Source organism: Heteronotia binoei, chromosome 5 (genome assembly GCF_032191835.1).
Source record: "Heteronotia binoei isolate CCM8104 ecotype False Entrance Well chromosome 5, APGP_CSIRO_Hbin_v1, whole genome shotgun sequence".
Lineage (NCBI taxonomy): Eukaryota > Metazoa > Chordata > Lepidosauria > Squamata > Gekkonidae > Heteronotia > Heteronotia binoei.
The window spans coordinates 40,103,768-40,246,903 of NC_083227.1; the positions used below are offsets into that span (position 1 = coordinate 40,103,768).

Below are 143,136 nucleotides of genomic sequence, written 5' to 3' on the forward strand. Positions count from 1 at the left end.
AGTCCAACTCTTTGCAACCCCATAGACAAAGTCATGCCAGGCCCTCCTGTCTTCCACCATCCTCTGAAGTCTGCTCAAATTCGTGTTAGTTACATCAGTAACACTGTCCAGTCATCTCATCTTTTGCCCTCCCCTTCTTCTTTTGCCTTCTGTCTTTCCAAACTTCAGGATCTTCTCCAGTGAGTGCTCCCTTCTCATTTGGTGGCCAAAGTATTTGAGCTTCAACTTCAGCATCTGACTTTCCAGGGAACAGTCAGGGTTGATTTCCCTTATGACTGACTGATTTGATCTTCTTGCAGTCCAAGGGACTCTCAAGATTCCAGCACCACAGCTCGAAAGCATCTATTCTTCTGCACTTGGCCTACCATATGGTCCACCTCTTACAGCCATACATTACCACTGTAAATACCATAGCTTTGACTATACGGACTTTTGTTGGTCAACTCATAGGTCCTCATAAATTACCTATGCTCTTGTAGCTTTCTCATGGACATGCCGCCACTGTCTCTCTAACTGTCTGAGCACCTGCTTCATGAACTGCACCTCCAGGGTGAACCACTGAGCAAGCTTTGAACGAGGGCACAGAGGGCACCAGGGAGAGAGCTTGTCAATGGCCACAAAAAGCCTACTATGCAAATCATCTACAAGCTTATCCAATGAGCCACCAGGGGTCATAGGATCCCACAGAGCCATCTGAAGCTGCGTAGGGTCCATTTAGCTCTGTGGGTGAGCTAAAATATGCTCACCACTTAAACAGGGTCAGGGTGAGACATTCACATGGGCCTTCAAAGCATGGTGATCTGTCCATGGCACTGCGTCTGCTGATCTGGTCCACCATAACCTCTGCTGCAAAGATTAAATCCAGTGTGTGCTGAGCCCGATGAATGGGGACCATTATATATTGGAAGAGTCCTAGCACTGCCATGGACAACACTAGGTTCACTGCCTGTATGGAGATCACATCATCCTCGTGGACATTAAAGTCACCCAAGACTAAGAGCATAGGGTGCTCCAATGCCCAGCCTGATACAGCATCCACCAGGGACTGCATGGCACTGGCCAGTGCATTAGGCAGACAGTTCACCAGCCAGATGGCCAAACTCTCCCCAGCTTCCCACATCAGACCATCAGAGGTTTACAAGATAACATCAGAGGTTTACAAGATAATGCATGGGATGGAGAAAGTAGAGAAAGAAGTACTTTTCTCCCTTTCTCACAATACAAGAACTCGTGGGCATTCGATGAAATTGCTGAGCAGATAGGTTAAAACGGATAAAAGGAAGTATTTCTTCACCCAAAGGGTGATTAACATATGGAATTCACTGCCACAGGAGGTGGTGGTGGCCACAAGCATAGCCACCTTCAAGAGGGGTTTAGATAAAAATATGGAGCAGAGGTCCATCAGTGGCTATTAGCTACAGTGTGTGTGTGTGTGTGTATGTGTGTGTATGTATATATATATATATATAAATTTTTTGCCACTGTGTGACACAGAGTGTTGGACTGGATGGGCCATTGGCCAGATCTAACATGGCTTCTCTTATGTTCTTAGACCAGCATACTACATGCCAGTGATCTTTGGTGACAGGAGTGACCTGAAGGAGTAAGCCTCATGTATGACCAGAGCCACCCCTCCCTCACCCTCTAGTCTGCAATTGGCGAAGGATCAAGAACACAGGGAAAGCCAACTGGGGGAGAGCTACTGTCTCCCCGTCTTCCACCTAGATCTTGGTCATGCACGCCAGGTCCACACCTGCTCATTCAGAAAGTCTCAAAGGACCAAGGTCTTATTATTTAAGGACCTGGCATTGCACAACACCAATGTCAGAGGAGGATTAAATGTTCTAGCCCCACAGTTTGCAACCTTTGGGATTGGACACAGCCTGGAAGAGGGTTGAGCTTTCCTACATCTCTTTCCTTATATTCTTGCCTGTTCCCACCGCTATACTTTCCCTTCCCCAGGAATACCAGGATCCCCAGCCCAGCATTGTCTTTAGCTAATGGTCTTCATAGGAGCCTCAGTCTAATCAGCAAGTATGATCAACAGGTGTTGGTATTCTATGAGTTACAGCAATCAAATGGTCTAAACATTTTATCTATGTAAAGTTTTCTACATTTTAAATAAACTTCATATAAGTACCTTGGAAAATGCATGTGTTGCCAATTTCTTAATGATTACATCATCCCTCTATCAAAACCACAATCTTATATTTAATGTACATACACATAATAACACTGGTGTATAAAAATCAGCATTTTACAAACACAGTTATTGTGTCACAGAAGGTTTTAAGATCTTTATTTGCTATAGGAATAATAGTCCTTTTGCTCGTTGAAGAGAGCCAGCTTGGTGTAATGGTTAAGTGCGTGGACTCTTATCTGGGAGATCCGGGTTTGATTCCCCACTCCTCCACTTGCACCTGCTGGAATGGCCTTGGATTAGCCATAGCTATTGCAAAGGTTGTCCTTGAAAGGGCAGCTGCTGTGAGAGCCCTCTCAGCCCTACCCACCTCACAGGATGTCTGTTGTAGAGAGAGAAGATAAAGGAAATTGTAAGCCACTCTGAGTCTCTGATTCAGAGAGAAGGGCGGGGTTTATAAATCTGCAATTCTTCTTCTTCTTCTTCTTCATTGGAAACACCAAAATTCACATCTGCAATAGGAATAGCCATAACTCATACTCCATATTCATAGTTTCATAGCCATAGCATCCATGGTCAAACTTGCAATGAAATAAATCTTCTGATGAGAAACAAAGGTAATTTTTCTTTTTGAATCTTCATCAGAGAGTATCTTATAAAAGTACCATATTCACTGAGATATTAATAAATGAAATTATATTATATAATCCATTCAGTAAAAGCATAATCTGAACAGTTGCATCAGAAAATATAATGTCAACTCATTCCACAACAACTTTATTTCTTATTGTTAACCTATGTTTCAATAGTTGGGTCTTCTTAATTGCAGTTGTAGTACTTCTCATGTAGAGTTTTTGACATGGGCAGATTACAGTTTAGACACAATATTTCATGTGATAATTACTAAATCGTCTCAACTGAATAGTGCAAAAACCATCTGGATTAATAAATTGTTTGATCTCCAGCACTAAAAAGCATGCTTTACAGCTGGTGCATTTAAAGTGGCCATGGACCATAGGTTCTTTAATTTGAGGATGGGACAAATTTGAATGAACTAACATATCCCTAATAATACTAGTAGTACATCTAAAGCCTATTTGAGATTTTTGACTGTATTCCAGGATATCCTCAGTTGAATGTCAGTGTCTACAAACAATATTTTAAAGTGCTCTAGCAATTGGTGAATACTCTAGTACCCATGAAATGACATTTGCAGTAGTTGATGGCTTGTATTTCAGAAGAGAATTCCTATCTATTGCAATGGCTCTATGTCTTGCTTTTGTTTCTGGTGCCTGGGGATAAAGCCGTTGTGTTGATTCACTGCTTAACTTGTCTAATTCCTTGTCATAACCTTCCAGATGGGTACAGTTTTTCTTTAATCTAAAATACTGTCCATAAGGTAGATTATATTTTAAATGGAACAGATGAAAAGAATGATTATGCAACAATGCATTTCTGTTTGTAGGTTTTCTATACAAATGTTCTCTATAGACGATTCTGTTCTGTTCTCTATAGACGATAGTGTCTAAGAATAGAATAGTGTTAATATAATTACAAGTGAATTTAATCATGTGGTGTATGGTGTTAATCCATTGAAAAATTCTAGCAGTCTCTTGTTATCACAAACAAGAAACACATCATCAGTTAATCTCTTATAATATTCTGAAAAACTGTATTATTAGTTGGATTAAAATTATTCCTGTTTCCAGGGCTTTTTTTTTGCAGAAAAAGGCCGACAGGAACTCATTTGCATATTACCACACCCCCTGTCATCACTATTGTTTCACATAGGGCTTTTTTGTAGAAAAAGCTCAGCAGGAACTATTTGCATACTAGGCCACACCCAAGCCAGCCGGAACTCTGTTCCTATGCATTCCTGCTCAAAAAAAGTCCTACCTGTTTCTAAATTACCCCAAAACAAGCTAACTATGGATGATGCAGCCAGATTTCCCCATAGCAAAACCATTGATTTGTATATAATATTGTTGATCAAATCTGAAATAGCTAATGTTTGAGAGTCAAACAGATCTCTGGGGACATGGTGTCAGCTTGACAAGATGGCAGATGCATGATTCCTAGTCTCCACTCTCTGACCTGCGCTAATCGCCTTTAACAAGATGATCTTTACATTCTGGGGATGAAAAAATGCAGCATAGGCAAACCTCAACTGAAATCTTTAAAAGATCAATCAGTGAAAACCTTTTTCAAAATGAACAGGACAACTAAAACTTTACCTCATAGAGTCCTGTCACAGGAGAAGATGGTTGCTGAGGAAGATACCATGACAGAAATCCACAATCTTTCTGAAAATGAGGTCTTTATCCAAACAGTTCAATCTCCAAAAAATGAAATACTTGACCACTTTGATTCCAGGCTGAAACCATTAGGAGACCAACTGGACACAATACAACTTACACTGAAAGATGTCTCCACCACAGCTAATGTGGCTATGGGATTAGGCTTGGTTGCACGAAATAATATCAAATATTTACAACAAAAGGAAACATGGGCAACAGAAAAGATCATCACTCTGGAAACCAAACAAGCAACGATCTTTTAAATTTTGTGGAATTGATGTGGGAGAGGAAGGGTCCCAAGACCCCATCAGCTTTATTGCAAACTGGCTAACTTCTATACTCAGCCTTGAAGATAAGATTGCACCACTAATTTTACAGTCGTATTGTCTTGTATCTAAAAACAGCATCAGTCGTAAGGGACCAAGATACTTCCTTATTGAATTTTAAGATTTTCTTACTGTGCAAATATTAGTTAGAGAAGCCAGATCACTTGGTTTCCTGCCTTATAAGGACAAACATATTCTAGTTTTCCCAGATCTGCCAAATGAATCTTTGCAAATCCAAAATGAACTAAAGCTGATTACATCAAGACTTAGAGATGCAAACAAGTTTTGTTTGCTCCTGTCTACTGGGCTACAAGTCACCCATTGTGGTAAACACATCATTGCCCACAATTTAAACGAAAGTCAAGCCCTGCTGCACACTCTCAATGTCGCTCCAGTGCATGATTCACTGAGGAAATCCAACAAGAGCAAGCCGGATCTTTTGCTATCTCCTGAAAAGGAGAGCGGGGCCCTGAACTAGTTTCTATAATAGACTCTGCACTGGCAACTTTCTCTTAAGATTTCCCCTTATGCTGATATCTTTCTCTTAAGCCTTCTTTTAAAAATACTCATTGCTTTTCCTCCTATCCCTCTCTCTCTTTATATATTGGTGTATATATTCCCTCCTTCTAAATTATTTCGGCACCTTTCTCTCTCAGGGTAAATGCTGGCTATATTTATGTGCTTTGTGTCTTTCCTAGTGTTGCTCTGGCATTTGTTTACCTTTGCAGCAGGGAGTGGGATGGCTACTGGGAGTTAACAGCCTCCACTCAGTCTTTGTTTGTTCCCAATTTGGGGCAGGTGATTCCGATGTTCTCTGAGTTACACGGAATTGCCCTTTTTTTCTTTCTTTTGGTAATCTCCTCTAGTTTTCTTTTGTTCCCCCTGCTGATTTTATGGCTCTTTTCTTTTGTTTCCTTCCTTCAAGTCCTGGTATCCAGCTGGCAATGCAAATGTGGTATTTATTTAGTGCCCCCTCCAAGCAGCTGGCTTTTTTTCACTCAGGAACTTACTAGTAATCAAGGGGGGAGGGGGGAGGGGCGATGGGATTTAGAGACTGTTTAAAAACTTGTTGGTTAATGTCAGTTCTATGTTTTGCTTTCTGGATCAACTGGTTTCTGTCTTCCTGCCCCCTGATTATAGTTTGGGCTGCCAAGCCCCTGGTCTGAGTGGGGGCACCTGGCGAGGTGAACCTCCCCCAATGTCACCGGTGTGATGATGTCACCCGGAAGTGACATCATTGTGCCGGCACATGGTGTCCACTCTAGGCATTTCCGGGAACACTTTCCCTATGAAGAAAGGTTAAAACGCTTGGGGCTTTTTAGCTTGGAGAAACGTCGACTGCGGGGTGACATGATAGAGGTTTACAAGATTATGCATGGGATGGAGAAGGTAGAGAAAGAAGTACTTTTCTCCCTTTCTCACAATACAAGAACTCGTGGGCATTCAATGAAATTGCTGAGCAGTCGGGTTAGAACGGATAAAAGGAGGTACTTCTTCACCAAAAGGGTGATTAACATGTGGAATTCACTGCCATAGGAGGTGGTGGCGGCTACAAGCATAGCCAGCTTCAAGAAGGGGTTAAATAAAAATATGGGGCAGAGGTCCATCAGTGGCTATTAGCCACAGTGTGTATATATATGTGTGTGTGTGTGTGTGTATATAAATTTTTGGCCATGTGTGATACAGAGTGTTGGACTGGATGGGCCATTAGCCTGATCCAACATGGCTTCTCTTATGTTCTTATGATCATCAGTAGGTTGTTCTCAGCAGAGCATCAGTTCTGAAGATTCTTAGGGCCCAGACCACTCAAGGCCTTAAAGGTCAACATCAAAACCTTGAATCTGACTCAGTACTCCACTGAGACTCAGTGTAACTTGTGCAGCACAGGTTGTATATGTGCCATCCATGACATTCCCATCAGGACTTGCACCACTGCTTTCTGGATCAGTTGGAGCTTCTGAGTCAGCCTCAGTGTAGGGCCAGTGTAGAGTAAGTTACAGCGGTCTTATCTGGAGGTGACTGTTGCATGAATTACTGTGGCTAGGTTAGGGCATGACAAAAAAAGGGGGCTGATTGTTTTGTTTATGTGTGCTGCAAGTCTTCTGTGAACTTTTTTGGTCAAGTCCAGCAACTGTCCCCCTATATTTCCAGCCATATTTGTGACAGGAGAAATTTCTAGAGTGGCATATCATTCCTAGAGTGGCATGACAACACTTTTCTTTTGGAGGATTAATGAATGTGATGTCACTTCCAGGAGACTGAGGAAAATTCTTTTGAGCATCACCATTGACACCCTTCCTCCTCCCTTTTATCGCCTGCTCTTCCAATTATCAAGGGGGGCAGGGTAAGAACAGGAGTGGAAGATTGCCCACTGCTGCTGGGCAGTGCTTATAAAGAACTCTTAATCATGCTGTGAGCCAATAAAGAAGTCTTAATCATGCTATGAGCCAATTCCTGGAAGCCACCCAGCAGTAATTTAAGCAACCTGCAGAATTCTAACCCTGCAAGACAGAGCTATCTTGCAGTAAATGTCATGGTTGTGAAGTACAAATATATGTTAAAGCTGGAGGGCATTTTTATGCCAAAGTGATACTTGCAAATGTTATCATACTTACAGATGAGTTTGATTACAGTGATGGACAGAGTTTCAGACCCTTTGAGCTACAAGGCACCCACAGCCTTTTTGTAGACATTAGAATTCAGGGGTGTCAAACTCATTTGTTATGAGGGCTGAAACTGACATAAATGAGACCTTGTTGGACTGGGTCATGTCAGGTTGGGCTGAGCCATGTTGGACTAGGCCATGTGTTGTACCTTTTTAAGATTCGGTAGCAGAGATAGAAATTTTATAAAGAACACAAATATTGTTTTTTTAAAAAACTTAAAACATGCTTAAAATGTTAGCACCCATTGGTCTTTAAGATGCTTTCTTTGTATTTCTCCTATGGGGTCCAGGGAACTGGGCAAAGGAAGCTCTGGCTCTTTTATTCCTTCCCCAGGGAACTGGGGGGGGGGGCAGGGGAAGAGGAGCCTCAGCCAATATAAGGTAAAGAGTCTTGGTTCAGTAGCTCTGCTGTACAATTGAGAGAGCCTGGCAAAACAAACTATTCTTCCCCCCTTCCTCCCCAAGGGAGGAGCCTCAACCAATGGAGAAAATAGAGACTTTGCTCTGTAGCTCCTGTGCAATTGAGCAAACCTTGCAAAGCAAGCTGTTATGCAGAAGGAAGCAAGAGAAGGGGAGAAGGAAGCAGATGACAGCCAGTTGCTCAGGGGCCTGATAGAAGTCCTCCGGGGGCCTGATTCGGCTCCTGGGCCACATGTTTGACATCTCTGGTTTAATTGGTATTATATTTATTTTACTAATTAAGCCTATGCTTTGAAGAAAGAACAAGTGGCATGCAAAAATTATTATAACAAAATTCCAAAAATAATGTCAGAAAAAATATAAATATTGTGATGGTTTGTTAAAATAAACATGTGTTTTATGATAACTTCATTAAATCGAACTAAGAGGAATACTGTGAAAGAACCTACTCTTGATCTATGTGTTATGTATTTTATATTACAATAATTTCCTTGATATAGGTAAAAGTCTTAGATGATTAATGATCATCTTTGCATCCCCTTCTTGTTTCTGTACTCCCCCCTTAATTTATGACAAAATTAATTTTTTTAAAAATGACAGCACCCCTATAGCTTGGCAAACAAATGTGAGATTGCTTTAAAAGTATAGAAGAAAAACAATATCCAAGGTATTAAATGGTTTTCAGTATAACAAACATTTTATCATAACTGCAACAATTTTACAATTAAAGCTAAAACTGAATGAGAATGTCTATGAACATAGCAACATTTGGAGAGACAGGATCTTTAGGAAAAGAACTCAAAACAAAATGCACATTTAGCAAACAGCACACATTAACACAAGGAATGAGAGAAAAGCCCACAATATAGGGTTACCAAGTTCAATTCAAGAAATCTGGGGACTATCTGGGGATTTTGGGGGTGGAGCCAGGAGACTTTGGGGGTGGAGCCTGGAGACATTGGGGGTGGGACCATAAGCAAAGTTGTGACAAGCACAACTGGGTTGGGGGTGATTTGGTTCCCGAAAAGGAAGGCTGCCGGGTGGTGGTCCCAATCCCTCTGCACTATGTGACCCAGGGCTTCCTTAGTGGTGTGCACCATGCGCTCTGCTTGGCCATTGGTGGCTGGATGAAAGGGAGCGGACGGTATGTGTCGGATGAGGTACCTATTCCTGGAAGTTCCAGGAGGTAAAAGCGGTACCATTGTTCGTGACTAAAGTCTCAGGGATCCCGTGGGTGCAAAAGACCCTCCATAGGGCCCTGACTGTGGCTGCAGTGAAGGTTGGAGCAATGGGAATCACCTCCAACCACTTCGTGTAGGCGTACACCAGGATAAAGAATATTGGGCCATGGTATGGCCCCGCGAAGTGTAGGTGTAGCTAGGGCCATGGCATGCGATTGGATTCCCAGTGGTGGATGGGGGCGCTGGGCGGATCTTGCCGGGACTCTTGGCAGGGTTGGCACCTTCTAACCCACGCCTCTATCTCTTCGTCCATCCCTGGCCACCATACACAACTACGTTACAGGGCCTTCATACAAACTATCCCCGGGTGCGTCTCGTGCAAGGCTTCGAGCACTTGCTTCCCAAGTGGGGGGCGAACCACCACCCTGCTACCACAGAGAATGCACCCCTTATGTATGGACAGTTCATCCCGGCAGGATGCAAATGGCCTGAAATCAGCGTCCAGTGTGCCTGTGGGCCACCCCCTCCCCATCCAGTCCAAAACGTATGCGAGGATGCAGTCTCTGCCCGTGGCCCAAGCTATCTCAACAGCGTGGAGGGGCCTCTCTGGTAGAGTCTCCAGTAGCATCACGTGGTGGGGCGTGTTTATCGAGGAGCTTATGTAGGTGTTCTGCGAGGGCAGCTTTGTAAGACAAGAAGGAATGATACAAGTTCAAGAGCCCCAAAAAACTTTTGCAACTCTGCCTTGCACATGGGGGCCGGGGCATGGACTATCGCCCTGGTCTTGTCAGCCGTCGGGGTGGATTCCCGCGGCATCCCCTGCAAACCCCAAGAACTCCACCCTCGGCACCCTGGGTGAGTACTTCTCCCACTTCACCTTAAGTCCCGCAGTCTGGAAGAGGCGGAGTACCTCTCGCAGACAGCAGTTGAACTCCTTGGCATCCGGGGCGGCGATGAAAATGTCATCAAAAAAGGGTTGTACTCTGGGAATCCCTTTGAGGAGAGAGTCCATTATGCTCTGAAAGATTCCTGGATCCACGCTAACCCCAAATTGTAACCACCGCACCTTGAAAGCTCCCCTGTGCATCACTATTGCCTGGGCCTCGGCAGTCTGAGCGTCCACTGGGAGCTGCTGGTATGCTTGGGCCAGGTCCAGCTTCCCAAAAACCTTAGAGCCAGCCAAGGATGTGAGGACATGGCTGACCACTGGGACAGGGTACGGGTTGTCCTGAAGTGCTTTATTTATTGTAAATTTATAGTCTGCGCATATGCGCACGTCCCCATTTGGCTTCACCGGAGTGACTACGGGGGTCTCCCATGCAGCGTAGGAAACCAGCTTTAGTACTTCCTGGACCACGAGGCGGTCCAGCACTTTATTCTTAGTTCTTGGGGGGGGGCAGAACTGGGAGGGCTTCTAGTGTACCGGCCCCACTGATAGACCTCCTGATGACACCTGGGTTGTTGTTTTTTTGGCCGCTGTGTAACTGTGTTGGACTGGATGGGACACTGGCCTGATCCAGTATGGCTTCTCTTTTTTTCTTAAATTTGCTGGTGCTTGATGATCAGACCACAGTTGATGGGGGAGCAGCTGACAATCAGGTTCTGATCCACTTACCCTTACCCTTTCAGCAGAACAGCTACACAGCTTAGGGAAAAGCAGATGACTCCAACTTCCAGCTGATCAGCCGTGAGTCAGCTCCTGATTCCCTCTCCCCCAAATGTTGCTAGAGTACAGAATAAAATTCACTAAACAGAAGACTGGAAGCTGTCTTCCAGCTGTTCCCTCATCAGTTGGGAGGGGGCTTCTGATGGTTGGAAGTAGCCTGTTTCTTTGAATGCACAGGAACAAGTTACAAGTAGCTGAACAGCCTATCAATTAATTGACTACTGATCACCAGCAGAAATGGGAAGTCAGTTGAACTGGCAGGTGTTTGAGCCTAATTACTAGGCTGGAGTTCTAACATGCTGAGAGATTTCAGAACTACAGTAAAATCAGAATCCTAATGTGTGGCCGGTACACCATTACTCAAGCATACTCTCAAGCCTTGGAGAGGCAAACACAGCAATTGCAGTATGCCGCTTGTTGTTCCTCGAGGTATTATGATATTTAAGCCAGAACAATAATGTTATAATGATCTATTATCATCTATTAGCTCCCCTGAATCAGTAACTAGCCCTTTTTGTTAGTGAGATAAGTTGAAAAACAGCTGGGGAATTTTTTTATATATCCACAATAAAAAAGGCTAACAGCTTACTTTTTTAATTTAAAAATGAAAGCTAGGAATTCACAGGGTCTAATAGACAGTTGCAATAAGACACAATAGCAATTACTGACTTTTTTAAATCCTCAAAAAAGCACTCTGGTGGCATGATGGTGGGAAAATGCAAAGAAAATGGCAACTGATGGAAGAGATTGCTAGGGATGGGCATGGACTGGCTCATGAAATAAACTTCATCACAAATTTTGGCCGGTTTGTGGTTTGCAAAGTGATGTTTACAAACTGAAGAGCTGCCATGAACTTCCACAAATTGTGATGCAATTTGTGAAAAATGGAAAGCAGGGGGTTCAATGGCTCGGAGCCACGATCCACTTAAACCCTAGCTTTCTGCTCTTCATGAAAAGCAGCTGAGTGGTGGGGAGCAGAAAGCAGGGGGTTAAAGGAAAGCAAAGGAACTATTTAAACCTTTGCTTTCTGCTCCCTGCCATCAGCTGTTCGGTTTAAATGGCTCTGAGCCACTGAACCCTCTGCTTTCTGCCACTTTTTGTGGGGTAGCGGAAAGCAGAAGTTTTTATGTCTCACAAACCGATATGAACTGGTTTGGTTCGCTGCTCCTGCTCTGCTGCATGAAGCCTGCTGGGTGACTCTGGACCACTCACAGTCCTTTCCAAACTCTCTCAATCCCATCTACCTCACATGCTCCCCCTACTATATGATGGGGGAGGGAGAGTTCTGGGGGGTGCTGCTGGTCAGCCCTACTCCCAAAGAGGAAGGGAGGGAGAAACAACCAGCTCTGTGCAGTTTGGCTAGCCCTGTCCTTCATCATGCCAAGTGAGGCAAGGCTGGCTCCATCCTTCACGACCATCAGCTGATGGAAATTTTCCTCACAGGGCTTAATGGCCAATCTGCCCTTGGCTTGCATGTGAGCTAATAAACATTTAAATAGGGTGTTTGAGTTTCCAACTGGCCTTGAGGAAAAAAGGCTCCGTCTGTTTAGTATAGGCTTACTGGGATATTATTTATTGGGTTATGTTACTTATTTCCATGCTGTGATAAGATTCAGCTGTGGTTTTCACATACTTTACCTCAATAAGGGGGAAGGACATTTTCCTGCAGGCCTGTGGGCAATTGTAGTTGTAACTATGGTTGCCAACTATGAAACAGGTCTATCTAGCTGTCCCTTTAATATTAACTTGATCTGCAGCAATTATCAGGTAATGCTGCTTAGCTCCATGTTACGAAAACGCTACTTCTGTGAATTAAACTTCTGCTCAAGGGACATGATTTTTTTTCCTAGCTAGTTGCCCACTGTAATTGTAAATCTTGTTGAAAGCTGTATGCTGGAAGGTGAAGCATCAATTCCCTTATTTTTTTTAAGTTTTAGAGCCAGCTGTTTCAATCAGGACTGGGTTCGTTAGTTGCAGCGATAGGCCAAGAAGGGGGTGGAATTTTGAGACTCACTATATTAAAAGAACACAAGCTTTGATTTGACCTTAGACATCTCTGTCTGTAGAGGAATTGGGAGTCTGAGGAGTCCACAGCCTCATTGAAAAACATTATTACAACCCATAGTTAATTGTTGCCCTGTGGCACAGTGGGCCTCGTTACAATTTCTCAGCTGGGGAATACCACTAAAGAGGACTTTGTGTCTTATTAAAGATGCTACTCTTTGCCACAATGGAACCATTAAAATGTTGCCAGACTTTCAAAGTGTGAAGATCCTTGATAAGTCCCGGAGTGAAATGCAGAGAACTTTTCTTTAATCACAGTGGCACAATATGTTTAGAAAAAGTTTCAGTGAGTCATGGGAAGCCCAGGGGAGTCCCGAGGATTACTTGTTATTTCGTGCCTATCAAGGAGTCCAAAGCTGAAACTTGTGAGTTCCCAGGGCTGTTGCACACATCACTAAACCTTTTGTTTATTTTATTAAAATATTAATTTCTGTCAAAACAAAGATTTATTTTACTGGTAACACAATGCTTTAAAGCCATACAGCAGAAAAACAAGAAAACTATCTAACACACTTTTTAGAATTTGCATTAGATGGCACAAACCTTAAGTCTAAGTATCAGAGGCCACAGGTTATGCATTTTCCACATTGCAGTCTATTGCAGTATAAGCATATCATAGTCCAGGCCTTCAGTCCATGAGAATCCAAGCTAGTCTCTCTTCTTCAGGGTCTAAGCTCAATTATAATTTTTTGGCCAAGCAGCACCAGGTGATGATGAGGATGACAGCCAATCATGACTGATGGAACCCTCTATAAAATTACCTCACCGCTTCTGATTCCCCTCCTCCCATCCTGTAGGCTGAAGGTTCTCATGAGAAGTTACCATTATAAAAATAATACGAACAACAACTATGAAACCCATAAAAGTCACAATTTCAAAACTCCAATTAGGACTGCCAATAATAAAAGCTAAATCAATCAAATGCAATCCTAAATAAAACTTTTCTTTAACTGCCTCCCGAAGATCAACAATGAGGGGCCAGGTACAATTGTTGCATAATTGTGGGGCTGCCACTCAAAAGGCCTTCTCTTGTGTACTCACAAAATGAGCCTCTTTAATTGGTGGGACAGTCAGGAGGGCCTCTCCCTGAAATCTTAATAGGATTGCCAGATCCCTGGTGTGACCAAGAGATCTCCTGGTCTTGGAGGCTCCAATCTGCCACCCCACTCCCAACAGGGATGTCATGGTGCAACGTACCTGACACAGTGATCAGTGTGGCTAGATCTGACTGGACCAGGAATGTTCTCAGCAGAGGAAGAGGAGGAGGAGGAAAAGAAGAAGAAGAAGAATGGAATGTTCTCAGCAGAGGAAGAGGATAGGGTTGCCAATCCCCAGGTGGGGGCAGGAGATCCCCCGGTTTGAAGGCCCTCCCTCCACTTCAGGGTCCTCAGAAAGCGGGGGAGGGAAATGTCTGCTGGGAACTCTATTATTCCCTATGGAGATAGAAAATCATGTAGAATTGATCCGCGGATATCTGGGGCTCTGGGGGGACTGTCTTTTGGGGTAGAAGCACCAAATTTCCAGTATAGCATCTAGTGCCTCTCCCCAAAATGCCCTCCAAGTTTCAAAAAGATTGGACCAGGGGGTCCAATTCTATGAGCCCCAAAAGAAGGTGCCCCTGTCCTTCATTATTTCCTATGGAAGGAATTGAAAAGGTGTGCCGTCCCTTTAAATGTGATGGCCAGAACTCCCTTTGGAGTTCAATTATGCTTGTCACAGCCTTGATCTTGGCTCCACCCCTAATGTCTCCTGGCTCCACCCCCAAAGTCCCCAGATATTTCTTGAATTGGACTTGGCAACCCTAGAAGAGGAGGAGGAAGAGAAGAAGAAGAAGAAGAAGAAGAAGAAGAAGAAGAAGAAGAAGAAGAAGAAGAAGAAGAAGAAGAAGAAGAAGAAGAAGAAGAAGAAGAATGGATTTATACCCTGCCCCTCACTTGGAGTCTCAGTGAGGTTTGCAGTCTCCTTTTCCTTCCCCTTCCACAATAGACACCCTGTGAGGTAGGAGGGGCTGAGAGAGGTCTCAGAGAACTGCTTTTGAGAGAACAGCTCTGAGAGAACTTTGGCTGACCCAAGATCACCTAGCAGCTGCATGCAGAGGAGTGGAGAATGAAACCCAGTTCTTCCAGATTACAGTCCACTGCTCTTAACCATTACACCAAATTGTAAGGTCAACAGCAGCCACCTGGTTCTCTAAGATGACCATTATGTCAAGCAGCACTCCCAAACTGCGAACCAGGCTTTTCAAGAGGAGTATAAGAAAGGAGGTCTCAAGTCCCTGGTCTGCTTTTCTACTCACCCAGAGAACTTCTGTCTTGTCAATATTAAGTTTCAGCTTGTTCACCCTCATCCAGTCAATGGCTAGCTCCAAGCACCAGTTCAGATCATCAACAGCATCTTCAGAATTAGAAAAGGAAGGAAGAGCTGGGTATTATCCACATATTGGTGACATTGCAGCTCACACCTTCTGTTGACCTCACAAATAAATATTAAATAGTATGGAGGAGACAGAGCCGGATTAACAATTAGGCCAAGTAGGCAATGGCCTATGGGCCCCCACACCTTTAGGGGTCCCAGGCCAGCTTTTCCCCCAGTTTTCCCTCTGTTTGCAGCCCTCCCAGCCTGACTGCATGCAGTCAGCAATGAGCTGCTCTTTGCCTGGTATGGCAACTTGCCTGGTATGGCTGCTGCTGGCGTTGCCAAGTTTGCCTCTCTCTACCTCTTCCCTGCAGCTTTGTCAAAGGGGCTTTTAAGAAGGTGCCTGCAGGCTGCAGTGGGGGCCATGAGCAGTGGGGTGGACGCTCAGACTCTGAGATAATTTGCAAGGGGGCCCCCAAGATTTCGACTGCCTAGGGGCCTCCATGGGGTTTGATCTGGCACTGGGAGGAGATAAGTTTGAACCCTCTGGAACCCCACAGGTCAGCAGCCATGGGGCAGAGCAGGAAATTCCAGCACCACCCTCAAAGACTGCCCTCCCCCACATAGGAGTTGAATCACAGTAACATGGTGCTCCCCAGTCCTAGTGCCAAGAGGTGGCTCAGTCAGAAGGATACTATGGTCAATAATATCAAAGATCACTCAAGGATCCAGCAGAACTAGCTGGGTCATGTTCCCTCTGCCCAGTTCTCAATAGAGGTTATTAGCCAAGGCAACCAAAGCAGTCTCTGTTCCTGATTGTGGCCTGAAGCCAGATTGAAATGGGTCCAGAAAGTCAGTCTCTTCTTAGAACCCCTAGAGCTGATGTTAAAGGCACAGGGACTCTTGCAGAGGGACTCTTGTGTACTCTTGAATTTGTGGCAATGCACAAATTCGAGAGGACACAGGGCTTTTCAATTAAAATCTTACATTGTTTCATTTAGAGGGGGTGGGTCAGCTTGTTGGGAATGCTGCTTTGTAGACAGACTGTCACAAATTTTTGCTTTGATATTTAAGTTGTCAGGAATAGTTTTGACAGAAATGGTCATGGGCATTAAGTAGAATATATGTAGAGCTTTACTGAATATTATCAAAGAGCTATCTAATCTCACATTCTCCTGATCACAGTGGTCAGTTAGATGTTTCTGGGAAGCCCATGGACAGGGTTAAAAGGCAACTGTCTTCCCCAATTCTTTCCCCCTACAGACACCAAAACTAGTATTCAAAGGCCTACTGCTACGGAATATAAGAGTTCCATTTAACTTTCATAGCTGCTACATATTAATACATTTTTTTCATTCTGCATGAATTTGTCTAATTCAGTCTCCTTCTGCACAATGTGAGAAAATGTCTTTTATCCTGGCTTTGAATGATTCAGCTGAACAGGAACTGGATTTTTAAGCTCTACAGCTGAGGATGGGTTTATATAGACATCTACAGAGGTATGTGCCAAGGTTTAAGCAGCAAATGTGCTCAACCACTTTATCCTTTAAGGGGGTGGGAAACCACACCCTTCTCTTCTGACAAGTGTTGACTCTGGATTTGTAGCTCTTCTAGTCTGATCCATCATTCTGCAGTGCATGTTTCTTGTTCCTGCATTGCTCTGTCTTATAATTTCCCCTCAGGGCTATGCTTTAATACTCCTGAACAAACCTCTGAGCACACACACAAGAGCCAACATAGTGTAGCATTTCAGAGCAGATGGCTCTAATCTGGAGAAGCGGGTTTGATTCCCCACTCCTCCACATGAAGCCTGTTGGGTGACCTTGGGCCAATTATAGTTCTCTCCAAACTCTTTCAGCCCCACCTACCTCACAAGGTGCCTGTGGTGGGGAGGGTTAGGGAAGGTGATTGTAAGCCACTTTGAGTCTCCTTAAGGTAGAGAAAAGCAGGGTACAAAACCCACTCTTCTTCCGCACACCCATACAAGACAGTGCCAGTCTTGAAGCGAAACTTCTTACTGCCTGAAAGAACCATCTGCGAAAGGAAGAGCTGATAACAACAGAAGGTAAAACAAACAGAAAAAATGACCTTCCATCTATCACACAGCAATAAGAGGGGGCTATTATTTAAGAGGGATATTCACAGCCTGGGACCTCTGAAGCAGGAACTGCACATTGCGTTGAAAAAAACAGGTTCCTAACCTTGTGTTTATTGAATTATGTCAATGCTACTACAACTGGTGCTTGCACAGGAACTACCTTTACTTTTTTTTTTCTACTAAGGCTAGGAGCATTTGTAGGAGAAGCACAGCAGCAGGTAATGGAACTGCAGGGGTAGGGGAACTGTAACTCTGCCTTCACCAAGGGCTTTCACTCCACAATTCCCCTCTCTTCAAAGCTGTAACAAGAACAAGGCAAGTGTCTCACTTGCCTCAGGTGCACAAAGCTGAGGAGCCCAGGAAAAGTATATCATGACTGAAATAAATGTTGTAATATTATTTCTCTTGTTTTTTATGTATTTATCTTTTAACCAAAATAACTATTATGAAAGCATAAAAGGTGCAATTTTATATTCTTGGCTTCCCTGCAAAATTAGCTAGTTATGGCTCTGTCTCTCCTGGCCAGTTCTTTCCTGGCAATATATTGCTGAGTCCAGAAATATGTCTCTCTAAAGGTGGGGAAAAGAATATCCTAAGGGAAGGATTGCAGAAGAAAAGGAGCATGACAAGGGGAAAGTTAAGCCTGTTCCCTATTTTGTCTCCCATGAAAATGTCCCTCTCCCTGTATTCACATCATTTGATGTGGGGTAAAGGGCACAAGTATGAGAGTGTCCTGTAGTTCTAGCATACAAGGGTCACCTACCAGACTGTGAGAACTTAATATATCTTATTGGCTCTTACCTGTGGTATTCCATGATGGTGGGTATATGTTTCAACATGTGAAAAATAGTTTTACTGTATGCTGAAAATGGTGGCAGAGAAAGAAATTGTCAACAGCTGGGAACCATCAGGATTTGAGTTTGCTTCTTCAAGATTTCATCTTTTCCTAAGAACTTGGCAAGAGAGTATTGGCTGTGGGAATATATTAAGGACAAAAATGAGGGTTCAAGAAGTTAAGATTTCCCAATTCTAGTCACAGCTAATGGGATTAGGGGGTTCTTCTAACTGCTTGTCCCTAAACATGTAAATCTTAACTCAAACACAAGATAAATATTACATATCTAGTTCAGCCCAGAAGATGCAGATTTCAGGCTTGTGCCACCTCTATTTGCCTCATGTCTGTGAAGGGCAGAAACATGTTTTAATTTTTCAGTCTGTTTGATTTTCCTATTCAAAACCTGGCTCCTTGATTTCATATTAGCTGTTGCCATCTTGAACTTTATGGATAGAGCTGGCCAGAAATCTTGATCTTCTTTGAGCCACCTAAAGCAAAACTCTGGAGTGGCAGCTTATAGATTCTAAATCTAAATAAATCTCATCTATTTTTGAGCTCTAACTATGGTTACTTTTAGGATAGCAGCCAGATGGAGGATTACTGCCTCTGAATGTGGAGGTTTCATTTAGTCATAAGGGCTAGCAACAGTGATGAGCTTACATTCCAGGAATCTAATCCCCTTTCGAAGCTGTCTATGCTTGTGGCCATCGCTACATCCACCATCAGCGAATTCCACATTTTAATCATTGATTGGATAAAGGAGTGTTTTCTTTTGTCCACCCTGAATCTATTACCCTTTAATTTCGTTGTGTGCATATCCTGGGAGAGGAAGGCATCTCTCTCTCTCTCCCTTTGCATAACTTTATAAAGCTCTATTATGTCCCCCCTTAGTTGTCCCTTTTTTTTAATTTTAAACCAATTTTATTATTAAATAGATATAATACAATACAAACAAACAACCTAAACATCAAACCAAAACAATAATTACAACTTTTGCCATTCTGCCATGTTTACATCATATTAATAAGAATCTTAATAATATACAAAATTTACATATTTCTCTGGTAACTTACATAAAGCACTTTGGTGATTTTGAATAAATTCAAAGAAAGGGGACCATTTTTCAATAAAATTATTTTTGTTTCCCACTTCTTTGTCTTCTGATTGTTGCAGATTGCTTGCAATTTTGTCCATGGTCCCACTTGTGGGAGCCACTTGTGGGAAGGGCGGGATATAAATCCCAAATAAATAAATAAATAAATAAATAAATAAATGGTCATAATATCCCAATTTTTAAAAAACCATTGTCTTTTAGATGGCATAAAATTTGATTTCCACTGTTGGGCTATTAAAATTTTTGTAGCCAATAACAGCAATGAAGTAATTTCTGCTTTATGTTTCAACACTTCTTCAGTTTTCCACAAGTTTAGCAAGATCAATTCAGGAGAGAATGGGATCTTATGTTTTATAATTTGTTCAATTGTTGGAAGAATTAGTTTCCAAAAATTTAAAATTAAAGGACAGTTCCACCAGCAATGGATGAATGAGCCCATGTTATTACAACCTCTCCAACAATTTGCATCGTTCGATCTCTTTGCATGAAATACTTGTAAAGGTGTCAAATACCATCTTGAAAATATTTTAAAGTTTTGTAGTCTTAGGTTCAATAAAGGAGTATGATATAGTTTTGACGACCAGATATTAGACCAATTTCCTGTTGTTATTTGTTGGCCACAATCTTTATTCCAGGCTTTTTGTTGGGAGGTTTCTTAGTTTAGTGTATGTTGATTAAGTGCTTTGTAAATAATTGCTGTCTTTCCCTTAATTTTAGGTTCTGAATCTGTCAGTGCCTCTTCAAAGGCATTTCTAAACAGAAAAGTCCCAAACTCTTCAGCCTTTCCTCATAAGGAAAGTGCTCCAGCCCCCCTCATCTTGGAGCCCTCCTCTGCACTTTTCCTAGCTCTGCAATGCCCTTTGAGATATGGGGACCAGAATTTCACGCAGGATTCCAAATCAGGCTTGACCACAAAGCTATACAAGGGCATTATAACACTGGCTATTTTGTTTACCTAATAATCCCCTCGATGGAGTTTGCCTTTATTTTACTGCTGCCACACACTAGATCAACTTTTTAACTGAGCTATTCACTTCACAACCGAGTTCTCTTTATCAATTTCAGTAAATTCAGATTCCAGTATCATAGATTTGGGGAATTTTGTTCTGATGTGCATCACAATATACTTATCTACATAGATCTTCAGTCATTCATTCATTTTTATTTACCGGTATTTATAGTCTTCTTTTCTAATTGGACTCATGGTGGATTACACAGAATAAGCCAACACAATTAACAGGATGGGGCATTAAAAAAAATAACAAAACCCAATGCAATAGGATTTGAATTGTAGAAACCTGGAACCAACCAGAAATCTGAAATAGAAGTGAAGCTAAGGATAAGAAATAACATATGTTAAACTATGGAAAATTTACATAGGAGGATTCTACTTAGAGCAATATGAACTATACACAGTAGTATAGATCACAGTCCCAAATATCATTCTGATATGTTTTATTACAATGCAATTCTATAATCTATTGCCACATTGCTGTGTACTTGTAGGAATGTCACACGACTCGGGGTTGCTGTTCATCGCACCAGTCTGTCTAGTTTGTGCTGCTCTTCTGAGACAGCGGTTGCGTTGCTTTATTCTTATACATTCCTCTGTACACAATCATTGGCTAACAACATGCAGAATAATGACCGATTTTTACCGTAGCTTGTTACCCCAAATGTGTATTCCAGGAAGGAGGTGAAAGGGCAGCACATTCTGAGGCCCTTAGCATTCTTGCATAGGGCAAAGTACATAAAGGCTAAAGCCTGCCTTCTAAGTCTATAGATGAAGTCAGGACAAGGTTGGCCAGGCCGTTGACCCTTCCTTCATCTACTCACACAATTTGGGGAGATTTTTCTGGAGCTCTTCACAGTCAGCCTTGATTTTCACCTTCCTGAATGGTTTTGGGTCATTCGCTTGCAAACCTGGCCACTACACTGCTCATTCCCAATTCTAGATAATTTATGAGCAAATTAAATACTGCCAGCTATGGCCTGACCTGGATAACCTAGGCAAGCCTGATCTTGTCAGATCTCAGAAGCTAATGATCAACTCTGGCAAGTACTTGGATGGAAGATCTCCTTGGAATACTAGAGCTAGGAGGTGGGGAAAGGCTTTATTCAGCACCCTCACTGAATATTCTCCAGGGTCAGTCAGTCACCAGAGGTTGCCATGACTTCCAGGTGCACACACACACAAACAAATACCAAAAAACCAAACCATCAGCCTCAATAGCAATCATTGTGGGACCACAATGCTTACTTCCCTCCATTGGGACAGCATTTTTTTCTCCAGGCATTTGGTGAGTATATCTCCATGACATGCATGCAGATAAAACTTCCCATAGCCTAGAGCAGGGGTGTCAAACATGCAGTTCGGGGGCCGAATCAGGCCCCCGGAGGGCTCCTATCAGGCCCCTGAGCAACTGGCTGCCATCTGCTTCCTTCTCCCTATATCTTACTTCCTTCTGCATAAGTTTGCTTTGCAAGGCTTGCTCAATTGCACAGGAGCTACAGAGCAAAGCCTCTATTTTCTCCATTGGCTGAGGCTCCTCCCTTGGGGAGGAAGGGGGGAGGAATAGTTTGCTTTGCCAGGCTCTCTCAATTGCACAGCAGAGCTACTGAGCCAAGACTCTCTTCTATCTATTGGCTGAGGCTCCCCCCCCCAGTCCTCTGGGGAAGGAAGGAAAGAGCCAGAGCTTCCTTTGCCCAGTTCCCTAATTTCCATGGGAGAAATACAAAGAAAGCATCTTTAAGACCAATGAGTGCTAACGTTTTAAGCATGTTTTAAGTTTTTTAAAAATATATGTGTTTGTCTTCATTCTTTATATAATTTATATCAGTTACCTAATATTATATAGGTACATACATGGCCCAGCCCAACATGGCCTGGCCCTACAAGGTCTCATTTATGTCGGATCTGGCCCTTATAACAAATGAGTTTGACACCCCTGGCTTAGAGGAATGGGGGAAGGGACTTAGCATACCACCTGATTTTTGTTTGCCTTTTCTGCCAACTGCAGACTTAAAGGCTTACCTGTTCTTCACGACAGAACAATGCATGGGCAAAGAGATACTGTAGGGATGAGGCATGTTTAGTTTGGATGAGGCATGTTTAGTTTTACTCGAGGGATGAGCAAGGCAAGTTTAGTTTGGCTTGCACTGAAGCAGGGAGGGAAACCCCTTCCTTATCCACTGTTTGCAAAGGGTAGTGGTGTACCACAGATCTAAACACAGGGTATTCATTTTTCCCATATGCTCCTGTTGCAAGGCTCTTCCTGTATGCTCCTCTTGCAAGGCGCCCTCATATTATTAGTAGGGTTACCAACTACAGGCTGAGAAATTCCTGGAGATTTGGGGATGGAACCTAGGGAAGGATATATAAAATTCACTGTGAAAACATGTAATGATGACTACTAGTTCCAATGACTTTAAGGATTAGACAAATGAATAGAAGATAAGTCTCTCAATGGTTAATGGGATACTGGACAAGATGAACCATTGGTCCAATCCAGCAGAGATATTTTATCCTCTTACATCCCTCACTTGTTTGCAAGCATTTACAAAAGTTAGGACCACAGCATCTAGCATAAGAAAGTTCTTTCGTTAATATGAATTATAATATTCATAGAAATTAAAATGACAATATATTTTCCAGAATTAATAACATGCAGTTTTCCGAGTAATCTGTGAAGGCAGTTAGATAATTTTCGTGCTCATCTGGTAAATGCCTCCATCTTGTGGTGGCAGGCAGAACTGCAACTTCATCAAATATTTTCTTTCCCCAGAGAGCCAATTTGGTGCAGTGGTTAAGTGAGTGGACTCTTATCTGGGAGAACGGGGTTTGATTCCCCGCTCCTCCACTTGCAGCTGCTGGAATGGCCTCCGGTTAGCTATAGCTCTCGGAGTTGTCCTTGAAAGGGCAGCTTCTGGGAGAGCTCTCTCGGCCCCACCCACCTCACAGGGTGTCTGTTGTGAGAGGAGAAGATATAGAAGATTGTAAGCCGTTCTGAGTCTCTGATTCAGAGAGAAGGGTGGGGTATAAATCTGCAATTCTTCTTCTTCTATACAGATGTTACTATATGTTTTATGTTTCCTAAATCTTGGCTAGCCAACCAGAGGTAGAAAAACACCAGAGTTTTTTCTCCAGGTTGTTGGCAACTCTATTGAGGGCTGACAAAAAGAAGTATTCAATGAGTTATTAAATTGTAGAATTAAGTGCCAATGAATGTATTTATTCAGTTAATTTATACCCCACCCCCCACATGCTCTCCCCATAGGGGGTCTTGGGGTGGCCATAGTGATCACCAGGAGTCATTTTGTAGAAAAATAGGTGGTGGAGCTCATCCAGGGATTGTTATGCAGCTGCACATACTATTCAATGGACAAGGAGGTGGAACTCTCAGAAGGAGGAGGTGGAACTCTCAAAGGTTCAGGAGCTATACTCCTGTGCGCTTTCACTGAATCTGAGGCCTGGTGATCACCTTTAGCAAAGATGGCTTTAAAAGGGGATTTGACAAATTAATAGAGGAAAAGTCTGTTAATGGTTACTAGCAAAGTGACTAAAGGAAACTTCCATATAATAGATAGTAAATCTCTAAATATCAGTGCAAAGAAGCAGTGTCAAGGAAAGACCTTTGCCTCTTTGAGAGCCAGTTTGGTGTAGTGGCTAAGAGTGGCAGACTAATCTGGAGAGCTGGGTTTGATTCTCCACTCTTTCACATGCAGCTGCTGGATGATCTTGGGTCAGTCACAGTTCTCTCAGAGCAGTTCTCTCAAGAGCAGTTCTCTCAGAGCTCTCTCAGCCCCACCTACTCACAGGGGTTGTGATTACACACACACTAAATAGTGCACTTTCAATACACTTTCCAACTGGATTTTACTAGGTGAACTGGTAAAATCCAGCTGGAAAGTGCATTGAAAATGCATTATTTAATGTGTGTCTGTTGTGGGGAGAGGTAGGGAAGGAGATTGTAAGCTGCTCTGAGACTCCAAGTGTAAGGCGAGGTATAAATCCAATCTCTTCATCTTCTTCACTGCCTTTTTGTTGACAATGAGTAAAATAGGCTGCTGGAGTAATCCAGCAGGCCAGGGCTCTTCTTAAATTCTTATGTTCTTGATACTGTCATGAGATCCCTTGCATTTTGCAGCTGTTGGCAAAACCTCTATGCACTCTACTTCAAGTTCAAGTTAAGTTAGCATTTATTGGCATATAGATGTATATATCAGAGCAAATTGGTTTAAAAAAATATATAGATGTATATATCAGAGCAAATTGGTTTTAAAAAAGATAAAATGGAACGATTGCATACAGGAAAAGCATAAACATAAACTATTTCTATGAGATCCTCTGACGTGCCTTTAAAAGAGAATAAAGAAACTTAGCCACTTTCTCAGCGACACTAGATGAAGTATCGTTCAAAAGATTATCGACCTTAAGATGCACTCTACTTGCTATAACTCAGCAGTATGATGGAAGAGACTGGAGCTGTCTTGGGGATGAAGAAAGTAGGGCAAGCCTCCTTGCTCTGGACTATAGCAATCATCACCCTCCATCCCCCTTTCTGCCTAGTTGCTTCACTGAATCTCTGAACTTTTGGAATAAAATAGATATTTTACCACATTCTTCCTTCTACATTTTCCTCAGGGAGGGGCTGAAGTCTCCAAAACCCATTCCTGTTTGTGATTAATCAAAAAAGGCAACAGGGAGGATGCGGGAAAGTGTCATTAGAAAGCAGCATCCATGGCTAATGCAATTGGATTTTGAATTTCTGTCTGTCTCTGCTACCTTCTTTATATTCAGGGCCTATAAGAAATGGTGCCACAGAACAAACTGGGGGGCGGGGAGGCTGTATTCTGTTCATCACAATAAGCCATGGTTGGTATAAGCCACAGTTAGCAAACCAGGTATAAACCATGGGTTTAGAATTCCAGTTCAACACTCATCAATAAACCACTGTTTATGGAGTTGTGTTGCATTCAGATATCACACTAAACTGGAGTAGAATCAGAACACAGTTTATAATCTGGAGTTTATTTGGATGTAGACAAAGTCATCTGCAAGGTAAGTATCAATGTGCCATTTTCTTAGGTGGGGTAAATCAGTGTTCCAGGTTTATTCTCTCAGGTGGTAAGCTGCATCTCTCTCTTGAAGATGAAGCAGGGCTGAAATAAAAAGATATTAAATAAAGTAAATTGAAAGCCATCAATTAGGCACAAGGGCAAGAAAAACAAAAGGTCAAACAAAGAGATTTTAAAAGTGCTTGCTAGATGCCTCTGAAATAATCCTTCTAGATTGCGAAAGTAAGGAAAGGGAAGTTAGCTTGTAGAAGCATAGGGCAGCAAAAGAGGAAGTTAATCCTTCACCAGCTCTGCCGCAGCTGCCTAAAAGAGGAACTAGAAACTTGCTGGAATAAGCACTAAAATAAGCATTGAGCAAATGTACCTTGGAAATGTCTCGGGAGCAAGTCAAAGGTGCAAATGTGTTTTTGATGAAGGATATTGCTGCAAGAGTGTTAGCAACATCAATGCCATGTATGGAAAGACTCTCCCTGTCTCCTCCTTGTTCCTTTAGTAATATGACGCTTGTAATGATGTATGGGATATGGGGGTGATCATTTCCTGTAATTGTGCGATTGTTTACTGGAAATGATTGTCTGTGACTATAAAACTGTAGACCTTCCTGAAATCAGGGCTCCCAAATTCATTTAGACATGAGTCTGATCTGGAGTCCATGTACACGTTAAATAAACGTCTGTTTCTTCCTGATTTCGCCTGTGGCCTCGTTTCTGCCTGACCACCAACGGCTAAGGTTGCTGCTACAAAAAGAGACACAAGGTCTAAAATAACAGCATAACTAAGAGACTTCTAAAATCCTCACATTCTGTTTAAACTGTTTGTTCATGGCAGGGAAGGTTTGGGAAGCCATTTGCCAACCTCTCATTTCTGCCTACCATGCTTCATTAAAAATAAGCATGCCTCCATGGGTAAGCAATCCAATACCATTTCAACAGGGGGGGAAATCCCCCTAGATCAAAAGGATCTAAACTTTCAAACGCTTTCCCTAAACGTTCTTCTTCTGGGATGTTTTTAATTTCTATCTGACAACAATAAAAACATCCAGCCACTTAATTTCCCTCCACTTAACCACTGCAGAAATTACATACAGTCTCCTGTTTAGTAAGGGTTGAAGTACACCTTCTGTTGGGAATCTTTGATCAGATTCTTGAATGGGTAGCTTGAATGGGAGGTAGGGTTGCCAGGTCCCCCCTGGCTACCTGCAGCGGATAGGGGCAGTAAAATGTACTGGGTTCAAAGCATGAAGATGCCCAAGAGATAGTGAGTTCAGATCTTTATTCAGTGATTCAGCATAGTGAGATAGGAACAAAACTGTCTGGCAGGACCAATGGCCCTGTTTATGTGCATGCAAACCTCCCAACCCAAAAACCCATTACCATCATCCCATTACACACAACTATAGGTTAATAGCTGGCCTAATGATCCCTGATGGGTCTCCTTCCTGGATCCCATTACCATCATCCTATTACACACAACTATAGGTTAATAGCTGGCCTAACGTACCCTGATGGGTCTCCTTCCTGAATCCCATTATCATAATCCCATTACATACAACTATAGGTTAATAGCTGGCCTAATGATCCCTGATGGGCCTCCTTCCTGAATGTCGGGGGCTATTGTTTTAAGGTCTCAAGCTCAGCCAAGTCTCTGCTGGCCCTAAGGCCAAACTCCAGTTCCAATACATAACACTCCTCCCCCCAAAGTTTGCCAACACCTAACATAGTCTCTAAGATGTGCTGGTTTCCATTGCTCCCTGTTGGACTGACGAAGCCCCCCAGGAATGGCCAAGGAGTCTGGTTCCTTTGTCTGGGCTGCCGGTGCCAGGCAGCCTTTGTCTGGGCTGCCAGAAGGCTGCAGCGGTGGAGCAGATGAAGGGTCCCTGATGTCAGAAGTGCCTAGTGGGGGTTCCTTCAATTCCTGGTAGTCTGGCTGGACGTTGACTCCCAGTGGCTCCTGAAGCGGCACCAACTGGGGTTGCTCTGCAGTGTCCAATGTAGCGTCTGGCTCGGCAGGGAGCATGCGGCGGCGGAATTGATCCACGTGTCTGCGCAGGACTTGGCCCCCATCGGTCAAGACTTTGTACAAAACTGGGCCCATGACTCGGACGACTCAGGCGGAGATCCATGCTGGGCCACTGCCAATGTTCCGGACATACACAGAGTCTCCCGGAAAAAAATCCTCGGGGCGCCTCCTGGCACTCCGGTGACGGCCGAGGTTTGGGGCTCTATCTGGGTGGAGATGGTCCAGTCTTGTCATCAGGCAGCGGCCCATGAGAAGCTCTGCTGGGCTACGACCTATGGTAGCGCTAGGGGTCACTCGATGGCCGAAAAGGAATGCAGCTAATTGGTGGTCCCAGTTCCTGTGAATTAACCTCCAGAGAGACTCTTTTGTGGTGCGCACCATCCATTCTGCCTGTCCATTGGTGGCCGGGTGGAACGGGGCAGAGCGGATGTGCCTGATGAGGCAGTGACCAAGAAACCCTTGGAACGCCTCTGACGTGAAGGCCGTTCTGTTGTCTGTGACCACCGTGTCCGGGATGCCACTTGTGCAGAAAATCCTACAGAGTGCTCAGATTGTTTTTCGGGAGGAGGTGGAAGTGACTGCGACTACCTCCAACCACTTGGTGTATGTGTCCACCAAAATAAAGAATATTTGCCCCTGGAAGGGACCCGCAAAGTCCAAGTGCAACCAGGACCATGGGTTGTGGGTGGACTCCCAGTGTTGTACAGGGGAGCGAGGTGGTTCTGGTAGAGTTTCCTGGCAGGTCTGGCATCGCTTGACCCAGGCCTCAATCTCACTGTCCATCCCTGGCCACCATACATAGCTCTAGGCAAGCGCTTTCATTTTAGTGATGCCCGGGTGAGTCTCGTGCAGGGCTTTCAAAACTTGTTGGATACCTTTTAAGAGGGAGTCCATTAAATTTTGAATATCCCCAGAGCCACGCTGACCACAAACTGCCTTCTCTTAACCTTGAATGCCCCCCTGTGTGTAACAATCGTTTGCGCCTCGGCAGTGGCTTCATCGACTGGCAGTTGTTGGTATGCCTGTGCCATATCCAGTTTGCCAAAGATTTTCACGCCAGTGAGGGAAGCTAGAACATGGCTGACCACCAGCACTGGGTAGGCATGGTCTTGTAGTGCCTTGTTCAGCATACACTTGTAGTCCACACTGATGCGAACATCTCCATTAGTCTTTACGGGGGTGACAATAGGGGTTTCCCAGGTTGTGTTGGTCACTGGTTCTAGCATCCCTTGGGCCACAAGGTAGTCTAGTTCCGCCTCAATTTTAGGTTTGAGTGCAAAAGGGGTGCTCCTGGCCTTCATTCTGATCGGCTGCACTTGGGGGTCTAGATCTAGGGACACTTGCGGCCCTTTGTAACAGCCCAAGGTACCGTCAAAGATGGACGGACCCTCCCCAAGACTGTGGGGGTTAAGCTATGCACTCCTGTGACAGCAAATCCCAAAGGCGCGAACCATGCCAGACCCAGCAAACTTGTGTGTCGGCCACCCACCACCAGCAAGTCCAAAAGTCTGTCAAAATTTCTGTACTGCACCTGGAACTTTCCCCACCCCCTTATTTCTACATTGTTCTGTGAAAAGTCTCTGAGGATGAACCCCGTGGGCCAGAGGCGAGGCTATCCATTGGGACAGATTTTGAGGATCCTGTGTCCAATTCCATCAGGTAAGGGACTTCCTCTAACTTAACAGTCACCTTGATTTTATCTGGGGTGTCCAAGGGCAGATGCAGTACCTGTAGTGGTTGGAGTGAGGTGATGTGGAGCTCCATCTTGTTCATTGACTCCTGGTGCGTGGGTTGTTGCCTTCAGGTCCCTTTGGAGCAGCAGACTCAGGCAATGTGGCCGACCTTACCACAGTTCCGGAATTGGGCATCTCAGTACCAGCAGGTCCTTCGCTCGTGGAGCTCTCCGCAGCTAGCGCAGGGAGTTGAGATTGCAGCATGAGGTGGCGTTGCGGTCGGGCGTGAGGCACGGCGAGTAGGTCAGGGCAGTTGTAGGACCTCTTCCACTTTGTCAGCCGATTCCATGTGGTGGGCTGCCATGATGGCCCTCTTGGAAACTGGTGGGCTTGGTGACAGACGGAGCTATGCGGTGAACTGGTCTGCTGCCTCTGTGGCGAGGGCTTCTTCCATCGCGACCTGGAACGTGGGGTCCTTCTTAGCAAGGAGTCTCCGTTGGATTCTTTCATTCCTGAGGCTTCACACTAGCCGGTCTCAGAGGGCATCCTCCAGGTTGCTGAGATTGCAGTGGTAGGCCACCCTTCAGAGAGCTGAAACGAAAGCAGTAATTGACTCACCCACTGCCTGGTTCCTTCCGTAGAACACATGGTGGGCCACTATGATGGAGGGTTGAGGCATGAAGTGCTCTTGAAGCTGGTTCAAGATGGTCCGGACGGTGTGTCTTTGAGGTCGGCCAAAGCCAGCAGGGAACAGGCGATCTCGAATGTCGAGCAACCGCAGACATGGAAGAAGGTGGCCTGCTTCTTTGCCTCATCCGTGATGTCTGAAGACTCCAGGAAGAAAGCAAAGTGGGAGGCGTAGGATTCCCAGTCCTCGGTGGTGGCGTTGTACTCATCGAAGTGTCCTGGAGCGGCAGCCATGTCGTCCAGCAGCGGCGATGTGTTGTGTGGTGCTGGATGCAGAGTGCAGCGATACACAGTGTGGTGCCGATGGTCGGGGCTCCTCACTCACCAGGATCCCATCCTCGTCACCAGTAAAATGTACTGTTCAAAGCATGAGGACGCCCAAGAAATAGCTCTTTATTCAGTGATTCAGCATAGTGAGATAGGAACAGAACTGTCTGGCAGGACCAACAGCCCTGCTTATGCGCATGCAAATTTCCCCACCCAAAAACCCATTACCATCATCCCATTACACACAATAGGTTAATAGCTGGCCTAATGATCCCTGATGGGCCTCCTTCCTGAATTCCATTACCATAATCCCATCACACACAACTATAGGTTAATAGCTGGCCTAGCGATCCCTGATGGGCCTCCTTTCTGAATCTCAGTGGCTATTGTTTTAAGGTCTCAAGCTCAGCCAAGTCTCTGCTGGCCCTAAGGCCAAACTCCAGTTCCAATACACAACAGGTAGGGTTGCCACGTCCAGGTTGGGAAGCTCCCTGAGATTTGGGGATGGAGCCTGGGGAGGACAGGGACTTCAGTGGGGTACAATATCATAGAGTTCACCCTCCAAAGTGGACATTTTCTCCAGGAGAACTGATCTTGTAGTTTGGAGATGTTTCATTTAGGGGGGATCCCTAGGTCCCCCAAGTCACTGGAGGTTGGCATCCCTAATGGGTGGTAAAGTGATGAGAATTTTGAACTACAATCTTGGGAGGTCTGGTCTTAAATTCTTATTGTGACATGAAATTTACAGTGACGTTGGGTTAGACCTTCTCTCCCAGGCTAACTTATTTCTCAAGGCTGTTGTAAGGACAACAGGAGGAAAGGAGACCTGTATTTGCTGCCCTCAGCAGGATAAAAATGTGTTAAATAAATAGCCTTAAAAAAAAGCCACGGGGGGTGGGGAGGACAACATGGATTAAGGCCTTGGTGCTGAGGAAAGGGATAATTCAACTCTTTCCCTTCATGCTGTCTCCCCCAGTTGATCTTAACTTGGGTGGGGTAGGGGAACAATGGGTAAAAAAAAGGTACTTGCCTTGTTCCTTATAAAAGACTAGAGCAGAAATGGCAGCATGGGTGTGTGTGTGTAAGCGTTAACCACCTCTGTAGCTGTGATGCGTATCCACATCCCAAACGCTATGTTCAAAGGCTAACACACATCAGAGAATCCAACCACAGAGCCCCAGTAAAAAGTGTAGTTTGGCTCTGACAAGGAAAACATCATTTTGTTTCCTGCTTTCTCTCTGCTGAAAGGCAATGCAGTATGTTCACTCCTACTCCAGTGAGGAGGCTGGGTTAAGGATAGTTTTCCTGAAGCCCATCATCTGTTCCGCTGGGAACCTGAGACTGCAATCACAAGGGTTTCTCTCCAAACTGCACTGATGAGCTATACATCTCCCAAAGAATCTTACCTCCTAAGCTTGCATCTATATCCTGATAAACTTTACCAAAACTTCCTGTTCTAAAAAACCTCCCTGTTTCCACCCCTGTCGATTTGTCTGACCTACATTTTCAATAGGAGAGCTGCCTTGAGTTCTTTGAGAAAGGCAGGGTACAAATGCTTTAGGTACATGTAACATATAGATACTTTACTCCACACTGGTGGTTTTTAAAGAACTGGGGAAAACCCTGCACCTAATGTAAGGGGAGGGACTGTGGCTCAGTGGCCGAGTATTTGCTATGCACGCAGAAAGCCCTAGGTTCAATTCTAAATATATTGGGTTGAAAACGTTCAAATACAAGGTAGAGATTCTGGAAAGGTGCTACTACTCAGGACAGGTTTCTTGCCCCACCTTGACTGACAAATGGCCTAAGTATATATAAAGCAGCTTCATAAGTGTTCAAATTCTCACCCGCTTGTGAAACTTCTTAAAAACCTTTCTTTCCTGTTTTTCAATTCCTTTCACTCTCTCAGGTAATAAGAAAAACAGTCAAGTAGAGGACTGCCTTGAACTAAACTTTGCAGACACAGCAAGCTCCTCCTCCATCTTGAAATGCCTTATGTTTTTCTCAGCCCCCATCTTCTCATTCAAGATTGCTGAGCTAACAGATCCCATAGCCCAGCGGCTCTCTGCCCATTTTCTATCCAGCACTTCTTTTAGCTGTCTCTCAACATTGCAGAACAGTCTGGTGGTCTCTTAAGTGCTAACATTTTACTCTGCATCAAATTATCCCAGAAAATACAAGGCCTCATTCTCTAGCTAGACATTCTTTTTCTTACCTCAGGGCTTTCAACATGTACATCATACCTCCCCCCCCCCCCCCCAAGCAGCTGAATTCCTGCCATCACTATTCTCAGTTCCTGCCAAGTATCAGTTGGGCACTGTGCCTAGTCATAAAAACTCTGGTGGCAAGTAATCCAGTTAGCAATAAAGTCAATAATCTATTTGTACAGGTTTTCACAGAGCTTCTCCTGAAGGGATTCCCCAAGGTGACCACCAGTTCTAGAGAGATTCCCTTTTTCTGGCTTTTACTGTTACTCTTGCACATATGACCACAAAGGGTTCCAAGTCAGGTTGCCAGCTCTGGATTGAGAAATACCTATAGATTTTGGGGGTAGAGCCTGAGGAAGGCGGGACTTGGGGAGGGGAGAGATTTCAGTGGGGTATTAATGTCATAGAGTCCACCTTCCAAAGCAGCCATTTTCTTGAGATGAACTGATTTCTATCACCTGAAGATCAGTTGTAATAGTGGGGGATCTCCAGTCACTACCTGAAGGTTACAGCACTATCAAAAACGCAACTCTATATAACGAAAAGCACTGTACCAATATCAATTAGGAATCATGAATGATCTCATTAAATATAATCATATTGATCCAATGTATATGATATACAGTATATCAATACTTTAGAAAAGCCTCCTAGAAATGCATAAGTCTCATAGAAGTACAAAGAAGTCAATTTCCTTCAAACTAGAGTGCCAAAAAAGCTGAGGAAAAATCCTCTTCTGATGTCAAGATTACAGTTGAAAAAATTGTTCAATTTGGCTGTTCCTTCTCAAAGTAGTCCTTAAGTCAAGAACTCATACAAATTTAGTGCCCCGTCCAGGGAAGGCTTGAGAGGCTTAAAGCCCTGTCTGTCAAGCTGTCAACTTCTTCCTTGTTTCTCCTGGAATTTTATCAAAGTCAGGACCTAACAAGGAAAATCTGTTCATACAGCAATACTTCTCAACAATTAATTCAGGACAGATTGGCATACATTCATTATGGTCAAACGCCTGTTGCTGCACAGGGTTCCCTCCACCCATCCTCTCCTCGGTTTTTGGCAATCTTTCGCCAATTTAAAAAGCCGTAGGCATAGTAGGTATATCATTATAGTGTTTTCTTTTAAAAAGGTAATTTACTTCTGGGAGTGGCAGGTGCTGAAAGGAATGGCAAAGAAACAGTGTTAACATGTGAAAGTGTGGAAATGAGCACCTTCCTGACAATCTTCCTGGAAAGGTTGTACCATAGCAAGTTTTGGAAACTAGATAGAAAAGCTGGAGGAGATCCAGATGGTGAATGACCATATAGCCTCTAGCTCAGTGAAGTCTGTTCTCAGAGGATGTAGCCCTCTTGAGTCTTAGCTAAACAAAGAGCTCCCCACCACTCAGTACTCTACCCAAAGTGCTTTAACGAGAGTCACCAAGGTCTGAACCTGGGAACTCCTGCATGCAAAACTTGTGTTTTATCACAGCTGCTGCAAAGATGCTATAGAAGAGCAACATGTCCATAGTACTCTGTGTGTCTGACCGTGCCCAGAGGAATGTGTTTCTGATTCTCGTTCTGTCTCTTGTAGGCACCTCTTGAGCCTAGAAAGATGCTTATTAGATTCAACACTTGCCATATTCTCATTGTCTTGGCCTTGCTCCTGCTCTTCATGTTCTCATCTTGGAGAAGACCTGAGTGGCACCAGGGAGTCTGTGCTCCCAACAAGAACCATGTGCTGATTCTCTCTACCTGGCGCTCTGGATCCACTTTTGCAGGCCAGCTTTTCAACCAGAACCCAGACGTCTTCTACTTGATGGAGCCAACCAAGCATGTGTGGCATAGCATGCCCTGGGGCAGCCCAGAACTTCTCCAGGGGCCGCTGAGGGACTTGTTGCGCTCCGTATTTCTGTGCGACATGACGGCCCTCTTCTCCTACATGCAGCTTCCCAGCAAGGTATACCATCTCTTCATGTGGCCCATGAGCCGGGCCTTGTGCTCTCCTCCAGTCTGCAAAGCCTTCAACCGCTCTGACATCATAGATATAGAGGCCTGTAAAGCCCATTGTGGACAAACCCCTATAGAGATGATTTCAGAGGCCTGCACCACTTACAGCCATGTTGTGGTCAAGACTGTACGTTTTTTCCAATTGGAGGCACTTTATCCACTCCTGATAGATCCTTCCCTCAATCTCCGCATTATACACTTGGTCAGGGACCCACGGGCTGTGTACGCTTCCCGTCAGGTTGTCTCCCTTCTCCCTGATGATGTGCTCATCAGCAATGCCCTAAATGTCACTCCCAGCACCCCTGTAGTCATGCGCAAGGTCTGCCACAGCCAGGTCCAGATGTACCTCACAGCCTTGTACCAAATGCCTCTAGCTCTGCGTCAGCGGTATCTCCTAACACGGTATGAAGACTTAGTGAGGGACCCCTCTGGGCAGTTGGCTGAGTGGTACCGTTTCACTGGCTTGACCTCCTCCCGTAGGCTCAAGGCTTGGGTGTACAACATAACTCACTGGCCCACCAGCAACACTGACCGATCCGATTTCAATCCCTTGGGGATACAGAAAAATGCCAATGTGGTATCTCAGGCTTGGAGGAAGCACCTTGACTTTCAGAAGGTGAAAGAAGTGCAAAACATCTGCCAAGAGGCCATGCAAGTCTTTGGTTATAGACAAGTGGAGTCAGAGGAGGAGCAGAGAGATTTGACATTGAGTCTCGTCCTTCCCAGAAAGAGAGATTAAATCCCAGGCAAGGGAACTGTAGAAATCACATGAGGGAGAGTGAGGAGGGCAAACAAGACTTGTCTGCTAAAGCTGCCAACTCCAGACTGGGAAATTCCTGGAAATGTGGGGAGGGCAGGGTTTTTGGAGGGAACCTCTGCAGAGTATAATGCCATAGACTCCACCAATACAGCCATTTTCTCCAGAGAATCTACTTACTGTAGTCTGGAGATCAGTTTAAATTCCAGGAGATCTCCATGACATACCTGGAGGATGGCAGAACTTCTTGTCTGCCCCTGCTGCCCTCCTTACAGAGGTTTCGTGCTGCATGAAAGGGTGAATGTTGAGTGTCAGTGTTCTGGTTTTGTCTGGACAGTCTCTAGAAGGCCAACTCCTTCATGTCCCTTTCCTTTTTGAATAAAGAAATGCCTCTGCATTTCTAAGGAATACGCACATCTATGTATACTTCTTGTACTGTCTTCAGGATCAATCCACAAATACAGGATTACAGATTTACTTTTCAAAGCTGGTTTCTAGCTTTCACTTTGGAAACACATTAAACACCTGTTGGAACTTCAGTCTGCAGTTCTTGATCTCTCGCCCTCCAATTCAACAGTTTTAAATTGGGCACTTTTTTAAAAAAAAAAAGTCCACCTTGTGGTCCCCCCTTCTTCCCGCTATGACTCCACTATGCAGTTCCCCAAATCTGCTTTGGTATGAACTTTCCTTAAGGACTGTACTCAAAGTGAATTTGGAGAGCGTCCAGATGGGATGGTTTACATTCTCTCACTTCCCCATCTATAGCTGACACCAGTTCACCTCAGGCCCACCAGTCTTCTCCTCTTCCCCATTATCAGCTGGTCTTTGGCTTTGCTTTGTTTTTTTTTTAACTGGTAGTGCATATATATTGCTATAATTTCTTACCACTGTGGCATCAGGCCCAGTGCTGGAGTTTCCAGCGCCCCAGGCTAGATATTGCTCCTCCGCCCACCCACCCCATTGTAGCTAAATTCATGTGCGCCGATGACATCATGATGATGTCGTCATCATCATTGGTCAGACTGGTGATCTGACACCCCCCCCCCCCGACTGCAGAGGCTGCCTGAATCTCGGGAAGCCTTTGCAAAGCACTCCCCCCTGCCAGACTTTGCAAAGGATTCCCGAGCCTCGGGAAGCCTCTGCAAAGCACTTCCCCCCTACCTGACTTTGCGGAGGCCGCCTGAGCCTTGGGCAGCCTCCACAAAACGCTCCCCACCCATTGCAGGAAGGCTGATCAGGGCAGGGGAGCTGACGGTCGCCTCCCGTGCGCCTTACAAGATGCGCTGGATGCAAGCCCCTTCCCCAGATCGGGGTGGGGGAGCTGATGGTTGCCTCCCATGCCCCTTGCAAGGTGTGCTGGACGCAAACCCCTTGCCCCACTCAGCCTTCCTGCATTGCAGGGGTGGGGGATCGGGGTGGGGGAGCCGAAGGTCACGTCCCGTGCGCCTTGCAAGGCACGTGGGACACAAGTCCCAGCCCGGCTCATGGGAGGGAGAGTGCTCAATGGCGCCCCCAGGCGGGGCGGCGCCCTAAGTGGCTGCCTACCCTGCCTACTCCCACACGCTGGCCCTGTGTGGCATAATTCCTTCTATCAACTGAAAAAAACACAACAGTGGGGGCAAGCCTGCTAAAGGTGACAAGGGAAAAGCAGGGAGAAAATCCCTGTGTGGAGTTGGGTTGCCAGCTCTGTGCTGGGGAAAACCTGGAGATTTGGAGGGTGGAGCCTGAGGAGATCAGGGTTTGTAGAAGGGCAGGACTTCATATAATACCATTGAGTCCACCTTCCAAAGTGGCCATTTTCTCCAACTGAACTGATTTCCATTGCCTGGATCAGTTCTAATCCCATAAGAACCTCAGGCTTGTGTTGCACCTGTAAAATGAGCAGCTAAGTAGGCATTAGAGCCCTCATGCAAATGCGGCCACATGGGCAGGAATTTACCAGACAGAACCAGACAAACGGTAAGCCCAAGGCTAGACATGACATTCTCTTCTATCCCTACCAAACAGAGGTGTTATAAGGATAAAACACAGATGAAGAACACAAGGTAAACTACTGAGAGCTCTTAAAAGGATGGATGAAATGTAATAAATAAGTTCCATTGTCTTCTGTGTTATTTTTCTGTATTTTTAAAATACCTAATTTGTGTGGAATTTTTTTTTCCTGCTTAAAACATAATTCTAATACCAAACTATCTTCTATGGCTTCTAATGTTCCCCAGAGTTACTATCCCTTTAAAATAGTTTGCCTTCTTTCAGCATGATTCATTGCTTTCGTTTTTCTTGGGGCATGACAGTCCTCTCTGCCCTCAAGTTGCAGCTGACTGACAGCCCCCTTAAGATTTTCAAGGCAAGAGATGACAGGACCAGAGGTGGTTTGCCATTGCCTGCCTTTCTGTGTTCTTTGGCTGTCTCACATCAAAATATTTGGCTAGCCTGGGCTATCTGGGTCAGGACAAGTTCTTTATAGCAGTCATCAATAAATGGTAGATTATCTATCTATCTATCTATCTATCTATCTATCTATCTATCTATCTATCTATCTATCTATCTATCTATCTATCTATCTATCTATCTATCTATCTATCTATCTACCTACCTACCTACCTACCTACCTACCTACCTACCTATCACTGTACCCTGAGGTGCAGAGTGGTAAACTGCAGTCCAAGTTCAATCCCAGTTCATAATACATTCAGTTTTGTTTACTGCAAAGCTGTGCCTGGAATTATTCAGACTACCTGCTAAATTCTACTCAGTCATGTTAACAGGCTTAGTATAGGGGATCTTTTTTCTTTTTAAAATCAGGCATGTTCAAAGCATCTCCAGTGCTATTAATGACCATCTGAAGTGATGTCACCTCTAATGATTTTTTTTAGAGGTTTTAGTGGTCTGGGGAGCCAAAATGGGTTTTGGGAAAGACAGAAAGAAAGAACTGCATCACTACAAGATGGGCTGCTTTGCTTGTGTCAGGAAGAGGAAGAGTGTCTAGGTAATAAGATCATAAGAGAAGCCATGTTGGATCAGGCCAATGGTCCATCTAGTCCAACACTCTGTACACACAGTGGCCAAAAAACCCAGGTGTCGTCAGGAGGTCCATCAGTGGGGCCAGACACTAGAAGTCCTCACACTGTTGCCCCTCCCAAACACCAAGGATACAGAGCATCACTTGCCCCAGGCAGAGAGTTACAACAATACGCTGTGGCTAATAGCCACTGATGGACCTCTGCTCTGTATGTTGATCCAATCCCCTTGCGAAGCTGGTAATGCTTGTAGCCACCACCACCTCCTGTGGCAGTGAATTCCACATGTTAATCACCATTTGGGTAAAGAAGTACTTCCTTTTATCTGTTCTGTCCCGACTGCTCAGCAATTTCATTGAGTGCCCGCAAGTTCTTGTATTGTGAGAAAGGGAAAAAAGTACTTCTTTATCTATCTTCTCTATCCTGTGCATAATCTTGTAAACTTCTATCATGTCACCCCTCAGTCGATGTTTCTCCAAGCTAAAGAGCCCCAAGCATTTTAACTTTTCTTCATAGGAAAAGTGTTCCAAACCTTTAATCATTCTAGTTGCCCTTTTCTGGACTTTTTCCAATGCTATAATATCTTTGTGAGATGCGGTGACCAGAATTGTACACAGTACTCCAAATGAGGCCACACCATTGATTTATACCGGGGCATTATGATACTGGCTGATTTGTTTTCAATTCCCTTCCTAATAATTCTCAGCATAGCATTGGCCTTTTTTATTGCAGTCACACACTGCCTCGACATTTTCAGTGAGTTATCTACCTGACCTCTTGGTCAGTCTCCTTCAGTTCACATCCCATCAACTTGTATTTATAGTTAGAATTTTTGGCTCAAATGTGCATTACCTTGTACTTCGCCACATTGAACCTCATTTGCCATGTTGATGCCCACTTGCTCAGCCTCAACAGATCCCTTTGGAGTGCCTCACAATCCTCTCTGGTTCTCACCACCCTGAACAATTTAGTGTCTTCCACAAACTTAGCCACTTCACTGCTTACTCCCAACTCCAAATCATTAATGAACAAGTTAAAAAGCATCGGACCCAGTACTGAGCCCTGTGGCACCCCACTGCTTACCACCCTCCACTGAGAAAATTGCCCATTTATACTCACTCTTTTTCCTATTAATTAGCCAGTTTTTGATCCACAAGAGGACTTGTTCTTTTACCCCATGACTCTTGAGCTCACTTAGGAGCCTTTGATGAGGAACTTTATCAAAAGCTTTCTGGAAGTCAAGGTAAACAACATCTATTGGCTCTCCTTTGTCCACATGTTTGTTCACCCCCTCAAAGAACTCTAACAGGTTAGTGAGACAAGATCTTCCCTTACAGAACCCATACTGAGTCTTCCTCAATAATTTTTGTTCATCAATGTGCCTACTAATTCTCTCTTTGATAACAGTCTCCACTAATATTCCTGGTATTGAAGTCAGACTAACTGGCCTGTAATTTCAATCAAGATGAATATTCCACCAAAAATTCTTTTCTTATTCCAAATGACCCCAGTTAAACTTTCTAGGCCTTTTTTTCAGGAGTAGAATAGTCTGGTGTCTAAATTCATATAGCAAAATAAAAAGCCAAGAGTAAGGCTCAAGGTACTACAGGACTCCAAAGAAAGAGGTTTGGCACTGCCGGACTGGCAAACTTATTATAGGGCATCTGCCCTGGTTTGGCTGCAAGACTGGATTCTGTTATGAGATAAAAGATTATTACTATTAGAAGGTACAGATCTAAACCGGGGATGGCATGCGTTTCTTTGGTATGCAAAACCAGAAAGCTACAAAAGTTGCAAAAATCATGAAATAAAAAGCTCTTTACTTCAGGTCTGGAGTTGGTTAAAACTGCAAATATACAAACAAATTCCAAAGTGGGTCTCTCCCATAGAAGCATTTACACAACCGAATTTGGTGGACTTACAAAAAATATAGAGATATGACTCTCTTCTTTCTGATTTAGATGAATTAAAGACAGATGATGAACTAAGCCAACAAGAGATTATACTAGACTGGTGGACGAAGCTACAAATCAAATCTAGATTTGCAAAAGATAAAACGATTGGCTTTGCTAAAGATAAATCACCTTTTGACAAGATAGTGTTTGGACCAGAAACAAAGCTAATAACAAAATTTTATAATCTTCTTTTAAATTTAAAGATGCAAGATGAGATAGTTAAAGGCTGCATGGTCAAGTGGGCTCAAAACTTGGGTCATAATACAGACTTAGAAGTTTGGGAGAAAGTGTGGAAATGTAATATAAAAATGACCAGATCAATGAAAATTATATATATTGAAACTTTTTACCATATCTGGTAGTTATGTGACAGTACCAAAACTTTTTGGAAGATGGTCCATGAGCTACTACAAAAGATTCTGAAAATACAAATTAGACTCCAACCAGAGCTCTTTTTATTAAATATACTGCCAGAAGATTATTCCAGACAGACAAAATTGTTTTTAATATTGCAGCTAGAATAATATATACCAAATACTGGAAACATCAAGAAATTCCAAGAAAAGAGGAAATAATATCTAAGCTTTTATAATCTGCAGAAATAGCTGCACTATCAGCCAGACTGAGAGATGCCAATCTCTGTGAAACTAAGAAAATTTGGGAACCATTATATAACTGGTTATGTTGTGATATATAAACTTCCAAAATAAATCAATCAAGGTAATTTATGAATTTTTTTGCCATATATAATTATACTCTTGTCGGAGCTTCAAGAGATATCAAGGACTATTCTATTGTTGTATTGTATTATTAAATGAGAAGATCAGTTTGCAATTAATATTATAAGATCATGGATACTAATGATGATATGAACTGAGCATTGTATAAGTAGAAATATTGCGAAATTTTTTAAAATTCTTGTACCCTTCCCTTTTTTCCCATTCTCCTCCCTGTACTCTGTACCTGGAAATCCAATAAACCTATTAAACTGGGCCTGTAATTTTTCAGATCTCCTCTGGTACCCTTTTTAAAGATGAGGGTGACATTAGCTACCTTCCAGTCCTCAGGAACAGAGGCAGATTTCAATGAAAGATTACAAATTAATGAAAGATTACAATTTCACCTTTGAGTTCTTTCATAACTCTTGGATGTATGCCATCCGGGCCTGGCGACTTATCAGTTTTTAAATTGTCTATCAGTCACAGGACCTCCTCTCTTGTCACCTCAGTCTGACTCAAGTCTTTCTACACCCCTCCTGAAATCAGCAGTCCTGGAGTGAGCAAACACTTCTCATCTTCCACAGTGAAAACAGACACAAAAAATGCATTCAGTTTCTCAGCCATTTCCTTATCCTCTTTCAGTAATCCTTTTACGCATTGGTCATCCAAGGGCCCCACAGTAGGGTGGCCAGATCGTCCCGACCACCCGGGAAAGTCCCGCTCCTGCCTCCAAATTCCCGTCTCCCGGGCTGGCTATCCCGGGACCATTAGAAGTCCCAGTTTAGCCAGTGAGAGGAGCCGGAGGGCCGCGCGGGCGGGAAAGGGGGCGAGTGAGCGAGCGTCCCTGCGCATGCGCGCGGTGATTGGCGACGGGGCCAGGAGAGTGGGCATGCGCGGGGCAGGAGAGTGGGCGGCGTAGGGCCCCGGCGATGGTGGCGGAGGGGGAGGCGGCGGAGAGGCCGACGCGGGAGGCCCGCGGCAGGAGGCGGCGGAGGGACAATGGCGGCGGCAGCGGTGGCCGGAGCGGGAGGCGGGCCGGCGGTGCCTGCGGTAGCGGCAGCGGCGTGGCGGGAGGCCCCGGGTCGGTGGGCTCGGCCGCCTCCTCCTCAGCCGGCTCAAGCTGGGAGCCGAGGCGCCCCGCCCTCCCTGCAGGCCCGGTGGCCTGGCTGCGGCTGCCCCGCCCTCCCTCCCTCCCTCCTTCCTTCCTTCCTTCCTCCTTCCTCCTCCTTCCTCGGACCCCCTCCCCCCTCGGCGGGGCAGCCACAGCCAGGCCTCCCTCCTTCCTTCCTCCCTTCCCTCCCTCCTTTCTTCCTCCCTCCCTTCCTTCCCTCCCTCCCTCCTTCATTTCTTCCTTCCTCCCTCCCTCCTAGAGAGAAGTTTAACAGAAAAGCTTTCAGGAGATGTAGGATCTAAAGGGGAAGCCACATTTGTGTCAACATAGTGTATGCTTTCTCATCTTTTCTCATTGCGCACTAATGACACAAAGCTGCCACTGAAGCTTTCTTGTGATTCTTTTGTTGTTTTGTGAGAGAGTAAGGTTTATTGTTGTTCTTCAGTTAAGGAAAAGCTGTGAGAGTGGTACATTTGTCCTCTAAATTTGTAGATTTTATTAGAAGATGAATGTTTCTTACACTTTAAGTTGAGAAAAACTAGCTTTTTTCTTTTAACCTGTCTTGCTTTTATGAGAGGGCATGAATTCTGTCTTACATTTTTGAAGTTATAGTGTTTATGTAATCCATGTAGGTGTTCTCTCTCTCTCTTACCCCTCCCTCCAGCTTTTCCTAAGATATAAAAATATGTAACAGGACTAGAAAAATGCAAAGTATAATATTCTAAAAAAATGTTGATTAGCAGTGGGTTTTAGTTTCTCATGAGTCTGATACAGGTTAACCATTTAAGGCTGGAGATCCTAAAAGAGAAAAAATGTTGTTGTTTTTGCTGGATGGACAGTTTTTCTGTGTATTCTTTCATTTAATTCCATCCCCTCCCCTTTGTGATATGAATGGTTATTGTATATTCCTCATCTAGGAACTTAAAAAAAAAAATCCACTTTTGATCTTTATGGAAAAGGGGGAAGACACTCCTCTGCCCTCTGACTTGGGCTCCTTGAAGCATTTTAGGCAATTAACAGGGGAAAACCAAGATGTGAGAGATGAAACGAGCATGCATTTTTTCCCCAGTATTATTTTTAAAAGAAGTTGGAGATCATCTTTTTTCCTTCCACATCCTTCTTTTTTGGTAAGAGCTTTATTGTTTTAAAATATGAGGGATGGGACTATTGCAAAGTAGTTATTTACAACTAGTATCTTTAAAATGAGAGAGAGAGAGAATGTATCTCCAGACCAACTTTTGTGTGCTCTCCTGCGTGTCTATTGTCTCTTTGGGTGAGCAATTGGTTATCCCTCTTCTCTCCTCTTCCCTTCTGTGTTAGGAGGTTTACCGTCTGTGTTTAATAGGCAAGTGTCCACCCCCGTTTGCTCTGTTGGCTCTATCTGCGCCACCTTCATCACTTTCGGGGTGTGAATCCCCCAGTGGGGTGGGCTCCCGACTCCCTCCGCCGGCTGTTTCTGATAGCCCTGCTCCCCCTCTTTCATTTGATATGTGTCCCGTGCGGGTGCCACCCTCCCGCCGGGAGATGCCGCAAAATGAGCCCCCTTGAGGCTTATGGCGGCAGGGCTCGGGGGAAGCGAGCTAGACTGCTGTTCTTTTGAAGGGTTATAGAGTGTTTCGAGCCCGTCCCTGTGGCATTGGTCCCATCGTTGTGGGACCCAGGGGGCCGGCGCGGCAGCCCGCTGAAGCAGCCTGTCACTAATAACACAGGTCGAGATGCAGGACAGGAACCCGGAAGTGACCGACAGGCTGCTTTTTTTGTTGGCACAGAGGAAGAAGGTCGAGCGGAGTGACTGTGGGCGGACTGGGCTCGAGTCTTTCGTGGAGTAGTGGTGTAACTACAAAGCAGTGAGTCATTTGAGTTCCTTTGTTAGCAGCCTGAAGAATAAAAAGACTCAGCATAAGGCTGAAGTGAGTCGAGCAGAGTGGAGTGGGGCGGAGTCGAGAGTGAAGCGTGGAGAAACGAGGAGATGGTGAGATGGAGTGACGGAGAGACGGAGTGACTGAGTGACGGAGTCTGTGTTTGAGAGTCTAAAGTGTTATAATCTGGTAGCTGACATAAAAGGTGGGACTGTCGGACGGTGGTGCTGTTGGGGCAAGAGAGACGTCCGGCGGGGCGGTCGAAAGTTTGCGGAAGAAGAGGAAGCAGTAGTGACAATTTAAGTGTCCTACCGCCAAGGACTGGGGTTTGTGGACTTTTTTTTCCTGAGGGGGGGGCGTTGTCCAGCTGTGGCTTTAGTGTAAAGTATTTAAAGTACTTAAAACAAGGAAGGGAGTTTAAAGGAGGTATCTTTAGCAGTTCAATTGGATTAAGAAGAAGAGCTGAGAAGAGTTTAAACATAAGTTTAAGAGTTAAGATCTCTAGCCTGAAGTCTAAGTCCAAGGGTTATGGTCCTAGACCAGGTGGTGTCTGTCGGGGTTCTCCCATAGCATAACTGTATACGATAGGTGGATACAGGGTCTGGTCAAGATCTTCATAAACTCTTTTAAATTTAAAATTACCTGTGAAGGTTATAAAAATGTCTCAGCAAGTTAAGTCAAAACTGTCACCTGGCCAACCGAAATCAGTGGGAGCAGGAATATCACAGGATGCCCTCAAAGATATACAACAAACATTTTTGGATGCACTGAATCAGATGCAGTTGACTCTAACTTCTCAGATGGAGGGACTAGCGGACAAATTGGAAGGCTTGGATAATAAGTTCAAAGATACCAAAAAAGACATATCAGAGGTAGTCAAAATCACGAAGTCCATTGAAGATAAACTCAAACTAACAGAGAACCATGTAGGTGATATTGAGCAAAAACAGGAAGAAGTTATTGGAAAGGTAACCCAAATTGAGATGGGCCAAGCAGATTATATTCTCAGATTTCTGAACATACCAGAGGAGAAAAATGAGAATTTAACCAAGATAATGGTGGAAGCATTGATGGGTATATTGGACCTGAAAAAGGATGAAGTAGATAAGGAAATAGATTATGTTCATAGAGTCCATACTCAGTATGCTAAAAATAATGGTTTACCTAGAGAGGTACATTTGAAATTTGTCCGGAAAGGTATAAAAGAGAGAGTTTGGAGAGAGGTTAGGGAACAATCGTTTATGATTAAGGGGACTAAAATCAAAATTATGAAAGAAACTCCCTGGTCAAGAAGGTGCCCAATATGCTACTGGGGAAGAGCAAAGGGCAAGTCCAAGTACCACAGAGTGAAGCAGCTGGGCCAAAGCCGAAAGGATTCTCAGCTGTGGATGTGTCTGATGGTGAAAGGAAAGTTCGATGCTGCAAAGAACAATACTGCATTGGAACGTGGAATATAAGATCTATAAATCAAGGTAAGCTGGATGTAGTCAAACAAGAGATGGCAAGACTGAACATCGATATCTTGAGAATCAGTGAACTAAAGTGGACGGGAATGTGTGAATTTAATTCAGAGGATCATTACATCTATTATTGTGGGCAAGAGTCCTGTAGAAAAAATCTTGTGGCCTTTATAGTTAACAAGAGAGTGAGGAAGGCATTAATGGGATACAATCTCAAAAATGACAGAATGATCTCGGTCCATATCCAAGGCAAACCATTCAATATCACGGTAATCCAAGTCTATGCCCCAACCACTGATGCAGAAGAGGCTGAAGTGGACCAGTTCTATGAAGATCTATAATACCTTCTAGAATTAACACCAAAAAAAGAACAAATTTGAGCAGACTTTGGAGGATGGTGGCATGAATTTGTCCATGGGGTCGCAAAGAGTCAGACTCGACTGTGGAACCGAATAACAACAACAAATCCAAGGAAAGTCAAAGAAGTTGTAACTAGGCCTGCCCATTGGGAGAAGTTAACAGTATCACCCAGACCAGACCACAGGCAAGAATGAGCCTCAGCACAAATTGGAAGCCTCTATGTCGGGAGACAAATGCAGGGAGGAAAATAGTAAAATGCCCAGATGGTTAAGTGTGGCTAAGGAGAGTTTCATGATTTGGCAGGAACCACATTAAGCAAACCTCATCATATGGACAGGTTGTGACTTTGTATTACAATTGTTCTTGACAGCACTATGCAGTAAGATCCTTGCATAATATACAAGTTTGACAGTTCCAGTTATGCATCTCACTTTAATGCTTTAATTAAGTGGTAGTACTCAGACTGTTCTGGCCCAGGCTAGCCCAATCTTGTCAGATTTCAGAAGTTAAGTAGGGTTGGTCCTGGTTATACTTGGATGGGTAACCACCAACAATGACTGTGTTGCTGCCCAGAGGTAGGCAATGGCAAGCTACCACTGTTTGCCTCTTGCCTGGAAAATCCTATGGAGTCATCATAAATTGGCTGCAACTTGGTGGCACTTTCCATCAGTATTCAGACTATGGTTTGGACCCCAAAGCAGGTTATGGCTCTCTTATAGGCGTGGTGCAAGGACAGAGAGAAGGAGGTGGGAAAAAGAGAGCAGGATGGGGGAGACGTTGGAGGGCTTGATGAATCTAGGTTGGCTCTGCAGAATGTGCAAAATGGCCCTGAAATGCAGCCTGTTGCTCAACAATGCTATATATTCATAAATAAATGAAAGCATAAAGTGTATTTCGTGCTAACATGATTGTCTTGCATTTTACATTGAATGGAGCTTATTTCTGGAAGGCAAGAGAAAAAACCTTACTTCTTTACACAGAGAGTGATTAAAATGTGGAATTCACTGCCAGAGGATGTTGTAATGGCCACAGGAATGAATAGCTTTAAAAGGGGATTAGATAGATTCATGGAGGATGTCTATCAGTGGCTACTATGTCTATCACTATGGCTACTAGTCATAGTGACTAAGGAGAACCTCCACCTGGCTGGGGATGTGGATCCATAGCATTGCATACTGGGCCCAGTCTTTTCCCAGTTCACCCCCTTCCTTTCAGTTTGGAAAGATGTCTGTTGGGATTCCCAGGTCAGGAGGCATCAACTTAACTTTGAAAGAAAGAGGCCCATGCATCCACAATGGAAGTATTTGCATAAAAGATTGCTGAATCGCAGAAAGAGCAGAGGTGTAATCAGGGTGTCCCCAATGTTTTGGAGCCTGCCAGCCCCTTTGGAATTGTCATGTAGGCTGATGGTTGCAATCACAAAATGGCTCTCACCAGGGCTTTTTTTTTAGTAGGAATGCACAGGAATGCCATTCCGGCTGGCTTGGTGTCAGGGGGTGTGGCCTAATATGCAAATGAGTTCCTTCTGGGCTTTTGCTACCAAAAAAGCTCTGCTTCTCATAGGAGGCTGAGTCAACCATGGAATGTCAAAGAGTGAGCTCATGCACAACTCTCTTCAACGCTCCAGGCAGAAACTCTGCTTAGCAGGATTTTTTTTTAAATGAACATATTGTTTAAAAGTTTTCTGGTTTACACACAACTTACCTTCAGTCATGCAGAGAAAATCCTTATACTGAAGTAGCATCTGCTGCTGAAGCAATTTTTTTTAAAGCCTGCACAGTCAATCAGATCTTCAGTGCTCCATCAGAAGCCCTATTGGGCAAAAGCTCCACCTGTCCCTGCCCACTTTCTAGAAAATACTTGGTGGGCATCAGGAAAGGTGTCACTGGGCACTATGTTGGGGACCCCTTGGTGTAATGGCTGGTGGCAGACTGGAGAGACCTGGATTCAAATCTCAGGACTGCTGCCAGGCTTGCTGATGCCCTAGGCTGGGAGGGTGGGGACTGCCCCTCCCTCCTGGGCGATTTAAATTGCATGGGAAGGCATCCAGGAGCAGCCGCTGCCCTTCCTGCTCCTAGTAAAGGCCTTTAAATTCTGGCCAAGTGCAAAGTAATGCACATTGGGGCCAAGAATCCCAGCTACAAATACAAGTTGATGGGGTGTGAACTGGCAGAGACTTACCAAGAGAGAGATCTTGGAGTCGTGGTAGATAACTCACTGAAAACATCAAGACAGTGTGCATCTGCAATAAAAAAGGCCAACGCCATGCTGGGAATTATTAGGAAGGGAATTGAAAACAAATCAGCCAGTATTATAATGCCCCTGTATAAATCGATGGTGCGGTCTCATTTGGAGTACTGTGTGCAGTTCTGGTCGCCGCACCTCAAAAAGGATATTATAGCATTGGAGAAAGTCCAGAGAAGGGCAACTAGAATGATTAAAGGGCTGGAGCACTTTCCCTATGAAGAAAGGTTGAAACGCTTGGGACTCTTTAGCTTGGAGAAACGTCGACTGCGGGGTGACATGATAGAGGTTTACAAGATAATGCATGGGATGGAGAAAGTAGAGAAAGAAGTACTTTTCTCCCTTTCTCACAATACAAGAACTCGTGGGCATTCGATGAAATTGCTGAGCAGACAGGTTAGAACGGATAAAAGGAAGTACTTCTTCATCCAAAGGGTGATTAACATGTGGAATTCACTGCCACAGGAGGTGGTGGCGGCCACAAGTATAGCCACCTTCAAGAGGGGTTTAGATAAAAATATGGAGCACAGGTCCATCAGTGGCTATTAGCCACAGTGTGTGTGTATATATAAATTTTTTTGCCACTGTGTGACACAGAGTGTTGGACTGGATGGGCCGTTGGCCTGATCCAACATGGCTTCTCTTATGTTCTTAAATTGCCCAGGAGACTAATGCCTGCTCCTGGGTGCTCTCCCGATCATGTGGGAGCACTGGCAGAAGCAGCCAGGCCAGCTTCCCCCTCTATTTAAAGAGCCTGCCAACCAGCTGGTCGGTGGGGTCTTTAAATTGGGCAGGAAGGGCAGCAACTGCTCCTGCCACTCTTCCTGTGTGCTTTGAATCTTGAAGGCCACCCCCACTAGCAATTCAGATCACACGGGAACAGCAGCAGGAGTAGCCGCTGCCCTTTCTGCACTATTTAAAGACCCCACCGACCAGATGGTCAGCAGGCTCTTTAAATGGAGGGGGAGACTGATCGGGCTGCTTCTGCTGGCAGTTCCTCATGATCAGGAGAGTGCTCAGAAGGAATCACCGGCCTTCCACTCCTGGACGCCTTCCCGTGTGATTTAATTCAGGGACCCCCAGGGCTGGGCCCTAGGTGACTGTCTAAGATCAGCGAATGGGTGCATCAGCCCTTATCCCTGTGCTGCTCACTGAACTAATCACACAGTCCATTAGCCTAACTACTTCATAGGGTGGCCCTGAGCTCCTTGGAGAAAAGGTGATAGAGAGCTTTTGTTGCAGTTGACTTAAAAGGAAACAGCAGACCTGCCTGTGAATTCAGTTTAATATCTGCATAATGACCCGAGTCTTTGTATGTCAGAAAACCTTATTTTGCTCAGATGCAACATATAAAGGAAGTCTGAGCTCCAGAGAACTTTCCTGGCCCCTTCTCATGGTTTCCTTGTTTGTTTGAATAAGCAAAAGGCTGTGAAAGAATTAAAACGCCTGCAGGGGAAAGAGCTCAGTCATCACAGTCTGACTGTTCACTCCACAGTGAATTGTTTACAGACCTCTTAGAGCTGAAGCAGGCTCTTAGCACTGTTGATAGGCGTCATTCAAGGAGAGTGGTTGGAGAACAAAGGCAGCATTTGGGTGCCTTCTGGAAGAGCCTTGCCCATGGACTCTGTTTGCAGTAACAACAGTGCCTGAAGTCCCCAGTTAAGTTCTTGAAGCACACAGTTACTGTCTTCTTTCTGCTTTGTCCTGGCATGGCAATGCGAGGAAAGCCTTCAACCTGCTAAACATCTCTGTGTCTGGCCGCTGTGGAAAGATACATTTGAAAGGCCTGTCAAAATGCAGCATACCTGCCAGAGATGCCTGATTGCCCCTTTCCATGGCTAGATCTTGTACTGCTCAGATAACTTTGGGATGACTAATCGTATAGCCATTCACTCAGAAGTTAAACCTCAATCCGCAGGGAAGGCAGGGAGTAAGGAGTGCCAGTAGATGGAACCCTTGTTGTCCTCAACCAAATGCCAAAATCACACATGAATGGCAGTGGATAATACCTATGCCATCATTAGTGGTTTGGATAGGATTGTCAGCCTCCAGGTGGGGCAGGGACAGAGCTGAAAGGCATCCACGAAAAACCAGCCTCAAATATGAAAAAAAAATTATCAAATTTATCAGAATAATACTTAAACAGAAGTGCAATCAAATTTTCACCCAAAACCAAAGTCCTTTCATTTATCACAAAAGTTCATATTCTTTGCAGTAGAGGTCCAGGAGAGAAATTGGTCAAGCCGTGAATTAAGAGTCCAGTGCTCCAAAGCTTCTTCCAGCAAACGCCAGTGTAGGGACAATTAGTAGCATAGCGCAAGATCACAACAGGGAGGCGCATATTGCCCTGTTTCACACAAAGCTTCTACAAGCTTCAACAATCCATTAAATCATTCATACATGGCAAATAGCTCAAATATTCTGCAGATTACAAATGGCAACAGCATGAATGGCAGTGGATAATACCTATGCCATCATTAGTGGTTTGGATAGGGTTGCCAGCCTCCAGGTGGGGTCAGAGTCAGACAGAAAAAAACTGTGAACAAAATAACAAATGCTGAAATCTTATACAATGCCCAGATATATTGTTCTGAATAAATCTGATGAAATGTTCGTAATAATGGTATTTGTCATTAATAATTTTCACATAAGTAGAAACATATAACAGCCATTCAGATGAAATGCCATACAAATACACTCACAATTCATATACTAAGTAACTCATATAATGAGTGGAAAAAACCAGTCTCTAAAGTCTTCAAAAAAGTTTTAAAGTCACATACTGTGCAGAAAGTTCCTAGATGAATTAAAGTGCAAATAACTTTTACAATGAAAAAAGTGCAACACCATCAGTGAGCCCAGCAACATCAGCTATACCATCTCAAGTTCATTCCCCTGCTCATCCTCACGTCAGCCATGCCCCTCCTCCCTCTACATTGGACAAACAGGCCAGTGCCTGACAAAGAAGTAAAGGACATAAGTATGACATCAAGAACCACAACATTCAAAAACCAGTGGGGGAACATTTTAACCTTCCAAGATATTCAGCTGCTGATCTAAAGTAGCAGTTATCTTACAAAGGAATTCCAGAGACTGCCGAATTGCAACTGATACTGATGCTCAAGACAATGCCTCTACCAGGATTGAATCAAGACCTAAGTTTGTCTGATTACCAATGCTGATTTCTCCACTCCTACTACCTCGCTGCATATCACACCTAATCCTATTTATTTATTATTTTCAATTTATAGCCCGCCCTTTCCCGAATGGGCTCTGAGCAGGTAACAACAGTCAATAATACAAGGTTAAAATCAAATACATATAAGACAATATAACAATCTAAAAACAACATAAAAGTCCAAAAACAAACTCCAATTCTGCCGTTGGTGGTATCAGTTGCCTCCACTCCTGCTATTGTCTTTTACCTGCTAATGTCATTTGGCACCTGAAATCCCTCCACTCTCCATGATATAGGACTTGGACTTCCAGCTATATCTGAAGAAGTGAGCAGTAACTCAGGAAAGCTCCTACCCTGCAGCAATTTTTGTCAGTCTTTCAGGTGCTACTTGGACTTTTTCTCCTTCCTGCTGCTGTGTCTTCTGCAGCTTCTTCCAGTTCTCTGCTCCTTCCTGCAGCTACCCATCTTCATCTGTCCACTGATCACTTCATCTTCCCATTTTTCAGCGTATTTCCAAACGTCCTTACCTGACTCAACAGAAAGTGCTGGGCGATTCCATCTTATTTAATGCACTATGCAAAGAGGGAGCTTGGAAGGTAATTTAAGTAATTCATATGGAAGACGCTTTAGAGCAAACTCATTTGTTATGAGGGCTGAATCTGTCATATATGAGACCTTGTTGGGCCGGGCCATGTGTGTCATAAAATGTAGTGCCAAGTAGCATAGATATAAACTTTATAAAGGACACAGACAAACACTAAGATTTTTTTAAAAACTTACAACATGCTTAAAACATTAACACTTGTTGGTCTTAAAGGTGCTTTCTTCGTATTTCTCCCATGCAATCCAGGCTTTCTCAGTTGCACAGCACAGTTACTGAACCAAGCCTCTCTGCCTTCTATTGGCTGAGGCTCCTCCCCCTTCTGGTTCCCTGGGGAAAGGAAGGAAAGAGCAGAACTATCCCTCCCTCCCTTGAAAGCCTCAGCCAATGGAGAAAATAGAGGCTTTGCTCTGGAGGTACTGTGCAAATAAACAAGCCTTGTTTTGCTGAAGGAAGCAAGAAAGAGGAAGAAGGAAGCAGATAGCAGCCAATTGCTCAGGAGCCGGATAGGAGCCCTCCAGGGGCCTAATTCGCCTCCGGCGCTACACGTTTGACACCCCTGCTTTAGAGTCTCTCCTGTCTTTGCTACTGAACGGTTTCTACGCTCGTGCTCAAGTTTAAAACCCCATTCTGAGCCGTTAGGGGGCAGGAGAGGCACGTGGGTGAGTTAAAGCTCCAGCCCCGCAGTGATTGACAAGGGGCAGGGCGACGTGGGCGTGGCCTAGACGGACAGAGCTAGAAGGCGGCTCGAGACGTTCGGCACGCGTTCCGAGGCATTTACGTCGTTTCACAGCGTGCGCGCACAACAGCGACTAAAGCCCATGGACCCGTTTCGACCCCTCCCCTTGATCCCGAAGAGGCGTTGCTTTCGACGTGTCAGGTGTTGGATGGAGGAAGTCATGAGAGATCGTATTCTCCTTGTTTAGAGAGCTCCCTCGCTTGGACATGGAAAGGGGCGTGGCTGCTCTTGAGATAAGCGGGTGCCATGGAAACCACCGACAAGCTGCGTCTACGACTTTCTCTGTAGGAGGCGGGAAGGTGGGCGCGGCCTAATGGGAAGCCGAGAGCGGGGGTGGGTGGGACAGCTGGTTGCCATGGGTTCGCTTCCGGCGCTGCCAGGCGGAAGTGGCTGGAATTCTGGTGCTGGCAGGCGTTTGCTGCTGTTGCTCTTGGTCAGTGCGTGGAGGGGAAAGGGGAGAAGACGAGGGGGAGACGCGAGTGCCTTTCCTCGCGCAGAGGGAGACGAGGTCGGGAGCTAGGGGAGAGGGAAGGCTACAGGGGCGCGCGAGGGACAGGGGGCCGGGGAAAGCGCAATCCTCTGGCTGTGTGGTCTGTCAGACTTTATTTCACACGGCTGCGGGAGGGACGGGGGAGGTGAACGTGAGGACGACTTGAGGCAGGGAAGGATTAAGGAAAAGCCTTGAAACGGGTCTCGAAAAGGACCCGGTGAGAAGAGGATCAGTGTATGTGCGTGGCTGTCTATGTCATTTAGCATGTGGTAAACTGCTTCTGCCTAACTGTCCACCTAGCCCTGGACTAACAATTTTGACTGTTTCCCCATCTATGCATATAGTACACTGATGTCTAAAGAGGAAGGAGGTAACTGCATCAGTCCAAAGAAAATATAAAAACCTAAAGGCCTGCATTGCCATTTGTCATTTTGGTTGCTGCAAATAAAAGGTGTTATGTGGTATTTGTTTTTGCTTATATATAGGAAAGGAGAAGAGTGTCAAGCAGTCCTCTCCCTATTCAAGCAAAGGCTACACTATTAGAGAAACCTGGTTCCTTCTGACTTTCAGGCTGACACTCTTCTGTAGTGTGTGTTTGTATTCAGGGGAAATGGAATGCTTTAGAGGCAGGTGGAGAGAAGAGTGCTTCTGGGTTTTGATGTAGTGTTACAACTCATTCTAGGTAGGACTGATGGTTTTTTTAGTTGAGCAGAGACAGTGTGAAGCAGTAGATCTGGGTCTAGGGAAACTTACCAGGCCAGCTCATAATCCAGGTAATAATAGCAGCAGCAATCAACTTTATTGGGTTTGGAGAGCAAAAGGTAATTTCTAATCCAGATTTATTTGTTATACAGGAGCATGGTGGCTGAGGCTGACAAAACAGGAGGTGCTGCATTCTGCCTCCTTCCGGGAGATCACACTTGGACAGTTTAAATCCAGCAGAGAGCATAATGCCTTCTTTAGACTGCGTTTGATAAAAACTCCTACGCTTAAAAGAAAACTGCGTGTGAGAACACCAACTGTGGAGAACAAATGCATACTGATGGCAAAGAGGTACTGGGGCATTATTAAAGAACAGGATACCCCCCCCCCCAAGTGTGATGGGAGATTCTGCAGGAGGTGTACATTATTTTGACATCAGAAGACCAGACTGCCACTTCTTGAGTCAGTAGAGGGGACTACAAAACAACTCTTTTTTTTCTTCTGCATTCCAGCTAAAGGGATTTGTACAAGCAGTTGAAGAAGCAACAAGACCTTTTCTGAGATCCTCTTGCACTGATTTTTCAAAGTGGAGTCTTTGAAGGGGGAGGGGGGTGCCAAAAGACCCCCCCTCCCCCAAGAGAGAAGAACTTTAGGGTGGCCACCCTGCATCTGTGTGAAGATGCCACCTGTCAGGTGAGAGTCTTTATCTTGGAGGGAGAGCTACAGTGCATGGATAGTCTCCATTTGTTATACATTGGAACAGACTTTCTGTTAGCCTGCTTAATTCTTTTATTTAGGCATTATGCACTCTGCTTTCAGGATATTACTCAAACATGAAATAAATGGATTAAGCCCTAAGCTTTTAGACCTCACATTAGAGTGTACTGTGAGTTGGGCTGGGAAGGACCTGTGATTGGGATTTAGGCTTCACTTCATAGTTTCTAGTTCTCTTTGCTTTTGTCTCTGCTGGGATCACACTTCTGCCCTAGTACATTGAATAAGAGATTTATGCATATTTTTTCCTCATGATTGCCTTTGATTTGGCAGTCTTGCTTTAAATGTGCTAGTCCTTTTGCAGAGGAAAGAATGAGAGATTTTTGAACAATCTCACTGTATTGGTGTACTTTCTTGTACCAATTGTGTACAGTTATATGGAAGTTGGTAGCTAACAGTTTTCATGTGGAGGATGAGCATGTGGGAAAAGTGTTATGAGTGTATTGATTCCTTTGCTTCCATATATCCTAGATCAGTATAAGGGATGTCCAGTTTGGTCCATTGTAAGAATGTGTTTTGGTTGTTTACTAGTTTATAAAAAGTGAAAGTTCTTAAAAACAGCAAGGTAACAAACACAATTAGAAGCAAGATGAAATCGAATAGAGGCATTTGGTTCGTAGTATATTAGCAGCAGTGCAGAATCAATTCAAAGCAGATTAGGTGAGCAGTATAGAATTTAAAGCAGGTCGAAAGATCTCTAGTTCATCCCATCACACAGTTACAGTTAAATAACAAAGGTAGTTCAGAAAAGGGCACTTTTAAAGATGTCACTTAATCATCAGCAAGCAATAGTCTGTGTGTTATAGTGGTTTCTAGAATTTGTAACACCCAGGTTTGAATCCCCACTCTGCGACAAAGTTTGTTGGGAGACCTTGAACACTCAGCCTAATCTACCTCTCAGGATTGTTGTGAGGATAAAATGGAGGAGAATGATGTAAATTGCTTTGGTTTCTCATTAAGAAAATAAAAGGGGAGAGCCATGTCTTCATGAGGAAAAGGTTCCACAGTTTGGTGACTGCAGGCTCTTGCGATAAGGTATTCCTGAATGAACTTGACACCAGCCAGATTGATATAAGGAAAAGTGGTCCTTCTGGGCCTAGATCTTTTAGAGATTATAAAGATCACACGCTTCCTGTCTTAGAAAGCGTACTGTTGAAGTCTGCAAGACTTGGTACTGGTGTAGCAGGAGTAGGATGGGAGAGATGAACAGAAATTTTGATGATTCAGGAGAGCTGATGTTGAGGATCTTAAAAATAGTAAAGGGAACTGAAAGTGAACAGCAAGGGATAGTCATGGGACCAGAATTGTAAGGACAGTAATAGGACTCAGAGGGAGGAGATAGTCAGAGCAAAAATGAGAAGTTGGGGGAGGCATGCAGACTAAAGTATTGCAGTGCCTTCATTGTAGGGGCTAAGATCTTGAAATCAGCTCATAGCGCAGGGTATAACAAATTGCAGGATTCATGGCACCAAGGAACATAACATAAGAGAAGCCATGTTGGATCAGGTCAGTGGCCCATCCAGTCCAACACTTTGTGTCACACAGTGGCCAAAAAACCCAGGCACCATCAGGAGGTCCATCAGTGGGGCCAGGACACAAGAAGCCCTCCCACTGTGCCCCCCCCACCAAGCACTAAGAATACAGAACATCATTGCCCCAGAGAGTTCCATCAATACGCTGTGGCTAATATCCACTGATGGACCTCAATTTCATTTTGACGTCTGGTATTTTCATGGTCATTTGCTGTAAGTGGCTCATGAGAGAGGGGACATGGCTAAGTGACAGAGTATCTGCTTGGCATGTAGAAGATCCCGGTTTCAATGCCTGCCATCTCCAATTAAAGGACCTAGCAGCAGGTGATGTGAAAGACCCAGTTGGTGGCACCAAACAACAGAGATAGTTGAGTTTGGCCATGTGCTATAGATGTAAGAAAAGTTCTGCAGAGGATTGAGCTTCATAGCCAGTATCCAAATGGTTTCCATATTTAAAGCAGGAATGAATGTTTCTGGACATATTAGTGCACTGCTCTGAGAGGATTTGTTTCATGTGTACTTTGGCTGGCTCACTCGAGTCTTTCAATCAATTTACTGTGCTCAGAACCAAGCAGGTACTTCTGGCATCAGGGATCTTGTCTGCTTCTGCCTTATTTAATTCCTTCTTTAAGATACATTAAAACTTAAATTAAAATTACTCTTGCCAAGCCCACAGCTATTAGGTGTTAGTAGTGGTAATAATTGTAATGTTTACATAATTGCTGGAACTTTCTAATTGCTTCACATTATTCTCTGTAATCCTTAGGGAAGATCAGTTTTCTCATTACTGTACTGTAGCTTGTTGCTTCTGAGAAGACAGTTGCTTGCCTAAGGCTGCCTATTGAGTTCATTTCCAGGTGAGGTCTGATCTATAAAGTTCTAATTCGAAGTACAGTCACCTTTGCTGCATCTGATGGGGACCTCACTTACCAGTATGTCTGAGGAGTTTAAACCCCAGTCCTGTGATATCTAACATGGGCTTCTGTTGCAACTGTTACTTGTTCTAGTACAAATGTGATCATTTTGACTATTTGGTACTCCTGATCTTGAGTTAGTACTCAAGGTGAGAGCCTGTGTGGTATAGTGAAGAGTGACGGATTCTGATCTGGAGAACTGGGTTTGATTCTGTGCTCAAAGGCAGCTGGGTGACCTTGGATCAGTCACAGCCCTTCCAGAACTCTTTCAGCTCAAAAATTAGTCTAACTCGCCACCTAGTGGTGTATAACTGAAAGAGCTAGAACTTCAGGCTGCCAGATGATCTTAGGATCTCCTGGCTTTGCCACAGACAAGACCATAGAAAAATTATTTAATTATTAGTTTTCAAGATATGCAGTCATAAGTCTGCATTGGAGCCAAGAGAGGGGAGTAAATAATGGTCCAATTGATGCAGATAGAATTGTGTTCAGTACTGTCTCTGTCAAGCTCTTGTCTGTATTGATAACTAGCTCAGGCAATTGCACCATGCTGTACCTTGCCTTCATCCAACTTGCTGTTTGTTTTAGAGTTTCATCATATATGGCTTTCAAGGTAATTTATGAAATACTTCAGAAATACTGGTTAGCAGTAGAACCATGATAGTAGACAGCTATTGTTCGAATTCATATTCAAATTATTTTGCTATTTCTACTAAGAGTAGATAAATGGTGCTGAATCTGGACACTATGGAGGGGTGCCTGGCCACTTCCTTCCTTCTCTTTGAAGGTCCTCTTTGAAGGTCCTTTGAAGGAACCTGAAGTCCTCCTGAACTAATGGAATACCACAATCCATGATGCTACAGTGGAGCAAGAGCACTTGAGTCAATTCTGTATTTTCATTTTTATAGCAGACCGCAGGATGAGGCTGTTAGTCTGAGTTGGGTGAACCTGGCAGGGAACGGTGGTGTAAGGTGCATTTGTAGTATCTATTCACTGTGCAGTGCTTGTTGTTCTCTTTGCCTTTAGCATGCCCACAGTCTTCATTCACTTTTTCCCACTCTGATCTTTGCTGAAATAGTCCATTTTTCAAAACCCTGATTCTAGTCAGGGGTGAATATGCATATTAAATATCTATGCACTTTAGCATGATTCATTCTAAGTACAGCAAATCTCTAAAGGTACAGTTTATTACAAAAGCTGGATTTGGGTTTCAGCAGTAGACAAAGAGCACATTTAGCTTAGCTCTGGGTTTCATGTTATAAACTGGCCATTGTTTTGAATTGGGGTGTGAGAAGGAAATGTTAGGAGACACTAGAACAGGGGGCAAATCTACATGCTTTTGCTCTTCTGATACATTGGAGGAAACTTTTGTGGATTATCTGCTTCCCCACATCTGCTTTTGTTGATTATCTGCTTCCCCATTCAAATAGTCATTTGAATGTTGACATCCTCCATATTTTCATGTGGCAAGGATGCCCTTAAATGGGCTCAGCTTTGGTTCCCATAGCGCTGAATTGGTTGCAGTAAAATATGCAGCATAAATTAAATTGGCATTTAGATGTTAGCTAGAAGATCAGTGATAACAAGTGGTTTCAGTAGTAGATCATTAGACTTCTTGTGTGGGTGTTCTTCAGCTCCACCCTGTTATCAGATATTTGGTGTCAATTAGGACATCCACTCATCTCTGAGTAGCAGAAGTACTTACATAGTATTTACATAGTTATATAGTCATTAATACCAACATGGAGCAAGAGCTCCTGATTGTGTCTGTATCTTTCACGTCTCAGGATGAAGCAAATAAACTCAGTTTGGCAGATAGCTATGGGCACTGGCTTCATAGTTTAACTCCTATACTGACCATAGGGGAAGCCAAATGACCCTACTGACCATAGGGGAAGCTAAATCCAGGGTAGTTGAAACCCCTTCACAACTGATGGCTTGACTGAATTTATCGCATTCTTACCTCCTCAGTCAAGGCAGCATAATTGTTTAGGGTCAGTTGCAGCTGTATACTGCATCTATACATAGAGGTCCCATTCAGCTATCATGAATCTTTGTTGCCCTTCTAAAAAGTAGTCTTAAGATAGTGACTGTCAGTACTTAGTGGTTATGACGCATTCAGCAGTCAAGTTCAGTAGCACCAACAAGATTTCCACATTATGGCTTTGAGCTTTGACTCTCAAAAGCTAATGCCCTGAAAACCTTATTGGTTTGTAAGATGCTACTGGACTTGAATCTAGCTGTTCTGCTGCAGACCAGTGTATTCTAGCTAGCTGGCAACCTGTTTGTGTCTTCACTACCTGCTTCTTTTTTGAACTTGCTGTCTGTTCAGAAGTTAAACCAAAAAGCCAGTGGGAGAAGTTAGGCCATGCAGCTTTAACTGGGGGAGAAGGCAGAAGCACACTTTCCCTTCCCGCCCCCTGGCTTCTTAAATTGCAGGAGGGGGGCATGTATGTACAAATATAATCGTGTCTGCTGCAGGCCTGAGAAACAAGGAAGCCTTCACTCCTGCGATCAGATGACACTAGAATGCAATAAAAAAAAGGAAGACTGCTACTTACGCAAGCATGTTCTTGACTATGGTATATTTAACAACATCAGAACAGTGCCAAATAATAGGCTGTCAGTTGATAATATTTAAACTGTCAGTTGATCGGCATCCTGAACCCGACAACTTCAACAGACTGCTGTTAACATGTGCTATCATGCCATAACCCTTTACTGAAGACTTTCTGTTTTCTCATGTTTTGTACTTATGCTTCTTTGATTGACTTGTTTACCCAACCTTATTGCACTTTTAGAACAAAAATAGAGTCCAGTGGCGTCTTTAAGACCAAGAGAGTTTTATTCAAGGTATAAATAATTAAATAAAACTTTGTTGGACAAGAATATCACTAGGCAATGCATGCCCTTTTGTTTTACCTAGACTTGCAGCAACAGCAATTAACAGGCAACTTTTATTACCTTTTATCGCTATCCATACCAAATGGTCTTCCCGTTTATTACACTGTTTTGCCATTTGATCCTTACTTTGTATCAATTTAAACTCTTAACCCAACAACTACATGTATTTCAGCCCACTGTACCCTATTGCCTCGTCTGAAGAAGTATGCATGCATACAAAAGCTTACATTCTGAATAAAACTTTGTTGGTCTTAAAGGTACAACAACTCCTACTTTGTTCCAGTGGACTTTTAACTTTGTTCTGTTTTTTCAGACCAAAACAGCTGCCCATCTGAATCTTATCTTAATTGCACTTTTGTTTATCTTCACCGCATGTGAGAGAGGCCGAAAACTCTGACCTCTACAATCATCAGTTAAATTACCCAGTCAGTTCCAGACCCTACACAGAGCATCTCACCTAATTTACTATTCCAGGCTCCTCTCTGCTCAGCTCTTCACTGTTCCACCCAATCTTTCTGTAATTTTCTGTAAAAATGAGATAATTGAGTTTTTATATCTAAAGAGTGAATTCTGTCTCATAGAAGCTTATACTGGAATGTGGTGCTGCTGGATTTCTGCTTGATTTTGCTACAGCAGGTTAATATGGCTACTCCACTGGAATTACCTTGTACCCAACCAAACAGAGTTAGAATCTGGTGAGCGTATTAGCTTTTTGCAACGCAAGCACACAAAGCTTATTGAGTTCCAAGATTTCATGGTTTTTAGTTAGATAGGGTAATTTTTTCAGAAAAGTTTTTAATCGTTTTTGGGGAGAGGTCAAGAGTTGGACATAGTGCATCATGTGTTGTCATAAGGTCCTGGTTTGTAGTCAAGCGGTTAGGAACCCACAGTGACCTCTGCTGCATATGAGCTCAGCCAGGGTTTTTTTGAGCAGGAACACACAGGAACGCAGTTCCAGCTGACATGGCACCAGGGGTGCGGCCTAATATGTAAATAAGTTCCTGTTGGGTTTTTCCTACAAAAAGCTCTGTGTGAAACAATGATGACATGAGGGGTGTGGCCTAATATGCAAATGAGTTCCTGCTGGGCTTTTTCTACAAAAAAGGCCCTGAGCTCAGCAATTTGAAGTGCTCAACACCAACAAAACCTTAAACATCCATTCCTAATGGTGTGAAAGTGCCGAAAAGGAGAGAAACTAACTTCTCTGAGATAAAAGGGCAAACTACACAATTTGCAGCATAGGTCTTACAAAGTTTTCATAACAGAATTAAGTCTTTTTCAGTTTCTATTCCTGTCATTTTTGTGCTGGAATTTGATGATGAACTACCGTATTTTTCAGACCATAAGATGCACTTCCCCCCCCCCCAAAAAAAGTGGGGGGGAAAGTGCGTGCGTCTTATGGTCCGAATACTAAAAGATGAGGGGGGAGGGGCCTGCAGCCCCCTGGAGACAAGCGGCGAGATCGCTCCCTCCGCCCCCATCGCCAGCCCAGCACTTCGCAGGGAGCGATCTCGCCGCTTCTCTCCCAGCCAGGCATGCTTCCCCCGCGCCTGCGTGCCTGGCTGGGAGACAAGCAGCGAGATCGCCCTCACCGCAAATCCAGCACTTCGCAGGCGCCGGCATGCTTCTCCCGCGCCTGCGTGCCTGGCTCCGGCTGTGCGGCCCCCGGCCAAGGTGGCCTGAAGGCTGCAATGGCGCCCGCATCACCGAAGATGGCCATTTTCGCACGTAGACGAAGGTGCGTCTTATGGTCCAGTGCGTCTAATCGTCCGAAAAGTGCGGTATATGTGGAATCCATTAAGAGATCCCCATAATGTTTAATTTAGTAACAAAAAGCAGCAGAAGAGCCCTTCCCAGTATTCTGCTCGTTTATGACACACAGAATGTTCTCTCAGGCCTGACAGTCACTGCACTCTTTTTTCCCATCTGCAGCCACGCATTTACTTTTTCCTGTGCTCTATTCTACCTTCCTTTAGCAGCTGCCTCTATTCTAAGCAACACATTGAATTTAGAGATGATTGAAGATGATCTGTTCTCCACAGAGAATGATCAAAAAGCAAAAAAAAAAAAGCATTATGCCCAACTCTGAGAGAGAGATGGCAGGATACCATCATGTTTCTAGGCAAGAGATAAACAGATACGAAAGATCAAATTGCATATATAGGACAGAGTAGTTAGGACTCCAACTTTTTGCATTAGGACCACAGTGGGGAAAGGGGGGTTATTTGTTGCAATGTGGGCATCTTCTTTTTCCTCTTCTGAATAAGAGTTAAAGTAGATGAGTAGTACTGTTGCCCCAGTCCATCTTTTCCCTTCTGGGATCCACTCTCAGATCCCCAAAACTATATGTACTCTTCCCCTCAGTGATCATGGTGACAACACATCAGTCTAGGAGTTCGAGTCTTCAAGAACACATGCCATTTTCACCTGTCTTTTTTGTTTAAAAGATTACAGGAATTGTAGCGTTCTTAATACTTTTGGGAAGAAAATGTAACCTGAACACTTGGAGTAGCGGGAATTATCTTACAATATGTACTTTAAAACATCAGCATTTTGTCTGTTTTTGAGAAAAGGATAGCTGTTACTAGATCATTTTGGATTCCCAAGAGGTGCATGTCTTTCTGGGAATAGAAAAACACAAACCTACCCCCCTTTAATGTATTTACATGTGGAAAATGCCCTACAGAAACATTTGTATTGACTTAAAAGACAAGTTTCACTTGGCTAGTACCTTAGGAAGGAATGTCTAGAGTAGATTTAAAGCGCTTATTCAGTTGTAAATCAGCTGGTCTGTGGCTTGTTCAAAAGTTAACTCTGCGCTTGAGCGAATCTGCCTTCTTTCAATGAAAAGTTCTTAATGTAGTGGTAGTACTTCGTAAGGAGTTCTTCCAGGGTGAAGGGTATCTTGTATGGCTGTAAGCAACGTACAGCTGGAGAAGGCCTTTTCCCTGAAAGGAGTTCTCCTTTTCCACAGAAGGGCTGTTTTTTGGAACAATTGTTGCATGGTAGTAGCTAAGGTTTACTCAGACTGTGATGGTGTTGGATGTGGCTGTATGTTGAGTAATCGTTTCTGGCATAAAGCGCCTTAAGTGCAAAGTACCTTATGTGCAAAGCTACAGCACAGGAAACACTATTTAACTTGTGTACTGTTACTTAAATTTAAACTGACCAAAGCCAAGGTTTCATTTTCTAAGATAGGACCTACAGTAAGAATTCTCACCCCTGTGACTTATGAGATAATGGCAGGGAAAGTAATGCCATGGCTTCTGAAAGGCCAGGAATCCCAAAGACAGTACAGTGCCAGATATATCTTCTTAGATTCCTTCATTCTTAAACCATGTAAGCTATTAAATGGTTTTATTCCTGGCTTGTTTTTTTTTTTTTAAGTTGGAGTCCTAACTATTCTGTCCTATATATGCAATTTGATCTTTCGTATCTGTTTATCTCTTGCCTAGAAACATGATGGTGTCCTGCCATCTCTCTCTCAGAGTTGGGCATAATGCCTTCTTTTTGCTTTTTGATCATTCTCTGTGGAGAACAGATCATCTTCAATCATCTCTAAATTCAATGTGTTGCTTAGAATAGAGGCAGCTGCTAAAGGAAGGTAGAATAGAGCACAGGAAAAAGTAAATGCGTGGCTGCAGATGGGAAAAAAGAGTGCAGTGACTGTCAGGCCTGAGAGAACATTCTGTGTGTCATAAACGAGCAGAATATTATAAAAATAGCGTCCTTGAAACTGAAACTTGCAAACTGACCTCTAACCTGGATTGTGCAAGATGCTTCTGCTGTTCCTTTGAATGCCTTTGAAGGTGTCTAACCCTGTCCTAGATTAAAACTGTGGTCCAATTCTTTTCAAGAGAGATCTTTACCAGGCAGGGAAAAAAGCAAACGCAGCACTAGGGGCCAACACTAGAAGCATAGCCCCAGAGCTGAAGGATAGCATGGCACACTGTGTATTTAGGCTGTTGTAACTTATGATGAATGATCAAATTCTGTCTCACTGGTTGACTCCTCCTGCCACACCCAGTTATCGTTTGCTCTAATATCCCAGCATGGGTCTACCGATCTATTACTTTCCCTCCCAGATTTCCAAACCTGTTTATCTGATGAGACTTCCAAGGAGGTTTACATTTAATTTAACCATAAAACACAGGAAAACAATAGTTGAAAATGACAATGGTAAAATAATCTAACAGCAAGAAAACAGCCGGGGAGAACAAATACAAAAGAGCATGTAAGTAATATCTTCTATCAATATCTACTTACACGCTCCTTTATATTACTTGATATTGAAGTAATATCTTCTAAAGTAGTTCCGGGAGAGAATATCCTCTCTGGAACAAGACCTGTTTCACCTGGCTTCTAAAGCATGTAAGGATTTGGTCAGGTGAGCAAAGCATTCTGAAGTTGGGGCACCCTGACCAAGAAACTGTAGCTCTCATTACCACCTGCTGCACCTCAGATAATGGAGCCTCTTGCAACAAACTTGTCCTTGGAAGATGCTAAAATCATAAGAGCAGCCTGGAAAGCATGAGATCTCAAAAATAAATGGTCCGGCTGTATTTTGTTACATGCGGCTGGAGAACTGGTTCAGTTTCTCAGCCTCTTCTGTTCAATCTGTAGTCATTTACCCTGCTGCCAGCCAGGTCAGTATGTCCCAAACTGGGCCGATTAGTTTACACTGCCCATTATGCCTAGGGAAGGTATCTGTCACCAGCTTGTTTGGATAAGAAACAAACTATAAAGCAGGACAATGGGTGGTAAAAACAGCCTGTGGATCAGGTTTTCAGAATAAGAAGAGGTTTCTGCCTATTTCTAGAAATTTTATTTTGCTCCTCTTTCTGAAAGAGGATCAGATAAGTAACAAAACTCAACCTGCTGGATTGTTTTAAAAGAAAGTATCAAAATACCCGTTTCTGTAAACTCTTTTCAGAGTTTTCATTTTCTTCCTATGAGTATAGAGCTGGAGGTTGGTGAGCTGTCCCAGGAAGCGAATTCTGTAGCTCAGTGATCACATTTGAGGACTCTGCTCCTGGTCCCAAATGTCATGGGCAGACAGAATTTGAAGACAGCTTCTCTGTCTATCTGAATGGGTGAGGGATCTTGTGTTAGAAAAGATGAATGTGTAAGAATGTTTAGGGATCTCTTAAGAGAATCTTCATAGCCTTAAACTGGGCCCAGGTGCTGCATAATTTGTATGCTCTTGAGTTTGACAGCCTGTAAAGATCAGTTGGAAATTTTCTGATAGCTGTAGTTTCTAGTCTTCAAGGGCAGTCCCAAATAAACACAGACTTCCACAACACACTTTAAGTTTACAAAGGTATGAGTGACAGTTGCCAGATCCTGGTGTTCTAAGGATCATCACAAAACCTTTTTGAGACTTCCTTTCCCCCAGCTTTGAGGTTCAATATAAACCCACTGCAAGTAGTTGTAAAGTGATGCACACTGATGCAAACAAACTGTTTCACTTACACATTGATGGAGTGGGGTCTGAACTGATGACTGACTAGGAAAGGGATCTGGGTCCTAATGGATAACTCCATTAAAGCAGTTTGGTGTGCATTAGCAGGCTTAGGGTTGACTCAGCCTTCCATCCTTCCAAGGTTGGTAAAATGAGTACCCAGCTTGCTGGGGGGAAAGTGTAGATGACTGGGGAAAGCAATGGCAAACCACCTCGTAAAAAGTCTGCCATGAAAACGTTGTGAAAGCAACCTTCACCTTACCTTACCTTTAGCAGTGAAAAGGCAAGTTATATGTTACAAATTTCTAGGAAAGGGATTGAAAGTAAGACAGCCAGTATCAAAGGCCTTATACAGATTTGTGGCACATCTAGTTTTAGAATACTGTACACAGGTCTAACCCAGATGTTTCCAAAATAAAATCAAAGAGCTAGAGAAATGTGGGCGGGGGGGAGGCAACCAAAATTATGAAGTTGGAGTACTTTCACTTTGAGGAAAGGCTAAATAGTTCTTAGTGTTGATGTCTAATAGGGGACATCACAGAGGTTTCCAAAATTAGGCATGATATAGAGGAAGACGGAGAGAAAACTTCCTCTTCCATAATAATACTAAGGCACCGGTGCAGTTGATGGGTAGTATATTCACAACTGGCAGAAGGAAGTGTTGCTTGACACAACACATACTTAGCTTATTAAACTTAGTGCCACAGGATATTGTGCAGTTTACAACTTACATAATCATAGAGTTGGAAGGAAACTCCAGGGTCATCTAGTTCAACCCCCTGCACAATGCAGGGTTAGACACAAGTTCATGGATGACAGGCTCATCAATAACTATAGGCCTCCTTGTCACAAGACAGTGGACTTCTGAATGCCAGTTGCTGGTGGGGGCAATGAAGATGAGTGACTGTCTTCCATGCCCTTCCAAGCCAGGGAAGACAACAGGCTGTTTGACTAGCTGGAAATTAATCTAACCCAATAAGGCCTCCTTCCCCTTTCTGTTTTTCTGGAGAAGTGTCAGGAAAGTGTGCTAGAACTGAGAGGCTAATTCCCTTAAGGACTTTCAGATAGCATCCCCCACCCCACCTTCAGTCTGAAGCTTTTTTGATATCTATTCCTCTTGGAGTGAAATTATTGTGCTTATTTCTCTCCTGCTTGTCCTGTAAGGAAGTCTGAGCAGTAAACATGGCCACACCACACACTATTGACTCCAGTGTGTTTAAGGATATACATATTATTTGTAATATGTTGCACTGCCTCAGAACCACCAGGCACAACATTTGGCTGCTTTAGAACCACAGTTTCAGGCTTCCCAAAAGACCCCATCATTTGTGGGGAGAGGAAGGGAAGGCAATTGTAAGCCACTTTGAGAACCCTAGGGTAGAGAAAAGCATGGTATAAAAGCCAACTCTTTTTCTTGTCCATTATTTGAATCTTGCCTGATACCAGCTCTTCTGTATTTCTAAAGAGTTCACAGGTAGCTCATCTCATCTCTAGGACTCGATGATCTTGGCTTCCTGTTTGGGGGGGTTTCAGTGTGTGTCCATGCTGTCCCCCCCCCCATAGCATAATTATTCAGGGGACCTGGCAGCCTGGAACAGAGTTCTGTTTCTCATTAGCGAACTGACAGCTGTGGTGTACATAGAATTGAGCCGTCTGTTCTACATTTGTCTGGGTCTCCTTGTGTTCTCTTGCGGCCTTGATCTTCTGAAGCAAATGGCATCCAAATGATCCAATAAACGTTTTTGTTCATTTTATACATAGCAGTTTTTAAGTGCCCTGCAGTCTGATTTGTTCTCAGAACAAACTTGTAAAATCATTTGAGGCTAAGAGAGATTTTGGGGGGGGGGGGCGGGGGGGAGGTTTGAAGAGTATGAGGGGATGTAAACCTGGGTGTTTCATATACAGTTAAACCTGCTGTCTCAAGCATACTGGCCCCCATGCAATAAATTTTCCTTCTCCCCTGAGTCTCTTTGATAAGTGCTTAAAAGGCATGTAAGCCTATCTGTTGGAGAGCCCCAGGAGGCATATCTTCATTGTCTTTGCTGTTCCTTCCTTTCCAACAGTCATTTCCCTTTTCTCACAACCATGCTGTGTTGCTGTGAGAAGGAAAGCTGTGCTTCAAGCCACAGGTGACATTGTGGCTGCATTGTCTTTGAATAGCATGGGTTCTGCAGATCACTCTGTTGTTCCTTCTGTCCCCATCCTGTGATGTGTGTGTTGCACCCCTACTGTGTTAAGAGCCTTGGGGTCTCTTTCACTGATTACCATACAGTTTTGCTCCTTCCTGTTCTGCATCCTGTTTACCTCTAAGCTGGCTCACTCTGCCTCCCCCCCCCCCCCCCCCGCAGAAACTGGCTACCAGCTGGCTGGGAAAAGAACAGTTAATAGTTAACAGTGCTGTCTCCATAGGGGAATGTGGTGGCAGAAATTAGCTCACTGTGGTTGTTTCTTGCTTTGACTAGCTAATCATCTCCAGGAAAGCTACTTTTCTTCTAGAGCATGTTCTCAGCATTTTAGAAACCACCTCTTACCCAAGACTTATGACTTGCTAAAATTTTCCTCTGACTTTTTCCCACCCTACTCATCACTTTTGCTAACAGCAAGCAAGGACCTTGTTTTATCTGTTATTGCAGCAGAGATCAGAATCTGACCCCAGTTTTGACTTTAGTGGAATGACTGACTTGACAGGAGTAGTCATGCCAGTAACTCCAGCCCTGAAACCTCAGCTTTACTCATATTGGTCAGTAGAATGATTTTGAGTTCACCCCGGACTAGCTGAAAACATGATGAGATGCAAACTCAGGTATGTGACCATCACTTGGGCAGTGGGCTGGATTCTGATTTAAAGGAAAACAGCCCTCTTTCTGAATTTTTGCCTTTGAACAGTTAGTGTTTTTGTGTGTTTCTGGGTGTGTGAGAGTGTTGCCTTCCCTCTTCAACTTGGAGAAGGACTGTGACTTCCTGATAGAAGGGGCCGCCCTGTGGCAACCTCTCTAACCCTGTCCTAGTTCCTCCTACAAGGGAGTGGCCGTGTTTCCTGAATTCCCCAGAGAAGTGCAACCGGCATTCAGGGCTTCAAACTCCTTCAGGGCGGCATGTGTTGCTGTTCTCTTGGCTTGTGTCCCAAATGAACCTGACAAGGCACAAAAAACCTTGCTGCCCTCTCGGAGCTGGAAATTGAAAACTAGCAGAAAGATTTCTTTCTTTTTTCCTCCCTCTCCAAGCAGTTAAAACTGCCAAAGACAGTCTGAAAGCAAGTTTGTAACTCTGAACTTGGACGGTTGATTGGAGAGTAATGCAGACAGAGAGAGTCAGAGAAAATAAACTTAACAGCAACAAGGTGTCCGCAAGCTGGACTCTTCTGTGTTATGGAATGGTGAACGTCTCCAACGCTGGACTTCGTAATCCAAGAACAACAATGTGCTGAGCCTACAAACCTTCTGGTAGAAGGAGAAACACTGGCACCTCATGGTGATAGCAAGTGAGTGGGGTTTGTGGTATTTTCTAAACCTTGAAGCTGTGTATCGAAAAGGGAGCTAAGCAAAGCCCTGCAAGAGAGCTTTGAAGCGTTGAGATCCTTTGAAAAACTGAATGAATTTTAGGCTTTTCCTGGTGTGTAGAGTATATATACAGTTGTGTGTTTGATGTTAGGGCATATGACTACTATTATGTGCAGTTCCTGTATATCTGTATAGTCAGTCACGCTTGCATTATGTACATGTGTTCAGAGCTTTGACGTCTGACAGTACAAGATCATCCAACTTTAGCTTCAGTGTTGATTGCACACATGTATGCTGCACCAAACTCAACTCCCCCCCCCAAAAAAGGAAAAAAATCACATGCAGTCTTAACAGCCCTTTGTGAATTCTAGGTCTCTTAGCCCTGTCTCTAATACCTCTAACATATAGCAAGAAGTTCCTATCAGAAAGCACTTGCTATATGAATGTAGGTAAATGGGACCATATCTTTTAAAAAAAAAAACCTGCTTGTTTTTTCCTGAAATGATTTCCCAATGAAAGGACTATGACACGTGATCCCTTTTCTCTTTTCTGTCACTGCTGTTTGTTCTCCAAAAGATTGGAGGGTGGTAGAAATCCTTTGCAGGCTATCTGACCCTTGCATATATTGACGAACAGCTGTGGCTGGGCCACCAGTTCAACAAACTCGCTGTACTCTACATAGGACAGGAACCAGGTTGAAGTCCAAGGCTGAAGGATGGAGACTGTCCTGATGTGCTGCATTTTCAGACTGCCTGGTGGTCAGATGATGAACACTGCTGTTTGCTAAGCAGCTGAGACCCTAGAACTCTGTGTCTGTTTTCTGTTTTGGGGTTTGCTTGGCTTCCTTTCTTGGTGCCTCAACACCTTGTAAGTTCTAATGTATTTCATTTCCTTGTCCACATAGGATCTGCTACACTTTTATGGCCAACTTAGTGGGTTTCTTCTCCAGGACTGTAAAAAGTGGTGAAGAGCAAGATCTGATGCTTATGAATGTGAAACCCCATGGAGGAGGGTTTTTTCTTTTCTTTTTGATTATAGTGATATCTAAGTACAGTTAGTATAACATATTTGCTGCTGTTCTGGAAGGCCTGTATCTGTGCATTTAGCCCCAATGAAGTGTGAGCACAGTATTTACTTTCTCTGGGCAGAATGCCTTATCTAAGCTGATCTCTGACATGATGAACTGGTTTAGAATTTGCCTTGAGGGCCCTTTTCCTAGCATATCCCGTGCACACCTAGCTACATCTCTACCTTTCAGAGATGACTGTAGGCAAATATTTAGGGAGGAGATTTTGCAGTCTGTTAGAGATAGGCATGCTAAGCTTTGGCAGACCCAGGAGACTGGAATCATTCTGACTGATGGTGATTGTATCACAGAATTTAATTTATGATTTGGATCTGGGGTTTGTTTCTTGGTGTCTAGATGAGAGTTGCACTGGGCTTCTTCACTAATAATGCATGTTATAGAAGTACTGTATCCAATCTTGAGATCTTATCACTGGATCCCCAAGGCCTCTTTCTGTCTCCATACAGAAAATCTTGTCTAAAGTTCTGGTTGATAGGCTTTAGACTGTGTTTCTTTGCCTTGTTGCTTCAGTAGGAACAGCTGATTATCTAAGGCATCTCTTGTTTCATCTTGTAACTTGCTTAGTCATCTGATTTACCTGTTGATTACATTTATCATAGCTGAGGCTAAGACGAGTATTTTTGCCTTACAGTAACTGAAGATGGAAGCAAGCCTGGAGAGCGTGAACCCTTTTGCTTTAGTGTTTGGGGGTGGGGGTTGGCTGGGTTTGAGAAATACTCCTTCTCTGATTTGACCTTGAGGTCACAGTCTCCTCTGTGAAGCCATAGTAACATGAATGTGTAAACAGTCTGCTATTAGTAGAAGAGAATCAGAGTCCAGTAGTAGTCTGCTCTTAGGAATTTAGAAATGCTCTCTGTTAACCTTCTTGGAACTGATATTATATATGAAAGTGAAATTGTTTACATGAACTGTTCACCTGAACTCCCTTATACATTGTTTAAGGCTTTGGAGCCAGTTGTTTATAACTTCTTTATCAACTGGGTGGTGGTGGTTTCAGCAGTATTGCTCAGAATAGACTGTTACACATTGCTTCCTGACAGGGGCTAGTAATGGAATTGTAGTGTCTCTTCATATTTCCAAGAATCACTGTGTTTTCTCCCCTTTCCAGTGCTATTCATACGTTACCTACTGCTTGGCAGTTGCTTTGCAGGGTCTATGCCTTAGTGCGGGGGGGGGGGGGGATGTTTTTCCACTACCCTGCTGATTACAGGCGGTGATCTCCCCTCAAGAAGACTAGAAATGGCACAGATTCAATAATGGTCAGAGTTGACTAAGATAACTATTATAGTATGTTCCTCCTTTTCAGGAAGCTGGGAGGCCAACATTGGGTGATGGTTGAGAAGAGCTGCCCCCACCCCATGTTCAGGTTGCATATCATCAAACATTGATTGTAATTATTACCTTGTAGTCGAGTACTTGATCACATTAGGAACTAAAATGCCTTTACAACAGCATTGAGTGGGTGAGAGAATGTCTGTGTTTGTGTGTAAAAACATTGGGGGGGGACAAAATAATGCTTCAGAATTTGTGGTTTTGGCAGGGTGATTTTATTCACTACTATTGTACTAAAACTTTGCAAAAATAAATATCTAGTTGCAAACATGGAACTGCTGTAGCAAACTGCTCTGAGAAATTTGCTTGGGGTGGTGTGTCTTCGTAGGTTGAATTTGGGACAGGGTTTTTCTTGTGTGGCTAACAGAATTGGAACCAGAGTAAAGCAGAGAGAACAAGGACCTCTTGACCCTTTCATCTTTCTTTATAAAAACCAGGGCAGAGTTCAGCCTTGGACGGCTGAACTAGTTTGGCTACAGTCTTTCCGCTGAGAAATAGATTGGATGTTGAGTATACCGGGGTGTCGGCATGGCAGCCTGTGAGACAGGATAGGTCTTCTGGCTTTGCTGGACAGAGTTGACTAGAGCTCAACTCCTGGTAGATTAGTGGTGATGTGACTTTTTAAAGCACAGATTAGTCTATGTATCTGTCTTCATACTGTGGTATGGCTGGAAGGGTTCCATCAACTTGAACTTTCTGGACTAGCGCAATAGAGTTGTATGCATAAACAGATCCGGTTCCCCGACTTCTCCTTTGCTGTGCTTCAGTCATACAGGTGAATATGTTTGGCTTTCAGGGTGTGCATTATATAAAATGTTTACTAACACCTTTTATTGTTGGATATGGGGATTTAGAGTGGCAAAGGGGTCAATAGTATGGGAACTATTTGACAGATTCAGTATTAGGCAGTGATATTTGAAGGATTAAGTTTATTTTTTAAATATATATATATATAATATAAGGAGTTAAAACCTTCAAGGAACCTTCAGCATCTGTTCATGTGAAGATGTCACATAAAAAAAAACCTGTGCAAAAAGATTTTTTAAAAAGAGGTTAGGATCATGCAAGGGGAGAAAAATGGATATTTGGAAGCAGGGAACCTTGCAACTAGGCAGAGAAAATGAGGAGTTAGTAGAAGCCTGCAAGAACGATAAGATTTCCCTTCCCTTGTACATCCCCCTTTTGTGCAAATGTGCATTTTTAAAATATACTGCATTTTGTTAATACATTTACACACTTTACGTACAAGACCTGGGGTAGTGTAGCAATTAAGAGTGTTGGGCAAAGATCTGGGACAGCCAGGTTTGAATCCTCTCTCTACCATGGAAGGTCTTGAGCCTCTCATGGTCTTTTCAGCCTAACCTATCTACCTCACACAAGTTATTTTAAGGATAAATCAGAGGATGATAAATAGCGTCTTTGTTCTGCAGAAAATGTACTCAGTGATTGCTTTCTATGAATGTTTAAGGATTAGTGAAGTTTGTTAAAGCCTCTGGTGAAACAGGGTCATATGCGCTTCCCTGTCGCTCAAATGCGTTCGTGGATGCTTTTGTGCTTTACCCCTGCTTTACTTTTCCATGTTGCTCTTTTGGTTGCTCAATCCCCAGGTGGGGGCAGGGGATCCCCTGGTTTGGAGGCCCTCCCCTTGCTTCAAGGTCATTAGAAAGCAGAGGGGGGAGGGAAATGTCTGCTGGGCAGTCCATTATTCTCTATAAGAGACTGATTCCCATGGAATGTAAATGGACAATTGATCTGCAGGTATATGGGGGCTCTTGGGAAGCTATTTTTTGAGGTAGAGGCACCAAATTTCAGCATAGCTTCCAGTACGTCTCCTCAAAACACCCTCCAAGTTTCACAAATATTGGACCAAGGGTTCCAATTTTGTGAGCCCCTATCCTTCATTATTTCCAATGGAGAGAAGGCATTTTAAATGTGTGCTGTCCCTTTAAATGTGATGGCCAGAACTCTTCATAGTTCAGTTATGTTTGTCACAACCTTGCTCCTGGCTCCACCCCCAAAGTCCCCAGATATTGGACCTGGCATCCCTAATGATAAAATGATATGGGGCCGCTTTGGGTGCCAGTTATAGAGAACACAAAAGTAAAGTGGCATCCATAATTGGCATGAATATACACACTTGTGATATGCTTATCTCGTCACATGTCCCATCCCCTTTTTGGTGAGCATGAAAAACCTCAACCTGCCTGTTGAATCAGGATGGTGCAGCAGTCACACTGTGTTGAAGGTGCTCAGAACAACTAAACCGTGCCACACAACTGGCAGGGTTATCTTCTCCAACCCCTTCTCATACTTCAGGCTTGGAAGAAGGGGTCGAGTTCATCTGGGGCATACTTCCCCAAGCACTTGGACACTCTGAAGTATGATGCAACTGCAGGATTTCCCCCATTCACCCCCCTTCCAGATTTTAAAGGAGGCATGGGATTCATTTGCTGTGCTTAAGAGGCACTGTAATGTGATGTGACTCATATGAGATCCAGTCTTTTGCTGGAGTCCAGAAGAAGGGAGTTGGCCATCTTGCCCTTGCGCTGTGGTTTGGAAGAACTCACAGCCACAATCTGTGGGCCCCTGCTAATACAGGCCTGGTTCATTATACTTGTATCCTGTTGAGAGCTATTCCCGTTAACAGAGGGTGTGTGGCCTCCATTAGGCAACAGACTCCAACACTATCCAGACTTGTTTAGTTTTTGGCTCATATACTCCTGCAGTCTGCCTGGTGCAATCTGTATTATCAGTTGTCATTGTTTTAAAAAAGTTCTGAAACACACGTCAGCAGTTCGTGCTCCTCAAGGGCCCTTTCCCTTCCTGCAGCTACACTGTGTTGTTTTTTTTGTCCTTCAACATTTTCTGTCTGCCCTGATAACAACTTGTTTCTGTGTGGTGGCGTCCTCTCGTGTCCGGGGCCCTAACTCTTTTGTATCTTTTTAAAAACAATATCTGCAGGTATTGCAATTGGAATAAATTATTCTCCTGTCATTTGGAAAATGGCCACGTTTGGGGTGTGCTGTACCCTTTGCTCACGTTTATCTTAATTCCACATGCCACATATCAGAAGCATAGGTAGTGCCAAAAATTATCATTTCTGCTGGTGGGTGCATTTCCATCTTTATTAAACTAAAGTTTGGGGGCACAGAAAGTCACTAAATGATGGCAGTGATGTTTTTTCCATTTAAGGCGAGCTAACAGACAGGGCAGTTTCAGGAAAGATCAGTCATCTCCGAAGTGAGCTCAAGTAATGTATATCTTGTGGGTGGAATCTGCATGCCTTGCATCTGGCCCTCTCTGTTCCTGATGGCAGTTTTGCACAGCACCACAAAAGTATGAATTGCGTTTTTGGCTCTTGTGAGCTCCTAGCATTCATCCCAAGCACATGGTGTTCTGAGGTTTTCAGTGGGTTGTCATAGCGGTTGATAAGCCTGTCCTTCCTGAATTTGTCTAATTCTTTTTAAAAGCCATCACAAAATAGTGGCCAGTGCCGTAGCTAGGGGTAATGACTCTCTTAAGATAATTATGTGTGATTTAAAGTACTTCCTTTTGCCTGTCCTTAATCTGCCATCACTCATTATTGTTGGATGACTCCAATTTCTGCTCTGCGTGGGTGGGGGTGTGAGCGAAAGAGAGAAGTTTCTGCCTAGCCGCTGTGCCTGTGCTGCGCATAATTTTGTGAATCTTTATACCCCCAAAGTGTGTAGCCTCATCCTGGACTAAAAGTTCTTGTGCGGTAGATGCTTCAATCCCTTCATTGTTTTAGTTCCTGTTTTCTGTGTTACCAGCTCCAAGGTTTCATTTTTGAAACCAGACAACTGGAAATTAAAATAATATTCCAAACGGCCACATCAAGCTTTTATATAATGGCATTATGGTGCTTATAACTGTCTCTGCTCTAATAAATCCTAATGTTAATTTTTCTGTTTTATTGTCCCAGTTCACTGTTACCATTTTTTTCAGTGAACTTTCAGCACTCTGTCATGGCCTCTCTCTTTGTTCATTGTGACCACTTTAGACCTATCAATGCATGTACGATGGTAGGATTTCTTGTCGCTTTGTTCAGTCTCTTCACTGCATCTCACTTTCCTTTTGGTCACCCATGAATCTACTCAGTGTAGGTCCCTTTTGGAGCTCTTCTGGGCTCTCTTGAGGCTTACCATCTTGAATAATTATATTGTCATCTGATAATTTGGCCATATCACCTGTTCACTGCTGTTTTCACATACTTTATAAGCAACTCTTTTCTAATCCTTCTAGTTGTTTCTTTCGCAGGCTAGATGGACTGTCGTTTACAGTCTCTGTTTCTTGTTTCCTTGTATTCCCCGGGGGAGTTCCCTGATTAGAAAACTAGCACTGAGCATTGGGTGCTTGATTAAAGGAAGCCGTCACATCAAGGCTGCCCATTTTGAGTAAACCACATGTGGACAAAATTGTTGCAGGATCAGCTCAGAGGATGTTCCAGAGCTGGGGGAGGTATAATAAAGGAATAGCTGTAATAAAGGGGTATTAAGATGATCTCAAGGTGCTTGAGAATCTGGGTAACTTGGAGACTGTGTAATCAGAGTCATCTCTGGATCTCATCTACATACCCACAAAACAGTGCTTCTCTTTGCCATGACTTTTGGCTTAAAAGAATCTTTGAGACTTGATGCCTTTCAGCCGGGTTTTTTACCTTGTTGCCACGTTTCCAACATGTTTTGTCTCTACAGTGAACACTTGAAACAGGCAGAGTGATTAAATCCAGCTCATGTCTTCATCTGCCAGTCAATTGCTGCCATCCCCTGGGCCATTGGCTCAACCTCACAGCTTCAGTGGGATTCAATATGTTTGAGTATGTATGTGTATTAGCGTTTGATCACCTTTTAAGAGGATGTTGGAGGGTTGTGTTTTTTGCCTAATCTAAATTTCTGCTTACATCATTTTAGTGCTATTGGAGTGGATAGCTTTGTTGTGGGTTTCCATAGGTTGAGAGTCATGGCACCTGTTTGAGTTTGGAAAGAGAAATAGGATCATAAGAAGAGTCTTGCTGGATCAAACCAGTTGTCCATCTGGTTCAGTATCTTGTCTCTCACAGTGGCCAGTCAGTTACTCTGGAGGGCTAACAACAGGCATAGAGGCTGAGGGCCTTCCCTAGATGTCGCCTCCTGGCACTGGCATTCAGAGGTGTGGTGCCTCTAAATGTGGAAGTTCCCTTAGCCTCCATGAATCTGTCTGATCCCCATTTAAAGCAATCTATGCCTGTAGTCATCTCTACACCCTCTGGCAGTGCATTCCACATTTTAATCACTCTCTCTGTATAGGAGTATTTCCTTTTGTCTGGCCTGAATCAATTGCTCATCGATTTCTGTGGATGCCCCTTATTTGGGAGAGAGTTCTCTGTCCCCTCTGTCCCCTTGCATGATTTTATAAACCTCCATTGTGTTCCCCCCTTAGTCATCTTTTCAAAACTAAAAAGTCCCAGGTTGTTCAGCCTTTCCTCATAGGAAAAGTGCCCTAACATATTAATCATCTTGTTTGCCTTCTGTACTTTTCCAGCTCTGTAATGTCATTTTTTGAGACATGGCAAACCAGCACTGCAAACAGTGTTCCAAATGAGGCCACCTCATAGGTCTTACACAGAGGACATTATAATATCAGCTCTTATTTACAACCCCTTTACCAATAATGAGGATTCTGGAGGTTTGGGACAGTAAGCATCTTGGGTGGTGGTATTTAATGTGTTGCCAGCTGCCCTGCTCTTGACAGAATGGCAGGATATAAATCTAAATAAACCAGATAACGATCATAAATGTGTATGCTTGCCGTAGTCACACTAGCAGGTCAACATCCAATGCCTTAGTGAAATGGGCAGTGCTGTAAGCCTCCTTGCACTAGCTTTGAGCAAAAGCTTTGGGAATATACCTAAAGCTGTTGCTTATGAGGGACCAGGTGGAAGGGATTTGACTTCAGTTTTTGCTTCCAGTTTTGCATCTGCTGATTGCCTCCAAAGCTGGTTCTTGCCTGAGAAATCTAGTTGTCTGATGATACTGTAAGAGAGCCCTGTTTGTAAGGACCAGCAGTGCAGCGGATATAGTGGGAAGGAAGCTGCTTTTTCTCCTGTAAACATGAGATTGTCTATCCAAAATGTCACTCTGGTAGTGTGCTGCTTTTGCAATTATCTCCCTTTCCGCTGCATCTGTTGCTGTCTGCCCCCACTCCCATATTCTTCCTCAACTTGGCATGAGGTCATGCTACAGCGTTTCACTGTCTTCTGGAATATAGGATTTAGTGGGCAGAGGATTTGGTTTGTACCTCGAACAGTCATGATCACGAGAGCAGTTCTTCTCAGGCTTTTTGCTCTTTTAAGATGTGTCCCCACTCCAGCCCAGCATCAGTTTTATGTTCCGTAGCAGAGCAGACAGAGTCAGTAAAGTTCTGTGAGTCAAGGTACTACTCCAACACTGGCCTTTTTAACGGGAGTGGAACAAGACTTCTTTGGCCTCTGCTTGAAATAGCATTAAACAAAGGTTGGATGGGACAGGTGGGATAACAGTAACCTCACCCTCACTCCATGCACACTGCTGCTTGCAAATCCGGTGTCCCATTGTTCTGAGTGCAGGATCTTGGTGGTTTTCTTGTACATAGTACTCTTATCTTTCACAGCTTGGTTATGGACTCAGGGAGTGCTATTGAACGGTCTCTTGGCTTATATCTGATGGCTTGGTGAATTTGGCTTATGGTACCAGTGTGGTGCTAGGATAGCCTTGGCTCCTTTGCGGGGAAACATGGCAGTAATGAGTAACTGTGGTGGTTATAATTAACGCCAACCAGCTAGCAAGACCCTCAGCTAAAGTCCTTTTGTGTGTTGCATGTAGCTCAGCAGCTGAATTGTTTCTATCAAAGCAAGCTCCTGCTTCCAAATTACTACTTCTGGCATCCACAGATGGAACATGGAATATGTACTTGGTTCCAGAACTAAAGACCACAGAAATGCCAAACTGGAATCTTTCTTGTTCTTTTTATTTCTTTGCTGGTCTTCAGGGAAATAAAACTTGTTGCTGCCTTTAATCTGGGCTCATCCATCCTGTATTTTGTAGCATGACTACCCTTGCAAGAGCCTCATGTTCTCATCGTTTTCAGGCCAACAGTTAGACTCTCACACTGTGTCTGCAGCTCTTTGGTTCACTGCAAAAGCATTTTGGGAAATCATCCTTCCAACCAGAAGTCTTTAGCGGTGGAGTAAAGTTCTGGGAAACAAACACTAATGTTAAGAGAAAGATTTATATCATCTTCTCTCCCCCTGACTAATCCTTTCTGGACTTTGTTTTGTAAGACATAGGGAAAAAATGCAACATCCTGTTGAGAGGAGCTGTACTGCTTTTAGCAGAGAAGAAAAATAGTTCCTCTGTAAAGGTTTGAAAGCAAAACCTGTTTTCTTGCATCCGATTTGCCTGGGCTGGCATTCCTCCTCTTGACTGTTCTGTCAAATTCATGAAGTGTTCTTCACTAAACGCAGTGTATACCTGTGCAAAAACTGTTCTGTGTCAAAGAATGTATGTTCTAGAGTTAGTAATCACCATCATCAGTCATAATTATGCAGACTTAATTAAGCCGACTCACGGCGACCTCATGGGCTTTTCAAGGCAAGCAATGTTCAGTGGTGGCTTGCCATTGCCTGACCCTGTGTTGCGACCCTGGACTTCCTTAAAATGGTCTCTCATCCAAATACAGACCAAGGCCAACCCTGCTTAGCTTACAAGATCTAATGAGATTGGGCTAGCCTGGGTTATTCAGGTCAGAGCACTGCATATCAGTCACACTACCCACACTCTGCCAGATCATGTTCCCTAGCAAAGAATGGCCTTTATCAGAGTCTGTCATTTATTGGGCCCATTGGCCCAGGTTCTGATTTTTTTTAAATATAATTTTTAACATGTTGAATTTAGATAGGGATACAGGGAAACAAGGGGAAGGGGAAGATATATATGTTATACAAACCCATAACTGATTCGTAACAAGGGCAATCAGCATCAGGGTAAATATGGAACATTTAACATAGATATTTAAAATACATATATACAATGTTTGAAAATGTTTATGTGTTATATATAGTTATCATTAAAGCCTAGAATTTATTACCATTAGTTACTGTTAATAGGCCCAGCTTCCCATCTTGGAGTGTGTAAGCAGCTGCTCCTGTGACTCTTCCGTACAAATGGGTCTTAATTAAGAACATAAGAGAAGCCACGATGAATGTGGCCAATGGCCCATCCAGTCCAACACTCTGTTTCACACAGTGGCCAAAAAACCAGGTGCCATCAGGAGGTCCTTCAGTGGGGCCAGGACACTAGAAGTCCTCACACTATCACCCCTCCCAAGCACCAAGAATACACAGCATCACTATCCCTTTCAGGGAAGAAACTCTAAAAGCCCCCTCGACTCTGGAAGCTTGACTGGTTGTCTCATCTTGAAGCATGTTTACTTGAAGAGCGTAAGTATTTCATACATTTGAGTCTGTCTTTAGTGGTCTGAGTGGGTTCTCTTAAGCTGAGAGGCAAAATAGTAACTGCCAAACAAGTTCAACTTGAAACACTTGAAGCAGAAAAAACAAACATTGGTATTGCTGTACTGGAGATAAAGTAGCTTGTTCCTGACTGGCAGTTGTGGGGGGGGGGGGGGGGGGCCTTTCTTTTGTTAAGCTGTTGTTGACTCAAAATGTCAGCTGTTATTTATTCAATAGATGCTGCTTGTTAGGGGATTTCCTTTGCTAACACACCCTTTAGGCTGGAGCTTTAAAAGAAACTGAAAAAATGATAGGTGGAACGAAGTGAATTTTACAGTGCAATCCTAAATAGTGTTGTACCTTTCTAAGCCGATTGAATCTCATGGAAGCCTGATTCCATTGAGCTCAGGACAATTCAGCAAGGAGAAATGGAGTCTCCAGTGGCTATCTGCTGAATCCAGATATGCAGTTTGAGTCTGAATACTTGCACTTCCTTGGACAGATCAGCAAGTAGCCACTTGTTTCCCCTCCCCTTCTTTCAAGTTTTGTGGTGTTCAGATGCCGTGCCCAATCATAAGAAAAGCCATGTTGGAGCAGACCAGTGGCTCATCCAGTTCAACACTCTGTGTCTCACAGCCTAAACCCAGGTGTCATCAGGAGGTCCACCAGCAGGACCAGAACTCCAGTAGCCCTCCCAATCATGGCCCCACAAGTACCAAGAATACAGAGCATCACTGCCCTGTAAAAAAACAGTCTTTTGAGTCATTGGAGGTTTGAGAAGTTGGAAATCTCAGACCTCTTCAATTCCAAAACAGTACTTGATCTGAGAAAGCAGCTCAGTAAATCTCTTTTATGTATTGTATATAGTTATCATTTAAAAAGTTTCCACAACTTAGTTATCTGACTGCATTAAAGTACACTAAAACTCTGTACTCCATTTTACCTTCTTCCAAATATTCCATCAGCTGGCATTGGTTAAGGGCACAAACAAGGAGAAAATCCTCAATTTTGATCACTTTTTCCATCACATCATGCAATGAACCTGACCTGCAAGTTTATAGCACAAACTTGCCTGATGAATGATGCAGTGGAAGGGGGGCACACTAACCTTCTCTTCTGCCTTGAACAAACTGCTGAAACCTTCTGTTTTTCCTTGCACTGTAGGTGCCCCCGTCTTTGGCAAGTAAACTCAGTTTTTCCATATTTAATTCAATCTTCTCAAATTCCCTCCTGGCAAATGCCAGTGTATCAGGGCCTTTCTGCAATCTTTAAGCAGGGACAAAGGTAGTAATTCTTCCTGCACTTCAAAGTTTTCAGTGACCAGTCTAACCCAAATGGAGAACTATGATGTGTCTCTCATGTCTGTGAGTTCATTAACTGCAACACTAAATGCCAGGAAGCACTTCAGTTCCTCTTTCAATTGCTGTTCAGCGTTCTCAGCCAAATATCTCCTGCTTTCTTTCCTTAGATTTGTGGAAATCTCTTCTCAGTTTCATTGTGATTTGAGACATAATGGCCTTTAATATTGTATTTCTCAGCAACAGAAATAATCTTCTGGCAGAAGAGGCAATATTATTTAGTCTCCTTTTCTGTAACAAAAAGCTCAGTTTCCCGCTCGGGATTGATCCTGTGATTTCCAGCATACAGAGCTTGAGTCGCCTTTGATGGTTCATGACTGCTGTTAGCATTTTGCTCTGTAATGTGGGGTTGACTGAGTAAGGAGGGAGCGGACAGCCTGCAAGTCCTACACTGGTAATGAATTCAGTAAGGTCCTTGTTTTACTTTTACTGCAAAGGAGACAATGAACTGAGCTTGGTGGGTCTCTTTTGTCCTAACACACCTGCCACCCCTGAATGTCAGAGTTGAAAGGGCCCACGCTTGATGTATGAGCATTTTACATGACTCAAACATGAGTTAAGTGCGCTGCAGGCTTTATTCATCCTTACTTTCCTTTTTGTCACAACAGTAGGGGTAGACAGGTGGTAGATCAGGTGTGCTGGCTAATTAGGTTAAAAAATGGTAAAGACTGTAAGTCAAGTTGCATTTGGCCTGCAAGGCATGTTAGGTGCCCTAGATTTAAAGAGTCAGATTGATTTAGCAGGAATTCTCTGCTTAGCAGGATAGATGGGTACAGATACCCAAGCATGTGGTTCATTTTCCTCAACCGTGGCGATCCTACCTTTAATCAGTGGTTCTACTTTCCTGGCATCTCCAGTTAAAAGGACCAGAGGTGGGAGGGTGAGGTGAAAGACCTCTGTCTGAAATTCTGGACAGTTGCTGCCAGTCTGAGTAGACAGTACTGATCTTGAAGGACCAAGGGTCTGATTCAGTATAAGGCAGCTTCATGTGTTCATGCCAGTATTAACAAAAGTATTTGAAGGACCGCCTGCTCCCATTTGCTTCTGCCCATATGCTGTGCTTTTCATCACATGCTCTGCTTTGGGTCATCTGCCTTCAGAAGTAATGTGAGTGAGCACTAAGGGTAAGGCCTTTTCTGTAGTGGCACCCAAGCTGTGAAATATCCTTGCTCCTGCTCTTCACCTGTCCCATTAATGATCATCTTCAGACACCAAGCTGTCACCTTTTTCGGTTTGTGTTCTTTCTATCATTAGGAGATGTCCTCTATTGACAAGTTGGTATGTTAGCATTCTGGTCTTCTGTATTTTTCCTGAAGTTCTTAATTTTGGGTTTATGTTGGGTTGCTTTAATGAGTTTTATAATGTTTTGAATGGCTTCAAGCATGAATACAGAAAAATCAGTATGTAGTAAAAATATATATATATATAAAATACTAAAGTCATTTGTCCTGTCCTTTAAGAAGCTGGACTCTAGCAAAGTTAAATCTGAGACCAAAGGAAAAACAGGTACCGGTTGAGTTCTTTGTTCTTGGGACTATTTTAAGCCTTATACTGCATCCTAGTCTGCTTCAGAGTACAGGGCAGCAGACTAGGAGGCATCTTGTAGTGTTGGTGTACCCTCTCCCCCACCCTCCCATCTGCAGTGAATGTATAGAAGTGAGGCTTAGTGGGGAAATATATCCAGGTTGGTCTAAAGCAATAGAACAAAGTTAGAGTCCAGTGGCACCTTTAGGACAAACAAAGTTTTATTCAAAGTATGGAGCTTGAAGTCAACTTACCTTCCAGTGTGAAAGGGAAGAACTGTAGCTCAGTCATCTGATTTACATGTAGAAGGTCCTAGGTTCAATTTCTATCTCCAGTTAAAAGAACTGAATAGCAGGTGATGTGAAATAGTTTGACCTGAGACTTTGTAGAGTCATTGCCAGTCAGAATAGCCACTACCGACCTTGATCAGCTAATACAAGACAATTTCGTCTGTGAACATTTTATACAGTTCCATAGCCAGTACAGTAAACTGTTAAAGTAAGATTATTTTGGCATGCATGGTCTGCATTCAGATGTTCAGAGAATGTCACATATTTTGCCTTGTTACAGCACCCTTGCAAGATAGGTCAACAGTGTTATTGCCACATTTTAGTGAGAGAGTGTGCCTTTCCTGAGGCTACCTAGAGGGCTCATGTCAGAGATAGAAACTAGGGACTGATTTTTAGCTCTTAGCCACTATGCTGCACCATATATACTTCAGTGTTATACAATTGTTATTGCATATTTTCCCTGATTAATTAACAAGTGTGTGTGAATGTTAAAGTGTTTCATATGCTCAGCTGTGCTGCAAATAATATGAGAAATCAACATTTTGGATTTGGGGAGAACATCAGATGTAGAACTGACTGGTCTTCAAGATGCCACAAGACCCATTTTGTCACAGCAACTTAACACATTGCTACCCATCTAGAATTTTTGCTTCAGCCTGAAGATGGCTGTGTCGAACCCTTTACAATAACTGGTATGTGGGTATTAGTGAACTGTCCCAAATTAGAGTCTGCTGTAGGCAAGGCTGCAGCTATCTGCTGGTTGAGTACAGTGTCTGTTGGGTGCTAAGGCCTTGAAATGACTAACTTTGCTCTAATCTCTGCCTGTGAAGTCTATGTAGAACTGCACTGTTAAATATATAGTGGAGATCCTCCCTGCGAGTGGGAGGATTAAGAATTCTACTGATTCAGATGCTAAGCAGCAGGGGCAAGAGGGCAGTCAAGGAGGTAAGAGGATTGAGGATTAATATCTAAGGAAGAAATGGGATCTGCAACTAGGGATCAGTTGTGTAGTTAGGAGGGGTGTGAGAAGATTTTTAGACTATCCAAGCATTCCATAAATGAACAGGTGGCGTAAAATTGGGCTCTGTTGAACCATAACTATATTCTTCTCCTGTGTACATCTTCTTAAAAACCGTTATAGAGAAATTGTGATAATTAGAGTTATATTTAGGGATGTAAAATTTTGAAGACTCGTCGGAGGGGAGGGGGGTGTCAGGACCTCGAGTCAAGGAATAACACAGTCCAATGATTCAGCAGTTTATTCCATAAGCATCATAAGGATCATAGGCAGTATACCATCTTTGCTAAGACTAACGTCTTAGCCCAGAGACTCTCCTTTTAACCCCTTGCTCCAACCATTACAATTCAGTTGCAAGCGCAGCAAATCAAATAGAGGGAACCAGGGTTTTGGCGGGACCCCCTCCCACCTTCCTTTGGAGTCCACCCCTAGTTTAGAGTCCAGGTATCTAATCTAAGCTTCCCCCAGCATCTGACCTTGAAGTCTGTGGAAACAGCTTACTTAATACATTCCCAAGATAAGCACACAGCAAGGATGAGCAAAGCAAGAATGCACTTAAGCAGATTGGTTATAGTACAAAACATGGCAAGAGGAATACAGAGGAGATGACTCTTGACGGGGGGGAGGGGGAACTTTTTTCCTAGGAAAAATGGAAATGTAGGGGAGAAATTAAAAATATATGAAAATACTTTCCTACAGAAAAACATAAGAAAAGCCATGTTGGATCAGGCCAATGACCCATCCAGTCCAACACTGTGTCACACAGTGGCCAAAAAAACCCCAAGTGCCATCAGGAGGTCCACCAGTAGGGCCAGGACACTGGAAGTCCTCCCACTGTGCCCACCGCCCCCCCAAGCACCAAGAATATAGAGCATCACTGCCCCAGATAGAGAGTTCCAACAATACGCCATGGCTAATAGCTATTGATGGACCTCTGCTCCATATGCTTGTCCAGTCCCCTCTTGAAGCTGTCTGTGCTTCTAAACCTAAACTACTTCTACTAGTTTAGCAGCATAAAATGCATCATTTACAATTTAGCATACAAAATTATACTCTTTGGTATATTTATGAAATTTAAAAGTATAAATACTTCTGTTTTCTATAAGAAAAATTGCAAGTATACTCAATACTCGAGAGGGAGTTGCAGATTGCTGCATGTTCTGCTACTGTAGAACATTTATTTAATTTTTGCTGTCTGAGGGAGGAAAAATGTGAAGGGAGAAAACAAATTCTGCCATAACATAAGGAATGAAAGTAATTTGTACAAAAACTCAATCTCAGTAGGTAGGACCTCCTGCATGTTTTGATATTCAGCTAAACTTTATAACATTGAAAACACTGAATAAAAAGTTGCGATGCTAGAGTATTTTAATGAGAATACATTATCATTGTTGCCGAAATGATGTAAACAAAAGAATACCTTAGAACTGTAGATTTGGAAGGGATCTCCAGGCTCATCTAGTCCAACCCCGTCTGCACAATGCAGGAAACTCCCCCCACCCACACACACACAGTAATACCTGCTCCACATCCAGAAGATGGCTTTTTTTTTTTTTTTTAAAGACAACTTCAGGCAAAACTGGACTGGAGAAAAATTACTGCCTGACCCCAAAGTGGCAAACAGCATTTCCCTGGGCTTGCAAGAAAGGGCCACAATGTAGTATGTGTCTATCGTATAAGAGTTTTTTCCCCAGAGAGACATCCTCATACTTCTAAATATACATCTTGGATTTTAACACTCATGCCTGGAGAAGCATTTTCACTTATTCTTAAAAAAAAAAAAATCACAGGAGTTTTTTAGTGCACTCCTTTGGAAAAACTGGAAAATATCCTTGAGAGGGGGGGAAACCAAGGAAATCCACCCACCCACCCCCCACCCCCCAATATTTTCCCACTTTCTCCCCCTGGCCTTTCAGATTTTGCCAGTGTTTTCAGTCTTCTCATAGTTGTGAACAAGCCACAGTTCCCCATGCCATAACAAAGAAGTAAAATCACTTCCAGAGTTGGAAATCACTTAAAGCTCTTGTAGCTATTGCTGCTGCAAATTTTATGCAAATTGATGCTGCAGAAAATTAGCTGGCTGACTTTACACACACACACACACACACACACACACACGTAACTATCACTGTCCAACTTTTATTGCAACTGATCTCCAAGTAGCGCTTGCCCTAGACTTCAGTTCTTTGCTGGTCTTCCCTGGCCCTGTTTTCTTTCATGCGTGCTAGGACCAGTAGCTTCAGGCATGGACAAGCATGCCCTGAACTCACAACCATACCAATTAAAATATGGTCCTAGTGATTAAAATGTTCCCGCCCATTAATTAAGTGATGCTTCAACTAGTCCAGCAACTAAACTGATTTAAAAAATCCTAAATATCGGCAACAAGCATATTTTAGTTGCTCTGTTTAGATAGTTTGCCACATTCAGCTTTTTCTTGGCACTGAGCTTGAGTTATTTTGGGGAGGGGGAAATGAACTGTAGGGTAAACAAAGGGCTGGGAATCAGAGGGATCTGCTTCAGAGTGGTTGTAAAAATAAACAAACCCAATAGTTGAGCTCATCTTAAGTCTTGTCATGTAGGCTTCCCAACCCCCAAACCAACAATGGTTTCTGTCAAGTAACATCCCACACCATTTCAGTGCATGTGTTGGTCAATGCTGAGAGAATTAGTTTAGCAGAAGGGCAAGGATGACACACGCCAGACTGAATGCAAGTCTTGGCTTTGACCCATCTTGGTTTTTAGCAGCTGCCCTGTAGCCACAGCCTGGCATTGTTGGGTTAGGCATTGTGCCAGCCGATGCCAGGCTCTGTTCTGTTAGGTTTTTGTGATTCCCTCAGGACATTAGTTGTGCTCTTTAAAAAAAAAAAAGACTGAAAGAGGAACTGTTAATATTTTGTCCTTCAGATGAATTAGTCAAATGACAGCAGCATGGCTTGGCTTTCCTATGATGGCACAAGTTGCTCCCTTCGTTCTTGAAGTTAAGGTTTTCTGGACAGATGGCAAAGATCTTCATGGTGTTCAGATACAATGGAGAGCAGTGTAGGGAGGAGTTAAAGGCAAACATTGGCTTTTGAGGAGAAAGGGCATGTTACCTTGGATCTGTTTGCCCCGACGACATAGCAGCCATCTTGACAGTGCTTATTCTGCATTATTTGGCTGGGAATGGTCCTTGAAAGCTGGAGAGAGTGGTATCTCTCCCCCATCCTTAGGAGATTACTGTGGGTTTAAAAAGCAACCCCCCCCCAAAAAAAAAAGAAGAAAGAAAAAGCTGAATGAATCAGAACAGTACTTTCATAGTAGTAATTGGAACTTGACTGGAGGCTTTCCCTGCCATTTCTACATGCTAAAATTTCCCCATCCTGCACTCCTCCCCCCCCCCCACAAAAAAAATAACATTTCTGGAAATGTTGCTTTCATACCCCTTTGGGGTAGTGAAAGAAGCGATGAAGAAGCCTTTGCTCACTACTTTCCCTTCAGGACAGAATCAGCCTCTTTTGGATGTAGGCTACATAAGACGAGCAAGGTACAAAATTAAGCACCCTTGATGTCAGTTGCTAATATTGTCTGCCAATACTTGTTGTTCTTGTTTGTTTTAACTTAGAGGCTAATTTTTTTTCCCTTCCCCCAGCTTCATAAACATTGTTAATTGCGGGGATGGGGAGAATAAAATGTTGAGTTATTGCTGCATCTTGTATTGATTGCACTGTGGACTTTAAAAAATTTTTTACAAAATGTATATGCCACTTCAAGGAGACTCACAAGTAAAACAATACAGTAAAATCTTTAAATGACAGCATGCAAGTGAGCCAGGGCATCCTAACAGTGTTCTGCAGCTTAAAATGGTGAGTCATAAATCAGCCCTCCATTAAAATGGCTTAAAGATGGAGGGGCCCTCAGTTAAAACCCTGGGTAAGAAGAAGAAGAAGAAGAATATATTGGATTTATGTCCCGCCCTCCACTCCGAAGAGTCTCAGAGCGGCTCACAATCTCCTTTATCTTCCTCCCCCACAACAGACACCCTGTGAGGTGGGTGGGGCTGGAGAGGGCTCTCACAATAGCTGCCCTTTCAAGGACAACCTCTGCCAGAGCTATGGCTGACCCAAGGCCAATTCAGCAGGTGCAACTGGAGGAGTGGGGAATCAAACCCGGTTCTCCCAGATAAGAGTCCGCACACTTAACCACTACACCAAACTGGTAAAAAGAGATGTTTTGACCTAGTGCCTGAAAGAAGAGTTAGATAGGTAAGGTACCTCAGTTAAGAGAAAGCCTTGTCTCCCAGTGTCCCCTCTAAGCTGAGTTAGTCTGAGTTAGCTCACAGTTTTTTAGCCTCCAAATGACATATTTTTGTCTTAGCTCAGGAAAAATGGTCACAGAGCAAACTAATTTATGCAGTAGCTCACAACTAACGCCAGTAGCTCACAAAGCAGAATTTTTGCTCACAAGACTCCACAGCTTAGAGGGAGATAATGCCATCTATCTAACTTCTGCCAGTTCTTTGACCTGTTCTGTCTTTTGCAGATTTTCACTTCCCAGTTAGGTATAATACTGTGTCAAAAACTAAATGTAGACTTGATTAGTACTATTTTGCATGCCTGTGTTTGTGTTTTTCACAGCTAAGTTCAGATTTTTTTTTCTTATTTTAGAATAGTTACTTACATAATATGTGCTGGCTGCACATTGTTTTCTGTATCTCAGGTATGCAAATGGCCACTTGTCTGCTTACCTGTTGCAGTTAAGACCAGCTGAACAGATCTTGCAGAAGTTAGTGCCTCCTTTCCTTTCCCTTTCCCCTTTTTCCCTTCCCTTCCCTTCCAGTAAATAAGGTAGCCATGGTGATAGAAATCATTGAGGATGTGTTCACAAGGCTGTTGTTTTATATGATGTGGAAAAATGGCCAAAGTGTTTTCTGCAGTTAACATTTCCAGTAATGCAAAGGTAATTCATCAGTTGGTCACAGCCTTTGAGTAGGAGACTGTTCATGGAATGCTTTTCAGTGCTGTAGGCTGCTCTTATTGGTTACACCATGGTTTTGGTTTCTCTTAACGCTTCTTAAATAGGTGGTGTGGTTATATAGAGTAAAAGGCAATGGACTTACTGTTTTGGAGGGTAACAAGCCCCCGTAGCAACACTGCATAGCTGCAGTTTGGGGTTCCCCTTAACATTTCTGGGACCTCAAAGAGAAGGTCTCATAGGTCTCTCCCACTTAAGGAAGAATTGTATTGACTCTAAGAGCTTTGGGCATATTCTGTAGCAAAACCCAGGCCTGTTTTGGGACTTCAGACAAACCATGGAAGATGAGAGGGTTTATGTAACTTCCTTACAGATTGGGAAAGGGAGGAAAGCAGATAAGACTATTTATCAGTGAGATTTCTTCTAACACTGCCTTACTGTACCACCCTTTCTGCAGGTGCGTGGTGGCAGTGTGATACCCATAAGAGGGGAGAGCCCAAGAAGACAGCGTGGAGGCCTGCGCCTGTGAAGGATGCTGAAGAAAAGCAGTCTGGTTCTCTGGGGCGTGGTGCTTTTTGTGGCTTGGAATGCCCTGATCCTGTTCTTCTTGTGGACCCGGCCTCAGTCTCTCTCAGACCACAGCCATCTCACCGAGGAAGTAATCCGTCTGGCTCAGGACGCTGAATCAGAGCTAGAACGCCAGAAGGACCTTTTGCAGCAAATCTACCGCTACAGTGCCCTCTGGAGCAGGCGGAAGGCTAGTGAGGCCAGGCTTCACCCACCGGTTGCTGCATCAGCCCAACCTTCTACAGCCGCTCCTTTGTCCCGTCACTCTCAAATCTCTCCAGATGCTGTATTGCCGGTGCTGGTAATCGCCTGTGACCGCAGCACAGTCCGCCGTTGCCTCGACAAGCTGCTGCATTACCGTCCCTCGCAGGAGCGGTTCCCCATCATTGTGAGCCAGGACTGTGGGCACGACGAGACAGCCAGGGTCATCGCCTCCTATGGAGATGCTATCATGCACATCAAGCAGCCCAACCTGAGTGACATCCCTGTGCCCACCGATCACCGGAAGTTCCAGGGCTACTACAAGATTGCCCGGCACTATCACTGGGCCCTGAGCCAGGTCTTTCGGACCTTCCAGTACCAAGCAGCCATTGTGGTGGAAGATGACCTGGAAGTGGCCCCAGACTTCTTTGAATACTTCCAGGCAGCTTTTCCTCTCCTGCTGGCTGACCCAACCCTTTGGTGTGTGTCTGCCTGGAATGATAATGGCAAGGAACAGATGGTCGATGCTGCCCATCCGGAACTTCTCTACCGTACCGATTTTTTCCCCGGCTTGGGCTGGCTTCTGCTGTCTGACTTGTGGAACGAGCTGGAGCCCAAGTGGCCCAAGGCCTTCTGGGATGATTGGATGCGGCAGCCTGAACAACGGCAGGGCCGTTCGTGCATCAGGCCTGAAGTGTCGCGCACCATGACTTTTGGCCGCAAGGGTGTGAGCCACGGTCAGTTCTTTGACCAGCACCTGAAGTTTATCAAGCTCAATGACCACTTCGTGCCTTTCACCCAGATGGACCTTTCTTACCTCAAGAAGGATGAGTACGACCACTCATTCCTGGACCAAGTTTACGGCGCCCCTGAACTGCGGGTGGAAGAGCTGCAGGGTAACCGGCGCCGGGAGTTGGGCACCGTCCGAGTGCAGTATACCACTCGTGACTCCTTTAAAGCCTTTGCAAAGGCTTTGGGTGTCATGGACGACCTCAAGTCGGGAGTGCCTCGCGCCGGCTACCGGGGCATTGTCAGCTTCCTTTACCAAAGCCGGCGTGTTTACTTAGCACCCCCTTCTGACTGGACAGGCTATGACCCCAGCTGGAGTTAGCAGCTGATGATCTTGAAGCATGTTGGACTCTAGAGGGGGAGGGGGGTGCTTGAGGTGGGGAGGGATGGGAGGGAAAACTCTGTATTTTTTTTTCCTGTGTGGCATTCGAGTGCATTCCAGAGATGAGGCTTGTTTTTGTGCACTTAAAATACCAGATAGGGCGGGATGGGTGGTTAAGAGATATTCTGATGCCCCACCTGAGGGGGCAAGGTGGAGCATTCTGAGTGTTCTCGGTTTTTCTCTCCAGTGCCTATCCTCCTTTTTTAATTTTTATTTTGATGTGGCGGTCTGTTTACTTGTTGGATCCTTGGTGGCTTCTCTGAGTTGGTGATTTGAGGTCAAAGCCAACACTGAACCAAAGCATCAACCTGATGAGGTTTTCCCCAGCATCATTAGAGCTATTGCAGGCCCAAGCAAGTTGCAACTCAGCAAACCGAATGCAGCCCCATCAACTTTGGGTAGCCAAGGTCATCTTCTGCGTTTGCAGTTCCAGGCACATGAAGGCGGAAGGCCGAGTGATTGTCTGCCGTACTCGGCTGACAACACTGCTCACTGGGTCACAGTTGGTCCAGACCTGATCTGTAGAGAGGAAGCAAGGGCCTCTTCCTCACCTCTTGGCTACCCAGTTAGTTCTCATCTTAAACGCAGGTTTTGAAGGCAGGAAGCTCCTTTTGATGATCTTTAAGCCCCTTTTGAAAGATCATCCGTATTGACTGTATTAGCCTCTTTTGCAATTGAATTACTACTTTAATCATCTTGGGTGGGACAGTGGGGAAGAGGAGGGCACTGATAAAAGCCAAGGGAGTGTCATTCAGTAAATCTAGAGTGGTGAGCCATGTTGACCGCTCCCACCTGGAGGTTAAAGTAGACTGGGGCAAGGAGAGCTTCATGCTGAGGCCTGTTCGCTTTAGTCGAAATGGTTCACTTTGAAAGAGGAAGCTGCTTTTCCTACAGCTCTCTCTTCATTCTCTTTTCTGGTTCTGAGGTGTGCACAGTCATCACTTGACACTCCGCGCTTCTCAAAGGAACGTCCAGTCAGCTGGCCAGACAAACAGAACCTTCCTGGGTTGTAGCATTTCATATGGCAGGTCTGGAAATTAAATGTCTTTTGAAAGCCCCTCAGCATGAATGTGTGTGTGGAACCAGCATGTTTGGTGAGAGGGCTGTGAATTAGCTCCACCATCCGGCATGCTAGGGGTGTGTGTTTGTGTGAAATGTTATACATGGAAGAGTATTCAAATTTAGGCTCCCCCCCACCATCTGCAGTCTGAATTGCTACAGTGGAAGATGGACTATATCCTGTGGGATTTCTGGTTGTCTGTCCGCTCTGAGTATCTTCTGTAGCCACATTATAGAAAAGCTGTGTAGTGATCAGAGAGGCTGACTCACTATGGTTCCAATAGGTGGTAAGCATGGAGATGTGTCCCGCCCCCCGCAAGGCTGCCTTAATTCTGTTTGATGGGGGGGGGGGGGCAGTGTTCTTTCCTAAATGAATCCCATTGTAAGGACAGTGCTCTTTCCTCAACAAACCAGATTGCATCGCTTGCCCCTCGGTGGCATTTCCTTGAAACTAGTTTTTGGAGCTGCCGCGTTAGAACTAGTCACCGCCACATCAGTCGGAGGAATCGGGAGAGAATTCCGGGGGCCTCAGAAGGGGCTCTCCAGTGTGGGGGGTCCAGCCTTAGTCAGTGGTGTGGAATCCCCCTTCTCCATCCGAGCCTTGAGGAGGAGGTGCTGTTAAGCTGCTGCAGAGCCACTTGAAGATGTGGGTGTGGGGATGGGGCTTCAGACTTCATTTGGCCAAAATTCAGACCACACCAAAGGGCAATATTTTGTTTGGATGCTGTATTGCTTTTGTCTCTTCTTTTTCTTTTTTTTTAAAAAAACCTGTCCCCATGGTGAGTGGAGGACAAAAGATGCTGTTTCTGCTTTGGAATTGGATTTCAGTCAGGAATGTCCTGTGAATCAGGTTCAGTGAATAGAGAGTGCGAGTGTGTGTGTGTGTGTGTGTGTTGAGGGGGAAGAGGAGCTCTTCCTTCCACTTCTTGGTTCTTGTGACTGATGGTGGGAGGAGGAGATATGGTGCCTTGAGGTGTGTGGTGGATGGAGTGGGATTACAATGAAGGATTTGATTTCTCTAGTTTGTTTCCAGCTATGATCTGGCAACCCACCTGCATGGCTGTCAAGCATTGCAATTGCTAGGGAAGGAGGGGTTGTGCTGTTGAGGAGGGTGTAACTTCTAAAGGGGGCTTAATTTTAGAGGTTGGACCTCAGTGAAGAAATACGTCTGGATGAGGGGTTGTTGGAATGGATTCGGTTTGGAAAAAGGAAAAATATAGGAGCAGGATTTATCTTCATATATGTGGATGGTTGTCTTTTCAGGGCAAAAGAAAGCCTTCAAGGAGGAGATTCCTTGTGTCCTTTCTGCGTTTTTTGAGTGTACAGGAATAGGTATGATCTCCTAGAGCATGCAACAGGAGGAGGAGTGTGTGTGTTGGATGTTCTGTCTGGTGCTCTCACCAGCCCTTAATCCCAGCTACTGGACACTTCTGTCAGGCGCCCTGCAGCATCAAAACTGAAAGTGACTCCAAGGCTGTTCTCACGTGTGGCTGTACATCCCGATCACAAGGAGCACCTCCAACAGTGAACTCTCCCATCTGTGAAAGACAGCAGGGAGGGGGTGGGTGTCATTCTGCTGGGAGGGTGTGCCTGGAGAGGGATTATGCTCTGCTCCCATCTGCTTCCTCCTTCCCTCCTGAAGGGTGCAGGCCCAAAGTCAGAATTCCTGAGTAGAGCAGGTAAGAGGAGGCCAGCAAAGCTGCCTCTCTTCTGCTGCGTCAGCTCACCTTGCCAGCACCTCTGCCCTCTTTCCAGGAAGGAATCAGTCCATCCCTCTGTAAAACCCTGAAGGGTTTCTCTGTCACATGCACTTTTCCCCGCTGTTGCCACCAAAGGTGGCAGATGGACAGTGTTTTAAGAAACTGTATTCCTGTATAAAAACAGCCTGATCCATGAGGACTTCTCTCCCTTCCTCCCTTCTCCGTTTTTTTGGATGGCATAATCCTGTGTAAGTGCTTCATTCATACCATCTGTCGCCCATCCTTTCTCCTGTGGTGTTTTGTTCTAGCTCATGGTGCTATTTCCCTCTTTTTCCATTCCAGGCAGTAGGTTTAGGTGAAGAGCAATGGGAAGGGGCCAGTGGAGACCCCAAGAATAAGAGTAAGATTATGAGTCCCTGGGGGAGAATTCACTTGCAGCCTTCAAGGTGTCCGTTCCCCCCCTCCCCTTCCCTAGCCTTCTTCCATTTATGGAACTGTCTGTCTGGAAACAATTACCAGCTTGAAATAAAATTGTGTAAATTTGGGGCAGGTGAGCAACACCATTTGCTGGAGAGATGCTCTTTTAATGTCCAAATTTCAACCTGTGAAAGACGAGTTCAAAAATACAAAAACTTATTTTCCAGAATAAAATGATAATAAAAAATATTGGTTCTTTTCCAATAAACTGTGCCTCTGGTTGTTGTTGAATCCTTTAGTCTCTGACTAGATCAGTCCAGGCAGTGTTAAGCAAATGGGCCTTAAAAACACAAGAGTGGGCTTGTTGGTTCAGACCAGTGATCCATCTGGCTCAATCTTTTGTTGCTAACAAAGCTTATGGGGCTGCTTGTGGGACGCTCACCAGCAGGGCACCATAGGAATTGCAGGACTAGAAGTACGCAGCTGGAGTAAAATCACACAGCCTTTCAAGTGTGGAGTTTGATTTTTAGCCATGGTAACTGTCTTTCATCCTCTTTACGAGATGTGAAATGAAGGGCTGGGCTTTGGGTTGTGCTAACCTCAGTGATTCCTGATATCAGCGAAGCCTTGATCTTTGCATTCTAATTTGGCTTGGAATTGTGCTGTCCCTCCTAGCAGAATTGGCACTGAAGTATGAAATTAGATGCAGAAAAATGGGGATTCTGGAAAGTGGTAGGTTTTCAAGGAAACCACAAGAATAACCTTTGAATGTGATTTCAGTGCATTAAACGTGTTTGTCCTTTCATGACTGGTTTCCATACCTCCATCCCACCTGTCCTCATTGATCTACTGCTGTTTCAGTTGTCCTTTACTTCCCCACTCAGATACTTTGCAATCTGAGGTTTATGCAAAATAACTGTTTACATGTTTGCATAATTTAGTTCCAGTTGCCAGACAAGACCTCCCAAACAAACTTCTGCATTAAAAATTGTCATATTTGAGTAAGAATATGGCAGTCTTTCAGTGTTTCAGGAGTGCAGCCTACATTCTAGTGTTGCAAGTCCCCCCACCCCACTCGCCTTACGAGTTCTTTACTTCAAACTTTACCAGAGGGTTCCAGTTTTCATACACAAACATACTTAATTGAAAGGCTTGGATTTGGCAGGATGCCATTTGTAACTGGAGAATATTAGAACAAAGTTGGAATCCAGTGGCACTTTTAAGGCCAACAAAGTTTTATTCAAGGTATGAGCTTTTGTGAGCAAGCACACTTTCTCAGAGAACGTTAGTAATTCTCAATTAGACTGCCCTACTTCTGCCTCACAGAGCTGCTCCTCCTCTTCAAGGAGGCTCTAGCAAAGAAGTGTTTTTTCTTGCAGTGAGTTGGAGCCTGTTGGATTTTCTGCTTGATCTTACCTACACCTACCTCCACTGCATCGCTTCTCTTTACATGGGTAGTCCTTTTGTTGATCCTTAGTCAAAAAGCTGGCATAACAGTCCACTCAGCATTCCCCTACCATTTTTAGTGGAGCAGTTATAGTCATGAACATCAGGGATTAAAGATGGACACAAACCATGAAAATTGAGGTTGTTTCAGTGCGTGGGGCTGCACAAACCACAAACCTTCCCATTTACTAAACCAGTTCCTTTTGTGAGGTTCATGAGTGGACACCCTATGAACTAGAGAGGCCAAACTTACAGTGAGTCTCCTCTACCTCCCCTCGAAGTTTGGTGAAGATTGGATTGGAGGGGGGTGAGTTATGCCCCCCCAGAGCAGGTGCCCCCAGGAAATCAGGCTCAGGAGTGTGTCAAATGCCCTCCCCCTGCAAGCTAGAGACATCACACAGTGGACCTCCCTGGGATGCCCCTCTATTTGTCCTCCAAGTTTGGTGAGGCTTAACTTTGGGGGATGGAGTAGCAGCTGCTCAATGTAGGTGCCCCCAGGAAAGTGCTTTTGGGGGAAATCAGGCTCAGGAGTGTGTCAAATGCCCTCCCCCTGCAAGCTAGAGACATCACACAGTGGACCTCCCTGGGATGCCCCTCTATTTGTCCTCCAAGTTTGGTGAGGCTTAACTTTGGGGGATGGAGTAGCAGCTCCTCAATGTAGGTGACTCCAGGGAAGTGCTCTCTGGGAATATCACAGCTGCAGGTTCTGGAGTGTATAGAATGGAACCCCTGCAAGGTAGAGACATCAAACCTCTCCAGGATGCCCCTATACATGCTCTCCATAGATCAGAATGAGAGCTCTCTTACTGGCAGCCAGTGTTGCCTTTGTGCTTTGGAGAGTCAGTACTGGTGTTTCCAGGGCTGCAGAAGTCCTCCCCCACCCCTTGCTCTGATGATTGTAATTGATCTGTGCCAGTGAGTCTACCATGGACACCATGACATGCACCACCATGAACTGGCTAGACCGGGGTATCAAACACATGGCCTGGGGGCCAGATCAAGTTCCCGGAGGGCTCCTATCAGGCCCACGAGTAAGTCTGCTTCCTTCTCCCTCTCTCTCGCTTCTTTATGTGTCAACAGCTTGCTTTGCCAGGATTTCTCAAATTGCACAGAACCTATAGAGCAAAACCTATTTCCCCCATTAGCTGAAGCTCCTCTCTTGGGGAGGATGTTGGCGGGGGGGGGGGCAGAGCTTGTTTTGATACTGACCATTATGTTGCAAGAGTGCTAATACTTTATGTTTTATTTTAAGGGTTTTTTTTAAAAAAATCTTTGTGTTTGTGTCCTTGATAGTTATATCTCCGCTATCTAGCATAACATTTTATGACACACATGGCCTGCCTTGACATCTCATTTATGTCAGATCCAGCCGTCATAACAAATGCCCCTGGCCTAGACCTCCAAAAACCACATGGAGGGTCATGGGTGGTTGGGCTCATGAACCTCAGGTCATGAACTCGTGATTTTTGTCATGGTTTATGCCCATCCCTATTAGGGCTGCTTCTGGCTTGGTTGGTTTTGTTCTGTGATGACAAAGGGTTAAACCTATTTAATTTAATTTTTCAATTTATACCCTGCCGTATCCCGCAAGCGGGCTCTGGGGCAGCTTACAACATTAAGAAACCTTACAAAACATCAAACAAACTACATCCAAACTAGATAATCTCATAATTACAGAACTGACAAAAACTATGATCCACATCATTGGCAACGAGTCATAGACCACATATAGGCTGGTAATGTTCAGCATAACAAGCATAAGGTGCTGGGGGGAGCGATGATTTCAGGGGACACCCACTGGATCAATTAAAAGCTTGGTGGAAGAGCTCTGTTTTACAGGCCCTACGAATCTTAGATAAGTCACGCAGGGCCCGGATCTCCAGCAGGAGCTCATTCCACCAGGTAGAGGCCCGGACCAAAAAGGCCCTGGCCCTATGTTTCTACCATACTTGTGTATCTCTCTCTCTTTTTGGGGGTGGTTTTATTTTTCAAAGTGCACTTTTCCTGAGGAAACAGGACAGCTGATGCTGGGTAAAGAGCACGTGCATTCAGTAGCTCCTGAGGCAAGTGAAGGGCTGTGCTTGCCCATCTTCCAACCAATTCCCCCCTCAAATCACAGCCAACTTATGGCAACCCCGTAAGATCTGCAAGGCAAGAGGTGTTTGGCCGCTGCCTGCCTCTGCATAGCAATCCTGAAGTTCCTTTGATTTTCTCCCATCCAAATACCGTCTAAGGTCAACCCTGCTTAGCTTCCAAGTTCTAATGTGACTGGGCTAAGCTGGGCTGTCCAGGTCAGGGCTCTGGACAGCCTGTAGTAGCGCCTGTATCCTGTCACCTGGTTCTTCAGCCCACATGTGGAATGCTCAAAAGCAGTACAGAAACTCTTAAGTGCTTCACACACCTTACCTTACATTCAATAAGACAGCAGGCCTTGAATTCAGCAGAAGCTCACAGGAGCACAGCTCCTGAACCTTTCTGAGGGTTCCCCCTCTTCCTCCCCACCTACCTTGCCCATTGAGTGCAGCTGCATAGCAATCCCTGGATTAGGAGAACAGGCAGCTAGCCAGCCAGCCACCAGAAGCTTTGCCACACCCTAGCAGCCCTCATTAACCCCTAGTGAAGCCCACACCACCCTTTCTCTACTTTTTATGTGATTTTTGGCAGCGGTTGGCTTGCTGGACTTTTGAGTGTGGGGCCCCAGCCAAGGAGAGCCCCAGGTGAGTGAGGCCTGCTTGCACTGACTGGATCTCTAGCCAGCCCAAGCAGGCCTCACTCGCCCAGGACTCTCCTTTCTTGTGTCATGTTGCTATTGGCTGGGGGGAGATAGCATATGCTAATGAGTTGTGCTAATGAGCTCCACCACCTATTTTTCTACAAAACGACCCCTGCCCCAAATGAGGTGGCATTAAATTAATTCCTATGGATTCCCCTGCCTGACCAGCAAGGCTATGTCAGCCCACCTTTAGCATTCCTCTCAGCATAAATGCAGATGTGGTTTGTTTTTACATTAAGTTTGTTGGCTTTGGGAATAACTTCAGCTTCTGTGCAAAAGAAATACAAAGCAAAAAAGAAAGGTCTCAGATCTCCTCTATGATTCTATAATTTTTTGGCAAGGCCCAAGCTTCCAGGCAGCTTAAAACATCACTGCCAATGAAAAGAATGGTGGCTTTTAAAAAACCAGGAGAAAAGAATGTTTCCCAACTAAAACTGGCTATTAAAGGAAACACAGCTAGTGCCTGCTCCAATGAAAAGGTTGTGGCTGTGCTTCTCTAATAGTCCAATGTTTAAAAGCAGGCATTAGCCTAAGTAGGTCAAGATGGACGAGGGATTCTTTCTCAGTAATTTAAAATGATCTCCTCTATCTTGGAGGTGCTCCCTGAATGGGATGCGCTTTCAGCTTCTGGACTTTCCATGCCATGGAGCCAAAAGGCACAAAATGTGACATTGAGGGTGTGTCACTTTTGATCTTGCGGGTGGTTACAGGGCACCCTTTCTCTACCTACTTGCTGCTGTGAAGTGCTCTATGGAAATCACAGTATCTCATTACCTAGTTTGGATCAGCCTTTGTTGATATGGTACGGTGAGCATCTCTGCAGGCTCTTGATTAAGCAATTTTATATGCCAGAGAATTAGAACTGATGGGTCCCAACATCTGTGCTGCCCCTCTCCCAGCCTAAAGACACAGCTGTCCACCAGGCAGTAACACACAATGTTCAGTCTAACGTGGCCTTGAGCACATGCTCTGGAACAGATGCTGACCCAAATGGTTCCAGATGTTTCCTGCCAGTGGGCCAACCTCACTGTGTGGAAAAGGGACAAGGGAAAAAGAAAATTTTCCATCCTGACTCAAGCTTGATCGATCATCTACTAATCAACAAGTAAAAAAAGCATCAATTGTGTTACAAAAGAGATTCAATTGTGTTCCACAGAGCTGAGGATGCTAGTGGTGATCCCTGAAGGAGAGGGGCAGAGTGCCTGGTGCAACAGCTGAACATGTATTTTTATACCCAGAAGGTCTCCAGTCTAGACTTTGGCAACTCCAGTCAAGGCAGGTTATGGGAAGCCCCTTCTCTGCCTCAGACCCTAGAGAACTGCTACTAGTTGGGGTAGACAATGCTGAACAAGATAAACTAGTCTGCTGACTCAGTATAAGGCTGCTTTCCATCCTTTGAGGAAGGTGGGTGGGTGGGGGGAGAGAACTTGAGTATATTTCAATAATTATGCCTTGAAAGAATGCTACATCACCAAGTTCAGGCTCAAATCAAGCTCATTTGGAATCATGCTGAAGGTAGGTGTCAACTTATTCCTGCTTTCGAATTTGGTGTACAAATCTGGATAATTCAGGGTTTGGGAAGGGGGTGTCCCAGAAAAATAACACATTGATGACTTAATCCTGACTATATTATAATGTAAACTTAAGAGCTCTTCTGGATCTGACCAGTGGTGCATCTATTCCAGCATCCTGTCTCACATAGTGGCCCACCAGGTATTCTGGAAAACTAACAATAGGGCATAGAGGCTAAGACCTTCCTCTGATATTAAGAACATAAGAAAAAACATGTTGGATCAAGCCAATGGTCCATCCAGTCCAACACTGTGTCATACAGTGGCCAAAACCTAGGTGCCGTTAAGTGGTCTACTGGAGGGGCCAAAACTCCAGAAGACTTTCCTTTGTTGCCCCCCAAGCATCAGGAATACAAAGTATCACTGCCCCCGACAGTGTTCCATCTATGCCTTGTGGCTAATAGCCACTCATGGACCTTTGCTCCTGGTGTTCGTCCAATCTCCTCTTGACACTGTCTATGCTTGCAGCCGCCACCACTTTCTGTGGCAGTGAATTCCACATCTTAATTACTCTTTGGATGAAGAACTACTTCCTTTTTTCTGTTCTAAGCCTACTGCTCATTGGTTTCATTGAGTGTGAGCTCTTGTATTGTGAGAAAGGAGCAGGACCAGATCTACATGTTTTTTGAGGGGGGGCAAAATTAAAAAATGGCGCCCCCTTATGGGCTATTCTATCTTATGGTCCCATAGAATACAACGGACTCCATACCCAATTTGGCACCCACCCCCCTCCATCGGCCCCTGGAACAAGCACCCCCCTCTGCCCCCCCTCCAATCCGGCCCTGAAAGGGAGAAAAGGATTTCTTTCTCTGCCTTCTCTATCCCATGCATAATTTCCAATCACTTGTATTCTGAAGCTTACTGCCTCTAAATGTGGAGGTCCCCTCATTTTGTCTGTGTATATACTGAAACTGGAACGACTCAGGGAAGATTAGCATGGTCCCTGTACAAGGATGAGACACAGTTACCGTTTGTCACCATGGCTAGTAGCACTGCTAGACATCTCCTTCATAGGTCTGTTTTATCCCCTTTTAAAGCTGTCGTGCTTGTGGTCATCACTGGCAGCAAATTTCACATTTTAATCACTCTGTGTAAAGAAGAATCTCCTTTTGTTCATCCTGAATCTACTGCCCACCACCTTCATTGGATACCTTTTGAGTTTTAGTATTTGGGAAGGGGGAGAAAAGTTCTATCCATTCTTTCCACTCCCTGCATAATTTTGTAAACCTACACCATGTCCACACCTTAGCCATTTCCATCGCTTCCCCTCCCCCCTCCCCGGGGGAACATGGTGAAACAGAGTTCCAGAATCTCTTCATGGAAACAAAATTCTCAAAAAAATGTTTGAAAGTGTTTTTCTCCATTTCTCTTTTGAGAGTTCTGGCACCTCTTTTTCTTTTGAGAGTTCTGGAGATCCATCACTGATGGACCATCAGTGGCTATTAGCCACAGCATATTGTTGGAACTCTCTGTCAGGGGCAGTGATACTTTGTATTCTTGGTGCTTGGGGGGGGCACAGTGGGAGGGCTTCTAGTCTCCTGGCCCCACTGATGGACCTCTTGATGTCACCTGGGTTTTTTGGCCACTGTGTGACACAGAGTGTTGGACTGGATGGGCCATTTACCTGATCCAACATGGCTTCTCTTACGTTCTTACATTTACCTCCTTTTTCCAGAAAAAAAGAAGCCCTAGCTGTTTCTTTTCTGAACTGAAAAGACATTGATTCTTCAGCCTTTCCACATAGAGAAGAGCTCTAGCCCCTAATAGTCCTGGTTGCCCTCCTCTGTACTTTTCCCAGATCTGCCATGTGCTTTTTGAGATGCTGTGACCAGAACTGTAGACATATAATACTAGTGAGCAACCAAAAACAAACGGGTCAAAGGTAGTTTTATCACAGATCTCTACTAGCAAATCTGACCAGGAAATGTTTGTTTTTCCTTTGGATTATAGTAATTTAAGGTTGGTGTTCAAGTGGTCTGGAGAAGAAACTTTACCTTCAAGGGAGAATTATCACTGAGCTCTTTCTGACCAGAGCTGACCTGCTTCAAAAGGTCTAACCTGTGCAACTATATTGCACTTTATTATCTGCAGGAGTGGTGAGAAGAGGATTTGTGTTTCCTCCTTACAGGTTTGCCTAACTGCAGTTCTTTTACCTGCTCCTTACAAGCTCAAAAAGATTTTGCTCTCTTTGCTGGTATAAAATTAAAGGGATAGATTGCAGTATGGGTATGAGAAGGGCGGAACTGTGCCTCCACCTCTCACAGTGTGGTCACCCCATATTGAGCACCCCCCAACACTGTCAGGTTCCCACTGGCCCCCAGTGGGGGCTGGGGGGATGTGGTTGCCAAATCCAGGTTGGCAAATTCCTGGGGATTTGGAGATGGAACTGGACAGGGACCTCAGTGAGGTACAGTGCCCTAGAGTCCACCCTCTCAAGCATCCATTCTCTCCAGGGGAGGTAATCTCTGTAGTCTGGAGATGAGCTGTAATTCTGAGGGATCCCCAGGCCCCACCTGGAGGGTGGCACCTTGAGCATTGCCTAGAACTGATGGAATTTTCCTTCCTAGGTAACTGCCTATGGTGTAAAGATCCATTAAGCTGCAGCTTACAGCAACACCTCTTGTTTTCAAGGCAAGGGATGAACAGAGGTGGTTTGCCATCGCCTGCCCCCACATAGCAATCCTGCCCATGCCTGGTCACTGTCTCCCATCCAAATGTTAACCAGAGGAGAAGATCTGGCTTAGCTTCTTCAATCTGTCAAGATCAGACTTGCCTGGGCCCTCCAGGTCAAGGCAGCTGCATATGCTGGCTATTTTTACATTTTTTAAATATGTAATTACTTTCTGCCTAAATGAAGTCACTCAAAGTAGTTTAAAAGGGGAAGGCTTTTATTTATTTATAGAAGATATCAGACACTATAAACCAGATGTCCATAAACAGCAGGAGCAATGAAATCCAAACGAGTAAGAAGTCCAGTAGGAGGGGCAGGGAGAGAGACAGGAGCACCAGTGGCTCAAGGCAAGACTTTGCTTGGTATCTAAATAGCACCAGAGTTGAGGGCCAAGTCATCAGTCGCAAGCACTGGTGGCAGGGTGGGGCTCGACAACCCTGAGAAGGCACAGGGGCCCCTGAAGAAGGGCTTCTAAGGATGCTCTCCAATAATGGGCAGGTTAATAAGATAGAGGGCCATCAAGATTTCTTCTCCCTAGATCATCTAGGACTAATGTGGTTTGTGCCAGCTGGAAGTGTAGTAAGAGTGCCACTGAGCATGTATGAAGTGCCTTATTCTTTTTCCATGGAGTAATAACCACAATTAGCTACCCCGATCCCCAATCTGGAACTGAGGCTTCCATATCAGATAATAAGATTTCTAAGCAAGCCTGAACCCCAGCAGCTTTAAAACAAGGGGACAGTTAGGGTTGCCATCCTCCAGGTGGTGGCTGGAAATTTTCTTGGATTATAGCCATTGTTCCATCTAAGCTGTGGAGTCTTGTGAGCAAAAATTCTGCTTTGTGAGCTGCTGCCATTAACATTGTGAGCTACTGCATAAGTTAGTTTGTTCTGGGGCCATCCTTCCTGAGCTAAGACAAATATGTGTGAGCTGAAGTCTACAAAGCTGTGAGCTAGCTCACACTAACTCAGCTTAGAGGAAACACTAATTACAACTGATCTCTAGGCAACAGAGATCAGTTCCCCGGGAGTAAATGGCTGCTTTGGCAGGTGGACTCTGTGGCATTACAGAAGTCCATATAGTCAAAGCGATGGTATTCCCAGTAGTAATGTATGGCTGTGAGAGTTGGACCATAAGGAGGACCGAGCACAGAAGAATAGATGCTTTCGAGCTGTGGTGCTGGAGAAGACTCTTGAGAGTCCCTTGGACTGCAAGAAGATCAAATCAGTCAGTCCTAAGGGAAATCAACCCTGACTGTTCCCTGGACGGTCAGATGCTGAAGCTGAAGCTCAAATACTCTGGCCACCAAATGAGAAGGGAGCACTCAATGGAGAAGATCCTGATGCTGGGAAAGACAGAAGGCAAAAGAAGAAGGGGATGGCAAAAGATAAGGTGGCTGGATAGCATTACTGATGTAACTAACACGAATTTGAGCAGACTTCGGAGGATGGTAGAAGACAGGAGGGCCTAGTGTGACTTTGTCCATGGGGTCGCAAAGAGTCGGAGTCGACTGTGTGACTGAACAACAACAAATATAATATATCCCACTGAGGTTCCTCCCTCCCCAAACACCACCTTCTCCTGGATCCAGCCCCCAAATCTCCAGGTATTTCCCAATGTGGAGCTGCCACCACAGATAGGAACAATCTGTGTCAAATCTTTAATGAGCTGATAAAATGAGTTCCTGCTTCTGTGAACTTGTCATGTGTGCAAACCAAAGAATTTAAGAGAAGACCCTATTTGCCAGATCAAGGACACGAAAAGCCGGAAAATGTGTGGTCGGCATTTATGATACCTCCTCTATGTTCCAAAGATTAAAGAGAAAAGAAATACTTTGTTTCTTTATTTTAAAGAGGCCCCCCGCTGAGAGTCCTGTGCACAAGTCTGACCTCATCTTTATTTTTTAGAGGACACCCCCCCCCCCCGTTAAAGGCACTCTGTGCGTGCTCAAGAGCTCTCCCATGCCGTCACTCAGAGATGGCTGTTCTATAATCGAATCATCACAAAATAAACCAGCAAGAAAGCATTGCAATTCTAATCACGGCATTCCATGGGTCCCAAGCTCACCGCTGTCATTCTGAAGAAGCGACCCACAAAAGCTCCTACTTTGCCACAAATTTTGATAGTCTTTAACAGGGGCCGTTTTGTAGAAAAATAGGTGATGGAGCTCATTAACATAACTCATTGGCATATGCCACCAACACCCCAGCCAAAAGCAACCCGATGCAAGAAAGTAGAGCCGTGGGCAAGTGAAGCCTGCTTGAGATCCAGCCAGCCAAGCAGACCTCGCTTGCCTGGAGCTTTCCTGGGCTGCCCCTCCCCAGTTAAAAGGCCAGCAAGCCATCTGCTGCCCAAAATCACATAAGAAGTGAAGAAAGGGTGCCATGGCCTTCTCCAAGGGGGCTGCTGGGGGCGTAGAAAAGCCCCTGGTGACTGGCTGGCTGCCCAACTCTCCTAATCCAGGGATTGTCATGCAGCTGCACCTACTATTCAGTGGACAAGCGAGGTGGGGAAGAAGAGGAGAAACTGTCAGAAAGGTTCAGGAACTGTGCTCCTGTGAGTTCCTGCTGAATCTGAGGCCTGGTCTTTAAGGACCCTCTGGATAGTCTTTAAGGACCCCCTGGATTGCTCTTTTCTTCTGCCACAGTCAGGCGAATTGAGGCTCAATCACACCGTTTACATGCTGCCATCGTGTGGCTGAATGGTAGAATGGCAGCCAGCTGGAAACAGTTAAATCCCAATTTTTAAAAAGTGGGTAAAAAAGCTTTTTCTCTTGGGCAACTTCCAAGGGTCTGAAATTGGCTTCGTGTAGGGATGGGATTGTAAACGTTTCCAGTTTTAAAGTGTTTGCCAGATGGCGGAGAAAGGATTTTTCAAGGAGACTCATAAAGGGGAAACCCAAGCCTGTTTATATGGGGTTTTCCCCCCCATTCTGCTCCTGCATTGCCATACTTGGGGGGTCTTTCAATAGAGTTAGCAAAAGGCCCCCTTAAGGCTGCAATTCCTGCACTTTTCCTGCCGCGCTTTCTTAAAAAAAAAAAAACCCTAAATATGGATGACAAGACATTTTCAATTTGTACATAATTTGAATAAATGCGACAAATCGTCGTTGGAACGAGTTTCCTCGGCATTAGGAGCAGGTAAATCGTGTCCAACATAAATGATGAAAACACCCTCGACTGTGCTTTCCCGAAGCAAATAACTATACTGCAGCAGAAGCAGGTTATATATTGTAATCCACAGCGTCTGACGTGTTCCTTCGATAGCTCAGTTGGTAGAGCGGAGGACTGTAGAGGGTATCTCAGTAGTCATCCTTAGGTCGCTGGTTCGATTCCGGCTCGAAGGAAAGTGATCTTTTTTTTCCCCTTCTTTTTACTCATCTCGTTTTCCTACTATAAATATCTTTTATTTAACTTTTCCTGGTCGAGGTGACTGCTGGCAAAGTAGCAGAATGGCTTTTTGGTCGCTCTCTCTTTACACTGGAGCAGAAATTGTGAAGTTCAGAAATACCACGCGCGTCTCAAGCTGCCGTGTTCACTTAAAGAAAGCAAATGAGCTTGGATCCTGTTTCTTCTTGCGCTCCGATCCTGGGCTAGGGCGGCTGGCGCTGGATCGCTTGGCTTTATAAACCAAATTGACAACACCTACCCTCCGCTTCTACTGCTGCTTGAACTGCAAAACCAAGAGCAGGCGGAGAGTTTGCTGAAAGAGCTTGGAATTGGGACTGCGCTTTGTGATTGGTTGCTAAGGTGGAGGACAGGCCCATCCGATTGGATACTGAGGAATTAATAGGCTACCCACAAGGACTGCTAAAAGTTCTGCGGGTCATCCGGCCTAAAGTTATTATCTTTAGGTTTCAGATCAGGAATAGAGCAAATAGAGTCCAGTGGCACCTTTAAGACCAACGAAGGTACGTATGGACTGGTAATTTCCAGTTCATTGTATCTGAGGAAGTGTGTCTGCACACAAAAGCTCATACCTTGAATAAAACTTTGTTGGTCTTAGAGGTGCCCCTGGACTCAACCTTTGTTCCGCTGCTTCAAACCAACACGGCTGCTCACCTGGATCTATGGTCAGGATGGAATGGTGTTACTGTATGAATTAGGACTGTGACTGGCCCTTTAGGGGATGGTAAAAGCAGCAAAGCCAGGCAGCTCACAGAAATCCTTGAAAACTGATTGAAGAACAAAAATGCTTCAAAGGGAGGTGGGATTTGCAGAGCAACTGTGTCACAGTGAAAATGGGGAAAGAAGGGAGAAGGAAACCAGACTCCTCAGAGCTCACAGGATCCTGGAGGAGGCAAATCTGAGGAGATAAGAGATTTTCCGGTTCCTCCCCATCCCTTTCAGGCCCTCAGCTGGTCGCTCTCTCTGTATATATGCAGGGACCTGGAAGTCAAGGCAACCTCTCGTGACTGACCCCTACTGGGGGCCTGGAAGATATTCAAAGAGGTGGCTGAGTAAACCCTGCACAGTATGACAAAGCAGGAGTCAAGTGGCATCTTTAAGACCAACAAACTTTTATTCAGAATGTAAGCCAGGGATGGGGAACACTTGGTCCTGTCCTCGGGGATTGCTGGGCCCAGCCATGCTGTGCAGTGGCCTCCCTGGGGCCTGGCTGACCGGCCAGGATCACTGTGGGGCCTGGAAAAGTCACTGTCACAGTTCAGGTAAATTTCCCCCTCATTTCTTTATTTCCATTTCATTCTATTTCTTCTCCCCATTGCTTTGTTTCCCTTAATCTATCTTTCTTTCTTTCTTTCTTTCTTTCTTTCTTTCTTTCTTTCTCTCTCTCTTTCTCTCTCTCTTTCTCTCTCTCTTTCTCTCTCTCTTTCTCTCTCTCTTTCTCTCTTTCTCTCTTTCTCTCTCTCTTTCTCTCTCTCTCTTTCTCTCTCTCTTTCTCTCTCTCTTTCTCTCTCTCTTTCTCTCTTTCTTTCTCCCTTTCTTTATTTTCCTTTATTACCCTTTCTTCCCCCATTTTATTTCACTTTTCCATTTCTTCTCCCCTTTATTTCCCTTTATTTCCATTCCCCCATTTCTTTATTTCCCTTTCTTTCCACTTCTTCCCCCTTTCTATATTACCCTTTCTTCCCCCATTTTTTAATTTCTCTTTATTCCCCTCTATCCTCCCCCCCATTATTTTCCTTTATTATTTTCTTCTTTCCATTTCATTTCCTTTTCTTCCCCACATTTCTTTATTTCCATCCCTTCCTTCCTTCCTCTCTCTCTTTCTCTCTGTGAAGCCTGCGGTGGGCATTGTGAAGGACTGCTGCTGGGGAATATGAGTGCCTTTAAAAGTTTAAAGGTCTGCTGGGAGCAGCTGCAGTTTCTGCATGAAGGGAGGAAGGGATGTGGTGGGAGCCAGCTACCACCAGTTCCATTTGCACTTGATTATCCCAGATGGTGTGGCCTAATCTGCTAATGAGTGTGTGACCTAATATGCTAATATTAGGGGATGCGGTCTAATATGGTAATGACTTCCTGCTGTTTTTTTCCTACAAAAAAGCCCTGGACCTAGGCAAGTTGATAATTTTGTATGGCCCACGAATGATGTTATAAATATCCAAATGGCCCTTGGCAGAAAAAAGGTTCCCCACCCCTGATGTAAGCTTTCGTGTGCATGCACACTTCTTCAGATGAGGAATTTATTTTTTATTTATTTATTTATGATTTGTATCCCGCCCTTTCCACAAGTGGCTCAGGGCAGCTCCCAACAATTAGTCAGACATAAAATTAAACAATTATTTGAATATATAAACAATTAAAACATTTAGAGCAAATAAAACATTAAAACCATTAAACATTCCAAAGCTATGTGAACAGGAGTCTGGCAAAGCTACATTGAGTTTCTCGTCTCAGCTAGGTATAAGCTAGCCGGAAGAGGGTCGTCTTACAGGCCCTGCGGAACTGAACAAGGTCCCGCAGGGCTCTCACCTCCTCCGGCAGCTGATTCCACCATGTAGGGGCCATAACAGAGAAGGCCCTGTCTCTAGTGGATTTTAAGCGGGCTTCTTTTGGCCCAGGGATAGCGAGAAGATTTTGAGTTCCCGATCTCAGCACTCTCTGAGGAACATGTGGGGAGAGACGGTCCTTCAGGTAGGCAGGTCCCAGGCCATATAGGGCTTTAAAGGTAATGACCAGCACCTTGTACCGAACTCGGTACATCACTGGAAGCCAGTGCAGGCTCCGAAGACCCGGCCGAATGTGTCCCCACTTTGGGAGACCCAATAACAGCTGGGCCGCGGCATTCTGCACCAGCTGCAGTTTCCGAGTTCAGGACAGGGGCAGCCCCATGTAGAGGGCATTGCAGTAGTCCAACCTCGATGTGACCGTAGCATGGATCACTGTTGTTAGGTCGTCATGCTCCAGGAAGGGGGCCAACTGCCTTGTCTGCCTAAGATGAAAAAACGCGGACTTGGCAGTGGCTGCTATCTGAGCCTCCATCTTTAAAGAAGGCTCCAATAGTACCCCCAGGCTCTTGACCCTGTCTGCCGCCGTCAAAAACTGGCAGGGGGATTCCCCATCCACCCCCCCGGTCCCCAGCTGGCCGTCCATCAGCAGATAGATGGCTGGCCGTCCATCAGCAGATAGAGCTGGGTGTCATCAGCATACTGGTGACACCCTAGCCCATACTTTCGGGCAATCTGGGCAAGGGGTCGCATATAGATGTTAAATAACATCGGGGAGAGAACCGCCCCTTGGGGCACACCACAATCGAGTGTGCACCTCCGGTATAGTTCCCCCCCAATCACGACCCTTTGTCCCCGACCATCAAGGAAAGAGGAAAGCCACTGTAAAGCCAACCCCTGAATCCCCGTGTCGGCAAGGCGGCACGTCAGTAGCCGATGGTAGACTGTATCGAACGCAGCCGACAGGTCCAACAACATCAGCACCGCCGAGCCACCCCGATCCAGATGCCACTGAAGGTCATCTACCAGGGCAACCAACACAGTCTCCGTCCCATGACCCGGGCGAAAGCCGGACTGAATGAGGTACAGTAAGCAGAGCTACAGTTTGACACTGTTTTCCATTGTATTTTTATGGAAAGCAATGGGCTATGACTGTGAGCTGAAGGAACTTGATTTGTTGCTTGTGTAGTGCACCTCCTGTTGCATACATACAACAGAGAGGCCTGTATGTAGTCCCTGAATATTTATGCTACTCTAAACCTGCCAGTGTTTAAAGTGTTTTTGTTGTCAGACACTTCAAGAACCTGGATCAGGAGCAAAATGCTTTTTTAAAAATGAAATCCTAATAAACATACTTTTCAAAGTTTGTTTTATTGCTTATTTATTGAAAGGACTAAACCTAGGGCTGCCAATTCAGGCTTGGGAAATACCTGGAGATTTTGGAAAGGCAGAGCTTGAAGAGGGCAGGGTTTGGGGAGGGCAGGGGAGGGACCTCAGCAAGGTATTGTGCCATAGAGTCCACCTCTCAAAGTGGCCATTTTCTCCAGGTCAATTGATCTCTATTGCTTGGACATCAGTTGTAGAGTCTTGAACACTGAGAAAGATTTACAAACTAAGACCTGGGGGATGTCCTGGATCCAGCACTGCTGTCGGTGAAGCAAACTAATGCAGCTTCCAAAAACCTCTGTCTTCCGACTCCATCAAACCCACAAAACAACCCCCAACCTTGTCATGGTCAATTTGACCGGCTGGATTCATGCCACTGTAACATTGGAACCACAGTACAATTATTATCAGGAGGTAGGCAGAATAATCCTCCCATTCTGCAGTCATTCCATTAGTTCCCCACCAGTAGGAGCTCAGTCCCAGGTATGCAAAGTTTCTCATGGCTTTGGTCCCTCGCTCATGTCTGCAGGACCACTGTTCTCACCAGAGTTTAAAAAAAAAAAAAGAAAGAAAAGAAAAAGCCCAGCGGGAGCTTATTTGAATATTAAGCCACATCCCCTGATGCTAAGTCAGCTGAAACTGTGTTCCTGCTCAAAAAAGGCACTGGTTCTTGCTATGCTTTGCATGGCATCTTCAGGTGTCTGAGCTCAACTTTCTGCAGGTGCCACCCTACACATGAGCAAAATCAGCAACTGCCTGCATATGTGAATTCTGTGTTGTGGCCTCAATTTTATGGAATGGTCTGCCCAAGGAGGTCAGGAAGGCCCCCAGCTCTCCTGGCTGTCTGCACAAACTATGCAAAACTGAATTATTCAAGAGGGTTGCTTTTCAATGTAAGTAATTGGGCTGTACTGTAACAAAATGGTTTAGAAAGATGTTCTGGTAAAGGGATAGGTACTGTGGACCACTTGTTGCTGTATGGCTGCTCCTCCTATGTCATTTCTGCAACATTTAATGTGTCAGGTTTGAATGCTTCTGCTTTGTTCCAGCTCTGCTTCAGATTTCTGCAATCCAAATCCTACTGCATTGTTTACTGGATGTCCCATGTTGTATCCACCTTGAATCTGGGTGAGAAAGGCAGACTATAAATAGCATACATATATATTTAAAATGTGGTATGGGGTCCTATGCAGGGCTTGAATTCAGCAGGAGCTCACAGGAGCACAGCTCCTGAACCTCCAGCCAGGGTCTGTATAAAGTGGGGCATTCTCTCCCCGCTGCACACAGATCCTGGGGCATATGCAAATAAAATATGCTACTGAGCTGCTGGTCCTATGGAAGAAAACATCATGTCTGTAAAACTATGCTGAGTCTGATGACAAACAGGGCTGGCTCTAGACTATCTGGCACCCTAGGCAAGGCTAACTTCTGGCATCCCACTCCCACTGATGTCACTCAGTCACGAGGGGGGGGGCACCCAATTTGGTACCCCCAGAAGGTTGGCACCCTAGGCAATCACCTAGCTTGCCTAGTGGCAGGGCCGGCCCTGAAGACAAAATATTTTGGAGTTCCCTTGTCTGGGAAGAAAGTCTGGGGGAAACAATAGAGGGAAATTGATTATTCTTTGTCTTTCACAGTAAATTCGCTTTGTCCCAGGTTTTAACTGAAATATATATTTATGCACTTTCGTTTGAAAACTAAAAAGAGGGAACCAATTTACCGTATATTCTTTAATGCTCTGCTGCCACCTTGTGGCTACTCTGGCAATTTTCTATTCAGTTATAACTTAATTGGCAGCAACAGGAAGTTATGCAGCTGCCAAAAATAGTAGATCAGATCTCTGTTAGACTGGGGGAGGGGAGGATTTGCCCAGATCTCATCTTTGGTATCTGGAAACGCAGCTCTGAATACAATGTTCATTGTTCATCTAGAATCTAGATGGACAATCTTAGAATTAAGTCTTAATTTTGAGGAGCTCAGAACCCAGCATCCCTGAATACCAAGTCCTCTGACAAGAGAAACCCTTCACCCATGTCTGGTGGACATACCTAGTGTGAAAGAGAAGCACTCTGTACATGCCCAGAGGCAATGTCTTCTTCATCAGAACTTTGCATGTCCCTTGATTGAAACCTGAAAACGATCTCTTGAAGAGCTGGAACTCATTAAAGCTGTTGGAAATGACAGGTAGGCTTGCCAACTTTAGATCTGAAAATTCCTGGAGATTTGGAGGTGATGGCTAGGAAGAGCAGGGTATGGGGAGGGACAGAGTATAATGCCGTGCAGTCCACCCTCCAAAGCAGCAATTTTCTTCAAGGGAGGTGATCACTGTAGTCTGGAGATCAGTTGTGATCTCTAGAAGATCTCCAGATCCCACCTGGAGGTTGGCAGCCCTACTTACCAGCTGCCATCCCACAAAACAGTCAAAACAACAGGGAAAGCAGGGTACAGGAAAATAAAACAAGAATAGCTTATACTCTAACTAGTTATGAGTTTGCTTGTATGAAGAAACTATTACCAACATAAAACTATATTATCTTGTGTTTAAATTATTCTTACAATTGATCATTGCATGATTTATCAACATCGATTTTCACAATTAATTACTACAATTCCACTTTTACAATCATATTCATAGCAATTAAATATAGTCCAGAACTCTATGCAAAATGATGATTGTTAAATACCAACATCCAAAGCAGGAGCAAAACAACCTACACTGTAGATCTCAAGATTCTACTGTGGTTGAGAAGACAGCCAATTGCTTCAGTGAAGTTTGGCTGTAACAGATCACATCAGTGAACCTGCCTAACAACAGAAGCTGAGGTCAAATACTCATTTAAAGGGGTGGCCAAACCTGCTTAATGTAAGAATTGCATAGAATAAATGTCAGATATTTGAGAGCCACAAGATGTGAACATCAGATGTTTGAGAAAAGGAAGGAAGTGTGGCAGAATTTATTTTGGGTTGGCCCTCCCTATGATCCTAACCATATTCTTTATGGTCTTAAACATACTTTTTTCTGATAGTAGCCATGTCTTATGAAATGAGCACTAAGCTCTTCAAACACCTTAGAAGTCTCTATATTTCCCTCTGAGTTGGCTCTCATAATTATTTTAGATGCAGTTGTGAACTTGGCCACCAGCTATTCAGCACTATCATGCAGGAAGGCCCATATTTGGTAAAAATCCTTATATAGCAAGGAGGAAACAAGATGGAGGAGGCAGCCATTTGCAAAGATGGCTGCTAAGTGAGTGAAGGGTTGAAGTGAACTAAGGACAATCTCAGCCATGATTGTTTTTAGTTAGCTACAGTTGGCTGACGTCAGAAACACAGCTAGGGTGCAGTGTGATCCAGTAGATCTGATAAAGAGTTGGGTTGAAGCCTTTAGAAGCCCTCCACTTTTGAGCAAAAGCTGCAGACTGTATCAGAGGCAGGGAGCTCTTTGTCAGTCTAGCCCAGAAATTAACAATCCTTGTTAATTAACAGTCCTTGTTAATTTCTGTTTGAGGCCTCAAACATTGAACATAGAGCATAGTTCTGATAGAATGGGACTTGGGACTTAGATTTTAAATGGGAAAACGTAGACTAATTGGGCTAAGTCCTATAGGGACAGATTTTTCAGTATAATCTCTGCTTGATTGTATTTTATGCTTTATGCTCTGTGTAAACTGTTTTCTGTTCTGCCTTTCTACCCATATATTTTAAGCCTTCTAAAGGAGTCTTCTTAAGTCTAAAGGAGCAACTGTACTAATGTAATCTCTTGTTTTCCCTTTCTAACTGTATTTGAAGCCTTCTGTGCAAAGGAGAAACTTGGAGTCTAATAAACCGTTTTTGCTTTGAGAAAACATGGAGTCAGATAAAGTTTATCTACGAGGTCTTAACACTTATTAGTGAGTATATATTAGCCTTCTGATACCTGCAGGTTGTTTCGGTAACTGCAGGTTTTGATTTTGGTGTTTCATATTGTTGGGGGTACAATAAAAATCCCCAAACAGGAAGGAAGGAAGATAGGGGAAAGAGAGGTGGAAATAAATCTACTTTAAATGCATTCTCCAAGCTGCCAGCTGGCTTGGCTTGGAAAATGATTTAAAGAGACAAATGCCTTCTCCAAACTGGCCGATGGGGCGATGGGGGTTTTGAGAGCCACAGTATGTATGAAAAGGCCACATGTGGCTCCTGAGCCACAGTTTGGCCCCCACTGCTACATCAAACTTCATCAGAATCAGTCATTTTCTGGTTCTTATTTCTTTTCATGTCTGAAACCAATACAGAGCAGAATGTATCCCAGCCAATCCTATTCTTTTCTCAAGATGAACAAGGATTTGGGGGGATGATGAGGACTGGACCAGAGCAGCCCTTGGTCAGGTATAATGCAGTCAACCTTCCAAAGTGGCCATTTTCTCCAGGTGAACTCATCCTGTCACTTGGCGATAGATCAGTTGTAATCTCAGAAGATGTCCAGCCACCACCTGAAGGTTGGTAACCCTACGTATACATTAAGCTTCTGTGAAAGGGACAGGCCATTTGTCTCCAGGCCTGCTGGCAACTCTGATTCAGCACTCTCATCTTCACAATGGGCACTTGCAATCTGCATAATCTCCCAGTATGTATGGTTGCCATTTAGAGTGAATGGGGCTGGGCATGTGTTTCCCAAGAAGCAGATAGAATAGTATGGAAAATTTCTTCTGCTAAATTTCTGTGTTGGACTGCTCTGAAATATTTGTGAAAGTTCATGTTGAAATGAATAAATAAATGAAATAATCAAAACAAATACATGTTGTTAATCTTTAAGTTGCCAGTGAAGTTTTATTTTATTTACGGGTATCTTTTTTATTAAGACTTAAGCAGGGTGGCAATGGGGATATCTCGGAAACTCTAAATTAATTTTGTTTCAAAATACTTTGTGGGGGGGGGGGGGGTATGTGTCTTCCAGGATCCATAAAGCCCATCAAAACACACATTTTATTCTCACAAGATTCTCACTTACCTACCCAAAAGTGAAGAATCAAAGTCAGGCAATAGGGTTGCCAGCTTCAAGGTGGGGCCTGGGGATCTCCTGCTTTTACAACTGATCTCCAGCTGGGCAGAGATCAGCTTCTCTGCAGAAAATGTGCTGCTTGAAGGGCACTCGGTGTAATTAGTAGACTGATCAAAGCCACCAAGTAGTACACCGACTTAGTTTGCAAAAATATATTACAAGGATTGTGTACAACACACAATAAACAATACAATATTGATAGAAGCCAGCAGAGCTAGGGCCTTTTAAAGTAACAGAAACCCCAAGAGGGCCAAAAAACCCATCCCCAAATGAATAGATATAAGTCCAAACTTGGAAATAGTCCAACTGGAATTCACAAGGTGGGTGCTCCTAAGGAACGTAGCTTCAACGCAGTTGCTTTCTCCACTCCCAAAGTCCCAGCTTTTTTCCAACATAGACCTGGCAACCCTGTCAGGGATATATATTTTATGAAATGCAGCCAAGACACAATGTGGCATGTAAAGTTTCAAGTTCACCAAGGCTCTTCAGTAGGTTAGGCTGGATATTCCACAAACAAAGCAAAACACACAAGCACAACCCCACCCCCACCCCCACCCCCAAAAAACATTTATCTTGTTTCATGTTTAAATATTCAGTCTGATAAAGACTTCTTCTGCTGGAGAAGTCCGAAGCTTGCAGAGTGTGTTGTGTTATTCTGGCTGGTCTGAATAAAAGCCATTGCAAGGATTTTGGTTTGTGGATTCAGCTTCCCACAAACTTTCCTCTCCTAATGTCCTGGTCTTCAGCCCCATTTCAAGGCGTTGGTTCCTTGATTGTTCCTCTCACCGTACACACTACAAACTCAATCTGGTTCCAAAACTGGTTTAGCTAGTACGAACTCCACCCGAGGCACCCTGGGAATTGTAGTTTCGGGAGGTTGTTGAGCGACTTCTCCAGCAGAGCCAGGCCGGTCATCGAAACTACAATCTCCGAGGTTCCTTGCAAGGGAAGCCACGACAGCTAAAAGTAAAGGGTTTTTTTTTTTTAATGTTTGTGCTCTAGTGTGTGGACGTGCTCTCGAGCTTTTTTGCCCGCACTTCCTCGGAAGCCGCCGCAGCCATTGCCAAAACACCCCAGACTTCATTCCAAGTGAAGCGCGTGGTGGAGCCGGGGAGATCCAGGCAAGCCCCTCGGGGTTTAAAACCCAGCAAGCAGGAAAAGGTACGTCTCTAGGACCTCGGAGGAGTTTGGACAAGGCGTGAGTCATCCCGGGCATCCAGCTGGCCCAGCGCTTCCTCCGGCAGGAAGTGCCCCAGAGTTTGGTGGCCAGCCTGAATGATCTCGTGGATGCAGCTGGGGTTTCCCTTCCCCCACACACCCCCGACCGTGCACCCCCAATCTCTGGCTTGAAAGTTCTCACGCGTCCTGCAAATCTGTGCTTTAGGGTTCCCGGTTCTTTCTTTCCTCCTTCCTCTAGCCGCTTCATCTCTGCACATCACCTAGTCGGACCAGAGAGAAAACAATAGCAAGTCCTCTTGACTTGATAAGGCAACACCAGCGTTATCATCATACAAAAATAACTGGTGTGTTCCCCGGAAAACCAACCTCTTTTCAGGGCCCACGCGAAAGGAAACCCAAGCTGCCTCTCCTCCCCTGCTGTTCCCAAAAGGACCGGGATTCCACCTCCCTCCCCCGCATTCGGTGCCGGAACACGGAGCAAGACGGGTCGCAGGCCCTTTCTTAGGAGGGGCTGTAAAGCTGGCTGGAGAGAGGGAAGAGGAAAAGGTAAGGTGTGCTGGGCGGAGGAAGTTGCCCTCACGTTGATAGTTGTGCTGGGGATCTTTAAAAAATAAAACTTTATTGGATTTTTGGCTAAATCCATCCAGATGGATTCGCTGGTCTTCCGCTGGAGGAGGGAAAGAGAACATGTGTGTTTGTTCCTCTTTTATACAGAATCTAGAGAGAGAGAAAGGGAGATGATCACCCTTTCCTGGTCAAGACGCTGGCGTCCTGCTCCAGTGGGTATTCTCTGCCTCCATCCAGTGTGTGTGCCCCTTTTCTGTCACCCCCATCTTCCTCCCCCATTTCTGTGTTTCCTACACCCCCTCATCATATGCGGCTTGTAGACAAGCCATTCATTCATTTAGATAGCTGAAGGTGGTGACAGCACTGCTTAGTCTTCATGGCTTAACAAGTGGGGTGTTTTGTTTGTTTGTTTAAAAAAACAAAACTTGCAAACTGGTGGGATCAAAGATGCTAGTGGGATGAGTGTTCACAGGCTGGCTTTCTCATGCTAGCTTGGCTTCTCTAACATATAGTCTCTCCAGCTTTGATTCCCCTCTTTCCCCCAATGGAGGGTTTCACTTTAAGTATATGTTGATTACTAGACTTCATGGGGAGGGGGTGGGGATTTGAAATTTTATTGCTAGATGCACACCCGCCCCAATCCAGTATACCAGTGGTCCCCAACCTTTTTGGCACCAGGAACCAGTTTTGTGGAAGACAGTTTTTCCACAGACTAGGGGGCGGTGGGGGGGGGGGGTGATGGTTTCGAGATGATACAATTGTGCACTTTATTTCTATTATTACACTGTAATATATAATGAAATAATTATACAATTCACGGCCCGGTTGCTAACAAGCCACGTATCGGTACCGGTCCATGGCCCAGGGGTTGGGGACCCCTGCAGTATACTTTCCTCTGCAAATGTCCCTATTCTTGCAACCAGTGTTCGGTTTGAAGAAACGGTCAGGTTTTTGCTCTGTCGGGCAGCCAATTCTGATTTGTGCAAGGGACAGCGATGGTGTTCAGATGCTCACTTTCCCAGAGGTGATGTCTCCAACTGACGTTGCTCAATACGTGCCATGCTCACTGGTTGTTTTTCCTGTGGTCTCTGCTCAGACTGGTTTTGCAGGCTTTTGTAGCCCTTCAAGGCAGCCACCTGGGGAAAAACGCATCCTCGAAATTGCTGGGGTTGGGAAACTCGACTGTTTCCTGCTCTTGGCAGGATGGCCCGGATTGAGGGAGGTGGGACTGGGGAGTGGAGGGGGCCCTGGCTGTCACAAAGGTGATTGTACCTTTGGGCTAATTCTCAATTTTTCAGCTCTTCTGCCCCCCCCCCCCGATGGTTTTAAATAACACTGGAAATGTTTTAGGTTGTGCGGCAGCCTTTGAAAATTGGTTCAGGAATCCATAGCAGCATGATTGCTGGTGGGTACAGGTCACAAGCATTGCATTTCCCCTGTACACCCCAGAATTTGACTGACTGACTGCTCATTTTCATGTTCAATTCAAAGGGCTGGTGCTTCCTTCTTTGGGGACTGTATGGTCTGCTACCATAATCTGTAAAGGACTGCCAGCTCCTATGGGAGCCTCCTCAAATTGTAGGATTCTCAAGTGAGGCTCTGGTTTGTGTGCCTCCCGTCCTGAGACCTTCCTTACCCTGGGTCATCCATGCCAGCTCAATCGCATCAGATCTCGAGCTAAACCAGGTCAGCCATGGTTAGCATTTGGATGGGAGACCACCAAGCAAGTCTAGGGTTGCTCAGCAAAGGCAGGCAATGGGAAGCCATCTCTGAACATCTCCTGCCTTGAAAAGCCCAAAATTGCCATAAGTCAGCTGCAACTTGACAGCACTTTCTCTCACCACACCTGCTGAGTGCCAATTTGCTGGCATCAGGATTTTAAAATGGTTTACCTGAGTTTTGAGGAGCCCCGTAGTGCAGAGTGGTAAGCTACAGTATTGCAGTCCAAGCTCTGCTCACGACCTGAGTTTGATCCCAGCAGAAGCTGGGCTCAGGTAGCTGGCTCAAGGTTGACTCAGTCTTCCAGCCTTCCGAGGTCGGTAAAATGAGTACCCAGCTTGCTGGGGGGAGAGTGTAGATGACTGGGAAAGGCAGTGGCAAACCACCCCATAAAAAGTCTGCTGTGAAAACATTGTGATGCGATGTCTCCCCAGAGTCAGAAATGACTGGTGCTTGCACAGGGGACTACCTTTACCAGAGTTTTTATACTTTGCAGGTTGGTCTTTCTAAGCTGATATATATTAAGATCAAGGTTTTAGACCATTTTAAAAAGGACTTTTCCTTTTAATGCTGCTACTTTACAGCGATAGAGCTATGCAGTTTATGTTGTTTGTCTTTATTATGGGTTGGATCCCACAGATTTTTGTAGTGTGGCTCCCTTCCCCACTGCAGACCTCTGACTCCTCTCATGTGCTGTTCATGGAGGGGCATCCCTTGTTCTTCCTGCAGCAGGGTTTCAAGGACATTTTAGGTTGCAGTGAGAGAGGAAAGATGCAGGTCTGTTCTACTGGCACAAATCCCTTCCATCTGCATGAATGGTTCCATGTGATCCAAGCCATTATTTCTGATTTATGTACCACGGATTTTATGTGCTTTAATGGAAACTACCTTAAACACATCTGGTAGTGGTACACAAATATTTTCAATTCATATAAAACAATACTCTCATGGTTTTTGGCTGTCTGGATGCTCCAAACAAATTGCACAGGGTTCCTTTATATCCTAGCATCAATGAGATCCACACTTAGGATAAAATATAATGTACAACAGCCTGACGTTTTACCCCCCCCCCTTTTGCTTGTTTCTACTACTACAGTTCCCGGGACCAAACTGGGGGATCAGACTTTGAGCGCCGTGTGTCAGCCTGCATGGTGGTGGCCCCCAAGGCGGCAACGGTGGGCTTCTCCAGAGAGCCTTGCTGGGCCTGAACGAAAAAACTTGGAACCATGCAGAATAACTTTACGCCTGTGGCCTTGATGGGTAAGAATCCCTCTCTGTGATTGTTATGGCAAAACCTTTTGTCTTTCAGGCTTGGGATGAGGCAGCATAGGGTGATATATTCTTGCCAGCCAGGAATGGGTTGCAGCAACCTTGTCACTTTTTTGTTCACTTTTGTGCAGGGTTACCTGTTGATGAACCAGAGCTGATCTGCAAGATTGAACCAGGGGAAGAGCTGTGGATCCCAAGCGATCAGGCTTCCAGAGAGCGACGGATCCTGCCTGGAAACAAGTCAGGTGAGGAGCACCCTTTCCCTTGGAAGGAATCGAGTCTGGATAAGGTATACCTTTTTGACAGAAATTTTTCGGGATATGCAGGAGCTGCTTGTGATTGTCTAGCAGTGTGGCAAATGTACTCTGTGCATGTTCAGAGGTGCTCCTTTTGTGATTATTTCACAGGCTTTAGACTTGAAAAGTCAGGTTGACTATTGCATGTTGCACAGTGGCCAGCCAGGTACCCTTGAAGGCTAAAAATGGCCATAGACATCAAGGCCTTCTCCTGGTACTGGTATCCAGAGGTTTCCTGCCTCTGCATATGGAGGTTCCCTTTCATAGCCTTGGCTAGTAGCCACTAATGGATAATGAATGCTGAACATGTATTGGTTAGCAGTGCAGGATGCAGCCTTGTTGAGTCTGCTCATCTCTTAAACAAATGCTTTATTCATTTATTTGGATTCATCTTCCTGTATGCTAAAGGATATAGTTTTACACAATTGGAAATCATTCTCTGTCTTGAAGTCTCACAGTCTAAGATGTTCAGTACTTCCACACTACTCTACTTGTTACCCTCTTTACTGTGTCAGCATTCCAAACTCAGCCATTTCCCCCAGTGACCTATGAAATATTACCATGCTCTCCTATTCACATGAACGCATGAAACTATTGATCAGACCATTTGTCACACCAGCAGGGTACCTGGGAGGGCCTCCTACTGGCTGCCACCACTCTGATAAGGATCTGTCTGGGACAACTGAAAGCACCCACCCACCCCTGTCTTCCTTTTTAACAAAACACCTTCTATCCATGACCAAAGAGATGTGAGGACCCAGGCAGTTTATTGTAGGTGTTCAAAACAAGTGGTTTTAATAATTAGTGCACAGTAAAAGGTAGAAACAGTAAAGGTGATGCAAAGAAATAACAGCCCTGATGCGACTATCTAAACATACCCTTCCTTTACTGGCCTCATTGCCCTTGGGTGAGGGATTCCTCTTGCTGCAGCCTCTATTCAGCTCAGCATTCTCAGAGAGGACACTCCCCTGTCTGTAGCTAGGCCTTCTATTGTTTCCTCCCAGGTCCCACCCCTCTGGGCAATTTTTTCCCTCCAAAACTACTGCCCACCCAATCAGAGGGACAGAGGGATCATGGGAAATGTAGGCCCGGTAGCTACTCTAACACAGGCTTCTCTGGAACCTGTAGGCCTCACTAGGCATTGGATCATGACACCATTGGTTGATCACTATTGTCTACCCAAGACAAGCAGGGTTTCAGGCAATCATATATGACTAGCTCCTCTTAACTGGAAATGCTCAGCATTAAACTTGGATCCTTTTGCATGCCAAGCAGATGCTTTACCGCAGAGCCACATCCCCTCCAGAATATCCATATAAACAGTACAGTGTAGCCATGCTCCCCCAACACTCTGTATAATTTCAGGGTGTGTCTTGTACTGGGACGCAGTGCCAGTGTCATAGTCAAAAGAGAGAAGTTGGAGCATGTACTCCACTCTCTATCCTGTCCTTTCTTCAAGGAGCTCCGAGTGGTATGCATGGTTCTCCCTTATGCATGTTATCTACACAACAACACTGTGGGGGAGATGAAGCTTCCACAGCAGAGTGAGGATTGGAACCTGGGTCCTCCTGCCTGTAGTGGAGCAGTCTAACCTGGCATCCTGCTACTTGCTGCTCCCTTATAAAGCCTTCTGACCAGACGGCAGCTGAAGGAAGAATGAATTCGCTTTGGAACAGAAAGCAAGAAAGCCAAGCCTCACCAATTGCTAGAAGTAGCGACTGGCATTCAGAGATAGCCAAAATATGGTGAGGGCCTTAGCTCTGGTGTTGTGCCTGGATTTTGGGCAGGTTGAGCAGAAGGCCCTGCTTGGCATGGAAGAGAGAGCTTGAAGCTTTGAGAATGAATGGCCCGTCAAGAGGGGCTTTTCTTTTAAGGCCTTATCTCTGCTGGTGATTTTTCAGACACCACTTTGTGTAAAGTTATGAGGAATGGCTGAGGGATGTGGGAGTGTTCAGTCTGGAGAAGAGGAGGTTGAGGGGGGACATGATTGCTCTCTTTAAGTGTCTGAAGGGTGTCACTTAGAGGAGGACAGGGAGCTGTTCCTGTTGGCAGCAGAGGAGAGGACTCACAATAAGGGGCTTAAATTAAGGGCAGGAAGGTACCGGCTGAATATTAGGAAAACCTTTTTGACAGTAACAATTCAGCAGTGAAATGGGCTGCCTACAGAGGTGGTGAGCTCCCCCTCACTGGCAGTCTTTAAGCAACAGCCGGATGAACACTTGTCTGGGATGCTAGCTGATCCTGCATAGAACAGGGGGTTGGACTAGAAGGCCTGTATGGCCCATTCCAATTCTTTGGTTCTATGTAATTGCCCAGTCTACAATCCATGAAACACCTCTCTCAGAATCAATGTTAAACCAGGTTAAGAAATGTACTGGTTTGAAGAAATGCAGGTCTGTCTGCTTCAGCTCCCCATGCTGAAACATGCTGAGACAGAAATCTTGCAAATCTAGGATTTTGACTTACTGCCTGTGGGTGGAACCCATTGCATTCTTGCTGGATGTGGAGGTTTCATATGGAGTTGCTTTCTTCTGAGTCGGAACAAAGGTCAATGGAATCCAGTCCTGTCTAACCTATCCAGCAGGAGGTCTCCATAGGCTTGGTAGAAGCACGGGTAGAATTCTAGCAGAAGCTCCTTTTGCATATTAGGCCACGCACCCCTGATTTAGCCAATCCTCCAAAAGCTTAGAAAAAAGAACCTTGTAAGCTCTTGGAGGATTGGCTACATCAGGGGCGTGTGGCCTAATATACAAAGGAGCTCCTGCTAGAATTCCACCCCTGGATAGAAGTATCTCCCAATCTTGTTACCTGAGATGGTCTATCAGGAGATGTGGTGGTGGAAAGTACAGTCAAGTCTCAGCAGACTTATGGTGACCCCATAGGCTTTCAAGGCAAGAGACATTCAGAGATGGTTTGCCATTGCCTGCCTCTCTGTCACAAGTCTGGACTTCCTTGGTGGTCTTCACTGTGCATGACCAAGTGTCTTACTTTAAGCAATTTCTTCTCGTTCTTGCCCCACAGGTGGTGTATCTTCAGAACCTGCAATCGCTCCCTACAGGCAATATCGAGGCACCACATGGACCTACCCAGAAGTCATTGACCTCCTGGTAATCTGGAGGGAGCGGGAGATCCAGCAGGAGCTTCAGCGGAGCCACAGGAATATTGAAACTTTTCAGGTGGTTGCCAGCAAGATGGCCAAAAGAGGCCACAAACGTTCCGCCTTGGAGTGCCGCTCCAAAATCAAAACTTTGAAGAGGGACTATAGGATCGCCAAGGCCAACAACTCTACCGGCAAAGGGCATTTAGCTTGGCTTTTCTATGATCAGCTGGATCACCTCTTGGCTAATGATGCAAACATCCCGCCTCCAGACAGACTGCTCAGTTTCAGTCACCGTGGAGCATCCCTAGCAGACACAATTTCTCAGTGCTCCACAGAGGAGGAGCCTATGCCAGAGGAGCCCAAGGAGTGTAGCCCAGCTAGTCGGGAGCTCTTTGCCCTGAGAACTCAGTTGCCAGCTGAGATCTCCAATATGGCAGACTGCTGTCCTACCCTGCACATCAAGGAAGAAGCCCCCGATGAAACCCCAGTAATGCCTCCAATGGGTGAGTGGGGGGTGCTCTTTGGTAAGAACATAAGAGAAGCCATGTTGGATCAGGCCAATGGCCCATCCAGTCCAACACTCTGTGTCACACAGTGACCAAAAAACCACAGGTGCCATCAGGAGGTCCACCAGTGGGGCTAGAAGCCTTCCCACTATCCCCCTCCCCACAAGCACCAAGAATACAGAGCATCACTGCCTCAGACAGAGAGTTCCAACAATTCTTAATGACTCTTAATGACCAATGGCACAAAGTTTCAAAAACGGCTTTGGGGTGTAAATTCTGCAAGATTTGTCTGTGTTTTGTGGCAGTAGCCCAAGCTTGCTGTGGCACTTTAAAAGCTTTTGTGCTGGCATGGATTTTTTTTTTTGTAAGGTAAATTATGGATATAATTAACAAGCCTAGAGTTTGTGCTACACTGATTGCCACGGGACTCACCCGCTCTGCCACTGGTAAATGTTCAGATGGGAGAATCTCTGATTTCACATTATCATGGGCGTCTCTCAATGTGTAGGTGGTCAGTGGCTGGTTAATTTTCATTGGGCTTGTAATTCAAGCTGAAACACCAGAGGCATTTCTGTGGCATGGAAGCTAAACAGAGAAAACCCCTCCCACGGCCATCTCCATCTGATGGTTCATGGAGCAGAAGAAGGGAAGAGCAAAAAAACATGTGCCAAAGCCACATGTGAGACAGCTGATGCTGGGCTGCACTATTTCCATGTGTGGGTGTCTGAATGTTAATCTCCCACCAGCTTTCCCTTTAGATGTCAGGATGGAGGCTTGTAGGCTAACCTTTCTCCTGGTAATGGAGCTCTGTAATTGTAGGGAGTATTTTATATAGAGAAACACCAAAAACATCACCCCCCACAGGTGAAATGGAAGAGCTCATAGAATCATAGAGCTGGAAGGGTCCTCCAGAGCCATCTAGTCCAACTCACAAATACCTCCCACACCCACCTACCTCCAGTGACCCTGGCTTCATACCCAGAAGATGGCAAAAACAAAAACTTCAGGATCCCTGGCCAAACTGGCCTGGAGAAAAATTGCTGCCTGATCCCAAAGTGACAAACAGCACTTCCCTGAGTGTGTAAGAAAGGGTCACAAGAGCTAAGTACTGATGCAGCCCTCCCTGCACTCCCTCTCATGATCTGCCTAAGTTCACAGACATTGCTGTCAGATAGCCATCTAGCCTCTGTTTAAAAACTTCCAAAGAAGGAGAGCCTACTGCCTCATACAAAGAAGGAGAGCCTGTTCCACTGAAGAACTGCTCTGACTGTCAGGAAGTTCTTCCTGATGTTTAGCTGGAAGCTCTTCTGATTTAATTTCAACCAGTTGGTTCTCGTCCAACCTTCTGGAGCGATAGAGGATGGTGCAGAGTTGTTTTCTATGTGACAGGCCTTCAGGTACAGGCTGTCCTGAGGTTCAATTTAATTGGCCCATCAGAAGATGGAGCTTGGGGTCATTAACTGGTGTCTTCCATCAACTAGTGGAAGAGGAGGAAAGCCAGGGCTTGGTGAGTGGATTCAAGTTAATGGATCTGATTGGAAGCCCTTGAAAGCTATCTGTGAGGGAGGACTCTTGGCACATTGGCATGAAAAGCACGAGACTGTTCCATGTGAGTCACAAAGAGGGTTGGGAACAGTGTTCCCTCTAAGCTGAGTTAGTATGAGCTAGCTCATAGTTTTTTATCCTCCAGCTCACACATTTTTGTGTGTAGATATTGTTAACTCGGGAAAAATGGCCCCAGAGCAAACTAATTTATGCAGTAGCTCACTACTTTAATGCCAGTAGCTCATGAAGTAGAATTTTTGCTCATGACTCCACAGCTTAGAGGGAGCATTGCTTGGGAAGGTCACTCATCTGGACCTACCTCACAGGGTGGTTGTAAAATGGAAGAAGGGAGACTCTTGTATACTGCCCTGAACTCTGAGAGCAAAGGGCTGGATAAAAATGTGATGGAATAAAATGCATTCCGGTAGCTTATGTTATAAGAACATAAGAAGAGACCTGCTGGATTGGGCTGGTGGTCCATCTAGTCCAGCATCTTGTCTCAAACAGTGGCCAGCCTGTTTCCCTGAAGAGCCGGCAGCATGATACAAAGGCCGAGGCCTTCTCCTGACACTGGTGTTCGGAGGTTTACTACCTCTGAATATGGAGTTTCCCTTCAGCCAATGTAGCCAGTACCCACTGATAGACCTCTCCATGAATTTGTATCTAATCCTCTTTTAAGGCTGCCTATGCTTGTGGCCATCACTCCATCCTCTGGCAGCAAACTCCACATTTTAACAATTCATTGAGTGAAGAAGTATTTTCTTTTGGCTGTCCTGAGGATCAGTTTAATTGGATGTACTTGAGTTGTAGAATTTTGGGAGAGGGAGGGAAACTTCTCACTCCCCCATGCATATCCTGTTATAATGGATGAATAAGAGAGATAATAGTGGGTACCTAAATCCACCCACAATGACTGTAGATTTAAATGGGCTTTGTTGTGAAAACAGTACCCATCTCGAATGGACAGCCACTTACGATGATTGAGAGAACCATCATTCAAGCCCTGAGCAATGCAATCAGAAAGCCTCTATTTGTTGGGCTGTCCCTGCTGTTGCCATGGTGAGGGACCATGGTTCAGAGGTAGAGGATCTGCTTGGCATGCAGAAGATTCCAGGTTTGATCCCCCGGATTCGATCCCTAGCTGCTCTTATTTAAAGGATTAGGTAGTAGGTGATGTGAAAGGCCTCTACCTGAGGACATGGAGAGTTGCTGACAGTCTGAGTAGACAATTCTGATCTTGAGGGATGGTAGTCTGATGCAATACAAATCAGCTTCATGTGTGACCGACCAACATGTTGTACCAAAGTTGACAGAGGCTTTCACTTCCTGAAGGGTTCAGTGCAATCTCAGAGGAGATGCAGGGAGAGGGCCACAGAGCTGAAATGTTATTAAAGGTCTGAACAAGGAGTGTGTGACATTTTCCCATCTTCAGGAAGATTATTTTTCTGTCTCTTTTTGGCTTCCACATTACCTTCATGATGATCTCTCTCACATGCAATGTCAGTGCTCCAGGAATCAGGTTACGTTCTGTACTTTTCGCATCTTTGTCCTCTGTTATTGCTGGGCCATGTATGTAAGTTCCCACCATTGCTCCGTACATTAGATAAAAGGTGTTGTTGCCTGTATGGGATTTATTCTGCAATGAATCAAGGCTTTTCCTCATTCTTCTTTTCCTCATTTGTGTGTTCCTGTTGCTTCAGGGTAGGGTGTGGTGTTTATTGCACTGGTGTTTTGCTCCCTCTATCTAGTGTAGGGGTGGCCAAACTGCGACAGGATCCACATGTGGCTCTTTCACACATATTGTGTGGCTCTCGAAATTCCCACTGCCCTGTCAGCCTGCTAGAAGGCATTTAAATTACTTCGCCAAGCCAGCTGGTGGCTTGGAGAATGCATTTAAAGTTAAAGTTTCTTTCTTTTCACCTTTCTCTCCCCCCTCCCCCCATTTATTATCCTTCCTTCCTTCGTTCCCTCCCTCAAACATCAGATGTTTATTCTGTGTGGCTCTTATGCTAAGCAAGTTTGGCCATCTCTGATGTAGTGGTTGATTTGATATTACATAGATTTATGTTGTGCATAAAAACCGGTGGGGAAATATGCCGGATTTAAAGCAATAAGATAAGAAATCAACCACTACAGGGATCAAAACACATGCAGAACGGGGACGGGGGGGCGGGGCAAAGTAATAGGAACACTCAAGCAAGGCAAATGTGGATTTAGAAAAGCCTCAAGACATGTTCATGATAGTTTAACGCTGGGCTTCTCACTGCTACAGATGAACCCAAGTGTCCTTCTGGAACTGATAGATGTGTGTCTTTTCAGGCATAGCAGAAGACGGCAGTCCAGCTCCTCCCCTGGCCTCTGCTCCTTGTGATAAGCCAGGCAGCTCCGCCTCAACAGCAGGTACGAACAGACAATTCCTGCGACTGGTGCCAACACTGACCGCAGTTGCCCAAGCTTTTAAGTAGTCAACTGTCTGGTTGCCTGAGGCATTCCAAATCACCTCTAGGTGTCCAGAATGCCAGCAGCCTGATCCTGTAGCTGTTGACTGAGAGGGAAATGTCAATGAGTTCATAGCACTTAGCCCCAGGTAAATGTACATAGCATTGTAGCTTCAGAGAGTTATATATGGCACTCTGAAGCCTAAGCAGGCAGGGCCCTGCCCTGAGTGGGAGAGAACCAAAGTATGGAAGGGGATGGAGCAGAGTCAAATTCCTGTCTGTTGTGAGTGGCAATGGTTCTCCAGGGTCTCTGGCAGAGCTCTTCCACATCACTCTGCTTTTTTAAACTGGATATGCTGGGAGGTGATCCTGGGACCTTATGCATGCAAAGCAGATGCTCTGCTGCTGAGCCATGAAAGAAATGAGGGTAAACAGGCAGCCTTGTAAATAGGTCCCCAGAGGTTACTAATCCACAAATGTCTTTATTAGCTCACTTTGTTAGTCGCATGTGATCCAGAGTTCAGCAGTTTTTCAAAAGCATGCCAACCTGATCTCTTTAAAATCATTCCAGCTTGCCCCAAGAAGTCTGGTGGGTGGGACTTAGAAGCCTTGTAGCACATCATGAAGGTGAACAAATGCTGTCTTGTTTACCTGTGGCTCACTGCAGATGTTACACCATGGTTAAGGAGAACCAGTTTAGTGTAGTGGTCAAGTGTGTGGACTCTTATCTGGGAGAACCAGGTTTGATTCCCACACCTCTGCTTTCAGCTGCTGAACTGATCTTGGGTCAGTCATAGCTCTCTCAGAGCTGTTCTGCTCAAGAGTAGTTCTTGGAGAGCTCTCTCAGCACCACCTATCTCACAGGGTGTCTGTCGTGAAGAAGGGAAGGGGAAGGAAATTGTAAGCTGCTCTGAGATTCTAAATGAAGGGTAGGGTATACATCCAATCTCGTTTCTTTTTCTCTTCGCTATGACTTGGGGGGATGCCTGAACTGGAAAACTGTAGCTTGTGATCAGCCAAGAAACCAGAATTGGTAACTGATTTATTATTATTATTTTAAAAATCAGCTTGCAAGCTAACTGGTTTGGTGAAGGATCTAATTAGGTATGGTTATTATGGGTCTTGCTCCACCTTCCAGAGATCCCTGTATTGTGGGAGTCTTGAGGTGGATGATAAAGACAAAACGAATGACTAAACCAGGAGTGGCCAAACTTTGGCTCAGGAGCCATATGTGGCTCTTTCACACATTTTGTGGCTCTTGAAGCCCCCACCACCCCATTGGCCAGCTTTGAGAAGGCATTTATATCTTTAAATCACTTTGCCAAGCCAAGCCAGCCGGCAGCTTGAAGAATGCATTTAAAGTTTCTTTAAATTTAAAGGTGCTTTCTTTCCACCTCTCACTCCCCCTTCACCATCTATTTTCATCCCTTTTTCAAACATTTGACATTCACGTCTTGTGGCTCTCAAACATCTGACTTTTAGTCTATGTGACACTTATGTTTAGCAAGTTTGGCCGTCCCTGGACTAATCCATAGCTTGGATGTGGTGGTAATTCCTGCCATAGAGGGATTTCCAACAGTAGAATGAAAATTTCTGGCCTCTCTCACCTCCTTTCAGCCCAACATGGTTCCCAAAATGCTTGTCCTGAGGACCTTAAGGAGAGGCGTGAGAAGTGAATTATGGGTTTGCAGTAGAAAGGGGAAAGTCAGTGAAAATCACCCCCCCCCCTTCTCATCCAATAATGGAAATTACTTCTAGGTCCAGCAATATATATTTGAAAACTCAAATGACTGGCCATATTTGAATCTGAGCCTCTCTTGCTTATATCTCTGGTATGTGCCTCAGCTAGGGTACCTCAGAGATTCAAATGGTGTTCTGGCTTGAACATTTCCATCTCGTGTTGTGTCTTTCAGACGGGCCCATAACCCCCTGTCAGAGTCCCTCCCCTGGCCCTGCGAGGTCTTACGCTGCCGAACGGCTTGCCAACATCCGAAAACGAAAGCGGAAAAACAGGCAAGACCTGGCCCTGGAAATCACACAGGCGGCTGACAAAAGGGTGCAAGCAGCCACTGACCAGATCCTGGCTGCCCTTGGGGAATATGCCAAGGCAGACTTGGAGGACCGTGAGAGAGACCGCATGGACACTGAGCAGATCATTGCGCTCATGAATCGGCAGACGGAACTGCTGGAGTCCCTGGTGCGGAAGCAGGCGGAGACTCAGGCCCTGGCGACCCCCACACTCACCCGGCATGCCCGGTTGCCACGGCTTGGGCAGCCCAGTCATCCGGTGGAGCCTTCTCCTTTGCGCTTGGCTGTTCCCAGGCGGCCAGTTTCCAGGGCGAGGTACAGAAGGTGACTTCGGAACTGTGCCACTTTCATGGAACGATTGTTGTTTTAGAGTTTCTCGGCATGCAGGACCTTGGGGTGGTACCTTTGTAACGGGTTTGTGGTTTTACTTTTCAGGAATTTTAAAGCTTTTTACAATAATGTTTTATTTGTTGATTGTGTAAAAAAACACACCAAAAAAAAGCAGAGAGAGAAAATTAAAGTAGCACTGTGTCTTTTGTGTGTATGTGTGTGTGTGCTGTGAGTCTGATGAATATTGGAGAGAGGACCAGTGAGGCATTTCCATTGGTAGAATCATCTGTCACACTGACTTGCCCTGCTTGACTTTACCCAATTGAATTCTTTGCCATTTAGACTGTTGGGTCTTGCACGTCTGGGACCTCCCCATGAACTCTGACTCAGCGGTGATTTTGTAGGTGAGAGTCATGTGTACAAGTAGAAAGGACTTGGGAGGGGCCCTAGCTTAGTGGCAGAGTGTGGATTTTGCATGCAGAAGCCCCCCAAACCCATTCTGCAGCACCTCTGCTAAAGGAAAGACCTTTGCCGGAGATCTGGGAGGAGCCTTGCCAGTCCACTTCAGGGGAACCAATGCTGAGACTCGATGGGCCTGACTCTCTATAGGGAGGATGAGAAGTTGCAAAGAGTAGGATTGGGGGAAAGGAAAATTTCACATAGGCAGGAAGAGAGTTCAGTGTTGGGGCTAGGCAGGGGGCCCAGAAGAGCAAGGTAGCTGAAAGTGGAAGAATCTAAGAAAATTTGACGGGATAGAAATTGATGGATGATGGTGGTGGTATTGGTGGGGAAGGAGGGTGGATAAGCCAGGGATATGCTGACCCAGAAAAGGTGGTGGTGGACCCAAAGGAAAACTTCAGACAGAGCTTAAAGTCAGGATAGGGTGTGTAATTCTTCTTGGAGAGGGGCTACAAGGCCACAGCTGAGGTGGTTGGTTCATTAACTCAGTTTGGAAAAAAATGTAGATAGAAAGAAAAGAGCTGACACTTCTACCTTTTCTTCATAAATGGTGTAAGGGAAACAAGCTACTTTCCTGGGAGCTATAAGAATCAGCTATTCCTATCTGTAGGGGGTTATATATATATATATATATATATATATATATATATATATATTCATTCCAGATTTGTTTCTTCAGCTGGCTGTCTTTGGACTGTCGGATTGCCAGGTGTCTTCTGGAATCATTGCTGTGTTTGGGGTTTTACACTGAATTTTTACTTGCATCTCTATGATACATGATGCTTCTAAGCACCCCACCAAAAATCCTTTTAAATTAAAGTATTTATATATATGCTGTTCTGTATTACTGATCTCAGCTTCCAAATTTATTCTTCCACACATCACATCAATGCAACTATCACATGCAGGATCATCTTTTCTGCTGCTTTGCAGAACTGTTTCTGAAAAATGCCATCTAGAACAGGTCGCAGTTAGCTGTGTTGGTCCAAACCAGTATCTACTAAAATAACATTGTATTATATTGTGTATTAAGACCCACCAAAATAACACAAAGCATTGTGCAGAACTTTGACAGGCGAGACAAGCCAGATGATGACCTCTGGAGAACTTGAAAGTTCATTGTTGTAGATATTATTGTTTGCTTATATTTTGTTATATATTCTCTCATTGACAGTCTTTGTATTCAAGGTACCCATAAATTGTATGCTCTGAGCATTGCTGGGTATGACACTGTTGTAATCATTCACCTGGAACTGGGTGAGTACAACAGCAAAATTTCCCAGTGATGTGCAGATGTAGACCCAAGTTTTGATTTATACAAAGTCAAACCTTTGGTCTGCCTTGCCCATCTCTGTGCCCTCTGCCAGTGGAACAGACTGCCTTGGAATAATGGTAGGCTCTGTTTCACTGGACATTTGTAAGCAAAGGTTGGATGGCTGTCTATCCGGGAAGCTGTAGTTGTGTATTCTTGTGCTAAGCAGAGGGGTTGGACTGGAAGACCTCCAAGGTCCCTTCCAGTTCTAACTCCATAATGATGATGGCCCTCCAAGGTCTTTCCTCAGCCCTAATACCTGATACTGGGGACCTGGAACATAAAGCAACTGCTGTACCACTGGGCCCTCCTCATTAAGGGAGTGGACCTTCCAGTCACTTAGGCTGTTATCCATCTTCAAATCCTGTGGGACTTCAAGGAGCAATTATTTGAGATCCTCATGCTCAACTTGTTTCCAAATATTCTCCCCCTCCTCCATTTTATCCTTGCAAACAATAACCCTGTGAGGTAGATGAGGCTGAGAGGAAGTTCGGCTCAATATCATCCAGCAGGCTTCCATGGCAGAGTGGCAGTTCTCGTCTGACATTCGAACTATTCCACCACACCAGTTTTACATTCATGAGCTAGCTGTCCACCTGGTCCCTTGTTCTTTCAAAAGAAATCACTGAGCCAATCAAGCCATGAATTTTGAGCAACGAAAGCAATATAACCTACAAAATAATAATGTCAAAGTCTGAAGTGAAGCTCAAGCACGAAATTAAGTTCACTTTATGTTAAAACGTCGGTAAAGAAAAGCTAAGATGCAAAAACGGTCACTGTATACACTGAGGAATTGACGTTTAGGTTCCCAGGCACATTTAGAGAAATGTGGAAAGGGGAAAACAACAGCTACTAATTGGTGTATAGGAAAGGAAAGGTCCCCTGTGCAAGCACTAGTCGTTTCCAACTCTGGGGTGACGTTGCTCTCACGTTTTCACAGCAGACTTTTTACGGGGTGGTTTGCCACTGCCTTCCCCAGTCATCTATGCTTTTCCCCCAGCAAGCTGGGTACTCATTTTGCCGACCTTGGAAGGATGGAAGGCTGAGTCAACCTCAAGCCAGCTACCTGAAAATCCAGCTTCCATCGAGAATCGAACTCAGGTCCTGAGCAGAGCTTAGGACTGCAGTACTGCAGCTTTAACACTCTGCGCCATGGGGCTCTTTAACTGGTGTATAAGCAGCAATTAAATTTGCTGCATGAAACCATAAAACATCTATTCCCATCAAGGGAGGGGGAGAGATGTGTGATGTTTAGAACTGACATCTTTTCATCTAACTAGATCTGTAGTCAGCCGTGTTGGTCTGAAGTAGTAGAACAAAATAGGAGTCAAGTGCACCTTCTGAATAAAACTTAAGTTGGTCTTAAAGGTGCACTTGACTCCTATTTTTTTATCTAACTGTTCTTGCTGAGTGGCGTAGCCCACAGACTTGGACAAAAATGCCCTATCCCTTTAATACAGGCTTAAAGTGTGGAAATAGGCAGCTGAAACCATTTATGGCGTGGATGTAAATATAACCTGGCAGCATCCTATTGAAGAAGATGAAGAAGATATTGGATTTATATCCCGCCCTCCACTCCGAAGAGTCTCAGAGCGGCTCACAATCTCCTTTACCTTCCTCCCCCACAACAGACACCCTGTGAGGTGGGTGGGGCTGGAGAGGGCTCTCACAGCAGCTGCCCTTTCAAGGACAACTTCTGCCAGAGCTATGGCTGACCCAAGGCCATGCTAGCAGGTGCAAGTGGAGGAGTGGGGAATCAAACCCGGTTCTCCCAGATAAGAGTCCGCACACTTAACCACTACACCAAACTGGCTATTGAGCAGTTCCGACTGGCTTGGCATTAGGGTGTGTGGCCTAATATGCAAATGAGTTCATGCTGGGCTTTTTCTACAAAAAAGCTCTGTGAAAAACAATGATGTTAGGGGATGTGGCCTAATATGCAAATAAGTTCCTGCTGGACTTTTTCTACTAAAAAAGCCCTATGAGTATAATAAAATGAACAAACAAGATCATTATTGTAACACAACGAAGTGTTCGTGGACAGGTGGAAATTCTTACAGTAAAGCAATAGGATCGTACTGCACGAAAACGAGTATTACCGGCATTAACCGTTCAAGCAAGTATTGGGTATCTCCACCCCTTACAGATGTTAACTAGAGAACAGTATTTTTCCTTGATCAGATTTGAATTTTACATAATTTCATTTGATTCTGCACATCCCATTGAACCTGCTGCATAATTTGAGTTCCTCACCTAGCTTTAAAAGAGAGAGAGAGAGACTCAGCGCATTTCAAATGCGGGAATAAAACGTTAATCTTAAAACAAGATCTTTTCGCTGTCCTGTGGCGTTCCAGCCTTTAGGACCCTGGGGGAGCTGACATGCGGGAGATTGCCAGTCTCAGTAACACAAAGAAGAAAAATTGCTGCTGCCGTTTTGTTGCGGACTGTGGATCCGGGTTGCTCGCGTGGTTCCTGGCCTGCCTTTACAAGATCCCGGTATCATCGTTCCGCTTGAAGCAAGCAGAGATTCCGCCTCCGGTTGTGGAAGAGCGGCTTTTCCTGCCGCTTCGGAGACCGAGCATGGGCAATCAACCCAGCTTCGTTCAAAGCGAAACGCTTCTTTGAGACGCTATCCTAGATGGATTTAGCAAGAAGATTTCTACGATCGAGGTACCTGGGCAAAGGGGGTGAGGCAGGTTGAAGAAATAAATACTCAGAGCGGAGGGTGGGTGGAAGTCGGAAATGATCTGTTGTCCGCTGCCTCTTTAAGAGGCTATCCCAGTAGGCCTCAGAGCAATCTGGAGAGTAGGGGGAACTCAGTGCCTTCTTCTTGTTCTCCCTGTTAGTACCCTGCAGGACCGCATAGCTTACTAATGAACTGCAGAAACAGGCCAGGACATCAAGTTAAGTATTGTAATTCCTTGTTCCAGCAACCAATTCCCTATCCTGCAGACTGCAGTTAATAAAGAGGCCGTCAGCCAAACGGAACTAGGCATTTGTTTGCGGCACTAGTCAAAATAATCCTTCACTAGGTTTCGGTTTCCACAGCCCCGCACTTCTGACTGTTTTGTTCCCAGATCCTTATTCGGACTCAAATAAAAGCTATTGGATTGAAATCCAGCATTTCAGCTGGGCAACAACCCAAAGTTTATTTTGGAATGCGGAGAGCATGCGGCATTTATAGTGCCTTATTTAGAGTCCAGTAACACCTTACAGAGCCCCGTGGCGCAAAGTGGTAAAGCTGCAGTACTGCAGTCTGAACTCTCTGCTCACGACCTGAGTTCGATCCCGGCGGAAGCTGGTTTCAGGTAGCCGGTTCAGGTTGATTCAGCCTTCCATCCTTCCGAGGTCGGTAAAATGAGTACCCAGCTTGCTGGTGGGGAAGTGTAGATGACGGGGGAAGGCAACGGCAAACCACCCTGTAAAACTTAGCTGTTCAGTGGAAGTAATACTCTGAAAGAGATGCAGACTTGCAACAAAGGATGCTTGTTGTCTTCTTTGCTGGGATCCCAGAAACAACTAGCTGACCATTGTTGGAAACAGGATGCTGGACTCGATGCCCATCCGTTTGCATGATACGTTGCTTTACTATCATGGTTTGTTTAAATTTATACTTTGCAAAGCCTCATTAAAAGGCCTGTTTGTGAACTTGCTTAGATGGCTCTAAAATGGCATGAATTTTCAGCATCTATTAGTTATGATGGTTAAATGGAACCTCTGTATTCAGAGGCTAAATGGAACCTCCATATTCAGAGGCACTGTACTTCTGAATATCAATGATGGCAGGGGGCAAATAACATAAGGAGGCTTTGGTCTCTGTGCCTCGATGCTAGGCTTCCTGGTGGCATCTGATTGGCCACTGGGTAAAACTGGCTCCTGGACTGTGGATAGCTCTCTGTTCTGTTTCAGCTGAGCTGCTCTCATTTTCTGAAGTGAGAGGATAGGTGCTCTTAAGTGCAAATTAAACATCAAGAACAACCGCATCACAGAAAACAAAGTAAGGAGTTGTTTTCTGTTGCTCCAGAAGGGCAGACCAGAACCAATGGGGTTGAAATTAAAAGTTTTTGACGAAACATTAGGAAGAACTTTCTGACAGAGTGGTTCCTAAGTAGAACAGGCTTCCTTGGGAGACGGTGGGCTCTCCTTCCTTGGAGGTTTTTAAGCAGAGGTTAGATGTGATCTGACAGCAATGTTCATTCTGTGAACTTAGGCAGAACATGAGAAGGAGGGCAAGAAGGATTGCATCAGAGCTTAGTTTTTGTGACCCTTTCTTACATTTCCAGGGAAATTGGGGTCAGGCAGCACTTTTTCTCCAGGCCAGTGTGGCCAGTGATCCTGGAGGGTTTTTGTCATCTTCTGAGCATGATCACTGAGATGTGCATGGGGGGGAGGAAGGGATTTGTGGGTTTCCTGCATTGTGCAGGGGGTTGAACTAGATGACCCTGGAGGTCCCTTCCAACTCTGTGATTCTAAAGGTAATCTTCAAATGAAGATTTATACATCAAAAAATGTGTTGCGGTGATGCTGTCTTTTTAAAAAGTCAAAAAGCCCCTTTACCAAGTGTCAAAGTCAGTGTTTTTAATCAGTTGAAAAAGATGACACTTTTTATAGGTAGAAGGCCCTGACCTGGATGGCCCTGGCTAGCCTGGTCTTGTCAGGTCCTTGGAAGCTAAGCAGGATCAGCCCTGGTCAGTACTTGGATGGGATACCACCCAGGAATACCAGGGTTGCTGCACAAAGACAGGCAATGGCAAACCACCTTTGGTTGTCTCATGCCTTGAAAACCCTTTGGGGTCAGCTGTGACTTCACAACATGTTCCACCACTGCTAGAGGGAACAGGAGGCAGAGGGAAGAGCAATCAGTTTTCACAATAGACAGAAATTGGCATCAAGATTCTACAGACATTCTGATTGATCCATCAAGGGTTTAACTAAATTTGCAGATGACACCAAATTATTTAGGAGGGTGAAAATGCACAGTGATTATGAAGTGTTCTGAAATGGTCTCTCCAAATTGCATAAATGGCCAAAAGAATGCTAAATTGAGAATAATAATGAACCTTCAGGTTTTAAAAAATCCTAATTTTGGACATTGATCTGAATTGGCTGAGGCTATCCGAGAAAGTGGTGTCATGGTCTTGCTAGGAAAAGCACAGCCCAGGTTACATCAACAACAAGAAGGGTGAATTCTAGGGTTATGAAAGTTAGGGAAAACAAAGCAGCCAGTTTCCTCATACCTGAAACAAAGCTGAGAAAAGAGAAACCAGGAAGGCTTGTCTTTGATTCAAAGCATTTAGAAGATACTGCCTGCTCACTTTTGGGAACTTGAAAAAAATGAAAAGTTGAGATTGTCCAGAAACCAAAATCTGCCCCAGAATACACACTATGCAATATGTGCTTGCCCATTGCCAGTCTGCACAGACATGCACATGGTTTCTTGCGAAGAATGGGGTTAGGTTTAAAATGTTGGCACATTTTGAATAGCAGGTTTCATTGGTGTCTGTAGCATCTTCTGACTGCATTTCTTCTCTTCTGTGATCAGGATTTCCAAACTCAAAACCTAAGGTGATCTCCAACATGGAGAGAGGGGAAGAAAACCAGAATCTGGATCCAGAGAACCTTCTGGAAGGAATGATCTCAGAAGGTATTAGTTTTGATAAGGGACTGGTTTAAAAAAAAAAGTATATTTTTCCAGGTTACGTTGCCCTGACTTCAGGGGTGTCCACAGATTGTCCTCCTGCAGCACCTTTGAATCAGGTGGTTGGAGGGGTTTTCCTTCGGCATGGGACTTTTGCGGGAAGTTAGGGGTACAGCGGCAGCTGCTGCTGTTCTTGCATGTTCCGAGGCTTCGCCACCATGATAGCTGACGCAGCAGAAAAAGGTGAACACTCAACTGCTTTCTTTTGCTCCTTTCAGTAAGCTTTTGATGTATCGCTTCTTTACTCCAAGCATGGCAATTCTACTCAACAAGTAAGTGAGCTTTCAGTACCACTGGCTAATGGGTCGTTTTACATAACAACAAGCAGGCAGCTCAAAGGAAGGGATAGAGGTCTACTATACGACTACTTTCCCTGTGAATGAGGCCTCGAAAAGTGAAAGAGCAGTTTTAAGTATCGGTAATAACTTGAATTGGACTGAATACAAATACTTAAATCGACCCGTATTATAATTGGACGTATGTTAAAGAGACTATTATTTGGCTGCAATATGGTCTGAACATAAGAGATTTGTTTCTGTCGTCCGACTGTAATTGAACTGATAACATCTGAAATCTCACCTGGAGCTGATTTGGAATGACGATCTAACAGGATCTTTAAGCTACTTTTCAACTTGGATCAAGAGACTGAGTTTGCTGACAGAGAAAAATAGCACTGCCAAGCGAAATGTCTTATAAAAAGGATACATTATGGAATATTACTTCTCTGAAACAGGATCTTGGTTCATTAATGCTGTTGATTAGAAAGCAAATGGGAGCTTTTATGCTGAAAGCTAGCGAACTCCCATATCTACATGAGCTGAGTGCTAAAGAGATTCTGGTGACGTCTGCAAATTAGAATGGGAAAGTGATCCGTTCCAAAACGAACAAAAGAAAACCAAAATGGATCCTTATGGCGCAGTTATAAAACAAGATCAGAAATCAAGATTGAATGAAGTCTTGCTAAGAGGAATAAATGGCACAGAATTCTTCTCCCCATTACCGAGAGGGGTGGCCGCATTGAGAAGAGAGAAGGTGCATCCCAGCCAACAAATTAAGATGTGGAAATCTTTCAGGAAGAAGAACTCTTGAACTTTTTCCCTCTCTGTGGATAGTTGGATATGGATCTCTCAATAAGAACTGACATGCGATTTTAAAAGGCAAAGTGTGATGTCTGGGTTATATCAAGTTGGTTTTCTCTGGAATAATATGGATATAGAAGCTAAAGGAATCAAAAAGTTTTTAAATTTTAAGACGACAGATAACATAATTAAATTGTTACTTGGTGGGCAGTTGGATATGGAACTTATAGCAAGAACTTATATATGATTTTAAAAGGCTAGGTGGGATTTTTGGGCTATATACTTAGGTAGGTAGACAACATAATTACTTTTCAATTTGGTTTGCATCTAATAGATAAAGATATATATTTATGCCTACTGTAATGATGATATTATTGAACCAATAAGTGAATTTGTATTTTCAATATGGCTAAGTTAAGTAGCTAAAATTAAGATGTAAAAACTTTCCTGGGAAGGATTCCTGAGTTCTGGTTTTCCTTGTGAGTAAATAAATATGGAACTATTAATAAGAACCGATATGTGATCTTAAAAGGCCAAGGGAGATCCTAAGGATGGAAAGGTATTGTTAAAATGTTAGATAAATATACAGTTAATTTGGATCAATAGTAAAGAGGGCAGACAACACATTTATTTTTATATGGCAGATTTATTCTTAGTATGTTTGTTTGGAGACATTGCTCATACTGATATAAGAGTTGGATTAATTGTCAAAAAGGCAGACAGCACAATTATTTTGTAATCTGACAGATTTGTTTTTAATATGCTCCTCTGGTGAAATTGCTTATACTGAGACAAATTATTATGTTGCATTTTTTTTAACTTGGTAAGGATAAATATATGATTTTTATGTGCTTATTTTAATAAGGATATTGTTAAACTAACAAATTAGTCTGTGCTTTTAACATGGTTAAGCTAAATCAGCCAGTTTTGTGTTGAGATGGCTTTGAATTTTTTATACTTATTTGTGTTGAAGAAAAATTGTTTAGACTTATATTGCTAGTAATAGTTTAGTAAAAAAAAATTATAATGAAAGACAAGGATGGTAAAATATATGGAGAACTTCATACTTGCAGGTAGAACGAATTGAGTATTTTATTTGGAGGTAGAATTATAATTGATATATTTGTACTTTTCTTTGTTTCTGTTTCTCCCACCCTGTACATGCCCTTTCCCCCCTTTTTATGTACCTTTGCCCCTGCTTTTTTTTGTAGTTAAAATCAATAAAAATTATAAAAACAAATTAAAAAAAAGTATATTCCGCAGTTAAAAAGGAAATATGTTTTGTATGGTTTTGACTGTTTTTGTGAGAAGAAAAGTAGAGTAAAAATGTTTTAAATAATTATGGTGAATAATTTTAATTTGTCTGACAGAATGAACTGTTGAACATATGAAATAGCCTGGTAACTTGGTTGGTGTCTAGCCATTGGCCCATCTTGTTTAGTGTCATTGGCCCATCTTGTTTAGTGTCACCTAGAGAGCCAGTTTGGTGTAGTGGTTAAGTGAACAGGCTCTTATCTGGGAGAACTGGGTTTGATTTCCCACTCCTCCACTTGCACCTGCTGGAGTGGCCTTGGGTCAGCCATAGCTTTCATAGGAGTTGTCCTTGAAAGGGCAGCTGCTGTAAAAAGCTCTCTCAGCCCCACCTACCTCACAGGGTGTCTGTTGTGGGTGGGGGGAGAAGGTAAAGGAAACTGTGACCGCTCTGAGATAAATCCAATATCATCGTCGTCTTCTACTTTAACTGAAAGTGACTCTGGGGTGAGAAGGGTCTTTCCCAACACCAGTTGCCTGATAATGTCCACTTACAAAGTCTCTCTTTCCTTTCCTTCAGAATGGAGTTTGGATGATGACAAAATGGCTTCTGCTGCCATTACCGTTGCCACGGCAGCAGTGGCTGCAGTGAAAACCATCATTGGGGTCCAGTCTCGTATCTTCACAAGACTGGCCATGCGGCAGAAGTTTCTGAGGCGGGAACAAGATGACTTGAATGAACTTGAGCAGCTGGTAGAAAATGCGGCTGCTGCACGCCTCAGGGCTGTTGTCGAATCGAGCATCGACTCTTTGAAAGCCATGATGTGCTCCTGTCTCTTCCAGTCACCTGCTGTCCTTGCCGGCTTGATAGATGAGCTGTACATCATGGAACGTGCCTTCTGGGTGCAACCAGGCCGCTCAGAGTGGTGGGAGAAAGTTGTCTTGCCCCATTGGGATGACCCGCTTTGGCAGGAGAATTTCAGGATGAGCCGGCAGACTTTCATGGAGCTGTGTGCCATGTTGAGGCCAGTCCTAGAGCGGCAGACCACCAACATGCGGGCCCCCATTACTGTTGAGAAGCAGCTGGCCATTGCTGTCTGGAAGCTGGCGACTCCTGATAGCTACAGGTCAGTAGCAGAGTGTTTTGGTGTTGGCCGCTCCACTGTCTCAAGGATTGTCATGGAAGTTTGCCAGGCACTTTATGATGTTTATCACCATGTGGTCCACCTGACCCGTCCTCATGAGGTGATAAAAGGGTTTGCGGCCAAAGGATTTCCTCACTGCATTGGGGCCATTGATGCAACGCATATCCCTATCATTGCTCCTGCACACCGAGCTACAGAGTACATCAACAGCAAAGGCTATTACTCTATGGTTCTGCAAGCCCTGGTGGACCATGAGGGCCGATTCACAGATGTGTATGCCGGACGGTCCGGGAAGGTGCATGATGCAAGAATCTTTCGCAGCTCTCCCATTTTCCGTGCCATGAATCAAGGCACATTTGGTCCCAATGCCATTATGGACATGGAGGGTGAGCAAGTGAAACCAGTGATCCTCGGAGACCCTGCTTACCCTCTCCTGCCATGGTTAATGACACCTTACAGTGGCCACCTGGACACCAGCAAACAGCGGTTCAATGACACCTTGAACTGCTGCCGGACAGTGGTTGAATATGCTTTTGAGCGTCTCCGGGGCCGTTGGCGATGCCTGCTGTCCCGCCTAGATGTGAGGGAGCGCTATGCACCCAGGGTCATTGTGGCCTGCTGCATATTGCATAATATCTGTGAAGCTAAAGGGGAGCCCCTTCAGGAGGGGTGGGAAGAGGTGGTGAGATCTGTCTCAAGATCCTACCAGCAGCCAGAACGACAGCCTGTGTATGTGTCAAATCCCCATGCTCGGGAGATCAGGGATCTTTTCAGCACATACTTGCAAAGGAGAGAGCAGAGAAACTGAAATTTGAATCTGTTTTGGGGTTCCCCCCCAAAGGAAATTTTGATTCTGGCATAAGCAAAATGCCATCTCTTTTGTACAATTGTTTTCCAAATAAACTTGTTGATGTTTTTTTGATTGGAGGGAAAAAAACAAAGGCTTCCTTCAGTCTTTACTTCCGTGGGACTTTGTTGGTTGCACATTTGATTTTTTTTTAATGGAAGTTACTGATTTGTTGCTTTCCTGGACTGGGCTGTTGTGATTCCATAACCCCGGCCAGATGGTCTCTGTCAAGGTCACTGAATTTTGAGTGTTTGTCCCTTTCAGACTAACGTGAGATTCTGAAGGTGAATCACACTCTGCCTAATGGTGGCCCTGCCTGTGCTGATGGCTCTGACTTTGGCATTGATGCCAGAGCACCCAGAATTTTCCTCTTGGGGCTGAGCTATCTGGAGTAGCTCAAGATTCAATGACCATCATGAGCTATTTCCAGCCAATATCAAACTTAATGTATATAGCAGGTCACATCCTGGATTTGATGGTCTTGACAGGTGAGGATAACAATGATCTGGGAGTGGAGGAGCGGGAGGTCATTCTTTTTTTTAAACCATAGTCACAGATAAATCACTGTTTGGTTTTATTTAGACGTAAGAAAGCACAGAGACCTTGCAGGGAGGGAGACCCAATTAGAATGCTCTGCCCTCAGAGAAAAGGTGAATCCAAAGGGATCCTAAGTACTTTCGTAGGTTTTCCATCTGAGATCCAGTGTGGTATCATGCTTAGTATGCTGGATCTAGGAGACCTAGGTTCAAAGCCTCACTCTTCCATGGGAAGTTGGTGGGGGATCTTGAGCCAATCACTCTCAGCCTAGCCTTCACAGGATTGTTGTGAGGATAAAACAGAGGATGGAAGAAAAAATGTGTCAGTGTGTCACATAGCAGGGGACTAGGGAGGGCATCTACTGACTCACCACTCTTGTAAGGGTCTATCTGGGAGGGCCCAGAGCACCCATCCTCCCCTGTCTTCCTTATTAGCAAACTCCTATCTGTGACCAAAGATATGTGAGGACCCAGTATAACAACAACATGTTTATTATAAGTGCTCAAATACATGCTCTTGTTCATAAATGATTTGGAGTTGGGAGTGAGCAGTGAAGTGGCCAAGTTTGCAGATAACACTAAATTGTTCAGGGTGGTGAGAACCAGAGAGGATTGTGAGGCACTCCAAAGGGATCTGTTGAGGCTGGGTGAGTGGGCGTCAACGTGACAGATGAGGTTCAATGTGGCCAAGTGCAAAATAATGCACATTGGGGCCAAGAATCCCAGCTACAAATACAAGTTGATGGGATGTGATCTGGCAGAGACTGACCAAGAGAGAGATCTTGGGGTCGTGGTAGATAATTCACTGAAAATGTCAAGACAGTGTGCAGTTGCAATAAAAAAAGGCCAACGCCATACTGGGAATTATTAGGAAGGGAATTGAAAACAAATCAGCCAGTATCATAATGCCCCTGTATAAATCGATGGTGCGGTCTCATTTGGAATACTGTGTGCAATTCTGTTCACCACACCTCAAAAAGGATATTATAGCATTGGAGAAAGTCCAGAAAAGGGCAACTCGAATGATTAAAGGGTTGGAATACTTTCCCTATGAAGAAAGGTTTAAACGCTTGGGGCTCTTTAGCTTGGAGAAACGTCGACTGCGGGGTGACATGATAGAGGTTTACAAGATAATGCATAGGATGGAGAAAGTTGAGAAAGAGGTACTTTTCTCCCTTTCTCACAATACAAGAACTCGTGGGCATTCAATGAAATTGCTGAGCAGTCAGGTTAAAACGGATAAAAGGAAGTACTTCTTCACCCAAATGGTGATTAACATGTGGAATTCACTGCCACAGGAGGTGGTGGCGGCAACAAGCATAGCCAGCTTCAAGAGGGGGTTAGATAAAAATATGGAGCAGAGGTCCATCAGTGGCTATTAGCCACAGTGTGTATATATATGTGTTTGTGTGTATATAATTTTTTTTGGCCACTGTGTGACACAGAGTGTTAGACTGAATGGGCCATTGGCCTGATCCAACATGGCTTCTCTTATGTTCTTAATAAGTGGTTTGTAATAA

General features: G+C 44.5%; 4 protein-coding genes, 1 non-coding gene and 1 pseudogene across 9 annotated transcripts; all 6 read left to right on the forward strand.

The window, feature by feature from the left end:
- Positions 1-33,676: 33,676 nt before the first annotated feature.
- On the forward strand, positions 33,677-34,864 carry LOC132571458 (carbohydrate sulfotransferase 5-like). The gene has a single exon (XM_060238253.1). It carries the CDS (start codon positions 33,680-33,682, stop codon positions 34,811-34,813), a length of 1,134 nt encoding a protein of 377 aa, XP_060094236.1. The 5' UTR covers positions 33,677-33,679; the 3' UTR covers positions 34,814-34,864.
- A 17,529-nt stretch (positions 34,865-52,393) lies between these two features.
- Positions 52,394-92,156, forward strand: MGAT1 (alpha-1,3-mannosyl-glycoprotein 2-beta-N-acetylglucosaminyltransferase). The gene is made up of 3 exons (XM_060239239.1): positions 52,394-52,510; positions 53,422-53,962; positions 88,862-92,156. Exon 3 carries the CDS (start codon positions 88,937-88,939, stop codon positions 90,281-90,283), a length of 1,347 nt encoding a protein of 448 aa, XP_060095222.1. The 5' UTR covers positions 52,394-52,510; positions 53,422-53,962; positions 88,862-88,936; the 3' UTR covers positions 90,284-92,156.
- An 8,036-nt stretch (positions 92,157-100,192) lies between these two features.
- LOC132573087 (U6 spliceosomal RNA) lies at positions 100,193-100,284 on the forward strand (annotated as a pseudogene).
- A 4,952-nt stretch (positions 100,285-105,236) lies between these two features.
- Positions 105,237-105,326, forward strand: TRNAY-GUA (transfer RNA tyrosine (anticodon GUA)). The gene is given in 2 exon segments: positions 105,237-105,273; positions 105,291-105,326. It is a non-coding gene; the product is annotated as a tRNA-Tyr (tRNA).
- A 9,907-nt stretch (positions 105,327-115,233) lies between these two features.
- On the forward strand, positions 115,234-129,474 carry LOC132572327 (uncharacterized). 4 transcript variants are annotated; one of them, XM_060239240.1, is made up of 7 exons: positions 115,261-115,473; positions 115,868-116,037; positions 118,874-119,037; positions 119,178-119,291; positions 122,364-122,945; positions 126,813-126,893; positions 128,845-129,474. In XM_060239240.1, the coding sequence occupies exons 3-7, from the start codon at positions 119,004-119,006 to the stop codon at positions 129,285-129,287; spliced, it is 1,254 nt and encodes a 417-aa protein (XP_060095223.1). In that variant the 5' UTR covers positions 115,261-115,473; positions 115,868-116,037; positions 118,874-119,003; the 3' UTR covers positions 129,288-129,474. The 4 variants fall into 4 exon arrangements, with proteins under 4 accessions (XP_060095225.1, XP_060095223.1, XP_060095224.1 ...); XM_060239241.1 differs by having other exon boundaries at positions 115,266-115,473; positions 115,730-116,037; XM_060239242.1 differs by lacking the exon at positions 115,868-116,037 and having other exon boundaries at positions 115,234-115,473.
- Positions 129,475-133,463: 3,989 nt separating this feature from the next.
- Positions 133,464-141,174, forward strand: LOC132572328 (uncharacterized). Of its 2 annotated transcripts, none has more exons than XM_060239244.1 (3): positions 133,464-133,730; positions 136,603-136,704; positions 139,669-141,174. In XM_060239244.1, the coding sequence occupies exons 2-3, from the start codon at positions 136,638-136,640 to the stop codon at positions 141,039-141,041; spliced, it is 1,440 nt and encodes a 479-aa protein (XP_060095227.1). In that variant the 5' UTR covers positions 133,464-133,730; positions 136,603-136,637; the 3' UTR covers positions 141,042-141,174. The 2 variants fall into 2 exon arrangements, with proteins under 2 accessions (XP_060095227.1, XP_060095229.1); XM_060239246.1 differs by lacking the exon at positions 133,464-133,730 and adding an exon at positions 133,851-133,963.
- Positions 141,175-143,136: the final 1,962 nt, after the last annotated feature.

Excerpts from the sequence above, each read along its gene's own strand:
- LOC132571458 (XM_060238253.1), top strand. The coding sequence starts at position 33,680 with ATGCTTATTAGATTCAACACTTGCCATATTCTCATTGTCTTGGCCTTG.
- MGAT1 (XM_060239239.1), top strand. The coding sequence starts at position 88,937 with ATGCTGAAGAAAAGCAGTCTGGTTCTCTGGGGCGTGGTGCTTTTTGTG.
- LOC132572328 (XM_060239244.1), top strand. The coding sequence starts at position 136,638 with ATGGAGAGAGGGGAAGAAAACCAGAATCTGGATCCAGAGAACCTTCTG. Across the intron at positions 136,705-139,668 it reads GGAAGGAATGATCTCAGAAG|AATGGAGTTTGGATGATGAC; the intron begins GTATTAGTTTTG and ends CCTTTCCTTCAG.
- LOC132572327 (XM_060239242.1), top strand. The coding sequence starts at position 119,004 with ATGCAGAATAACTTTACGCCTGTGGCCTTGATGG. Across the intron at positions 119,038-119,177 it reads TACGCCTGTGGCCTTGATGG|GGTTACCTGTTGATGAACCA; the intron begins GTAAGAATCCCT and ends ACTTTTGTGCAG. Across the intron at positions 119,292-122,363 it reads CCTGCCTGGAAACAAGTCAG|GTGGTGTATCTTCAGAACCT; the intron begins GTGAGGAGCACC and ends CTTGCCCCACAG.